This window comes from Eucalyptus grandis, chromosome 2 (assembly GCF_016545825.1).
Source record: "Eucalyptus grandis isolate ANBG69807.140 chromosome 2, ASM1654582v1, whole genome shotgun sequence".
In the NCBI taxonomy this organism is placed as follows: domain Eukaryota; kingdom Viridiplantae; phylum Streptophyta; class Magnoliopsida; order Myrtales; family Myrtaceae; genus Eucalyptus; species Eucalyptus grandis.
The window spans coordinates 55,921,397-56,022,770 of NC_052613.1; the positions used below are offsets into that span (position 1 = coordinate 55,921,397).

Below are 101,374 nucleotides of genomic sequence, written 5' to 3' on the forward strand. Positions count from 1 at the left end.
ATCCTCCCTCCGTCACGGAGCTTCCCCGTCTCTTCGCCAGGCGAAAACTCAACGCTCAAATCCTGACAAGACGCCTCCACCAATCTCTCCCTGCTCAGCCACCCCCAAGCTATGAACTTCACCCTCACTTTCGCCTTCGCCTCAAAGCTCACCGCCCCTTTGCTCCACTCCCCTTTCATGTCCCCGAGCACCGCCCTTTCCCTCTCGTCGTTCAGCCCCCCCGTGTCCAGCTCGAGCTTGACCCGGAAGCTCCCGTTGCCCGGTATCTCCACGCGGTATGTCGGCTTCTTGACCCTCCTAAGAAGCGGGATCCCTCTGTAGGTAACGAGCAGGCCAAAATGGTCGATGAAGAATACGATCTTCCTGTTCGGGTTCATTATGGCGAGCTCGAGATCGGATCTCGGGCCGAAGTCGGGGCTCGAGATGTTGAGGCCGGACACGGCGAGAGAGTTGACCTCGAACGCGGGAGGGTGGGGACGGAGCACGAGCCAGGCGACGAAGCACGCGGTGCTGACCGAGACGAAGAGCAGGACTAGGGAGGCGATCAGGCGGCGAACTACCTCGTGTATAGAACGAGGCGGCAGCGGCGGGGGGGGGGGTTGGTGGGCGTGTTGGACGGGAGTTGCGGGGTTGCTTGAGGTTACCATGATGGAGGAGACGCGCTTTTCTGTTTTGGACGATCGAAAGGAGAGGAGGGGAGGGGGATTCGTTGCGATAGAAAAACTCCGTGGCACGGGGGGAATTTGTAAGGGAAGCGAGACGCGTTGGCGTGCGCGGGTGTCTTGTGGAAGGAGAGGGGCGGGGACTGGAGAGACTGCCGCTGGGGGCTCTCGTTGAAATGAGTGAAGCACTTCGCGACGACTTCCGAGAAAGTCTCTCTGCTTCTATTTATAATGTTTCTCGCCAGGCGGCGCACGCGTCCGGTGCGCTTAAAACACGAACTGCGGTTTCTACTTTGTCAGTTCTCTCGCTAAACCGAGAGATTGCGTCATGCATGACCAGTACGAGGCGCGCACGATAAAATATAGAGCGGGCGGCAGTCACATGGAAGTTTCCATCGTACCATCGATCGTCGTGACAAAAGAGTTTCGAATCGAAACTGACGTGTAATAGGCTCATGTGCCTCTCTCTCTCTCTCTCTACACGCATAGATGTTTAGCAAGAATTACCCAACAAGAATGACAAAAGAAATATGTAAAATCAACTTGAATTTAATGCACCATCGCGTTTGCCTAATTTAAGTGCATGTCTTAGAATCGAATGACTACCGTACCCCGACAGCGGACTGATTCTTGCTAAAACTATAGCTGAACTTTTAGTAGTTCTGTCTTTTACCAAAAAAAAAAAAAAAAAAAAAAAACTTTTAGTAGGTCTGTCCAGTGAAAACAATTGCGACAGCTCCGAGACACGTATACCTAAGAGACCGGAGATACTGTGAAGTGGGAAATCAGTTAACGTTACCAACACGCGTGTCCGTGATATCGTAATATAGACAAGGAGTGGTTTATCAAACATTCAAAGGATCTTGAATTTACAAAAGCACAACGAGAATCAATGAATTACTAGGCCGACACCCGCAATTACGATAGGAGCATGCTTACCACAATTTGATGCTTCACGAACTTCGTCTGCCATCCTCAATCTTCATGCCTTTTAGACTCTTGGCGAGCCAGATAGCTGTTTCCTTTGGAGAAACCTTATCTTTCCCAAAGGGCTTCAATTCAACTGCAAGCTCTTCTAATCTGTTGTGCTGCAGCAATTCCGCAGACAATTCAAGGAGCCCTTCCAGTGCCTCAGGTCCAATGTCTCCTTTGTCGGTTGTTCCTCGTCGTCCCCAGGGGAGTTGGGTTTCGTGGGTGGCAATGAATCGGTTTTCGGAAGAGAATCAGATGTCAATTGGGCCGAAACAATGTTTGCAGCATCGATTTCTTTAACAGCAGAATGATCGGGATCATTAGACTGATATGACACGGCTTTGGAGCTACTAGAAGTTCTCATAGTCATGGAAGTAGCCATTTCTTATTTCCATGTCGTCACTGACGACATTTATCAGCTTCCCAACATTAACATTTTGGAAAACCATCTCCACAGTATCCATAACAGGCTGCTCACTGCCGAGTCGGAAACTACTGAGCCTTATAACATGTATTACGTCATTATAAGCTGAATGAAGATGAGGGGTACCTGGCTTTTCTATTGTCGGATGGTGCAGAATCATCCCTTTATCAGGCTGCAAGTTCTTTTGGCTAGATGATATAGGAGATTTATCAGAAGTAGTAATTTTGGCTAGCGACGACAGAAGCTCTCGTACCACATATATCTCATCACCACTGGAATGAGATGTAGGAATTGACCGGGAGACTTTATTGGGTGTGATAGTGGGTGTTGTTACTGATCAAAAACAATAAACAAGAAATAGAAAACCATAAGCTATATTTTTCAGATGAGGAAGAAAAACACCGAGAAACAGAACACAAACTTGCATACGTCTGTTCTAAAGAAAAAAAAAACTGTCGAGTACCACAATTAATACAAAGCAAAAAACTGATCACGTATGTGCAACACATAACTGCACACAAACGTGCTATTAACTTTCTATAAAATAGCAAAAACACTAAATACATAACTAAATAAACTTGGCTGTTTTTTTTTAAAAAAAAAACAGAGGAAAACAGAGGAAAAAACAAGACAGAAAACAGCAGCACTGAGACATTATAATCCAACAAACTCCTCCTTGGATCAGTTGCTGCTGCATACTCCAATTTTCTTTCTTAATACTTCAAATCTTCCAACTTGAAGTAGTTTTGTGAACATGTCTGCAAGTTGATCTTCAGATCTGCAATAAACCAGCTTAACTTCACCATTTTGTTGCACCTCACATAGAAAGAAGAACTTAACTTTGAAATGCTTAGTTTTGCCATGAAAAACTGGATTCTGAGATATTGCTAGAGCAGCTTGATTATCCACATTGATTTCGATACAGCCACTCGAATTCAGCCATAAATCTTTCATTATCTTCTTCAGCCACAAAGCTTGATTTGCAGTTGCAGTAGCTGCTATAAACTCAGCCTCTGCAGTAGATTGAGCTACAATCTCTTGCTTTTTAGAACACCATGAGAAACAAGCAGAACCAAAACTGAAACAATATCCAAACGTACTCTTCATGTCATCTACTGAACCAGCTCAGTCACTATCAGAAAATCCTTACAAATTAAACTTCTGACATTTCTTAAACTTCACACCAAAGAACAATGTTCCTTTGAGATATCTCAATACCCATTTTGCTGCAATCAAATGTAACCAACTATGACTACTCATAAACCTGGATAAAACACTCACAGCAAATAGAATATCTGGTCTGGTTGCTGTAAGATACATGAGACACCCAATCAGACTTCTATACATAAAAGCATCTACTGCATCTGTTCCATCATTCTTCTGCAGCTTCTCTTTAGCAGCCATAGGAGTGCTTACACTTCGACAATCTTCCATCTGAAACTTCTTTAGAATTTCCTTAATTTATTTTTTTCTGATAGATGAAAATCTCATATGAAGCCTATTTGACTTCCAAACCCAAAAAATAAGACATCTTTCCCAAGTCTGACATCTCAAAAATTGCAAATAGATCTTGCTTCACCTTCTCTATCAATTCCATATCATTCCCCGTCACTAATAGATCATCTACATAAAAGTGACAGAATTACAACACTGTGATTCACCTTCTTGACATAAAGAGTGAACTCACTTAAGCTTTTTACAAAGCCAAAATCCTGCAAATATCGATCTATCTTCCCATACCAAGCTCTTGGAGCCTGCTTTAGTCCATATAGAGCTTTCTTCAACCTGTATACACTTTCTTCTTGCCCTTTGATACTAAAGCCTTCAGGTTGTTTAACAAAAATCTCCTCCTCAAGCTCTCCATTCAGAAATGCAGACTTGACATCTAACTGAAATATAGGTCACCCATTCTCTGCTGCAATAGCTAACAGTAACCTTATTGTATCAAGTTGTGCAACAGGAGCAAATGTTTTAGAATAGTCTACTCCCCATATTTGTGCATAGCCTTTCACCACCAGTCTAGCTTTGTGTTTATTGACAGAACCATTAGGATTAAGTTTTGTTCTAAACACCCACTTAACCCCAATCACATTCTTATCAGATGGTCTGTCAACAAGCTCCCATGTGTGGTTTTTCTGGATCATTGCAATCTCCTCCTGCATTGCTGCAATCCACCTCTGATCCTCCTTAGCTTCCACAAAGTTAGATGGTTCGAGCATTGCCACATTGCTTCTTTCATAGATTTCAGCAAGTGACCTTGTGCCTCTTACTAGTAAATCATCCACACTATCTTCCAATCCATCTATAAATTCATCAACCTCTACATCTGTTGCAGGTTTTTTTTCGAACTGCTGTTGTTCTGCACTCTTTCCTTCCATCCAATTCTACTCATCTTCCTCTAGAAAAACAACATCTCTACTTACAGTCACCTTCTCTGTCATAGGGTGAAAAATTCTATAAGCCTTTGATTGGAGATTGTACCCAATGAAGATTTCAAGCTCTGCTTTCTTATCTAGCTTGTCCCTCTTGACCTCAAGAACATGAGTGTAACACAAACACCCAAAAACCTTCAAATTTTTCACATAAAGTTTAACACCATACTAGACTTCAAAAGGTGTTGACCTCTCTAAGGCCTTTGTGGGCAATCTGTTCAACAAGAACACAATTAGCTGCTTCAGCCCAAAACTTCTTAGGTAAATTCTTCTCCTGCATCATACATCTGGCCATCTCCATAATGCTTCTGTTTTTCCTTTCACTGACCCCATTCTGTTGAGGTGAATAGGGAGCAGTGAACTGTTGCACAATTTCTGCTTGCTCACAATTCAACTTAAACTTGTGAGCAGTATACTCAGAACCATTATCAGATCTGAGCATTTTAATTTTCTTCCCACTCTGATTCTCAACTAAGGCTTTAAACTTCACAAACACATCAGCAACTTCAGACTTGGTTCGCAGAAAATAAATCCAACTCATCCTAGTCATATCATCAGTGAAAGTAATGAAATACCTGCTACCATTGAGAAAAGACTCAAACATAGGTCCACATAGATCTGTGTGGACTAATTGCAGCTTCTCACATGCTCTCTAGCCTCCTCCTTTGAAAGGAAATCTGGCTTGCTTGCCAAATCTGGCTTGCTTGCCAAAAAGACAAGTTTTGCATTGTGGAAATTCCTCCTCCAAACTTGGCAAGTCATCTGCCAAGCTATTTCTCTGCATAAATGACATGCTCTTTCTGTGAACATGCCCAAGTCTTTTATGCCATATCTCTGCATTTTCTTCTTTGCACTTTAAAGCCATTTGTTGCATCTCTTGTGGCTTGAACATGAAACTCTTGTCCTCCATTGAAATTCTTAGCACTTCTTTGCTATCTGCATTATTAATAAGACATCCATTCCCTTCGAACTTCACTTTATAGCCCTTCTCAACTAATTGACCAACACTTAACAGATTATGGTCAATATTTGGCACAAAGAGAACATCACTGATTAGCTTCACCTCCTGATTTCTTTCAATAGCCGCTGTACCCTTCCCTTGCACTTCGATATACTGTTCGTTGCCAATTCTGACTCTAGACCTGACTGACCTGTCTAGACTCCTAAACAGCTTCGAATTGCCAGTCATATGATTGGTACAGCCACTATCCACCAGCCATGCATCATTCCCAAAAAAAGATTCAGAAAAAGAAGCTACAAACAAGTGCTCTTCCTCAGTTTCATTCACTGCTACCTATGCTTTTCCTGCTTGCTGGTAATTTTTTTCTTTGCAGATGGCTTCCATGTGACCCAACTTGTGACATCTTCTGCATCTAGCATCAAGCTTTCTCCAACATCTAAAAAACTGATGATTAGTTCCACCACAGTATTGACAAGGCTTTTTGTTCATCTTCCATTTGCTAGACCCACCGGAGTTTCCTTCTTTTGCTACAAACTTGGAGTCACCGGCATTTTCTCTGGACTAAATCCATTTCTTCCCTTTGCCTCCATCATTTGACTTCACTCTAGCTTGCAGCGCACCCTCTACAAACTCTTCTCTTCTCATCAGTCTTCTGTGCTCCTGTGCCTGCAGAGCATTTAACAATTCTACAAGCTTTATATCAGCTAAGTCTCTTGTATTTTCTAGAGATGCTATGGTGGCTTCGAACTTCTCTCGGAAGAGACACGGGATCTTCGAACAAGCCTTTCATCCTTCAAGTCAGTCCCTAAAACTCTGATTTTTTCAGCTATCCCAACCAACCTATCGAGTACTCCTTCACCGACTCGAATCTTTCATCTGCTGTCTCTCAAACTCCCTCAAGAGATTCAGCACCTTCATGCCTCTTATCTTCTCATCGCCCTCGTATTCATCCTTCAAGAAATCCCATATTGCCTTTGCAGAATCACATCTCATGATCCTTGTGAAGATAGTGGGTGAAACAACAGCGTACAGGCTTGACTTTGCCTTAGCCTTCCTTGTGATTCTCTCTTTATGGTACTTTATCTCATTCAAAGTCGGATTGTCTGGAAGTGGAGCAACCTTATAATCATCCTCCACAGCTTCCCACAGATCATGACCCTCCAAAAATGCTGTCATCTTAACAGCCCATGCTTGATAATTCTCTCCAGTAAATACTGGAGAAGCCATCGCAGAGAAACCACTCGACCCTGTCTCCATCACCCTTTAACTTCTTTACACTTCGATACTTGCTTCACTTCATAGTCCCTCAAGATCATTCAAGCTCTGATATCACTGTTGTTACTGATCAAAAACAGTAAACAAGAAATAGAAAACCATAAGCTATATTTTTCAGATGAGGAAGAGAAGCAAAGAGAAACAGAACACAAACTTGCATACGTATGTTCTAAAGAAAAAAAAACTGTCGAGTACCACAACTAAATACAAAGCAAAAAACTGCTCACGTACGTGCAACACATAACTGCACACAAACGTGCTATTAACTTCCTAGAAAATAGCAAAAACACTAAATACATAACTAAATGAACTTGGCTGTTTTTTTAATAAAAAAAAAATAGAGGAAAACAGAGGAAAAAACAAGATAGAAAACAGCAGCACTGAGACATTATAATTCAACAGTAGGCCAGCATAGAGAGCCATCGCTTTTGCAAGTAAATATTTCTTCACAACTATTTTGGGGAAAATTCGAAATCACTGTGTCACTATCAGCAAGAATTTTATGAAATTCAGCAGCAGTATTAGAGATTTTTCTAGAATCTGTTGAAGATCTGCAGTTGTGTCTGCAGCTTCCAGTGGCTCCTCATCATAATTCTCACAATGTACATGAGATACAGGCGCACTCGTGCGAGATATCACCCTTTCGGTGTATGCATCTCTACCATTGACAGGCCGTGACTACTGTACATGTTCCACCATGACAAAAGAAGAAGTTGTAGCATCATCACAAACCTCAAATCCTTGAATGGAGAAAGAAGAAGATTTGGAATAGCTACTAGCAGTTTGCATCCCCCTGGAAGCTTCTAACTTTGGAAGCTCTCCTTTGGTCTGCCACTGAGATGGGAAACAACACCATTGTAAGGGAACTTGAGTAGCCTTTCCAGGCTCATGCGTCGCGTCGGCTCACTTGAACCTAACTTCACCGAATTGCTCACAGTACCATTTGCCTGGCTTGCCCAGGAATGAAGGTCTTTTGACCTAATTTGAGGGAGGCGATTTCTGATTGGCTCTTGCCAAACGTCAAGATTTGCTGGCTTGGAATTTGTGAAGTTGACAGAAGACATTACACTTTGGTCAATGCTCAGGATTCTTTCTCAGCATTCCCTTGATAAGTGTTTTTCTGCATCACAATGCTAAGCAGATTACACTAGGCCACGCACTATTCTGCTGTTAGACATCAAGTAAAAGAAAACTAGGACTTCCTCAAGATAATTAGCAGTAATGCTGGCATATTTTGCTGGTGGATGGTGGACCGTTGACAGGATTATTTGGGAAAAAATTTCCCTAATCAGCTGATCCAGCCGAGATTGTTTCATCCTCCGAAAAGGAGAAATGGGGAGGGTCACTGCCGCTGGCATACCAAATTCTAAATAGCGAACTAAGTTTATTTCCCTCTCAGATTGTTGAAGAGACATCTTAGGTAATTTGATGTATCAATAAACTAGCTCTCAATGTCGAGATCAAGTGTCAATGTCATGATTTAAGAATTTTCAATACGAGTACCAATGTCGACAATCTCAGAGTGATGCAATTTGCTATAGGTTCCAACGGCAAACGGTGGGAGCAGCTAAGGAGCAAGTATAGTGGGCGTAGCTAGATCCATCAGATAATATGAATCTTATATAATTCTAGTATAGTGATCGATTATGTGTACCACGTAACTCGGATTGTTAAGTTGTTGGCAAACCACTCCTAAGCCTTGACAATATCTCTAAGAAACAGGAATTTGATCATGATGGATTTGCCCCCTTTCTAATATTGACTCCAGATTCCACATTAGCCTTAAGATTTATGGTCTTTCTTGATTTATTTCACTCTTACGAATTCTTTGAAGGAATTATTATGTGACGCAACTAATGCTAGCTCATTAAGAAATCACACAAACATACTTGATTTTTTTTTTATTGCAACTTTGTATTCTTGTATTTCAAAACGGGAGAATTGTCTAAAAAGTCCTAAATCTATTGCACTTTTGCCAATTTAGTCTTAAACCTTTTAATTTTGTCAATTGAATTCTAAATTTTTTCACTTCTTGTCGATTCAATCCATCCGGCCAATTTTGGCCGGAAAATGCTGACGTGGACGCCGGCCATGCCACGTAGGACTACTAGCGTTGACGTTGATAATTTTTAATAATATTTTAATATTTTTTTGAATTTTTTTGAATTTTTTTTTCTCTCTTTCCTTTTTTTTTTTCTTGGCCTTTTCGGTGGCCGGCCACCGGCCACGGCCCAGCCGGTGGGCGAGGCCAGCCGGTCGCCCCATCTCAACTGACAATGCACATCTAAACCGGAGCCACCCCCACCGTTGTCTTCGCCGGAAATGGTCCTCCATCTTGGTCGTCTTTGTGGTCATCTTTACCCGTCATTGGCCTTGAGCAAATGGCCAAAAATCAGGGGAAAAATCAGGAAAAAATAGAAATCTCTCGAGAAAAAAAAGAACTTGCAGGAAAAATCTTTGAGACAAAGAAGGGGGCAGTGGGTCTCTTGTACTTTTAGCCAAAAGATATGAAATTTGGAGGGATTTACAAAGCAACATGGGTAAAAAATCAGCGGGTCTCTTGGCCGAAAGGTAGAAGACATGACCGCAAACGACTTGAATTTTGGGAAATCTGTAGAAGCTGGGGAAGAAAGAAAGAAGAAACCTGAATGCCGAAGCTCTCCCATTTTTCATCGCAGCTCGTCGGGAGAACAAGGGAAAAAATTGAACCCAGAAATCCAAAATCTGCCCGCGACTTCCTCTGTTCGTCTTCTGCTTCGTCTTTCCAGCGGCCGAGCTCCAGATCTGGAGCAGAGCCTCGTCCATGGCGGCGACAAGCGAGGTCGAGATCCCGACTGTGATTGGGCTCCGGCGGTGTTGGGGATGGGGGCGGAACTCAGCTCACCGCCGGCGTGTCTACCGCGGCGGGGGGTAAGGGTCGTGGAAAGAGGATTGCGAGAGGGATCTGGCGAGGGGAGCCCTCGCTAGATCTGACGAGGCCGGCCCTCGCCGAGGCCATGGCAGCCTCGCTCGGCCAACGCCCGGTGAGGCCACCCTGGCCTGGGGGAGGGTCGGCCTCGCCCAGGTGACCCTGGCCGAGCCACGCCTGGGCGAGGGCTCCCCTCAGGGCTCCTCCTCGCCCAGCCGGGCCTTGCCTGTGGCGAGCGAGGCCAGCCGGCTGGCTGTGGCGGTGACCGGCCACTGGAAAAGGCCAAGAAAAAGCCAAAAATAATAAAAATAATAAAAATTCAAAAAATATTAAAATATTATTAAAATTGTTCACGTCGCGCCGATAGACCTACATGGCACCGACGACATCTACGTCAGCATTTTCCGACCAAAATTAGCCGGATGGACTGAATCGGCATGAAATAAAAAGGTCTATAACTCAATTGATAAAGTTAAAAAATTTATGACTAAATAGGTTTAAAACTTTTGGACAATTCCCCCATTTCAAAACATATATAACCTACAACGAGAAAATTGTCTAAAATTTTTTAAACCTATTACATTTTTATCAATTAAGTATTAAATTTTTAACTGTATCAATTGAAACCTAAACATTTTTATATTTTACCAATTAAGTCTATTCAAACAATTTTGGACAAAAATCATTGATGTGGATATTAGTCATCATACATGATACGATCGACGTTAATATAAATAATTTTTAATAATAATTTAATATTTTTGAATTTTTATTAACTTTTTTTTTTCCTTTTTAAAAAAATTGGCCAGGGACCTCATCCACCAAAATTGCAAAAAAAAATGAAAATACATAATGAAAAAGAAAAAGAAATTAAAAATTAGTAAAAATTGAAAAAAACATTAAAATATTTCTAAACATTGTGTGCATTAGCGACAATCGTGCCATATAAAACCGCTAGCATCCACGTCAATGAGTTCTAGCCAAAATTAGTTAAATGGATTCAATTAGCAAAACATGAAAATGTTTATGATTCAATTGGTATAATTAAAAGATTTAAGACTAAATTAACAAAAGTGTAATAAATTTATGACTTTTTGGACAACTTTCCCAACTAATAACCTCTATTTCATTCTTCTTCTTGATCTGTGGCGTGAGCATCGTATATTTAATGCCTACGTGGAAGCCATGGTGAGGATCGCCGACCCTTGCCAGCAACCCCAAACCCTCAAGCACACTCCTCTCTTCTCTCTCTCTCTGATTTATCTTTTTCTTATTATAGTTTTTGGATGTTTTTCTCCATTTTTTAAAAGTTCGCTTTAATTTTTTTCACATGTCGTTATATATGCTAATTTAAAAATTACCACACCAAATTCCAATGTGTTGTGTCAGCGAATCACCCATGAGATCATCAGAAGGACTAGATTGCACTGAACATAAAAGGTTTAGAACTTAATTACACAAATTTACATATTTAGAGCTTGATTACACAGTGAGGCAAACGTTTAAGACCATTTTTGCAATTTTTCCAAAAACTATCGTCCTCAAGAGTCCAGACCAAGAGCTCAAATGAACGTGATTAGAAAAGGAGAAGACAAAGGTGAGATCGATAGTCATAGATACTTACAATGAAGTCAAGAATTACTATCTTATATATTTTCGTTACTGTACTTGGACATAAACGAATTACTCTTTCCTATTGACGATCTGACACAAAGAAGGAACAAGGTGACCCAAAGCTATAATAAGGCAATGAACTACCACTGGACATAATGGGCCGCTAGAGAAGAAATCAGAAGGACGCCTAATGTCAATAAACAGAGCAGATTCTCCCTCCATCAGGGAGCTTCCCCGTCTCCTTGCCAGGCAAAAACTCAACGCTCAGATCCTTACAAGAGGCCTCCACCGACCTCTGCCTGCTCAGCCACCTCCCAGCTCTGAACTCCACCCTCATATCCACCTTCACCAGAAAGCTCACCACCCTTCTGCTCCAATCCCCTCTGATGTCCCTAAGGACCTTCCGTCTCTTCTTGTCGTTCAGCTTCTGCACATCCAACTCGAACTCGACCTCTGAACTCCGGTTGCCTAGTATCTGTACGTTCGTTGAATCCATGGCCCTCCTAAGGAGCGGGATGCCCCTGTAGGAAACGAGAAAGCCAAACTGGTCAATCAGGAGGACCGTCTTCTTGTTCGGGTTTGTGATGACGAGTTCAAGATCATATCTGGGGGTGAACTGAGGGCTCGAGATGTTGAATCCGGACACAGCGAGAGAGTTGACTCTGAATACAGGAGGGTGGGGATGGAGCGTGAGCCAGGCGATGAGGCACAGAGCGCTGGCCAAGACGGTTAGTAGGATTAGCGAGGTGGTCAGGCAGTGAACTACACGATAGGCCCTGGAGTTGGGAGGACGTCGGGAATAACGTAGAGAACGAGATCCTGACAGTCTGCGTGATAGGGTTGAAGGTCCAGAGGCGTTTGGGTGCTCCATGATTGAGGAGATGCTATTTTTGAATGATTTCCAAACTCAAGAGGGGTCCTATAATATATAGTCTTCCCACGGCGGGGGGGAGGAAAACGAGAGGAAAGTCCATTGTGGACTTGTAGGAGGGGAAACGCGTTTGCAGTGTTCGGAGCCTTGTGAATGGAAACGAGTGCGCTTCGGAGATACTGGGGTTTTTGCGTATTGAGTTGTGCTCTCATGGAGAAGATGAAGCATCCTGACAACTTCCAAGAAAGTCTCAACCAAGCTCAATTTTTCAGTTGGGGATGACCTACGGACTTTCTCTTCTCTTTCATATCTTTTTCCGGGAAGTAGAAGTGTTCGAAGCCTAGAAAACAGACTGCTATTTTGACTTTCGGTCTTGGTCAGTTCTATTAAAGACAGGAAAGCATTGCGTTATGCGGTCACAGACTGCGCACGGATGATCAATGGACCATGGTCATAAATATACGGAAGCTTCCATCGAGTCATCGACAGCTTTGAATCCAATGCACCATCACGTTTGCCTAATTTAGTGCGTATCTTAGAATCGAATGACTACCCTACCTCGACAGTGGACTAATTCTTGCCAAATTATGGCCAACTTTTTAGAAGTTCTGTCCAATGAAAATAATTGTAACAGCTAAAAGACATAACTTAGAGACCAGAGACGCTGTGAAGTGGGACATACGTAAACGCTACCCACACGTGTCCGTGACATCGTAATATATAAATGGAGCATGGATTTAAGACAATTATTGGTCAATTATGAGCTTTCTGAGGAGGGCCAGAATACAAAATAATATGAACAAGGAGGAAATACTGGTTTACTTGACGATCTAGATTCTAGAGTCGAGTTTGCACGATCTCCTGCCCTAGCTCTCAAAGTGAGAGCCAAAAAAAAAGCTAGAAAGAACACAATGGTAATGAAACAGATTCTTGGCCACTAAGAAATCATTCTCACCTTAATGGATCTAGGGATTATTAGTTCCTAATGCTATTTTTATCTTTTCAATATATTACTTCCCAATGCTATTATATGCTAATGAAAGTTAGACCGCTCTAACAGCTCAAATTACGTGATTCAACTAGCAGAGCACGCTCAAGTATCATGCTGGAATTCAATCTTTCTCATCTATATTGGTCACTATGTACAAAAAGGTTATGCATCTAATGAAAAAGGACGAATAAGAAAAAAGGAAATAGATAAGGAGTGGTTTCTCAAATATTCAAGGGATCTTGAATGTACAAATGCACAATAAAAATCAATGAATTACTAGGCCGACACCCATAATTACGATAGGAGCATGCTTACCACAATTTGCTGCTTCACGAACTTCGTCCACCGTCCTCTATCTTCATGCCTTGTAGACTCTTGGCTAGCCAGATAGCTGTTTCTCTTGGGGAAACCTTATCTTTCCCAAAGGGCTTCAATACAACTGCAAGCTCTTCTAATCTGTTGTGCTGCAGCAATTCCGCTGACAATTCAAGAAGCCCTTCTAGTGCATCAGCCCTCTGCCTGAAGGACTTAACATCCAATGTCTCCTTTGCCGGTACTTCCTCTTCATTCCCAGGGGAGTTGAGTTTTGCTGATGGCAATGGATCGGTTTTTGGAACAGAATCGGATATCAATCCGGCCGAAACAGTGTTTGCGACATCAATTTCTTTTACAGCAGAATGATCGGAGTCATTTGACTGATATGACACTGCTTCGGAGCCACTAGAAGTTCTCATAGTCATAGGAGTAGCCATGTTTCTCATTTCCATGTCATCACTGACGACATTTATCAGCTTCCCAACATTAACATTTTGGACACCCATCTCCACAGTTTCCATAACAGGCTGCTCACTGCCGACTCGGAAACTACTGTGCCTTATAACATGTATGACATCATCGTAAGCCGAATGAAGATGAGGGGTGCCTGGCTTTTCTATTGTCGGATGGTGCAGAATCATCCCTTTATCAGGCTGCAAATTCTTTTGGCTAGATGATACAGGAGATGTACTGGAAGAAGTAGTTTCGGCTAGTGACGACAGAAGCTCTTGCACCATATATTTCTCATCACCACTTGAAGGAGATGCAGGAATTGACTGGGAGACTTTATTGGGTGCAATACTAGGCCTGCATAGAGGGCCATCACCTTTGCAAACAAATATTTCTTCACAGCTATTTTGCGGAGAATTTTTAATCACTTTGTCACTATCAGCAATCACTGTATGAAGTTCACCTCCAGTTTCAGAGATTTTCCTGGAATCTGTTAGAAAACTGCCGTCACGTCTGCGGCTTCCAGTGGCCTCCTCATCATGATTCTCACAATGTACACGAGATACAGGCACACTCGCACAAGACATCACAATTTCAGTGTATGCATCTCTGTCATTGACAGGCTGTGGCCGCTGTACATGTTCCACCATGACAAAGGAAGAAGTTGTAGCATCATCACAAACCTCAAATCCTTGAATGGAGAAAGAAGAAGACTCAGAATTGCTACTAGCAGTTTGCATCCCTCTGGAAGCTTCTACCTTTGGGAGCTCTCCTTTGGTCTGCCTACTGAGATGGGAAACAACACCATTGGGAACTTGAGTAACCTTTTCAGGCTCATGCATCTGATCACTTGAACCTAGCTTCACTGAATTGCCCACGGTATTAGGAGTATTGACCCCCATTTGCCTGGCTTGCCCAGGAATTGAAGATCTTTTGACCTGATTTGAGGGAGGCGTTTTCTGCCTGGCTCTTGCCAAAAAAGGATCATCAGTAGCCTGTCTTATGGCACCGGAAGGAGGGACCACCTCATGCCTCGGTTTTGTCTTGGGTGAAAAATCAACTACAGGTAACTGGAATACATCGCAGAGCATTAGCAACACTCTCAATCCATATGAAAAATTTAGTAGCTATAGTAAATCCTAATACCTGATGCTTCAGCGAAAGCGTTCTTTCAACCTTCTTTTGTGGCTCATTGTCTGCCTTTGCAGGCGTTGCAGCTGAAGCTTCTGTATTATGCTTGATAGCAGGAACAGGACTGGGTTTAGGAATCTTTGGCGATACTTCTCTATTATTTCTTTGGTTAGATGTAGGTCCAGCCTTCACTCGGCTGCCTCTCATTGGGGAACCATTTTCTCGCACTTTCCCTTCTTTTAAAGCCATCATTATACTCTTAATAGTTCTTGGTTGCTTCTGTTCAGCACTTGATACCTGCACTTCATGTGAGGGTTTCACTATCTCTTGCTCTTCCTTCTTGGTAACGGGTCCATTTTGTGCTTCATTTGATAGGGACTGCTCGGAACAATCTTCATCATCAAATGAAGCCAAATCGGTATCGGTGGCTCTGTTATTGCCATTGAGAACATCGGATGAATTTTTCTCACTGGAAAGCAAGCTGTCTTTATCACTGCAAGAGCTGTTACTATTTTGGCTCTCAGCCATACTTCTCCGAGAACTGGGAGTTTTTATGGGCTTTTCTGGGATACATGTGGTTGGAGTGAAGGATGGACGGTACTGATCAACATAAGGTTGCAAATAAGGATGCTTCAGGACCTCAGATGCCTGGTAAAAGAAAAATTGAATGTTAACATCAAGATTTGCTGGCTTGGAATTTGTGCAGTTGACAGAAAACATTACACTTGGTCGATGCTCGGGATTCTTTCTCAGCATTCCCTTGATAAGCACTTTTCTGCATCACAATGCTAAGCAGATTATAGTAGGCCATGAACTATTCTGCTATCAAACATCAAGTATAAGATAAATACGACTTCCTTAAGTCTGAGGCACAACTTATCGAGTGAATGTAGCAAAGGGGCCAAAGGAAGGAGAAGGAGTAGGGAGATGCAAGAGAGTGGCTCTTTTTTTTTTTTTTTTTTTCCCTTTTCTTGGCTTTCATCGTTTGCCCCTTTTCTTTTTCTTGGTGAGGAAGAAAAATAAGAAGGGAGTGTCTCTGGGAAAAGGGAGGGCAACCCCATGAAAAGAAGGCAGTGATCACAAGGATCAAGCAGAAGTAGAACAAGTTCCTTTTCACTACAATTACTATGCAAGATAGCAGTAATGCCGGCATCTTTTGCTGGTGGATGGTGGACCTTTGACAGGATTGTCTGGAAATATTATTCACTAATCTGCTAATCTAGCCAAGATCGTTTCATCCTCCAAAAAGGAGAAATGGGAGGGTCACTGCCGCTGGCTTACCAAGTTCTAAATAGCAAACAAAGTTTATAGCTAAAATTTTAGGTATAATCTTTTAAAAGAAATAAATACTTTATGTTTAACAAACTTGGGAACTAGCAGGCCAGGGGCCACCACTAAAACTCCCAGATCAGCCAATGGTCACTGCATAGAAGGTGGGATGGTTGTGAGAAAAGCAGGTTTTTTTCGGAATAATAATCATAATGGGGCAGACCAAGAAGCATCTCACAGGTGCATCATGGTTCCACTAGCATCCTAACATACTAAAATGAAGTCCCGAGTATCTGACGCGCATGTATCTGCTTTTCCAGAAGCCACCAATTTCATCATGCACGGGAGATGAGGTGCAAGGAATTTACGGCCGTGAAATTGAGTAGAATAAATTGTCAAGACCTCCCCTAGTGCATCATTACCTATATCACTCTGATATCACTGTTTAATACAAGAAAGAAACAAGAAACTGAGCATTTAAGACTCCTGATCAGGCAAGAAATGCACACTTTTAGAGTACCTTGACTCTATTCCGCAAATATACATCCAGATGAGGAAAAAATCACCCTCAAAGAAACTCAAATATTTCCTCATAAGCATAAGGTTAGGCAACATTCAGTAGAGCAACTAAGATGCAAATGTCTAGCAGTACAAAAAACAACCAAAGAGGGAAGAACACGATGCTAGTAGGCAACTAAAAGCTCATCAACACTTACAAAGATGGGGAATAACATGTAGGCAAGGGACCGATAGAGGAACGGTTTATCTTGCTAATTAGACCAGCCATATCCTGAGACCCATCGTAAAAGCAAAGAGTTAGACATCCACATCTGTTCACTATTGAGTTGGCACACAGGAAAAGTACAGAAGAGCAGAACAAATCAAAAAAGCTTTTATAAAGCAAAATTATCGAACTTCTTCTAAATTGTAACCCAGTACCAAATTGCCGTTCATAATAGAAGTTATTATGTCTAGTTATTACAAATATTATGAACTCAAAATGGCAAGTCTAATTATAAATGTAACTTAGTCAGAACATAAACAGGAGGCTACGTGGCTATTGGCTATTCTTATTCTTTTTTTCTTCTTTTTTTTCCTGAGGTAACTGCTACAATATGAACTGAATCAAGACAATGTTTGCCACGACAATGAAAAAAGTGCAATTTCTGTCTAATAAAGAGAAGAAATGACAATGAGCGCCAGATATCCAGCTTGGGGATTGCAAACCAACCATGCCTTCCCACCAACCCCCATACATACATTTACATTCACACTTGGATGGCAATCAGATAGTCGCCCACATATGCAAATCACACTCACACGGAGAGAACAAAACTCGAACCAAAGATAGATCTGACAGCACCTGTCCAGTCAGTTGAATTTATGTTCTAAGTGAAAGTACACAGAAGTCTTACAAAGGCCTTAAATGCAGGTCGACGAGCAGCCATCTCATACATGCAACAACCTGATCGGAATGAGCAAAGTCAGTAAACAAAAAGAAAAAAGAAAACTGATACACCAAAACATATGCAGAAAGTACGGATGTACCTAGAGACCATATATCTGACTTGAAGCCATAAGGTATATCTGCAAGTAGTTCTGGGCACATGTAATTGGGTGTTCCCACAACCTACAGAGCATGTGACAGCCGTTGCATTAATATTTTGTAAAATATCAATAAACTTGTGCTAAAGGACGCATGAATGCAGCACTAGAAAATCTACGCGCATGTATGCTTAAACATGATGAGTCTGAGATGATCGGGACGATTTCATCTGACTCTTTCTCTTGCTTTCCTAAACCAGCTCGTAACATTTTGTTGAGAAAAAACTTACCGATGAAGCCAAGTCATCTGCCTTCAGGGTTTTAGCAAGCCCAAAATCCCCTAGATTTAACACAGGCATGTACAAACAAAATCAGATAGCAATTTAAGAGACTTGGAAACCACTAGTAGTTAAAGTCCCACTACATATAATAGCAAGTATGAACTTACCTAGGCGAACATCCTGATCTTTGGTAAGAAAGATGTTCGAACACTGTAAAGAATGTAAAATGACTTCAATATCTGGATAAACTGGGCATGACATTATAAAGTTGCATGTTCACTCAAATCATTTTCTAACTACTCACTTTTAGATCCCGATGGAGCACAAAATTTGAGTGCAAGTACTCAACCGCGAGCAGTAATTGGGCAAACCACTTGCACAGTTTCTGCATAATATAGATTTCACAGTGAGCATGATTCATTTGATTAACCTCCCAATATGACGAGATCAATCAAGCGGATAAGTTAAAGTAGACAATACCTCCTCTGGAAAATGTACCCCGTTGGACTTTTTCATCAACTCAGCCCTATGAAAGTAAACAACAAAGACATTTTGATGAGACAAGATAATTTCCCATCTAGATACTAAAAAACACAGGGATTCTTCCATATCCATCAAACTCACATGTCTCCACCTTCGCAGTAACCGGTAACGATGCAAACATAGCAACCCTGCATTTCATTTACACGGCTTCTATTTCAGGAAGGAATCTAAACAAAAGACGTATTATCATAGAAACTTGGCACATGTGCAATTCAAGCGGGTCTCTCACTTTCTCGACCCATGCTTCCTTGAACTCCACTATGTAAGGATGCTGAAGACGCGCAATTAAAGCCATCTACGAGACAAGAGACATGCCGATTTCGTGAACAACTCCAAAGAGAGGATGGGTGACAGAAATAATCAACTGATTATAGAAACCAGAGAAATAGAGATACCTCCTGATGAGCGGATCTCCTGCATCGCTCCGTTTGCCGCGCGAGCCTGATCTTCTTCAACACATATCTGCCAATGCGAATTCGATCAGATCTTAGCTCGACATACGAGATGAACTACACATTTCTAACACCAAACGCACGCGAATTAGCGACACATCACTGGAACGAAATTCCGGGGAGCATTATAGATTACGCACTTCTTCTTCTCGGCCTTGTGAAGGACGAGAATGGCGGCGCCAAAAGCACCGCGACCGATCTGCTCCATGATCTCGTATTGATCCATCCGAGACTCCGTCGCCATCGGCTTACCGACAACCTAACGACTTCCGAGATCAGTAGCTGACGCGACCACGCTCCGAACGAACCAATCCGGTCGAAAAAAATCTTCCTCACACCATCACGATTCCAACACCGGAACGGCGCGCCACTCTCCGGATCTAAAGGTTATGTCTCCGCAGCATTAGCAGACGAACTCATAGCTCGGGATTTCCCAATCTGCAGAAACACACGACCGCTCGCAGCCTCGCGAAGCAAGTCATCCACCGAGAACGGCGGTCCCTCTCCACGCGCCGAAATGCTAAGTCCACAACCGACTCTGCTTCTTCTTCTTCTTCTTCTTCTTCTTCTGCTTCTCCTCCTCCCTCGACGACTCCGCGGCTGGAACGGAAGGATCAATGCGGCTCGTGCCGGTTGGCAGGAGCGAGAGAAAACCGCCGCCGCCGCCGCCGCCGCCGCCGCCGAAGACGGGCCCGTGCGCGTCGTGTGCTTCTTCTCTCTTCACCGGCTTTCCCCCACTCTCTCTCTCTCTCCTCTCTCTTCTTGCTCTTCACTCCACACTCTCTCTCTCTCTCTCTCTCTTTCTCACATGATGCAAAAGGCGATATTATAATGCACAAACTCTCCTTCTCTCTCTTCTCTCTCTTCTCTCTCTATACTCGAGAGCGCTTCGAGCTCGACTGACCTGAAAAGCTTCGAGAGAGAGGGAAAAAAGGCACTGATGGAGGAGGAAGAAGACGAACGGAAGAGGAGGAAGAAGAAGCGGTTGATCGGAAATTATGCAGCGGAGACGGACGGAGGGTGGTTGAGTTTTAATGAGTTCGCTCCGAAAGCGACCCTGTTTTCGCCGAATTAGAAGGTGCTTGCGGGGGCCCACGACAATACATAATAAGAACCGAGATCAGTAAAAGCTCCTCCACTGATAAATAAATACGGAATTCGTACAAATGTATATTATTAGGTCCAGTAATCTTTTCGAGGATCGACATTTTAAGAAATGGATAAATTTTGCCATTTCCCCAAAATAGAGCGAATAGTTTTCTCCGAAATAGTAGATTTTATCTTGATTAACTTTCGGTGTGATATTAACGTTAAATTTTTTAAAAGAAATTAAATGGAGCTATGTAGATTTTGTAATTTTTTATCTACACGTCCTACCTTCTCCGTTAACCACTCGAGTAACTAATTACTTATTAGAAGTAAAATTGCATGTGTAAAGTATCTATACATGATTCCTATAACAAATAATTGATTCTCGAACAAATAATTAACTGTTTTTATTGTCCAAGTAATAAATGGTTAATATCCTTGTTTGTTCGCTTGTAATATTTCAAAATCATATATTATCATGTTCTCCATAAGAGAATCGAGGGAATCGATGATAATGAGGATTCACTTCGAGAATGTTTATAGCATATGAAGTCCGTGTAATTAATTTATTATGCAATTTTCTGAAGTGTGGACGATAATAATTTCAAAGATCTGTCGGATATCTAAATTGATTTTGTGTAAATAAAATACTATAGGATTGTGATTCTTTATGACTACTAAACTTAATGAATTTTGAGCTCGTTGAGCGTTGACCCCTTGGGACGAATTGCTACGCTCGGAGAATACACAGCTTGCACGCCATCCGGGGTATCGACCGACTCACCGCAAGCGAATACGCATATTCTAAAAAGACGATAGGGAGCGCATTCCCTCAGTACGTCGCCGTATTGGCCGTCCTTCTCCTCGAACATCCCGCCACGTGCCTCGCGTTCTTCCTGTTGCTCGCTGCCAATGTGCGCCTTCCCAACATCGCTCCTCTCCATAATGCATAGATTGTTGGGTTAATAATATAAACTATATCTAAATTTTGGCTTAATACATAATAAAATATCTAAATTTTTATCTTAATGTATATATCATCCCGGCTTAATACATTATAAAATATCGAAATTTTTATCTTAATGTATATATATATTATCCTTAAACCTTTAATTCATGTGTGTTCAATTTAGTCATTTTAACCGTATAAAAATGTTCGATAAATTTTGTAATATATAAATTTTAAATTTATTTAATGTGGTCCTCAAACTTTCAGCTTAATGTGCAATGATGCTCCTAAATTTTTAATTAAACAAATTAAAGTTTAGGTACGGCATTGAATATTTTTAGATGATGCGGATTAGATAAAACACTAATATTGGTGAGCAATTCGAATGTAAAATTGTCTTACATTCAAAAATATGATGGATCGAATCATCTCGTGCCGTTAGCCCTGAACGCATGAATAAGTGCAATGCTACTCTCATTTGCATGCGCAAACACTCTATCGTCGTAATGCCTTTGGTCGAGAGGTACTGACATTGTCTTTGGCTCTTGTGGATCTCCGCGACTTTACGTGATCCAAATAATCCGCACAAACTTGTCTCTGATTGCTACACGTCACTAAATGGGTATTCAATAGTTATCTTTTTAAGAAATTTAAATAGTAGTAAAATAAGCTAATAATACCCCCATCGTGTATAAATACATTCTCCTATGGTCCTCTTCTTTCCGTGCACAAGTCGAGTCATATATGTAGGACACGGAACCATGGATGGAACTGCACGAAACATACATCCGGTTAACAAAACGCGTGATAATAAAGTCTAGATTATCACGATTCAAACTTTATGACTTATAAATCACATTGTTGTTAAAGTACATACCCGTTCCATAATTTAGACGATTAGGCAAATATTGCTTTGACCTTAGTACTTGGATTTTGCTGGATTCTCAGGTCCCATTTGACAAGCCTGTCTATCCGATCACTTGCACGGCATCAAATTACCCCTCCCAAACGTCGGTGACGCGCACATGCATTCTTTCCTCCTACAGAAAACGACGCAGTATCTGTGGAGACGTTTTCAATTGTCGTTGGATAGACGTCGTGGCTTTGCGGGGCCCCACCTCCACTTGTCTATCTGGGCCCCGTTTCTTGGATTTTACGTAGCTTTTCCATTACAAAGTGATCTTTTCTTGGGTAACGAAACAACGTCCGGTTTTTTATTTTTATTTTATTTTATAAAATTAGTTAACACTGGAGTGAAATTTGAATTAGGAATTGTACCTTCTCGTGCGTTGAAACGAAGGAAAATGATCGTTGGTATCGTAAGTTTTGTTATAACATGAACACGTTAAAGAAAAACCTAATTAAGCTTAAACGCGGGAATGATGATTGGGTGGGGAGGGGGGCTTAGATTATGGAAAGTGAGAAATAAAAGGCAATGGTTTGGTGAAGGATGGGAGATGGTTGGAAGTTTGGTAGAAGCTGGAGGGCCGAAAAGGTAAATAGTAGCTTTCCCTCTCTCATCTGTTACTGCTTTTTATTGTCAAGGTGGTTGACATGGTAGTGAAAGGAATCTATCTATCTTTACCGAGATCATGAGTTCAATTCAAATTATGAGTAAATCTCTAATTTATTCATATTGCATTGCCAATATATGACATATCTTTATATGCAGAGACTTTCTTACTATTGACATGTTGGTAGAATTGTGGTGACGAGCTTGTCGACTAGAGATGAGTATGGTTCCAATCCAGCCCAATAATTGAAACAATTCTGAGCTGTTCTTGGTTCCTAATTTTGGAAGCTAGCAATAAGTGGCCTGGTTGCCAATTTTGCATAAGGAACCATACTAATGGACCACCTAGATCGGTATGCCTTAGTTTTCCTTTTGTAATTTTTCTCTTCTTCTGATCTTCTAAACTAAAGTTGTGCATCACTAGCTTTTTGAGGCCTACTAAGAAGCAGTCTTCCAATTGTAGTGCAAACTGAATAGTAATAGCAATGAGGATAGAGTCACTAGACCTAACAGCAGAATGCCAACTACCTCCCTGATGGAGTTGCACCTACTTTAGAGAGTAACAGTCCAAGCCAACGAAGCTAAAGGAAGGAAAGGGGAGAACACTATTATTATGAAAGAAATAATAATAATAATAATAATCTACACAATCGATCTTGGTCCAATTTGGGAATCATACTGGCACTTATCGATCCAATATGGTGTTCTATTCTCAAACATTTCTATTGTCAAATTTTGATTCTCAAATTTTAAATAGTGCGAAATAGTTATGATTCAAATTGTACGAGTTACGATGAGCATAGAACTTTTATAATAATACCTAGAAGAGATTGTCGACGGCGGTCGCCCCTCCAGACCAAAGGTTTGCACAAATTGCATTCGAGGGGTTAATCAATAAGGTAGGTGGTGGGGTGGGGGAGGGGGGGGGGGAGAAAATCAAGAATTAATTTCCCTAACTTTCCCGTGAGTTCCACTCGAATAGCGAATCCCCAACAGTCCAAAACCCACGCAAAAGGCGAGGTGAAGGGATCGGCTTCGAGATCGCGTTTTCAAGCGACGGGCCAGCCAGCGCAAATTTGGGGGAAAAAAAGAAAAAGGAAAAGGATCGCCGGTGGATATTAAAAGGAGAAGATGCTTATTATTAACATAATCGAGTGATTACTACAGTGCTCACGAGGCTTTCCAGGGTTGACGGGCGCCACGTGTCCTCCTCTGACTTCGATGCGGAAATTTTAAATCGGAGGTGGGGGCCGTCGCCCCTTTGCCCGACGGGCCCGACGGACGCGACCGCAGGAGAGATATTGCAATGGTCGTGCTTGAATCTACAGCCTTTGAATTTAGCGGATTGGAAGTTACGATCGAATCACCGGAGTGAGGACGGTTGCGCGGAGCACTTTTTCTTTCCTTGTGCAAATTTCCTTTTGTCATTTTCTCTCTATTTTCTTTTTTTTTTCAGAAGAAAATTATCCAAAAAAATAAAATCATAAATATTAATATTCACGTCAATGATTTCCAACTAAAATTAACTAATAGAAGTAAGTCAACAAATTATTAAAGGATCTATGACTAAACCGACTAAGCCGATTAGTTTATGATTGAATTTATTGTTATATAATAAGTTAAAGTCCTCATTTTCTTTTTGAATCATTCTCTTCTATTAATTATTTTGTGCCTTTTTCATTCATTTTTTTAATAGGAATTAAACCTTGCACGCAAGTCATAATTTCTGATCGAAAAATAAAAAGAGAAGTTATAATGTAAAGTCAGAGTACCCTTTTGCAGGCCAGGCCGCATTCATATAAATTAATGTTCCGTGAAATTGAGATACAAAACCGGCGGGAGATGCGCGTGGCTGACCACACCTGACCTATGAGCATTGAGTTGGACTCATTATGCAATCGGTCCTTCTTCGTACCTTATCAATTTCGCCTGTTTCTAAAATCAAAGCCCATTAAATGCGGACAACCTGGGTCACTCTCGACCGATCGGCGATGGTCAACCGACAACCAAAAAAGGAACAACAAAAGATGGTATTTCTTGTTCACCGTTCAAAGGAAAAAAGAAAAAAGAAAAGAGAAAAGAAAAACCTTTTTTATTCAAGAAAGCTTCGACACATCACGATAGAGATACCGGCATTTAAAATCCTTGAGTTTATGCCAAAAAAGTACAGGCTCGAGTGGCCAGGAAGTTCGTTCCTCTCCTTGCGATCTTGGATCAAATATTGTTGGGAGCAGTCAAGGAGCAAAATGTGAGGAAGTGTTCTTCCGAGAGATAAACTTGTCAACGTGCACAAAAGCTAGTCTTGGCATGATCCGACCAATGAAGAAACAAAAATCATTAATTTTATCGATGCCATCTTTCTCAAGAGCGATCCCATATTATTTAAGAGTTACTAGACTTGATGAATAAATATACTAGATCTAAAAATAGATGATTAACATATTCCTTGGAAATTAAAATCAAGAGTGCTTTTCCATATTAATGTGAGTTCGCAACTCTCTAAGCATTGGACTAATCCCATTATGCGGATGGTTTCCGAGGTCCACACACATTAATCTAATTATTGAAGATAGGCATGATTGTGTTATTATAGTTTGCCATATGAGATTGCTTAAGCATATCATGATTCCAAGATCTTGATTAAAGGGGTTATCCTACAAAAACGTCCAAACGTGATGTTTCCACCTCATACCTTAAATAAGGATAATGCATGCGTTAATCATTTGAATAGACCGTCAAAAGAGTTAAATAGATAGGACAACCGGGCCGGTGCTGGTTTCGTCGTTTCGGCTTTCTCGAGAACTAAGTTAATAACTCGAATGCAGTCACAAATTACAATCGGAGATAATTAATCACACGCTAAAGCGCATGCTAGAAAATTAGAAAAATCGTAGCCTTGATTCTCCATGCAGCCGATCTCACTCCACCAAGCACGTGGCCTCGTGGAAGCCGCACTGTCCCTTGGTCACGTGGAGTACAGATAATTATTCAATTAGGTCCCAAAAAAAAAAAAAAAGAAGAAAAATCCATGTGACAACTCCTGATATTTTAAGAAGATGATGGTCAAATCGGAGAAATTCGATGCGGGCGATTAAGAAATTAGCTTTCGTTACCTGGCAATTTTAATGCCGATCGAGCTGGTCACATGGTGTTGTTAGTCCCATGCCCGTTGTCATATTTATTACGCAATAACCGTGGAATTATTTTCTGTCCGCCGAGAAAAATTTAAATATTCGTACGAAAGAACATACGGAAGTGATAGTATATTCTGTTTGATGTTAGTATATAAATTAAAAAAGGAAGGAGAAACTGAAAATGGAAAGTTCGCGTTTGGGACATTCACATGGCTGAAGCCCGAACATCTGTAAATCATTGAGGAACAGGTCCTACATGCTTAGCTGTGGGGTGTTGCTCTTCTGCTCTCCCTCTTAATTTTATATATATAAATGTTCATTGAATTTTCACTAGACATGCAATATGTTTAGAGTGGTTTCTAAAGTATTGGCAACTATTTGATCTAGTCCATGAATTATGTAAAGATGTTCTTCGTTAATTCAAATGTCATCTTTTGTTAATTCAAATTAAGTGAAATCTGTTGATTATAACTTATCAATGACATTTTAGGGTGGACAAGAAGGAAAAAAAGTTGCAGACGGTTCATTATCCACGTAAGCTATTCATTTCAATTTTAGATATGATAGTTCACATTATCAATTAACAATGGACTTGCTAATGTCCTGGTCTTTCTTTTTTTCTTTTCCAAAATAGGTGAATGAACCATCATTTTAAAAAAAATCCAACTCAACATATTGTTAGTAATTTTCACATCACCACATAATGGCCAATTTATTATCTGAATAAACAAAAGGATCATATTGAATATTTATCAATACTTCAAGGGTAGCATTAAATAAATTAAACATCTATGGACCACTTTGAGCATTGCGTGAGAGTTTAGGGCTTATGTGCGCCGTTTTCCTAAAATATTAATATTCTTGATCATAACAAAATCAAACTCTGCAAAAACCGAACTGAGACTGTGTATGAACCAATTTATGCTCTAATGATAGATATAATTGCCAAGGCCATCGTCGGAGAAGGGTTTCAATGGACTACTCCGTGTTCACATCAACAGTTAGTTCTACCTTAATTGACACGGTGAGGTTGTGAAACAAGACATGAGAAGTGAAAATATATTCTGTTTGATGTTTGTATATTTCCATACAAAATAAATGCACAAAAAATTAAAAAAGAAGAAGAAACTGAAAATGGAAAATCGCGTGTGCGACATTCACATGGCTGAAGCCCGTGCATTTGTGGATCATTGAGGAACAGGTCCTACATGCTGAGCTGTGGGGGTGTTGCTCTTCTGCTCTCCCTCTTAATTATATATATAATAAATGACATAAATGATCATTGATTTTTCATTAGACATGCAATATGATCCTTAAAATTTTGAGTTATTTAGAGTGTTCTTTAAAGTATTGGCAACTATTCAATCTAGTCCCTGAATTATATAAAAATATTATTCTCGTATTTTAGTTAATTCACATTAAGTGGAATCTGCTGATTATAGCTTATCAATTACTTTTTAGGGTGGACAAGAAGGATAAAAAGTTGCACACAATTCAATATCCACATAAGCTATTCATTTCAATTCAAGATATGATAATTCACATCATCAAATAACGATGGACTTATTAACATCTTTATTTTTTCTTTTCCAAAATAGATGAATAAAAAGGACAAATTGAACCGTCATTTTTTAAAAAATCCAACTCAACATATTGTGAGTAATTTTCACATCACCACATAATAGCCAATCTATTGTTTGAGTAAACAGAAGGTTCATAAACATTTACTAGTACTTCAAGGATAGCATTAAATAAATTAAACGTCTATAGACCACGTTGAACATTGAACCAATTTATGCTCTAATGACAGATATATTTGCCAAGGCCATCGTCAGAGGCAGGTTTCGATGGACTACTGTTGAGGTGTTTTTACCTTTTCCGATTAAAGTCGATTTGGTAGATAAGCTAATGCTTAATGACTTGTGTATTATCTACTATCCAGTCCACATTCAAGAGATCTCCCTGTGCAAAATATGATGGAGTTGGGTAACATGGCACAAGTAGTTAATTGCGCACTACCTACGATATAAGATTCGAGATTGGCGAGCCTGTCACCGTAGCCCCATTATGATAAAAAGAATTTTCCCATGCGAAATGCGATGCAGTTAGACAAGCGTAGCAAATGAGCTGTGCAGAAATTCATTCCCGTCATAGATCAAACTCGTGATCTCGTGGAAGACAATTCTGCTCTTTTTTTGGCTTGTGCATAAGAATGCTTCCGTATAATCACGCGCAAGCATAGATCATCCCTTTTTTTTTTTTTTTTATGGAAATGCTAACTGTTATCCAAGCAGTAAGGTGGCTAATTGGGCTGGGCAGGGGTTGAAATAAAATTCCAAGCGATACCCCAAGGTAGGCCCGACTACTTATGGGCTCGGACCATGATAAGGCCCTGGAGAACAAAGTCCTCGCCGGTCGGTCGCCAACCGTGGACAGATCCGGTCCGCATATTTTAGATTGCCTGGTAGTCCGTTTTTGGAAGCGCACCAGGCTGTGCAACCAACTCCGGTCTCTCAACCAAGTCGACGTTGACTTTAAGCAGGAAGGAAAGTCAGCGTTGACGTTCGTAGAGGCAAGGAAAGTAGACTTAGGAGTTATCAAGCTGCGAACATAATAATTTTAGGATAAGTTGTTCCATATACAAAAAGGGGCCGTGAAAATCCGAGAAGATTAGGCCAACCTCTCTCCTTTAGAATATTCTCCTTTAGAATATTCTAAGCGCAGGTATTACTGTAAATGTATATTAGTCTTGAGTATTTTTGTAATAAATGTGGGTAGTGAGTTGATGGAAAGATAAAATGTCCACTGTTAAATTTATGAGAGGTCTATGTTGTAATTCGATGAAGATTTATATGTAAAAGATCTTCCCTTTTCATTTGTATCATCTCATAACTAGTATTTTTAGAGCTTTTCTAGTGAGTATGAACATGTCAAACTAACTTGGAAGGTATTCCTACGCACAAGGCAATGTCCGTGAAGATAAGTGGAGGAACGAGATCAAGTTATGATTCTCGACCAACCAATCATGGATTCCAATGTTAATGCGAACGGAGAAGAGAGGGCAACAAAACGGGGCGACTTGTGCAAGACTTGGTAATAATAATATGAGCTCATCGTTAACATTCTCCAGAACTTGTACCAATTCCTTGGACGTGAGGAAAAAGGCCTCCGGTGATCGTCCTCGCACGCCTCGCTAAGCAATGGAAGCAATAGAGATTTAAGGAAGATGGAGCTTGTAATGAGGCAGAAGATGGATTGGAAAGAAGGGTCGAGTGCAAAGAGGAGGAGGGTGGTGGTGATAGGAGGAGGTGTCGGCGGCTCTCTCATCGCCAAGTCTCTCCAGTTCTGCGCAGACGTCACCCTTGTCGACCTGTGAGTTGCGTCGCCTCCTGCCATTCTCATAACCTTTCCTGCTCAAGCTTTCTCTGTACTTGGCCTGGCTTGGCTTTGTCTCATTCCCTGGCTTTTGCCCTACTTCACTTGTCCCCAGCTCTAGCGCTAGCTCCTGCGATTACTTGATGGATGTTCTCATTAGGCTTTGCTCGTGCTGTTCATCTTTGTTCATAATTCTTATGCAACTCCCAGTATATTGTTCTTTTCCTTGTCTACTTGTCTCTGCAACATCTATGCAGCAAAAATGTAGATTCTACCTATTTATTTGGTGTGGAGTTCTAGTCATGAATTTTCGTATTGTGGCTAAAGTTTGGTTTGAATCAAAACAGGAAGGAATAATTCGAGATTCCATGGGCAAGCTTGAGGTCAATGGTAGAGCCGATGTTTGGGGACCGATCACTGATCAACCATAGAGACTACCTCCCTAATGCTCGGGTCGTCAGGTCGAAGTCGATTAAAATCACCGAGTCGGAAGTATCGACAGCCGATGGCCGCTTATATGCCTTCGATTATCTTGTCATTGCCACGGGTCACCAAGATCCGGTTCCCACCACCAAAACCGAGAGACTCAAACAATTTGAGGCAGGTACTGGGAAGCTGCAAAAACGCGAACCGTTGTGGCAGTCATTTGTGTTCTTGTTCTGTTGACTTGTGTTCGAGTCTGAATCTGTTGCATGCAGATAATCAAAAGATAAAATCGGCTCGATCCATTTTGATCGTTGGTGGCGGCCCGGTTGGTGTTGAACTCGCTTCAGAAATTGCCATCGATTCCCCGGACGAAAAGATCACCCTCGTTCACAGCGGATTGAGGTTGATAGAATTCATCGGACCGAGGGCTTCGGAGAAAACTCTAGACTGGTTAAGGACAAAGAACGTGGATGTGAAATTGGACCAGCTGGTCGACTTGAATTCCTTATCGGATGGAACGTACAGAACTTCCCACGGAGAAACTATCAAAGCAGATTGCCATTTTTTATGCACGGGGAAGCCGCTTGCTTCTTCATAGCTCGAGGAGACATTCTTGAAAGGAAACCTGGATCGATTTGGAAGATTAAAGGTTGATCAGTGTATGAGAGTCGAAGGTCGCGATAACATATTTGCAGTCGGAGATATTACTGATGTTCAGGTAAGTTCGGAATGCAGATTACTCTGCTCAAGTTCATTATATTTGACGCGGTTTCCCCAAGAACACATTCGATGTCAAAATCGCTGACGGAAACAGTTACGTAACATGACAACAGGAGATCGAGCAAGGTTGTTTGGCACAAAAGCATGCCGCGGTGCAGTGAAGAACTTGAAGCTGTTGATGGATGGAGGCGAAGAAAGGAAGATGGCGGTCTACGAGCATTGTTCAGTAAAAGCCATCGCCTCCCTCGGAAGGAGAGAAGCACTGGCACAGTTCTCGCTCACGAGTCACGACCATCACTGGGAGGATTCCCGGCGCGATCAAGTCTAAGGACCTGTTCATCGGCAAAACAAGGAAGCTGATAGGCCTAAAACCTGCCATTGCCTACTCTTGAAGTTTTTGGCATTTTCAGTGTCATCTTCAGAGTGTCAACAGCGCTCACCAGTCTTCATCTTTGATTCTCTCATTTCATCACTTCCCTTAAAAGAGAACTTTCGAATTGAATGTGACGGTGTGGTATTTTTGCACTACGGCAGAACGGTGTTGTGCAACACTCTTTGACATTAATCTCTGGCAAATTTAATGCACAGGGTTTTTCCTGAAAAACTGCTCATATCATTCTTGAAGGTCATAGGATCAGCCAATTCTGGCATAATCTCTCTCTCTCTCTCTCTCTCTCTCTCTCTCTCTCTCTCTAAAAAGACAGAGAGAGAGAGAGAAAGGAGAAGAAGAAACCCTCTACCATATAAGGCCTGCTTCTAACAGAGCCAGCGACCAAAGTTCAGGATGTATGTACAATCATCTCGACTCTATGGAAAGTTGGAAACCACCAAGCAGATAAACAAACAATAAGGTCAGGCCGATTAGGATACCGTACACAAGCCACTGACTAATGATCACACGGGTTCTTCTCTCTGAGGGCCCTGAGCTTCCTGTTTGAGGTTCTGCCTTCTCTGCAGAGGAGTCATTGGCCTTCATCTCCAGCACTATCTTACTAGACCTCTCTGGCTTATGCCGCCTCAGTCTGATTCTTCGATTCGCGGTGCCCTGGAAAGGAGGGATCGGCGATATGAAATCTTGCACTAGTGTTTGCGAATCTTGAGACATTAGCTCTGCCTCTAGATTATTTGGAACAGTGGGCAGGCTGTCGCGAGTTGGAGAAACAGAAGACTCATCTAATTTGACAATGTCATCTTTCAGTATATCTGCATAAAAGTCCTCGTTGCCATCGGAATTCTGAATGGTATAACAGGGGAAATGGATTTTAGTTAGTACAATATTAGCTGACTATTTGGAGACCAGTTCCACCTGAAATCAACTTTAAAATTCAATCCCATAATTTGGAAAGGTACTTCTGATACGAAAAGGGCGTAGATGAAAGAGGAGGTGCTATTGATGAATAAAGTAAAACCACAATTCCATAGCAAACTTTGGCATTCCAAAATATTAAACTTCTTGAAACGCGATGAACCTTTTGATGGGAGGAATTGGAGCTGGACTCAATTTGCTCGACGGAGTGTGAATTGTAACTTCCAGAGCAATTCCTCGCACAACCTTCAGCCAAGTTGTCTCCTTCAGAGACATCTGTCCGGTCAACATCAGACGTTTGCGTTAGATCGGAGGCACCGCCCATTTGGAACTGACTGCTTCTTCGCAGGCGGCAGATAACTAGAGAATCCTGCTGATTCTGAACGGGCAAACACACAAAACGATTTTAGTCGTTCTATTTAGGTATTGACCTTACCTCTACAGAATGCACACACATTTTGATGTCGGTAGCATCACATAGACTCATAGAGGGCCAGATACAAGGAAAAGGTCGATGCATTAGGTAAAGGCTCTAAATCAAATGCTATCATTACCTGAGACTTTGCATTCATCGAGTACTCATGCATGATCCACTCCGTCCTTTTCCCTTTCGGTGCCCGACCCAGGTGGAAGACGAGGGTTCTCTTTGTACCGATCACCGCAGAGCTGGACTTCACATTGCGCTCTTCCCTGTGGCTTTCCAGTACCCATGTTCGGTCGCTCTCTTACTCTGGGACCCCTTAGGATACTTCCTGCCCCGAACAGAGAAGAAGAACCACTCGCTCTCCGAGGGGACGATCGATTTGGCTGAGATCATAAAGCAACCGACTTCAACGAAGCAAACCTAATATAAGGGAGAACAGGCTACAAGTTTGGACTACAGAGGACCAAAATTCCCCTACAGATCAGCTCCAGTTAACTATGCAATTAATCCGAGTCAGTAAATTGTGTGCGATACATGCATCCAACCTTAGAAATCAATTGAACGCCTATATTCTCTTAATCCGATCCTTTTTCAACGAAATTCTCAGATACCGCCCTGAAGAGTAGACAGTTTTTTAACGCAGGAACCATTCTTGTTGTCAAGGTATAAAACGCGAACCGCATCCTCTGCCCATCGAATTCTAACTTCAGTAGGCGGCAGGACCGTTTTCTCCTAGAGTTCACGCATACGACGAGGCTCACACTGGATGCAGCTTTTTCCAGAAACAGAACCATGCCCACATACCAAGAACACGAACTACTACAGAACACGCACGGGCGACAAGAACACCGAATCAGAAGGCAGATGAAGGGGAACCGAAACACCAACCGGGCAAGTCCCAGGGCTCGTGGGCAGAGAAGTCGACCTCGGGGATGAGCTGCTCCACGCTCTTGTCGATGCCCTCGAGCTTCTTCGTCAGGTAGTGCGAGATGAGCTCGGCGTCGGACGGCGAGAACTTGAACCCCGGGTACATCGACGCCGCGTCGGCCATCGATACGATCCGCCCATCCCTTCCGTCGCTGCACACGCCGTCCATCTTCTCCCGCGTCAAGCTCGAATTGGGTCGGTTCGGTTCGCGCGGCTGATCGTCGAGACGAGAACAGGACGGGGAGGTCTCGTTCGCAGTCGCCAGTTCGCCGTCTTCATCAAGAAAGAGAGCAAAGCTCTTCGGGACGCGATAGGCGTTTGCCTTTTTCTCCACCGGCTCGCTGGCGGAGTTGAAGCGGCGGGTGGCGCAGCGTGATGGTCACGTGGATGGCCGTCCGACGCCTTTAAATTTGGGAAAGGTATCAAAAAGGAATTTTGTTAGTAAAGGCGTGTTCGATAACATTTATTTAAAAATTATTCCTGAGAAACATAAATAAAAAAAAGTGTTTATGTTTTGGAAACAATTTTTTAACAAAAAATGTGTTTAGTAAATTTGTTCGGAATAAAAAAATGAATGTAAAACACGTTTGGTAGAATTTGTATAATTTTTTTTTCTATTTTTTATTTTTTCTTTTTTTCTTCTTTTAGTCGGCGGCCTCATCCACCACGGCGAGCTTGGGTGGGCTCGCCACCTGGGGCCGCGACGAGGTCTCGCCCTCGGCTGGGCGAGCTTGGGGTGAGCTCGACCAGCCAAAAAAAAAAAGAAAGAAAAAGAAGAAGAAAAAGAGAGAAGAAAAAGAAGAAAAAGAGGTTTCTAAATTTTGTTCCAAAAACAAAACAATTTTTTTTTTTTTTTTTTTTTTGGTGACCGGGAACCCCGTGTCCCGCCTGAGGCCAACGACCGGGAGGCAAAGAAAAAGAAAAGAAAAAGAAGAAGAAAAAGAGAGAAGAAAAAGCAAGAAAAGAAAGTGTTTTTAAATTTTGTTTCAAAAAGCCACCCTCGTGGGTGGTTGAAATAACTTTTTTTTTTGCTTATTTCCAGATTGAGATGTGTTTCTAGGAACAAAAAAATAATTTTGGAATAAAAATGCGCACAAACGTGTTTCTGTTCCTTTTTTTTTCGAACAAAAAACAAAAAAAGTTATTTAAAAACAGAAAAAAGAAATGCAAATAAACGCAGCCTAAAATATTTTTTGAGATAGTGTGAGAATAATAATTTGTTGTGAAGCTCATAAATTATTGAAAATGTGAATCATATAATAATATATAATTATAATTTATAATTGTTTATGATTCGAGAACCAAGTGTTATTTTCATATTATATTAAAAATTGTTATGCAATTTAATCATAAACTTTTTAATTAAGCCAATTTAATCCTAAATTTTTTTATATAATACTACTTTAGTCCTTACAACCAACGTTGGCTGACTATTGTTGATGTGAAGACCGACTAATGTTGATCGCCTGACCAATGCTGACATAGCAATTTTAAAATAATTTTTTAATTTTTTCTCTTCTTTCTCCTTGGGCTACACAACAAGGCCATCGTGAGGCTGGCCTTGCTGACCACTATAGAGAGAAGAAGCCCAAGAAGGAAGAAGAGAGAGAATATATATTTAAAGTTATTAAAAATTGCCACATTAGTATTGACCGGATTGGCCAATGTCCACGCCAACACTAACCAAGCAATATTAGTTGAAAGGTTTAAATTAGTATCAATGTGAAAAGATTTAAAACTAAATTAATTCAATTGAAATATATTCACCTCTCTCAAATTGTACAACCTCTATATACTTTTTATTTATTTCAGACTCAGTTCGTGCAACCAATCGGTTTGAGAAGTTTTATAGAACGTTGTAATTTGATTGTTTGATATCCTAACTTTCATTTCTCGATGAAATTGACAAGAAATCAATCTTCCTAGACCGTGTTCATCAGCAAAAAGTTGAAACAGATTGTTCGGACATTGGACTCGCGAGATTCACTTTAAGGTCACAATCATCCGATGAATCTAAGTTCATCTTCCGTCTACGAATTCCAAGTTGGAAGACTCCTTTATCTTGTGCTGGGTTTGAACTGCAATGCCCGTTCACCGGGTTCGACATTAAGGGTAGAACCGAACACGACTAAGGAAGCAAAACCCGAATGATCGCCGCCGGGCGTTGGCGGTTCTGTCGTCAGCAATATGAAAAGGGCCACAACGAAGGAGGGCATACTACGCATATAGCTCGGAGTTAAATCAAATACGAGCAGCAGCTGTTCATCAGATACAAAAGGGTACATGGATTTCGAAGGGAGGGGACGAAACAAGAAGAGGATAGATTTGCTGGGAAATTTCTGGGTAATTTACAAGAAGATTACACATGAAACATGATAATGTCTCTTAGCTTCTTCAGAAGTAATCCTCGGTCCTCCCCTTGAAGCCGATTTGACCGAAGGTGAGGCACAAGAACAGACCCAGGTGCCATGTGATCAGCCACAACCTGTTCATCCATCAGATTCGCCCCCAAAAATCAATCATTTTGCAGATGTTCGCGTATCACGCAACTTAAATCGACCAAAGTTAAACTGTCAAGTGGTCCGAGTTCATGGGATTTTAACTGATCAACTGAACAGGTAAAGCTTCGGCATTTATTTGCAATGAATCGGTCGTGTGAAATCTCATGAACTCACCAGAATGGGGAAGCGAGCGGGGGAGGCGTGGGGAAGTGAGCGAGCTCGTTCCCAATGCTCTCGAAGAAGAGCCCCGTCAGGCTCTTGCCGTCGATCGCCGGAACGCTGGATGGAGCGAGCCACCCGATCAGCCCGAACCCAATCACACTGTAGTCGGCGCGCAACCAGTCTCTCTGGAAGCTTCGAAAAACATACATACCAACATCGAAATCAGCCAAACCAGATCACGTCGACACGACGCAGCCAACTTGATCGGTGCTGAACAAACGCTGAAGCACTTACCATGTGAACCGTCCTCCCGAAGCGCGAACCGGCTTCATCGGGTTCCTCGCTCTCACCGGAGACCTCACAAAGTCTGCAGACGACCAATGATTCCAGATGGGACGAAGATCGAGAGAAAAAAAAGGGAGCATGGAACGCTAGGAGTGCTAAGAAGCAAGCGCACTTCGGGATGATGAGGTGTACCTGAGACAAGGGAGGCCTTCTTCGGCGATGTCAAGGCCGAGGAGCCGAGGCCGATGACGCTCGACGTAGCCATGCTTGCTGCCATCTCCGGTCTTCTGGTTCGGGATGAGAGGCTCGAGAGTGGGAGGTGGATACGGGGGATTGAGGTTTTGTTGAGGAAGGAGATACAGATTTTTGTGGAAGACGGATTGCATGGATAACGTCGCCGCTCAATCGGAACGTGCCACGTCGGATTTGCATGGATAAGTGGTGGGGACGTCGAAAGATATGTGCAGAGAGAATTGTTCGCACTTCAGCAAGTTGGTGTGGGCCAACTTGGGCTCGTAAATGGGCCACTTGGAAAGAGCCCAAGCCATTTCTCATAGGCCCACGTGTATATTGACCATAATAGCCCCCAAGCATAGACTAAAGGGGGAAATTCTTAAAAAGAAAGAGACGACGAAAGAACACAATCAATTTGTTGATTTATTTCAATTACATTGATTACCCAACACCCAAAATCCTGACTTTGTTTTTTGTTAGAGATGAACTTTTGAGCATAAAGTTTAAAGATATCAGTACCGACATTTAGCTCAGAGTAAAATCCACTTTGACAGCAAATACAGAACAACTCCAATTCCCAGGTTAAACAATCCTCAAACCTTGATTCACAGTCACCGAGTTGCTGCATGAAATCGAAGGGGCATCAATACCGGGGTCCGGTTCTCAGGCCGGCTCCCTTTTCCCTTGCCTCTTACGAGACTCGGTTGAAACCTCTGCACTAACTTTTCTTCTTTGATCCGATCAGTGACATTACATCTCAATGTAAGTAAATACAGAACAGGTAACAAGCCATGAACCAACACAGAGGTTTTCAGACTTTTGAGCACTGATATTATCTGCACTGATATTCTTCAATGTCAAAAAGCTCTCGATATGACAACACAAATATGAAGAAAAAGATGATGTGCCTTAAGCAAATGGCATGCTTATGAAGCAACAGGAAGTACATTTGCAAGCCACAAATAAATGAAAAAAAGGTCAGCAAAAATAGTGAACAGTATGAAACCAAGTAAAATAGAGTGTATTGACTAAATGATGCATCGGTTCTCTAACTACATTACACATATAGACAGAGGAAGAACAAAAATTGAGTCAATCGTTAATGGGAGGTTCAGTAGGTCGCCTGGCTTTTGGAACGGAATCAGCAACATTTCTTCGGGCTCTTGCCATGTCCACAAACACTACACGCCCATCTAGCAACTAGAAGCAAAAAGAGGGTCAGAACTTCAAAGGTCTAGAATGCGTAAAGTACAAAGAGATGGCATGATTCTCACCTTCCCATTCATGTCAGTCAAGGCTTTCCGGGCATCCTCCTCCACAGCAAAGGTCACATATCCAAAACCTTTTGATCTATTTTTTACTTTATCCATTATTATTTTAGCTGGAAAGAAATGTGGCTTCATGGTCAGAGACACTAATGCTTCTTGAAGCTCTGAAGGGGAAATATTGAAGCTTACCTCCTTCAACTTGGCCAAACTTTGAAAATGCTTCTGCTAGCTTGCCTTCAGTCGTGTCAAAAGCTATACCTGCTCAAGAGCAATATTTTACAATAAGTTTTGCCCTGACTTAAGATCGATATTAGAATAGGCCGAGTATTGGCTCTAACTAGAAACTGCATTTCATAGTGAGATCAACTATGATTTAAAATTTCCCCCAGAAGCAACTCTGATGATATTAAAGCTGAAGATTCAGACCTTTACCACCAATCATTAGTTCAGGAAATGATCATCATAGTCTTACTTGAAAAACACTTTCTTGGTTCCTCCCTAAAGATTTGTGAATTCTCCAGAAACAGATCTTAATTCTAAGATTTGCTTGGCTTCACAGCTGACAAATTTTTGTTCTACGCTCTTACTAAGGTTTGATAATAGCTGACAATGATATTGTGCCAGTACCAGTACTGGCATCCCTAGCCGTGTTACATGGATGAACAGCTGTATCCATTGGCGAAATGATCATCTGGCATCCTAAAAGCCAGATCCAATACACAAAAAGCCACTTAACACTCAGATGAATGTCCTACGTTTTGTCACCACATGACTTCCTTCAAACACAAAAGAGTAGCTAAATGGCTTCCCAGTTCACGGGAGGTTGAAAGAGGTCAGGGACAAAAGCCTGAACCTCAGTAGTCCTCACAAGCTCCATCATATCTAATCCAATATTCAAGACCAAGAAGCCTTCAAAGGTGGGGCACCATCCAACTAACGACAGATGACGATGAACTAGAAGTCACATTCTGAAACACCATCACTACAGACTACCAGTTATCTCACCTTTCGGCTTTCCACAGCAAGTGGATCATCCCTGGAATCATCCATCCTGCCGGAACAAGTACGCCTGCGCTTTACTATGAAATCTTGCTGCCGACAGAGATTATATAAAGCCATTCATTCATTCATCCCTCCTTTTCTATCCTTATGGAGTTGCGGATAGATCACTAGTTTAACCACCATCACCGTCAGTGAACTAACATTATCAAGCTTAGCCCCATCAGCAAACCAGCAACAGAAAGAACAGATTCCAGCTTCTACTGGCCATAAGCTGGTGAAAGAAAGGACTAAAATTCGGGGATAAAAAAAAAACAAAAGAACAGACTTTAGTTCGAAACATGGACACCCATTTCGAGCAAAAGTCATCAAAGGGTAAATTCCCAATTACTAGAGCCCAGCAAAAAAAAATAAAAAAATTCCAATTCCTAGAGTCCACCCAAGAAATCTTCGAAGGCGTGATTAACCGAAGCGCATTCTCGGAGGTCGGTCCGACGCCGACCAAAAGGCGCCCTCATTCGATCAGGTCACTCAGAGCTGCGCCTTGTCGGAAGGCTCGGCCATGTACAGCCGCCAACAAGCGCACGCACAGGCAACACGTATCGAGAGAAGGAAAAAGGAAAAGTTTTTTTTTTTTTTTCTTAGGATTCGGTACCTTTGACGAAGAGCGTGGAAGCGAGTCCGCGATGGAAGATTAGACGAGCTGGGGAAGCGATGGGATTAGGCGACGATAGGAGCTTGACGAACCCCCTCGAAATTCTTCCAGCAGCCGCCATGGAAGGAGAGAGAGAGAGGCGTGACTGAGCTCTTTTGAGGTTACGAGTCTTAAGATTACCTGAAGAAGAAGAAGTGGCAGAAAAGCTGTAAGAAGCATTTCAGGCTAATTTTTTGGTTCTTAAACGAATATTTGCTTCTTATTTTTCTTACTCTGGCTAGGTTTAATTAACTGTAAATAAATAACCGAATAAGATTGGATGACGCTTTACCATTTTTTAACAGTTTTCTTCTTAAATCGACATCGGTCGAAATCTTTAAAAAATCAACTTAAATTGCAGAAAACGTTATAGCGCACTTACGATATTCCTTGGGAATTTAAGAAAATAATACTCCATTTCTCCTTATTTACAAGTAATCATGAAATGAGACGGAGACCGATTTTAATTTATTTTTCTGGACATAATTTGGAATTCCTTATCGCGAGCAAGATATTCCACAATTAATGAAAATGATGTGGTTCTTCTCAAATCCATTTCGGAGTGCGTCGAGCATCCTGTATGCAACTGTGAAGGACATCGAATTAAAACAAAAAGGTGGAAAATTAATAAATCCAAAAAGGATGCTGGAACAGTCGCTCTCCTTTGATGGGTACCCTAAGAATTCTGGGGAATCAATATTTTTGGTGGATAATTAATATTTAATCTCTTCTCTCTTTCCCATGCTGAGATATCTGAACTCCTAAGCAGGTAAATTCTTTCTCGACAAGGTCCGTCTCTGTCTCTTTTGTCACTCGCAGTCACAAAGCTAGTCCTCCGTCGGCTTTCGGCATTTAAAATGCCTGCATAACTGGGCATTCAAAAACTCTTGCCAAACACTCAAAATTTCCCAAGGGAGCCTTCAAAGCCCCCTTGGGAATGCCCAACCAAACATAGACGAAGATCCTCTCTTGCTTGCTTGCTTTCGCAACACAGGCTAGGCTAGGCGCAACGGAGCAGAAGCTTCAATTTTTCAGCCTGGCTAAGTATGTTGAAAGCTTCGCGATTTCATTTCGTTGATGTACATATCTTTCTCAGACAGTTTTTGCCAATTTCGTTTGTAATTTGGCCAAATTTAACATGTAGCAACGGAAACAGATGGAGACGGCATTCTTGGTTGTTGCTGCGAATGCCGCCAACATAACATGGTTCAAACAGGCTAGGTCTACTATGCATATAAATGAAGGACATAGTCATGATTCAATAGACTAGGTCTACTCACTTTTTTGATTTCTAATTTTTAGAATAGTGCCATGATCTCAGCAGACAACATTCACAGATGATTAACAAAGACCATAGCAAAAGTTATATACCTTACTGTAAGGTTATCAGACAACAGAGCAAAATGCTATACAAATGGAATCATACACGCGGATCTGACTGTTCAAGATGAGAAAGGAAAATGCACAAACTCCAAAACCCCAACAGAGAAGAAAGTCAGGTCCCCACCATCTTGGCTGCTCATGAATTGTGTGCGTTTAGCAATGCTCGATATACCATGTCGATGAACTGATTGTCCTGCAAGAGCGACGAGGTCATTTGCAGGGTAGTCGGATTGTTATAAGTGATTGAAAGATATAGTTAACGGTGTCTTTGCTAGAAAGTCAGAGCAGCTAGCACCAGCAGATCTTATTGATTCAACTCCAGAAAAATCTAATTCTGGCTCATAATATGCGGAGCAGAAAACACGTACGGTGGGATTAGAAAACTTTTTATGGGAAAATTTTGATTCAGACCGAGTAGATCTTTATCAAGTATGGGCTTCGGGAGGAACCCGAGTTATCACCAGGAGAACCATAAGACACCTTTATAAAACAAAGCACCCTGTACCTTAAAAGAGAAGATCCAATGATTTCTTCATAATGCTAAAGCTCAATAAACATAGATAGGGAAGAAATTTAGGAATGAAAGAAGAATCTCTGATTGTGCATCCAAAGTCCGTTTACTCAGTAAAAGCTAGATGAGCTATGATAATGAGGGCAACCTTTTCAGTTAGGTATTATCCTTAAACAAGTTGGCACGTCAGTCATTTTACTTTCTTATATCATTTAACTGGTACGACTTCCTGTAAGAGATGGCAAAAAGCACTACAAGCAAACTAACCTGAACAAGCACTGATAGTGCGTCTCTGACTTTATCTCTGTTTATGACAGGTGCATAGTTGGCAGTAGGAACAGCAGTAGGCGTGAGAGATGGAGGGGGCGTTGGTGGTGGAAACGGCTGAAGAATTGGAGCACCATATGGACGTTGTAAATTGACAGGTGGATGAAGTGGAGGAGCAGTAGGCATTGACGAAGAGACAGGTGGTACAATTGCTGCAGAGGAGGATGGCGGAGGGATAAAAAATGAAGGCTTCACTAGATTAGCTGCATGATTTTTGTTGATACCAGGATCATTATTATCAAGCAAAGACCCAAGAGGGGTAGGTGCTGCCAAAGGAGGAGATGGTATTTGCAAGGTCGATACAGCCGGTGAGGAAGCCGAGACAGGACACGGAGGTGGAGCCATTGCCGAAGAAGATGGAAAAGGTTGTCCACTACCTGCTACATTTGTAGCACCGCCAATATTCAAAGCTGACTGCATGCCAAAGCAAACCATTAGGGACCAAAAGGAAGCACACAGTGCAATTTGGCAAAACATGTAGAATATGGCTAAAGAGAACACATGTGCTAAGCAAGATACACTGGTACAAAGCACTCCTATCATTCTCAAAGATGATGAGCTAAAATGAACTTCCACCACCATAAATGCCTGGGCAAATAGGGAAGGAGTTTGCTGTAGATTCTAACTACTTTCAACAGAAACTGTGCTCCACTTTCCCCATCTTCATTGGCACTAAGTTATCTTTTTCCATATCTAAACAGTATAACCCTATTCATACTGCACCACCATTACAAAAAATCAGCTAGTGAGGATTCCAGCTGAAAGCAACAGCTCATTGTACATGAAATGATCTTTTACGCCCTTTGAAATTATACATCATCAGAGGATTCGTGACTGAATAACAAAGGTTTCTGCAGATATAGGGGAAACAAAGAGGAGAAGGGACATCAGACCATCAGTGCCAAAACACTACAAAGGCATCTCTTTAGAATAACACAAATGATCCAGCTGTAGAGGAATTACTAAAAAAATGGAAATCAGAAGCTTTCCACTCTTGATGACACAAATGCAAGAATTTAACTTAGCAGAAGGAATGTGTTTCTCTACAAAACATGGAACCTACGTATCAGAACAAACGAAGCAAGAGGAACTAAATAAAACTTCTTACATGCAACTGGCCTTGAGACCCTGCAAAAAGCAGGCCACAATCCGTAGATGAGATTTCTAAACATCCAGTGGAGTAGTAATTTAATATCATACGAGAGTCTTCTGCGATTATAAAAGAGTCATCTCCTGCTATAAAAGGGGAATGTAAAAGTGCACAATCATTTTCCTCCATTGCTTCATTGCACTAGACAAACTTCAAAAGCACGCTAGTGCAATAACTCCTCCCACCATTGTAAGAGGACTTCACTTTTCCCCATGGAAAGGGAAAAGGAAGGTCATCAAGGAAGACTTCTCTTTCCCTTATGGACAAGGAAAAGGAAGGTCATCTCATAGCACCGCTAAAACCCACATTAATCAATATACCTCCTGCACAAAAGTATGTGCATAATGCAGGTGCAGGAGATGTTATAATGCATGCTATTTTATTCACCTACAGAGTATGCAACATGTGTATGCAACATGTCACTTGTTTCTTCCTACCTGCATTTTCATTGTGCTGATGTACATTCTCCTTCGTCCCATCAAATAAAGTTACTTATAGAAAATTGACATTCTCTATGAGTACGTACACTGAAAAAGTTCACAAAGGCTGGATCATCGTGGACATCATTCACATTGGGTGTCGTAGATGATGGGGGCTCCAAAGGACCGTCCATCACTGCCATAGTTGGGACAGCTTCTAGTTCCTCAAACTCACTGCAGAAAGCAAGAAAAATCTTCAGCGGCAAAGAACTAAAAGACAAAACTTTGAATGAACACAGCTAATTATTTGAGGGAAAAAGACATTACAGTCTTTTATTGAGTAAAAGAAAACATTGTCCATTATCAATTTCCTCACCGAAAAGCACTGGTAATGCTTGAAAACTTTGGCACTTCTACGTTGAGCACCACAACGTGACACTTGCCAAACTGATAAAATTTACTACAGTATCCATCCGATAGAGGGCATATTATAAAAGCCAACTTTCAGGTGAAACTTGCAATTTACACTACTTTTGTAGCAAAAAGAAAAAAAACTAAAAATTCACAGTCAAGACTGCAACATCCCCCTCAAACTCAACGGAGGTGAAAAAATTTCAAGCAAATACATTAAGATCACCATAGTTATAGCAGGTATTACAAACAGGACTACAAATCTGTCATTTAAGTGCTTCTCTTAGAAACTCCTATAGTGTATGTTGCCTTCAACTGCCAAACATATTGCAGTCCAGGTATGCATAGATCATCGAGAAGCAGAAAACAAGGCAAGTTCCAAAAATCACAGCCCGAAGGCCAAGGTGAAGATAAGCAGCTCTACTAGTAAAAACAGGAGGAAAACCATCTATGGTGAAATACTGATTTTATGCCTTCATGAACAATTTGCATATTTAGCACTAACAAAAGAAACCGCTTAGTACCTTTTAGTTGTGGGCACCTTTGACTTTTGAGGAACCTTGGAGTATGCATTAAGTATCCTAAAATGCAAAAAGCAGAAATTACTCTTACAGAAGAATTGAATCACAAATAAGCATATAATATATGTAGATTCATAATACATAAACAGCAACAAATATCCAATTTTCCTAATACCTGTTAAAAAGATTCGCCACCTCTTCACACTCCCGTGCATTGTAGAACCATATACCATTTACTTCCTGAGCAGCATTCCGGTATAATAAATATGGAACCTGGACTTCAAACTCGAAATCTTCCAAAAGATTCTCTACCAGATTATCTGCATAAAACATTGCTCTCTTAAAAGTGCAGACTGTAATAAATATTGAGCACTCCGCTCATCTAGAAATTGAAGCGGTAAGATTCTGAGAGTAATGCTGCAAATAATTTGATCAACGACCATCTGATTGACTTTAAAAATTACAATAACTTACTATACAGCACTTCTCACTTAGTAAATAAGATATAGAGAAGCAAAGGGTACACCAGAGTTTGTAGTTAAAGTTAGTGAACCGACAAAATTGGGTAAAGTCATACTAAATTTCAGCTCCTGAAGTATGCAAAACAATAAAAAAAGGACCCCTTCTCGACTCAACTATTAAAAAGGCACAGGTGAAGTTACTGCGCTTTTCCATCTTCACTAAGTCGAGCACTTGTACCATTGGCAATCTTATTTGGGAAGTATCTCTCGCGGTTCAGACCTGAGTAAGCTTGGGAAGATCAAAATATATTAGACTATGCATGGGTATTGATGCTTATCTCAATTGGGTATTGTGTTATATCTGAATTCTTGATTTATTTGGACAGACAAAAAAAGTCTCCAAAGTCACATCGGGTAAAACTTCCCCAGGTTGCATAGGCTAAAAAGGAGGATGATAAATATGGAAAACTAGATGTAAACACTTGATTCTTAAAGTAAAAATAAACCAAATCTTTACAAATTAATGCCCAAAATAGCAGCAAAAGTAAGGATCATAAGCAGTCTGGAAAAAGAAAAAGGGATTACTTCGAAAGCTTGTCTCTACACTTCAACAGTGAAACATTAAATTATCCTAATAGCCCTCTGCACGAATATCCCTAGACATGAAACTCTCATTTCCCACAGTTTGTACAGGAAAAGCCATGAATACATAAACCGCAGAGAATATTCCATTAAAACTATCATCGGCTGAAACGAGCTTACATACAAAGATATGAAACAGGATTTTCTGAGATAAACCAGCAAATGAGCAATAATAAAGTCCACCAACCTGTGTTGCGGCGATTCATCACAATAAACTGAAACCGAGGCTGAGTGTTCCTGCAACAAAAATTTTAGAAGCGAATGATCAAGCTGCCAGAAATGCCCGTCAAGCACACTCAAACACACAGCTCAAACACAAAAATCCGAAGCTGATTCCAGATAACAGTCCGCAAAGGGACCCTCGCCCCGGAAAATCAAGTCCACAATAAATCCGACACCGAACACGACAAAATTAAAAATTTCACCAACCATAACACGGATAACAACCCGGGCATGCCCACAAATCAGTTCGATCACTCACCTCTTGACAACGAACAGAGACCCTTCCACGTCCTTCCGACTCTGCAAAAGACAAAACAAGTGGAGAAACAGGTTCACACCCGCACGAGACCCAGCCGAAGGAGCTCGGAAATGATCGAATCCGGTAGCTCGACAGCATCTCCAACACAGCTCAAGCGCGCCCGCAGGCGCAGAAACCCGGGACGAAACAATGGAAGAAGCCACGAAGGGAGGGAGGGAGGGAGAGAGAGAGAGAGAGAGAAGAGGGGAACTGACCCATTGGCTGGAATCGATGTTGAATTCGTAGAAGGTGACGTGGGCGGCGGTGATGAGAATCTCCTCCACGAAGGGATCGAGGCGCTGGAGGACGGTGAGGTTGAGGAGCTTGGTGCTCTGGTGATCCAGATTCGGCATCAGCTTCCCGCTCTGCGACATTTGGGGCTCAAGCCTTCGGTTCCCCTTTCTTTGCAATCTGGCTGCTGAATCTTCGCCGTTCCGATCGAATTCCCCGGATTGAGGCTTGAGAAAGAAAAACCCTAGATTTCCTGCTTTCTCTGTACTTGTGGAGATGGCGTCTGAGAGTTGATCTCTTCTGGAGAGAGAGAGAGAGAGAGAGAGTGGCGAGATATTGTTGCGCCGATGGAAGGGAAGAAGGGAGGCGAAAGAGAGGGAGAGAGAGAACGGGGAGGACGGTGTCGGGTTTTGGGGCGGGCCCTTCGGGCGGGTCGGGCTGGTCGGCACCCATCGGCTTGTCCCTTTGCAAAAACCCGCGGCCCGCTTATGCTCTCTCTCTCCATTCTTTTCTTGCATCTTCTCAATTTTTATTCCTTTTAATGATTGAAACTTGAAAGGGAGGGAAAACTAGATGTTCGTTATGAACCATAACAACTACCAAGCTCAAATTCTAGATTTCATGCTAGGCAAATTATACCACGATTCAATCTGCATTGTCTAAAAGAGTTGGTTGCTTTCGATTTCAAGAGGAGCATGTTGTTGCTCGCTTCCAACTCCAAATATGTTCGATAGTTCTTGACATGACATTGTTTTGCATGACATGGTACACCAATTTGTATTTGGCATAAATGGATTCGAGTCACGTATGAGATTGTGTCGACCCGCTTATAATGTGCTTATAATCATGTCCTACATAGTTGACCGATGACCGATTGATGCATCCATCCGGACACGAATTAACAAATTTAAAGTTCATTTATTTTCGTGTTGCAAACGAAATAAAAATTATTATTGCATTATGTCATGTCGACATGCGAATTAGTAAGATGATTGATAATAGCATGAGTCATATTGTGTTATGTAACATGTTTCAATTATTTATATCTAGGCTATTCAATTTGAATATTTAGCATGTCGTTTTTAAATTAGCCATATATTTTATGTCATTTGGCATTTAGACACAGCATGATGAGACACGGATTGTCAAACCTAGTTTCAAATTCCAAAAAAAGAACCATTGATTCCTAACTGGATCAGTTTCAAATCAACTTTGAACATACTTTTTCAAAAGAAGGTAATGCATTTATCAAAATCCAAATTATGGGCTTTCAAAGGACAAACGATCCTATAATTACTAGATTAAAATAGTTCTGTATAATTGATACAATTTACATATTATATAATACTTTCAAGTATTACTAAAATGGAAAACTCAACAAACTTCCTGTGCTGATTATTTAGAATGAGGATCGCAGAAAGAGTTGATCCATCTTGAAATTGATCATGCTTTGACTACTTCTGTTTCACTGACCGTTAATATTTGAAATATATATCCCTTCTTCTCATAATTTATTTCATTTTGTTTAGAAAAGTGATCCATTAAATATTCTTTTCATTATCAGCAATAATTACGGCCATATGTCATTATTGATAATGAAAACATTTTTTATCGACTCATTTTTCTAAACATCACAAACGATCAAAACGAAAAATCTTTTTCAATGATTTGAATTCAACGGAACAACAAATATAAAACGTCCATATCGCATCAAGATCATCACCTGATTCTGGAACATGGAGAAGCCTTCTCTTGAGTAATATTAAATTTCACAAGCAACCATTTAGCAAATGCGAAGGGTCTCGATGCTGCAAAATTGACAGGGAATTGCACTGTTGGTGAGAAGGGTCTGATTATCTTCCGTTTTCCATTCGGTTTAGTTTTCTTCTATCTCATGGTGTTAGATCACTGTGCATGTTCATCGTATCTGCACTCTGTTTCATTCTATCATGTCGATTCAAAACCCGGCCTGTGCTTTCCAGAGAGACGTCGCAGAGTAGAACACGAGATCGATGCTGCTGAGAACTGCAAACAATCCCGTGCAGCAAGCAGCAAACAGGATCCATGCCCGGGAGGGGCGATACAACGCTGGAAGATATTGCTACGTTTTCTAATACATGGTGATGAAAATACCAGTGTCTAGTTGACAATTGGAACTGCAGACCGTAAAAAGCAGAAAACGGGATGGACATTACAACCACGGTACGAAAGCAATGGCTAACATTATGGTACAGGGTGAACGTCAGGGAGCGTTGCAATCTCTGATTTAGAAGTCTGGGGCAAGTTTGAAATGCAAAGGCCAGATGTATGAGCGAACCGTTTGGCGCTCGCTGTGTGGTGGGGTGGATGTTCCAGTTATCTTCCGTTCTGTAAGTGCGCCAGAGCTGCCATTGTAGCTGCTGGAAATCCTCGTCTATCGCGTTCAAAATCCTCCCTAAGTTTCGAAACTTGCGTTTCCAGCTGCACAAATTCCTGCAAGCAACTCAGAACTATCAGTAGATAGAAGCTGAGTCTGAGACGATAAGCAGATTTGAGGAGAATCACCTCTCTGGTGACTGTTTTCTGTTTCTCTTCTTGAAGCTTTGCGCATTCTTCCTTCAGCTTAGTATTTTCTTCCATTAGGCGAGCCTGGAAGGACATGCTGAACATTTACTTCTCCAAATAAAATATACCATCGTCCACTGGACAACATTCAATAACACCATAATCCCACATCATCAAGAGATCCTACGACCTGATAAAATAAGTAGACTCTCACCCCGAAACCTGAATACTCTCTTTGGGAGTTTGGTCTCCTTGAACAGACCCAAAATGTTTGAAATGGATAATTGCATAATTACATGTGCACTCACTTTACCACATTTCTACTTAAAACAAGTCCCAAGTTTTCTCCCACCCAAGTTAAATTTCAGTGGTAAAGATCTCCTATCGAGTGTTCATCAAAACAGGCAGACTTTTAAGTTTTTGCATTGAGTAAGTCTCTTGAAGATTAGCTCAAAGAAGGAAGAGTATAATCAGCAGGTTATCCTTCTGATCTCCCCTGGTTTTCTTTTTTTCTTGGGAACATCCATCCATCCATATGATCTCATCTTGTTCAAATAATTTGTAAATACTCTTATCATCTTCACAGAGAGAGAGATGGAGAGAGAATTTATTCAAAGGCTACTTCTTTTCTTAATAACTTAATGCAACAGTAATGGCTCTATTTATAAAGCATTAGAGGCACCGACAAGTGCAACTTTCTTTAAAAGTCTGAAGTGTGACCAAAACGCCATGTAAATCAAACTTTACACTAGTCAAGGGATGTGGATTATCAGAATCCGGATTCAAAACAACGACAACTGTGTATGGCGGACCTTACACGACAAATTGAATTTAATCCATGTCATCAGTGAAATTGACAAGCCCTGAAGAAACACATGGTTTGAAAGTTGATACCTCTTTTTCAACCAACCTTGATAAAACCCTGTGGAAACTCAACTTGAATTGTGGCAAACTACATCGCATCACCCTACAAGGCTTAACTTTGGCTGCTCAATGAAGGCGTGCTCAACTTTGGCGCTCACAACAGCCTGGATGCTCGCAATTGAAAGAGACTCCCGGAATAATATCAATTGTAGGCGTTGTTGAGTGTGGACCACAACTGGGAAGTTTTTGATGATGAGATGATGTAGATTGGATCACCAACAGCTCCTTAGCGAGCTTTTATTTTGCTTTTCTTCTTTTGGAATTAAGAAGGACAAAAGGGAAAAGAAACTGAAGACTAAAAAAACACAAACTAATGAGGACGCGAGCTTGATTTTGATGGCAACGCATCATTGATGGCCATGATTGAAAAAGATACATGACAGAATGAAGCTAGAGAAAGAAAGGTCGACTTGTGGTAGACTTCACCAGCACAAGGATGTCTGCGACAAGACTGACGAGGTCGCAGGCGACAACTCATCCTGAACCGGCTGCTCAACAAGATGATGTTGGTCTTAAAGAGAACATGAGCATATCTGAAACCGCGACAAGCAGACAATGATGATACAGCTCTTAAAGACAACTAATTGTGGTTGCTCTCAAGGATAAAGATTGGTGGCCGAAAAACAGAGGACTTAACAGTGGTGGGTTCAGTATCAGGATGATAATGGCAGAAACGAGTCTTATCTTTTCAAGACTAACCACAAGAAGAAAGATAAAGCTAGGGTTTTGATTTGATCCCAAGTTAGGGTTTTGGTTTGGGTCTCTCTTTCTCGGTGGCTCTAATACAAGAAGGGAGAGAGAAAAGGCTACATCTTTACTCAATAACTTAACGAAAGAGTACGCAAGATATATAGAACAAGAAAGACACTAACAAGACCCTAATTTCGTTATTTATGACCACCTACCAACAACTAGCTAATATCCATAGATATACTTCAACTAATTGAAGAGGATAATCATCCAAAAGAGCTTAACCTCTTGCCCTGCTTTTGTCTAGTAAGATTTGGGTTTATAACTCTTCCATAGGTATTCCACACATCAACGATAAAATGCAATGAAGAATCATATTGATGATCGTGCACATCACTCTGTGAGACTTAGGAATTAGGATAGTGGGAAGAGAAAATATTACCGTTTCAGTTGCCATAGTTACTATTAGTTGCTCAAGACTTGTCTTTTGGGCTGCCAAATCATCTCTTTCATGTAGAAGCTTTGTATTCTCTTCCTTCAGTTGCACTAGTTCGGATGCCAAATTTTCAGCAACTTCCTGAAGAGGGAGAAAAATTTATAAATTATACAACACCTCCAGCAAAAGCTTTCAGCCTATTACTTGAAGTTTATCTGTGTACACAACGAAATATGTGCCAAAACAATTTACAAGTAAAGAACATTAGAGAGTGACTATGTGGTTTGCCACACCAAGCGAGACTAAATTCTTGGTGATCTCACCATATCGTGCCTAAGGAAACAGCTCAAACTCTGGTCTGGGTGTTCAAGAACCAGCACATCTGATACATGGAGCGCATATCATTTCCAGCACAGGCTTATTCTTGGGTGGCCTAACAAAACCTATGTGATTGTACTATGACTTTGCCCTGGGCTACTCATATCAAGTTTCTGACCTCAGACTTTATAGCCAATCCTCACAGGCTTAAAAAAAATCTTCAAGAACATGACAATGGAGAACATTTATTGCAATAAAAGAGCATATAGAAAACAGGAAAACATAACTTTAGGCGTGCTACAATCCAATATCAAGTGGTAAACTTGCAGAAAGTAAAACGGAGGGTAACTATAGAGTTTAGGCATGTACACAGCATGGGGTGAGGATCATGGTCCCCGTCCCCACCCTGTGAAGTATTAAGCTGCCCTGGCACTGCCCCACGCCTTGTGAGGGGCAATGCAGTTTTGCCTTTCAAGGAACTGCGAATCACCCTTGATGCAACATTTTTTACTCATAAAAACTCAATAGCATTTTCTTTTACAAAGTCAAACGAACTCCCATCTTCATGACATCAACATGGAACAATGTGAAGATGAAAAACACTGAAAACAATTGTTTCATTAACTTACCTAGAGAACTTTTCAAACGATCCTCCCATGAGTTGATTTTATAAAGTCAAACAAACTCCAACCTTCATGATGTCGACATGGGACAATGTGAAGATGAAAACATCGGAAACAATTGTCCGATTAGCTACCTAAAAAAATTTTCCAACACGCATCTCTTACAAAAGTAAGTCCACATTTTCATAAGAAGAAAAAGTTATTCTTAGGTTTCTTTTTCATATTTTTATTACAAATACATAAATAATTAACATAAATATATTTATCTATAAGACATAAACCGGACCAGTTTGCAGTGTGGAGCATTTTTTGCAGGGAAAATTCCTGCAACTCAGGTGATTTCGTGCCAGCAGGGATTCCCCTACGCACCCTGTGCCCGCCCCTAATAAGTTACTAGCATTCACAGCATCTGTGCTAATGGAAACACTGAACATGAGTCATTGTAAGCACACCCTGAAGGCACATGTCCCATAGGCAAAGTTATGAACTCGATCACATATGCAGTGCAACAATATCCTACTTTATTCTCAGTTGATGCAAGACGAGATTGCTTCTTCAATGACGGCTTCCACTGCCAAATGCAATGCAGCATGAAAAGACTTCTACGCATTTGATATATGCCAAACAACGTCCAATGTGATGCAGCAATAAAAAAGATTTACCTGTTCAGAGAAATTCCTTGTACTATGCTCTGCGTCAACTCTCAAAGGTGTCACGTTGTCGTCGTCATCTAAATCGTCTTTTGGATAACTAGTAAGATTTTGCGTCTCACTTAGAGTCGGCTTGTACTTGGGGCACCCCCCCTCGAATATATGGCGATTTAGATGTGTTGTACCAGACTTGCTCGAACACACATATAGATTACCACAATAATTGCACCTGCATTCCTCTCGCTCGCCTGGCCTCTTTTCAAGCTTGGTGAAATGTTGCCACACTCTCGACCTTACTCTACCTCCTTCTCTTTTTCTCTTTTCGCCTGTAATTATTTCAAAAGGGCTAGCATCTACAGGGACTATGATTTCCTTAGTAGTCTCCACTGTCTGCACAAAGATTTATTGACATGAATACAAGCACATGACTAAATAGGAATGTGGCAGTTAAACAGCAACATCAGAATGAAAAATCATGCCCTTTCAAAACTTGTGGCTATCACGGTTCATTGCACTATACAAATGATGTTCACCCGTCATTTCTGATTCCATGAAATGAAGCTACTCCCCACCTCAAGTCACAGTGCAGCACAAGCTCATGAATCATCTCAAAGATACAAATTTCCAGAATTGTTCAAAATTCGCAGTTGCGCTAATAACAGACTAGGATGCCTAGACATGCATTCAAGTTCGCTCTACCGCAAGGAAGTTAAAGAACTCGGTCCAAATCACGTTTTGGGTCTGAATGATATTCAATAAAATTTTTCCAGTGGATGAAAGATGCATTTGATGCCTTCTTCTAAGTTTCCAACTATGTCTAACAACTTTACCATATTACATTCTTGACCAGTTATGCCAACCCAAAAAAATGCACTAATCTTTTCTACCACAAAACCCGATACAATCACACGCACAAAGGTAAACCAAGCCAAAAATGACGCCCACATAAGTTATAGCTTGGCTTTTCACCCATGTAGGAATAATTACACCAATTATATCTACATGGACCAAGGTAATCACACACATACAAGCATACATAGTCGACGCCACGGCGTTTCATTGAACTGCACCCAAAGCAATACACCAAGGATATATACTAAAGAACAAGAGAAAAGCTAAAAAGCTGAAGAACAGTTCCTAGAGAAAATATTTAGTTCCAGTTTCTGGTTTAAGATCTCACAGACATACTTCCAGGACAGAGAATTGGAACAACAAGTTCCTATCTTTTTGTTTCTCGCATTTTCATAAATGGCGGGGGGAAAAACACATCATTTTAAGGGAGATAATGCCCAAAACAACCTAAACACATGCTTGCTGTCGGATTTCGAGCTTGTTCCTGGTAAAAAAAGATGCTCCACGTGACATCACTCACAAGACCAAATTTGACTCTGATAAGCAGTAAGCACCGCAAAAATCTACAGAAACCAAAACCTTCAACTGCAGGAAATGGAGAACAGAAAAGAAATCAACCCACACCTCAAGCGATGGAGCGAGTAGATCCAACGAGGAACTCATGAATCGCAACCAATCGGCGGCAGCGATTCCCCTAGCTCGCGATTTGGAAATCACGGAGGAGATTCGGAATCCCCGAAGCAGCAGCAGCCGCGCCGTCGAGCAGCCGAGCTGAAAGCCCGAAGGCGCATCTTCGAGCGGTGCTCGGGCCGCCCGCTGCCCGGATTCAGCCCAACCGCACCGAAGCTTCCCATCACACTTCCGGGCCGGGCGGGCCGAAGAAAGCCCGAGTTCGACGGAACCGACTCGGGCTTGAAGCGCTTCGGGCTCTCCGATTCGCGATCGTCGGCTTCGGAGATTTTGTCGGGAGGGCTTCGGCGCCGGTCCACCCAGCGCCGGTCCAACCACCATGGAGAATTAAAAAGCTCGTACAAATCACGCTTCACGCCCGCGATTTTCGAAAGTACTGCGAGGCTCGACGCGCCATCGTCGCGGCCGACTAATCGATCCAATCCAATCGGTGGTTTCAATCCAAACATTACCTCTATTTTTTTTCTTTTTTTCGGTCCTACTCTAATCTTACTTTAAGACTCACTCTTAAACTTTTGCCCTGCCTTTTTGCAGGGTATGGGAGTCGAAACCCACCACCCCTGAAATGAAATCGTCCCTACTCCAATTCCCCATGAAAATGTAGGGATTTGAACCATCATCTCCCCTTTCCAAGTTGGAATGGTGGCCACTAAGGTGAACCTCCCAGTGGTTATCCAAACACCACCTTAGAGCTGAGGAGGAAGTGTCTGGTTTTCGCCTTGTGCATACCCCGCTCCCTCATACATCGCATTTTCTCTCTCCTCTAGCTTCCTTTCCGCATTCGAAACATTTTCGCGCTCCGAACATCTACCGTCCCCACAGATTATGGCTTTGATCAGCTAGCATCAATTATCAATTGCAGAGCGCGACTATGAGACTCTGAAGAGGCTAAGCCTGCAAAAGAACCTAAGGCTACGTTTGGTCGTTCGGATTTCTAATCGGGATAGGACTGTAGGATATGAAATCTTGGGATTTTTTTATATCTTGTCCATTGCTTGGTGAATTACAAGTATTAAAGTCGAATATATTCATATCATATTATATACATTTTTTTTTATATATAAACGGCATATCATTATAAATGAACCTAAATGTTTATAAACGGAAATAAGTGAAAATCTCTTGTAACACTATTCCTTAATTTATTTATTATTTATTATTTATTTTATTTTTCTCTCTTTTATATTATTTTCATTATTATTTCTTTTTTTCGCTTTCATCATTCTTTAATAAAATTTTATCAAATAGTAAACTGTACTAACATACCTAAAATACAAAAATACATAAAATATATAATAAATATAAATATTTAATTTATAGATTGAATGTTTATTATAAATAGAATCAAAGTTGAATATATAAGTTAAAATAAGATTAATTAAAAATTATTTTTTTTTTTTTATTTTTTAAATTATAATTCAAATATTATTTATATTGAAAAATAATTTCAATTTTGTTAATTTAATAAGTTTGTTATTCAAGAAAAATAACTTTCATATTATAGGCATTATAAATTCTATCCACCTTTATCCCATCTCTCTTATGGAATAATTTTATTCTGTCTATATCGCCATTATATCCAACTTTATCCTGTCTTGAGCAAACACCAAACGTAGGATAGGATAAATCATATCATATTCCAAACTATTTTATACCAAATGCATTTCTATTCTTTTTATATTTATGGAATAAAAATTTTACATAATTACCAAACACCTTATTTTACTTAGAAATTATTCCCCGGAATAAAATACTAGCATAAGGCCTCGTCGACCTAGTATTTCACTCTCACTTTTCGCCAAGTTTTGCCACTAATGTCAGCGTTAGCCACGACGTGGATGGAGGTTTCATGATGTGGGTACAAATGCGTAGTTTACAGCCAGCCATGATCATGGTATAATGAGTGACTGACCCGAATATTGTTTTGCAAATTCTTATTTTAAAATGGTTCAGCAGTTACGAGAACAATATCAATCGTAATCGAAGTCTGCATTTCGACTGATAACATTTATTTAGGAAACTAACATACGCTAAACAAAGTGTCGGCAGGTTTCTGCTCAATGAGAACAAAAGCTTTTCCGCACCAATCAGAGCACGAACCTAAGCAATGATTAACCCCTGTGGATACTCCTGGCACTCCAGCTCATTCCGTCGCCTTGCCCTTGCGCCTACTGCTACTAGTCTCTAAGAGATAACATACCATGGAGTCCACATCATCGCCAAATATACTGTACGCCTCGATCGCCTGGAGATAACTGAATCCCATGGACAGCAAAACCTGCATACCGCTGCTCAGAACACTATCCCGGGAACCATGTTCTCTTCCACTCCCCATCCTCATCTCACTACCTGAAGGGGCTGTACCCAAATGCATATCAGTAAGTTTGTACATGTCATGTCGAACTTGTAAAAGAATTGTTGGCAGCAGACAAATATTAAACACATCCTCACTGTAAGGCTACACCGATAAGTTTGCTTAAAATGGCAATGTTGGAAAGCTTTTTGACTAAGACCTATTTTAAGGGACACAAATTGTCGTGAAATTTTCTTGGAAACAAGCCTTTTTCAGGTGATTCAACATTTCCAACTGGTTGCTTTGATCCATTCCAACAATTGCTACAAGATGTAGCTATATGCCGAACAGGAATTGACAAACAATGTTAACTACTGATAGAAACATCAAAATGCAATATCCCAATTATACTTTTTCTCTTTCCTTCAACTAACTCAGGATCGACAGACAACATTAACCAGATAGCAACATCAAAATGCAATCTTCAAATTATACTTTTTCTTTTCCTCCAACCAAGTCAGCATTCATTTTGTTTTAGACACACTTCCAAAAAGCTAATTTCCAATGACTGGCAGCATGTCTCTTTAGTTGATCCAAATGAGCTGATGGAAAGTACCTTTTACCACAGAGAAAAAGGGGAAAGAAAGAATTCTTACTTCCACCAGAAGATGATGGTTCCGCATTAGAAGTAGAAGAGTCTTGAATAACAGGTTGTTTCCTGAGTTTGTCAATGGCGAGATACTCAGCCCGAGAAGCTTCCATAACCATGCGCTCGATTTCCTTCTCCGTCAACTCGAGGTCAGACCAAAAGCGACCCTCTGCCAAAAGAGCCTGCCAAAAGACATAATTAGGGGAAACGCATGATAGCATTAACTATAATCTCACAAATCACCCTACAAAGAAACCACAGCACTAACATTATCAATCTGTTGATCTTGCTGAGCTTTAATGGCTGCCTTTACTTGATCTTTGTCAACATTTGTCTGCAAAAGAATTCCCAAGTAAGATAGGGACAAAAGTGTATCAATATCAATGTGAGATTCAAAGACAACTAACTGCTACTGTGAACAGAAGGCAAATTTTGCATTTTTACCCCCTTCAAGGAAGTCATAAAACCCCAAGGGAACTTCTGATCACAGCATGGTTCCACTCACTATTCACTGTGCTTAATAATCGCAGAACTACTGAAAATACGGTCTAGCTGACTATGAGACAGCAACAACCATAATTGAGGGAAATTGGAGAGTTGGAAATCCAACTACTTCTTCACGATATAAAGACTTCAGTCCAGTGCATCAGCTAAATACAAATGGAGGAAAACTAAAACTTTTCATCTATTCATTTCACTAGGCAATTAGAAAGCCATTTCCATGTGTGAGAAAAGGAGTACTCAAAACAACAATAAATTTTTTCTCGTAGGGATGAGAATTCAAGATATCAAAGCGAATCAGTCAATTACGATCAATGCAAAAGATGCAACCCTCAACCTAAGCAAAGGCTAATCTAGAATATTTGGCAAGGAGAAATACAAATAAACATGATACACACCCCACGGAAAGAGCTGAATCCAAGTCCTGCACCAATTGCCAAACGACGTGGATCCACAAGAGAATTATAATGATTTCCATGATGGTAGCTAAGTCGAATGGGTGGCATGTCAGTGTTGTAGCTCCCCTGGAAAATATTGATAGGCTCTGCATTGAGAAGCACCAGTTAAAAGAACAAGCCTTCAAAGTACAAAATTAGGGACGAATTAAAAGCCAGTAGCGAGCAGCACCTGTGCTGTAGGAATAGATGTGTATTGGTCGGTTATAAATCTCACAGAATGCTTGGATCTCAACATTGTTCCCATATACCTGACCGCGAAAAAAGCATTTCAGCAAAACAGATGAGCAAGATCATCTCCATGTTTGAGTCAAACAGAAGGCAAAAGTAGAAACAAAAAATGGTAACACTGTCAATGTGAACATGTAATTCGGTCATAGCCAAACAGAAGGTTCACCAAATATGTCAACAGAAACAATAGTAAAAAGCAACTAATTATGAGAGGAAGATAGTAAAATATAATTTTCATTTTAAGCATATGATTAAGACGCACAAAGTCAATGAATAACACAGAAAACGCCACCGCAACTTCCACCCATGACTATTACTTTGAAGCTTCCATCAAGCTCGTAAGAATCCAAAGTGTTTGGAGATCAGGCAACGAGTCTTGGCAACTAATTATCCACTTCTACTAGCATATTGTCCTGCCAACTGCACCATATGACATAATTCCCTAGGATTGGCAATTCATGCCACTGCATCATAATTGCATTTTCAACCCTGGTCAATCAAGGTAAGCATTTGAAGCACTGTAGCTATTATAAAAGAGTTAAGCATATCATTTCATTTCATATTCAGGTCTTCTGCATTTCAATTGTGACAATTGTTATTGACATTAATAATTAGCTAACGGTGCAACTGCAGATTCAGTCTGTCAAACAGTGAAACCGCCACTTGACCAGTTCTCTAATAGATCTGGTTTTAAAAAAGACTTGTTTAACTTGTATCAGGTTGCTTATAATTGCTTTCCTGTCATGTGAAGTGACTTAGAAAACTTCAACAATCTCATGTTTGATCACATCCCAAGAAGAACAGTTCAATAGTATCATAAGCTAGTAGATAAGAATTGGCACCCATGGCCTGTCCCATCACAACTTATTTAACCACAAGTCACAGCAGTACCTACAGAGCAAATCTACATAAGTTCCCATTTTTGAATTAAGGGTGTTAAAGGCCTATAACCAACAAAAGTGAATAATTTCAACACTCACGGCTCTTACAAGAAGCTTGCTCCACTTCTACCACATACTATTAAGCACAAAATCCATTGATAAAAAACAAGTTAAAGCTGCAAAGGCAAATGGGACTGAAAAATGGGGAGTAAACCAAATGCTACCCAACAAGGTAGCATAAGCAGTCAACTTTGCTGGAAATGAACTACATGATGACTCGAATATATCTCCTACTCAATAAAACATGCTTGACTGCTGGTGCAAGGCACTAGAAAAATAGTTGCTTTTTCAAAATCAATATCCTTCAGAAAGATTAACAAGGATGAGCTTCCAGATATTTCAGATTTAAATTCCAAGAAAGTTATGGGAAAACTAGTGGAAGCACAATTGAGGATTGGGATAAGGTTGTTTGAGGTTGTTTCCAAACATGCAACGGCAACCTTTACTCTCTGCAAGAAGATGGAGCTCTAAGATGGAGATGCATGTTAAGATGCAGATTAAGATACCAAAACACCTAAAAGGACGAGGAATAAGACTAGGGAAATATCTTGAATATCTGGAGCTTACTAATATTTTACACATATGTCAGAGCACCGCATATAGATAACACCACTTAGCGCTAAAAAGCTTCTTTGCCAATGTCATATTCAAACTAAGTCTCCCAACCACTTGCACCTACTGAGCTGTCTCCAGATTTTAGGTGATGCAAACATTACAATGTTTCGATTATGTGGCAGTAGATATTCTTTGGAAAGTTAAACCCTTCCCACTCCCCCCGGGGCTAAATTTACATCCTAGAAACACAGTCATGTCCCATGTCCAACACTACTCAAGCTGGCCAATCAAAAAGAAAAGTAAAATGGCCACTAAAATTTTGCATACCTTGTCTCTTCTCTTTCTGCGGCAGTATTGTGTGAAATTTTCAGTGACAAACTGAGAGAAGTGATCTCTTTCCCGCTCCTAAACAAGGACAAAAATGGCAAGCAGAGACAAGTATTATGATAAAGCATATGCTTTACTAATTGCTGAAAGCAGAAGCATGGCGTATACAAACGGCATGAGTATCTAAATATGTAACAGAAGATCAAATAGAAGGAAGAACATACACCAAGGGAAGTGAAATAACACATGAAAGGACAAAAACAATGATGATGTCTGATTAGTTCATGCATAAATCCATACCACTCATCAGTAAGATGTTGGTAGACAGGTAGTCCAAGACAATAGCAACACTATATGTAGTCTGACATATTTGTAAAAAATTAAAAAATAAAATAAATAATAGTTGCGAGAAAGAACTGGCACACTTTCTAGCATTTATCAGCCTCTTGAAAATGCACAATCAATTCACCTTGAACCATATCAAGAAAATCACATGTCAGATGACAATGTTGATGATGATAAGAAAAATTTCTTTTATGCATAATTAGTTTCAGGAGATTCCTTTTTCAACTTTTCCTGCACTAGGAAGATTCCGACCTTCATCCTTTATCGTTTCAAACACCAAATCCATTTCATTACTTTCCTTTACCTTCTTTGCTTGTTCAAATTTATACTATTCTCTAGCACCACCATGACCAAAACAAAATACTGGGGAACAAATCACTTAATTGTACCTGATTAAGTATCCATTGATAACTATATGAAGAAATTATTTATAGGGAAGTAGACAAGATGCACATGATATCTTATTGGAAAGACTGTTTGTATCAGATGACTAAAATAATCTCATATACCTATTCATTAAAGTGGATAACAATCAACCAACAATTAACCATCCAAAATGGCACGTGACCACAGCACTCTATACTCTTTTAGTCTAGGAAAGCATTGTAAACAGGACCAGAGCATGTGAGGAGATAAACATACCATATAGTCTATACACATTTGCCTGACAAGATCATGCTCATCAGAGTCCCCATGAACTTGATCTGCAACAGCACGAAAGAGACAGTTCCCATCCTCCAACATCCTCTTGACTTCCAAACCCTTACTCCTTCTAATTTCAATCTCGAATTGACGTTCTCTTTCCTGATAAAAATTTAAAGTACCAGCAAATCAGATAATAGTTTCATACATCAAATAACTTCCTTGTAAAATAAAGCCTAATGCACAAGCCCCAACAAAACTATGAAGGCCTTATTAAATGAGTCACGTGCACTATGTATTTCAATTAGGTGGCTAAAAACAAGAGACAAATTCAAGAAGAAGAATCAGCCAAAAAGTTTAACGTAAAATGACAACAGCCACAAAGATGCAAAGAAAAGGTTATTCTGGTACTAAAGACGACGAGATTAAGTTTGCACGATTGAATTCTTTTGAAAGATCATATCTTGTATTGCCTTCAGAAGTAAAATACTCACCAAATCATCATAAGATACAAAGCATGGTCCCTGCTCATCCGCGCTGTTATAACCTTCGCTTTCACAGTGAGATCTTGGAGAAGAAGGTCGTGACCCAGTAGGTGAAGTTCGAGTTGAAAGAACAGGCCGGGCAACTGATCTTCTGGAAGAACCAAGTCGTGCAGAATTTAAGCTTCCCATTGGAGTTCTCTTTAAGCTTGAGTTTGCGACCGATGGCCTTGGTGGGGCTGGAGGAGGTGGCGGATGCAAACTCCCAACAGCACTTTGCAAGTTGCTTGTGCCCTCATTCTCTTTTAGATCAACAGGCTTCAGCCCGCCTAATCCTTTCGAGACTTCCTCTGAACTAGGAGGGTCATCAATAACCAAAAGGTCGCCATCGATAATCTCATTACCCAAGTTCTCATCCTGATCACCCTGATATCCTTCCAAATGTTCGTCGCTTTTCACCGCAGTATTGTCACCACCACAATAATATTCGGACAGTTCATCCACAACAACTTGTTCTAATACCTCCTCTTCACTTTCCTCATCTTTGGCAGCAGAAGCAACCGGAGTAGTACCAGAGGGCTGTAGCTCTGTTCTAGCTGAGGAAGAAGGCCCAGGCAAGGAAGAAGAGCGGTTCGGATTTGATGACGAACCACCTGAGCCTCTCTGAACTAAGATCCGAGTCATCGTGCGGATGGGTTATCGTTAATTTCGCCAGCAACAACAGAAAACCTCCTTGCCCCCTCCCGGAACTCGCTGTCTTTAGAGAGCCAACACCATGCTGAGAGGTTTATCACGCGCTCTGGCCTTGGGCGTGGTGACGCCGATACCGCGGCTGAAGGATTTCTTCCAGCCTAACAGCGAGTCCTTCTCTGCCGCGCGAATCAGTCTCTGCATTCCCCTATCAATTCTCATGAGACCGTGACCTCCTAATTCGTTAAAAGGAAACACTCTCTCTAAGTAAGACCAATTCCCAAAAGTCCAAAAGAACTGACCTTGATAGCCCCACGCTGCAAATTCAAACGACCGATTCAACGCATGAGCAAAACACGAAAAAAGAAAAAACAGAAAAAAAAAAGGGTCATCTACTTCCAAGATCATCCTCCGATCACATGGAGGATCAAGTCATCAAATTTCACGGACGCCCAGAAGAACACAAAGAAAGAAGAAGAAGAAGGACATAAAAGAAAAGAAAACCTAAACCTAGAGGTGAACACCAATGACCGACCCCTCGAAGCGGGAGGGAAGAACAACCCTAGCCTCCGACGCGGACCCCTCAACCGCCGCGGCAGAGAGAGATCGGCGACACGAACCAAACCCTAGAGTTGACTCGAGGGAGGGGAGGGAGAAGAAGTAGACTCACCTCGGCGAGTGGGAATCCAGGAAGAAAGCGGGAAGAGAGATTTACTGAAGCCGCCGCCGATTCGAATGGGGGAAAGAAGAGGAAGAAGAAGAAGAAGAAGAAGATGATGATGATGATGATGGATCGGAGAGAGGAAATGGGGGCGGCTGGTGACTTGGAAACGAAGGAAGGAGGAAGGAGAAAGGAGAAAGGAGAAGAAAGACTGATGCGAGAAGGAGTCCCTTTCTTCTTTTATGGAGAGATCAGAGAATGAGTGCAGAGAGAGAAAGTGAACGTTTAGAGAGAGAAGATGAGAGGCTTTTATGGTGGTGAGAGGGGGAGGGCCGGGTGACGTGGAACTTTCTGGGGCCGGCGGCGTCACCTCCCCCGCCGATTGATTCCGCACGTGCTGCGGCTCGTCCCCTAAAAGTTCATACGCGTGCGAAATCATTCCTTCGTACTTACGGCTAAGTTCCATTGAAGTCCGATAATCCATCGATTAGAAGATTTTTACCCTTTTTAACTCCCTCCAATTTGGATTAAGTAATACACTAATATGAGGTGCTGGTTTGATTGCTCATCCATCATAGCCCAATTAGGATCGGCAGCTGCTCGCGAGACCCTGGCAATGATTTTTCATTACATTTTGGGAACTAGATGGGGGAGTCGTTTCTCAGCTTGCTCCTGATGAAAGTTTTACAAGACGAACGAATTGATGTTCCCCTGGCAAAACATCCCAATTAGCTTCTCTTTGCTTGCACAAAGGGTCATGAGGATCGGTGGGAATCATGACTACTGGTGAGGCCCATATCGGCGAGGGTCGACGGCCTTCGCCAAGAGGGTGAGAAGGCGGCAATCCCCCTTCCAAGTTTAAACCCCCTCTATCCTTCTCATCTTTGTTCAAGTTCTTATTTTCTTTCCTTTTCTTTTGAGTTTTTGGTTGCGTTTCCTTCTACCTTTTTATTATTAGGGAAAAATAATCATAAAAATCACTCCCAATTATGTCACTTTTCTTGCGACATAAAAAATTCAAAATTATCTCTATTGTGATATATTTAATCTAAACTTTTCTTGTGACATAAAAAAATCGTAGAATTTGTACTTATTTGACATATTTAGTCTCTATTAAAGTTTTATTAGATGATTTTTTAACTAAAATAATGTCGTTTTTATTTCACTTAAGTTATATAGGCACCACATCAATTAGTTTGCTTCCAGACATCCATGAAATAAAAAAGAGTAAAATGTCTTATACAGTTACAAATTAAGGATTTTTTGTATTACGGATTCGAGTAAATATATTATAATGGGTATAATTTTGAGTTTTTCTATGGAAATTAAACCTTATTCTGTTTATTCCCTATATCGTTAGGGGAAAGATTTTTGTATGAATTGTCTCGACCAATTTTTCCTTTTCCAAACAAAAGCACTTTTGACTTTTGTACGCATTTCTTAGCTACGAAGATGAGTTAGTCCAGGTCGGTGCTCGCACCTGGGAGAACAGCGTGTGAAAAGAGGAAAAATTATCCGATCGGTGTTAAATTTATCGTACAAACCCAATTCAGCCATGAATTTTTTAATATTTTTCAATTTACTCCTAAATTTTGTGGGCAATTCCGATGAAGTCTTTTTACCTAATTTTTATTAGAAATTAGTGACGTGACAGTATATCATAGCGAAGGCGCGAAACTAAATTGAAAAAATTAAAAAACTTAAAACTGAACTAATCCATGCATTAAATCACTGCTTCAATGCACTTCACAGGCAATTTTCACAACTGTACAACGATCCAACGAGAGCGCCGCAGTAATGTGTCCTTCAACTTTCTTTCAGAATTCCAGAGGCTGATGATATGAGAGACAAGCAACTTTCTAACTCATAACCTTTTGAGAGAGATGGTGGACAAAACCACCAGGAATATGAAGATCAAGGCCGCGACGAAGGAAGCCACGACGGCGCCGCTGACTTCCTGGCAGAAATCGTTGAATTGCCGGCAAATGGCGAGCCAGTTCGCGTTCTGAGCCAAGTAGATGATGGCCGCTGCCAACGAGGCTGCTGCCATCGTGAGCGCCACGAATATCTGCGACGATATGGTAGATTGATTGTGTTAGGAACGGAACGCATTGCATTTGTTTCATTTTATCAGTAGGATTAATGGATGATGATAATGAGCATGTTGTCTCATGAGATAGAATAGATTACAGTGTCGAAGATGAGGAGGAGGAGCCTTGGACCGACGGCCTGGGGCCGGACGATGCACACGATAGAGAAGGGCAAGGAGAGGACGAGGTATGCGCTCGGCCCGGCATTCGCGATCACGAAAAATCTGCATTTCATGTCGGTCAAATTGAATTTAACATCATTAAGCGTGAAGGATAAAGTAGCACGAACAAAATCAACATGATCCCAAAATCAAATTTGCATACGTGAATGCCGGGAGATCGTCGTAGCTGGCCTGGAACTGGAAGAACTGCGTGAAGAATGGGAGTGTTTGATCGGTGGTTCCCATGGTCGTCGCGGCAGCTAAAGTGGTGCCGGTGGCCACTAGCCTGAGAAGGAAGTCGAACACTGCGACGCCTTTCTTCCATCCTCCTCTTCCTGCTCTGGCGGCAGCCACCGGAGGAGGTGCCACTCCAGCAACCGCTTTCGCTTTGGCTCTCACCTTTGATTCGAACCTAGAAAGTGGCGTCGCGTCACCATTCTTTGATGAGTCCATGGAACTGATGTCTTTCTGTCTGCGCAATGTGTTGGATAAGATTTTACTGTAGTGAGGCTGTGAGATACCATGTTGAAGCAGGCTAATATTTAGGGGAACTTGGATTAGAGCCAGAATTTAGAAAATGAATGGGTTGGTTCCGGCTCTTTTTCTTGTTCGGTTTTTTTATTTGTCTAGAAGCCCACCAACGTCCTGACAGATTTGAAGGAGAGGATAGGTTGTTCCTGCTCCACTTTCTCACCTCAAAAAACCTGAGTGCCAGTTTTTTAATATAAGAACACCATGCACTGTATAGTTGGATATGGAACTGGGATTGCTTTTGGATCATGCATGACAAGATGAATTTGACTCTGATTTTGTGAAGGGTACTTGCAAGGAGTACGAAAATCGAAAATCAAAACACTCAACTCCGAGTCATTACCAGAAGACATTGGCTCATATCAATGCGCAATTTCAGCGGCGATGATGTCCTTATTGAACTTTGGCATTAAGATCAACATTTCAAAAGATGGGACGAAAATTCGCCTAAGCAACACATGCTCCTTAGCTATGTAGCACCGATACTCTTTGGAAGCCTTCGTGTCATATCCAACACTCCTACACGTGTCCGACACGCAGTCAACGAATGTCGAAAAATCTAACACGTGATCAACTCTCTCCGACACGCGAGTCTTGAATTTCAACATGCATTCCGACACGCATGGGTCAATTTTAAAAATTTCTAATACTTGAGGGATCAAAATATAAATATACAAAAAAAAAAGTAATAAAAAATGTTATAAATATACACGCACGGGTCAATTCTTTTTTTCAGTTTTTTTAGAATTGTTTTAATTTTTTAAGTCTTTTACTATGCAAGAAGTAATAAAAATATTATATGTGATAAATAAATAAATTTAAAAATATCATTTCAGTATTTTTCTTTAAACAATGTTTTTTTCCTCTAAATTTTATGTATTATTATAACAAATTAAAATAATGAATGCTATTATTTAATATTTTTCATGTAAATTAATTTTAGGCTGTTTTGTTATTATTTATTTATGTATTTATATATAAAAATATATTTAATATATCACGTGTCGGAATTCTCTATTTTTAATAAATGATGTGTCGATGTATCGTGTCGTGTCGTATCGCGTGTCAGTGCTACATAGCTCCTTAGCCAGCCAATCAACCAGCTTCACTGCTTCAACCGGATAAAACTTCCGGCGTGGTCAATACGCCAAGAAACATGGCTTAAAAGCTCTCAAAACTAGAAAAGATAGAGAACTGACTTGAGGATGAGAACTCGTTGCTGGAAAAACAAGCCATGACCCCATCTAGTCATTATTATAGAATCAACTACCAACACCACAACTAAACTTTATCCCATCAAGTACGGGAGAAATTGAGAAGATGGATCAGCCAACAACCAGGATATCCTTTTGTACCGGTCAATCCAAATCCAACCAGCAGCATGGTTTCATATGACCAGATTCCCAGGAACAAAAGACAATAACAGATGGCATGTCAAAAAGTCGGGAAAAAGAGTCGAGGGCTCTTGATTGCATCAAGTTGAATCATCCAATTAACGCAATTAGTTTAACTGCGGTTTAAATCAAAACATGTACCCGTGTTCAAAACCAAATTGCCTCGTGTTACATGAACATATAGAGAGCTCTCAAGGAACAGAAGACGCGTTAATCTCTCCTTTTGACACACCACAAACTCCTACAGCTAGTCTTTTATTCTATTCGTATCAAAATCCACAAGGGAATACAATATTGATGCAGAAGCTGTCCAGTGATTTCAACTAGCTCCCCCGCGTGTTGTATTGAACGGATATGCAGTGTCAAGAGGAATTCCTCTTCTGAACTCAACAAAAATAAAATAATATGCATACACAATCAGTCATCAACATGTTTCTTATGTACGTAGTCTCCATCCCCGCTCAGCAAGCGCTTCACGCACCCGATTAGCAGCCTCAGCGGTGTCATTAAGGGGAGGATAGCTCCAACTTTCCCAAATCTGTAAAAGAAAATGGGGAATTTTTAAAAGATTGTACTGAAAGGAAGAACCAATGCAAAGTGTGACCAGGACTATGCCATGGTCTGTACTTTGACATTCTTGCAAAAGTTAACTCAAATATACTTACATCCTCAGAGCCCAAGAATGGCCGAACTACACCTCGCTCCCTCAGAGACTTGTGAAAGTCTGCATACTTCCAGGTACACCGCTCAGCTCCCATTACATACACAGGCTTCCTGCAGGTGTAAACACAGTAATAATTAATACAGGAATTAACAAAACAATATTCGAAGACTTAAATCTGTCAACAGGTAAATTCTCCAACAGAAATTTCTACAAGCTCAAGCTTACCCGGTGCTGCAGACTTCACTGATCATACTGATTGAATCTGCTGTGACAACAAAGGCATCAGCCCATGCTAGATGCCCCATGTGTGGATTAGGCTCTAACAAAAGAACATTTAGCACATGTCAGAAAAAACATCTGCAGTTCATTATCTAAGCTCAAACAATGAACAGTATGAAAAGCAATCATAGTTACCTTGACCATCCCAGATGAAAACTTTTGGATTATCGCCAAGTTGTTTCACTATAATACTGGATACCTAAGGGCATATGGTATATCAATCAAAACAAGAGACCTGAAAGTTTTAGAAGATTTTTAACTCCAGTCTCACCTTATCAGGTGTTCTACTAGAGAAAGAAATTCTCACGGTCCCACAGCTTGCGAGCACACTCAATAAGTTAGATATCAACTTCTTTGCAAGATCTGCTCCATATCGACATTGACCTATAACAGTGAATTGCACCATTAAATGGAGTTAGATAGGAATTAATTAAAAGTTCAAATTATCTACAAACAGAGGAGTAGGTGAGTTCATTAATCACAGTATCACCAAGACTTGTACATATATACAAACAAACCTAAGAACTTTTCTATGATGCTTATCTCAAGATAAGACATTACACAAGCCTAATCAACACCATTAGCCTATCTTGCAGTCCTGCCAAGTGCTGCTGCTGCTACTGCTGCTCGATCTCATACACTACGTGCCCACATTCTAGCGACCCTCAAAAGATTGATTACGTGCCCCTGAACTATATTGATGCAATTTATCAAACTTCAATCAGTTATAATTTCCAACAGAAAATTTAAAGCTACTCTCTCAAGAATCCAATGCCTTAGTGACTGATTAAACAATCATACCCATGGCATCACCCAAAAAGTGAGTCCACCAAGCCGGTGCAGGATGGTCCTCAACTGTGCATCCATTCAACCACAAGGGAATGAAGAACCAAATTCACAGGTTACTTCCCACAAATACTAACCTTTATAAGCATTTTTCATGTAATGTCCCAGTTCCCTTCTGTTTTATTATAATTGATTGTAAAAGACAAGTGTTATTATATACATCATATTAAAAAACCAAAATGGCAGACAATGAATCGAAATACTAATTTGAAATTATCACGGAAAGCAGAACTTCTATGGAATCTGTGAAGAGATTCAAATACATACGTGTAGGTCCTCCTATATTAACCACAAGTAAGGGTTTTGGCAAGGGTGCAAACTCATCATTCCAAGCACTGGCTGCATTCCGCAGTGCAGCAGAATCAATTTGGTGCAAAGCTCCAACGGTAAGGACCTGAGACCAAGAACTCTTAGCATAGATACGACTTATGTAAGCCATATGTGGAATTCCTGATAAGTACCACATGCTCATTGGGAGGTTCCTGTGGAGTTAACCATCGCTTTAAGAATCGAGGAACCTGCTCCTGTGCCTGAGGGGTCAGAGGATAGTAGTCATGTCGAGGGGTGATCACCAAATCAAACCTATTTAATTTTACCCTTGGATGTTGAATCTGCAACAGAGAAAACCAAGAAGAAACCAATACCCAGTTACACATAAACTAAAAGAGCAACAGGTGCACTAACACAAATTTACACAGAGCAATGACTAGAACTAACCAAAAATAAAGAAAGCATTCCTACATAGGCCACCAGTTCAGTGCACAGATGAGCACGGATAAGTATAAACATACCTGAACAACAAAAACATTCTCTGATGCTAACCGCTTTATGGAACTTGCGACAGATATTGTATCTCTGCCAGATGCAACGACTAATAGAGGCCCATCCCTGTTTTAATTAGGACTAAATGCGTTAGTAACAACCTCAAAGTATGAAACGATATGTGTGATCACTAAGAAAGAAGCAAAGCAATCCCATTTGTCAAAGGGAAGCATAATCAACGCAGATGAAGCTGGACAAAGAACTTTTAAGGGGTTAAATGTACAACCGAAAAAAGTCTACACTGCTAGCTGAAAACTGTTGTTCTTTATCTATTTTAAGCTCGATAGCTTATATAATTTGCTAACACACCCCATAATATCCATTTCACAAGTGACGAGATCTATCTGTATTAAGAATTCACCTATCATGGGACCCTAAGACATACTGATATCCAATGGGACAAACAAAATGAAGGGGAGCATAGGGAAAGAATGAAAAGTTTATAATATAAATTAGCAAATTCATGATACCTAAAGGATCAAACAAAGTACTTCAAAACTCCATTTACCTAGGACTACTCTGGAGGCAGGAAACAGCTCGTTACCATCATAAATGGAACTAACATAGATATCATTGACGTTACCATGTTGATTATAACAAAATAGACAAATAAAGATATGCTGATAGCAAAGCACCTAACTTACATTACAAAATAACATTAGAACTTTCTGCATCCATCCGTAGAGTCAACTACACAATCGTGAATGTGCTCTCTTTAGTATCTTTAGTAGGAGATCTAAATTCTCAAAACCCTACCCTAAAATTTTCATCTTTTTCTTCTTCGACATTCCTTCCCCCCTGCGCTCTAATGCCCCGCCATTAGTCACATCCTCCCGTATCACCGTAAGTGCCTACCCAAATCATTTAGATGAGCTTCTCTCATTGTCCCTAATTGAGATTACCTGATCTGAAGGCTATCATTTCAAGTGTCTAAAACATTTTTTTTTTATTTTTAAAAAAACCCTCTATCTTCTTATCCCCAATTGGGGTTGCAGGAGTTCTTTGTGAACATGCCTATCATCTTAAGCTCGATTGAGAATACTCCTTGTATATGCCTATTTCTAATTCCAAAAATCATGAGAAAATCGATTCCCCTACATATCGCCCCCATACCCATGTCCAACTACTTAAATATGCCTGTTTCTAATTCCAAATGGCACTTGAAACCAAGATGCTTCCTTCCATTGCACAACATGCTTTCTCTTCCATTCAATTCTGGTAATGAAGTGAGCCAAGGTCTAAACTCATATCCAGATCAGAGTATATGGACAACAAAACAACCAATAATTTCAATAATCAATAAAAACACGTGCAACCAAACACATACTTCTCATAGGTCTCACGAGCCATCTTCACAATGTGCTTCGCATCAGCCTCTAATATAGAAGACAGTCCAACACTGCCGCCATTTTCCGGATGAACAAACACATGTTTCCTCCCTCGGGCCGACAGCAAAAGCTGCGTGTACCCAAAGATGCACCTCAGGACGAAATACAACTTCTGGTGAACAGATACAGGAAGCCAGTGCAGCCACTCATTCACTCCTCCTTTCGGTCTCGTAACTCTCTGCACATAACAATCAATACGGAAACTTGAGCAAAACGCCCGCTAACATACACACATGATTTCTCAAACCAGAGAGAGGTGTAAACAAAACAAGGCGTCGGGGAAACCGCGCCAAATCGTAAAAAAAAACACTGCGACGGATTGGAAATCAGGCAGCCGGGGACTCACATACAGGACATGCTTGTCGGCCAGTCCGAGGGCGCGGACCAGGCCGATGCTCTGGTTCTCGGACCCGGCCGAGCCGTTCCCGATCACGACGGCGCGCCTGACGACGCTGTAGGTCCCGCCTTCGAAGATCTCCGGCACGCCCGGAGTGGGGCCGGGAGGCTCGGGGAGCCGTATCGGCTTCATCGAGACCCCGAACGGCGCGGCGGATAGACGGCGATCGGAGCCCTAATTGAGGACTGCGGCGCTCGATTCCGACGCGAGGAAGGCTCGCGAAGAGGCGCACGGAGGGGATCCAATCGCGATTTCTGCTACGCAATTTCGCAGTGAAGATGCAGAGATGTACGAAGGCGAAGAAGAAAGGATTTGGGCAGTTGATGTCGGAGGAGAGTTCAAGTACTGCTTTTTCTAACAGAAAGATATTTCCCACTTACCCAGAAAGAAAACCCAAATTCTCTTCTTCTTTTTTAATTAAGAAAGTTGATTAAATTCGTATAATATGAAAATACTGACAAATTATTCATGGAATTATTATTTTTTTAGAATTCCTTTCCTCAATTAAAATAATCGGCAGAAGTTGAATAAAAATATAAGTATAGCGTACCAAAGTCTCATTGAATTTTGTGAATAAAAAAAAATCTCGTTGAGTTCTCTCGATTTGAATATGGTTTTTAAGATAATGGTAATGCCATTAAGTTTTTTGGAGTAAAATAAATTAGAAAAAGGATATTAGAAGTTTGTATGAAACTCTTTATATTAAGTCGGAGAAAAAACGATTATCTAAGTGCTTCAACAATAAATTCCGACCAAAAGTTTCACGTGACTTTTATAATAAAATGTTTAATCCGATATTACTTTTTTTTTTATATAAAAAAACGAGTCTAGCGACGACTTAAGACTTATGAGGTGGTTGGCTTGGCTAAATGACAGGGCACGAAGCTTCTCTCAAAATAGAATTTCTCTTTGTTTGTTCAACGCTAGATGGGTTGAAGTCGCCGGTCGCCGTTGCTTGCTTGCTTACTTGTGTGCCGTGTCTCACTCTCACTTAGTCACTCACTTGATTATTGTCATCCTTGGCCGTGGAATGACTCGTGAGGCTCCTAGTGAGCGGAATTCGTTAGGCCGACCTTCCTTCTATAGCTGTTTCAGCAAACAATACGGTGAATGCTTCATTGTATGAGATCGTACCATGCCCAACTTTGCTCGGGCATCTAGTTTATCAAACGAGACAGGAAATCTCTTTAAGCTTGACAAATAGTTTCAGCCTGCCATGGCCTCGTCAGGAGAATAGCATTAGCTCCCAACCAATTTGTGCACGGGAGGCCGACCTCACTTTCAGAGTTCCTAACTGATATAATCATTCTATCCTAGAACTCCTAGCATAATCGTCCTAACGCCATTCCCACGGACTAGTTATGTTCATCCATTCTGTCTTCTCACTCTTCACTTGATAATCCAAGCACCACTCACTAGTGTCATGAGTACATGAGAATTTACAGACGTTGACATTCTCCCCCACTCAATTTCGCAACGCCCTCGTTCCAATCTGTTTAGTCGCTTCCTTGCGTCCCTTAACCATTGATATGCCACTTTTGGGATTTCACATCAAATGGTCACACTCGCTCAACAAAACAAGTTTTGCTCCATTGGTAATCTCTTTTGATCTCAAATGCTTGGTCATTGTTAGTCACCTGCGCTTTTTTTGGCAAGTGTGGCATTTTTCGCCAATCGCATCTTTTGGTAGTACCATTTTTGCCTATTTAGCATTTTGACCCTAGCAAACCAAATGGAGGTTCATTCCTTGTTGAAAACATGGCAGTAAATCTATTCTTTGAATTCACTGATCGGATTCAGTTCTTCTCAGACTCTCTGCCCGCTCGGTGAGGAACCGACTCTTCCTAGTACCCCATTGTCATCCTAGGAGCTTTAGAGAGCCACGCTTTGTCGGAGCACCTTTTGCTTCAGCGATTCACTCTCCGCCCTCGTAGGACTAGGTAGACCGCTAGTATTTCTCAGTTTAACCCACACTGGAGTGTGGAGTCCAATCCTCTGACTCACTCACTTACCGGAGGGATTCCTGCTTTGATACCATGTGTTACGGGCCGACAGTTTCCTTGGCCATGAAACGACTAGTGACGCGCTTGGTGAGCGGAATTCGCCAGGCCAGCCTTCCTTCTATAACTATTCCAGCGAACAATATAGTAAATGCTTCCTTGTACGAGATTGTACCACGCCCAGCTTCGCTCAGTCGTTTAGTCCATCAAGTGAGACAGCAGATCTCTTTAAGCTCGACAACTAATTTCGACCTCCCATGGTCTCGTCAAGAGAACAGCATTAACTCCCGACCAATTTGTGCACGGAAAGCCAACCCCGCTTTCAGAGCTCCTAAATGATATAATCCTTCTATTTTATAACTTCTAGCACCAACCGTCCCGACGCCACTCACACGAACCAATTGTGTTCATCTCCTCTACCTCCTCACTCTCCACTTGATAATTACAAGCACTAGTCACAAGTGTCATGAGTACGGGAGGATTCACGGACCATGACACTATCGTCATCCTCTCAACTCGCTTGCTCAATTGGCACAGAAAAAAAAGGATTTGGTAGTCTTAAAAAAAATTAGGGCTTGGATATAAGGGAAAAAGTCGAGCCTCGATGTTAGAGGAGAAATGTTGCAATTGGTAAAAGATGAGTGATTTATCGTGTTTAGTCCATGAAATCTTCTCCCATGATTTAATTGTGTCTAAGATGTTCTTCTTCAACTTTTGAGCCAACAATAATAGTAATATTCACCTTCATCTCTGCTTCATTGATATAAATTTAAGCATTTGTCCTGCTCTTGCTCTTCATGGCAAGATTTAGTTTTGGGTGAAAATCAAATTGGGATTTTGAATTTGGGAAAATGTTTGATTGTTTGATTTATGGTTTATATTTGGGATAAAACATATAGATGACGACGTTTAGGAGTATATTTATATACTAGGCATGCCACACAAGCCACGTTAGTCGGGAAATTTAATAAAATTTTAGATTTTCGATAATCAAAATTGGAGTTAACACTTAAATGATCTTTTTTTTTTGTTTAATTAATACTAAAATGATCCAATGAAAGTTTTTAGTACCAAAACGAATATCGCATGAAACATTTGGTATTTCTGGTGTTGTTATTTCAAAATAAATTAGTAATTAAATATGTGCATGTCCGATTACTTTTATTCACATACTCAATAATTAAAGTGTCATTTAGATAATGATGATGCTGATGATTTGTGGTAATTAGCGCACTTTGTGCGGGAAGACTTTCTCAAATCACATAGTACAATAACTACCGATGGTATATTTTTGTGGTAATTACTGCACTCTGTGCGGGAAGACTTTCTCAAATCACGTAGTGCAATAACTGCCTATGGTAAATTATACATATCAAACCTTTTAAAGTACAGTCGCTTTTAATCTTACCATAATCATGTAGGGGCGCTCTGAAAAATTCAAAAAAATGAGACCAACATGATCGAGATATCGGCGGGGCTTTTGGTCAATTGGCTTACATGGCTAATGAGCCGTCCGTCGAAGTTTTTTTATTTCAATGGCTTTGTTATCCTAACTAACAGTTCAAATTTCTAACGGAAATCTAATTGTTTTAAATTTTAACAAGTCAATTACCGTAATTGATTCTAGGTGGAGGGTATAAATCACTGGTGATGGTGACAATTGAAGTATAACTCATAAGACAAAAAATTGAAAATAGATTTAAGACAAAAAAAAAGATTTTAGGATAGAATTGAGAGTGGACCTAAAGTTGGAGGACTTCTATAAAATAAAAAAGGTTTAGGATAAAATTAAGAGCAGATTTAAAGTCAGAAGGTCTTTTGAGTATTAATCCTATTGGAGAGAATTTTAGGATCACCCACATGGCCCTCCCACCAAATCACCACTTTCCCGCTGCGTCTTCAATTGCGGCTTGAAAAATCAAAGAAGCAGCCCAGAAGCTACCTGTTGACCGGGCGATAGAAAGTGGGAGCCCCGGACTTTACCAAAATAGCCTCTTCGTTTATTGTACTTACTAATCGGACCCAGTTTATACGGGGCAAAATAGTGGCCCTTCGGGTCCTGTGTAGGTTTTTATATATGCCCGGGCGGCCCTTTTCCCAAAGATGTGTGTGTATATATATATATATATATATATATAGGCCTCGGACAGTATATTCCCAGGCAGGTTTGAAAAAACACACACATATATATAGGCATCAACAGCAATTGGCCAAGATATGCTCCCCCTCTAGCCATCTTTCTCTCTAATCATTTCGATCATCGTCCTCTACACAGGACTACCGATCCTCAAGAAACTGATCCCAATGCCGCCTGACCGTCGTCCCGACACAAAAGTCCGAGGTTCCCCTGGCTTCACTTCCTTCCACCCCATCCTCGCCTTCCTTGTTCCCGTGCTGGTGAACTTGGTCGAGGTCAAATTCCAAGGGAAACCCGAGTCCCCATTCGAGACCCATCCTTTTGCCACCTCCCTTGCCGTCTTCTGTCTTCTGTTCTATTGCGCACTGGCGCTTGTCGCTCACCTGTCGTTGGCTCCCGCTTGCTGCGCGCGAGCGTTCCACATTCTCATGATGCTCGCCGCCACGCTTTCAGTGGCGTCCCTCGCATCGGTGTTGGTCCCGGGCCCCTTTCAATCCTTACCCTATCTCTCGCCATTCCCGTTGCTTCCCGTGGTCCTCCTGCCATGTCTCGCTCGAAACCTTTACACATGGGCTCACCACAAGAGCGTATCTATTTTTGTCCACGTTTTCCGCCCTCGCCGACTAGCAGCCCCGACGCTCTTGCCTCGTACGGTCATGGATGCGCGCGCTTCGTGCCGGAATTGGGAATCGGTCCAAGCTGACCCATCCCCAGATGTCCTTCTGGGTGCCCACCCCGAGCACACCCCTGGAAAGTGAAACTACCGTGCAGAAGAAAAATAACATCGCGTTGCACAACCTTTACCAATGCCAGAAGCAGCTTATGGTTTTGCTTTTGTTGGTATCTCGCGAGTCATATTGTATTTTGTTGGTGTCTAATGAGAGTCATATCATATGGTGTCTAATGAGAGTCAAATCATATTTTCCACGTACGAGTAATTGATAGAGTGAACTGCTCACGGAGCAAGTAGACATCAAAATTCTTTCCATTTGAATATATGAGGGCTCTATGTATCTACAAATTGAACCACATCATGGAGCTAAATATCACATTAAAAAAGGAAACTGGAACATGGTACAAATTGCCTTGATGACTGACATGACAATCACCACTCGAGAGACACGCTTAATGCTGAAAACTAATCTTACCAAAAGAAGGAAATCATGTCTCAGATACTTGATCAATTACATCACTCTTGTACCTTTAACACATTTTTTGTTATACCACCTACTCTCTTTTGCCGCAAGTCAATTACTGTAACTGATGGGAATCTAATTGTTTTAAATTTTAACAAGTCAATTACTGTAATTGATTCTAGGTGGAGGGTATAAATCACTGGCTTAATGCCGAAAACTAATCTTACCAAAAGAAGGAAATCATGTCTCAGATACTTGATCAATTACATCACTCTTGTACCTTTAACACATTTTTGTTATACCACCTACTCTCTTTTGCCGCAAGTCAATTACTGTAACTGATGGGAATCTAATTGTTTTAAATTTTAACAAGTCAATTACTGTAATTGATTCTAGGTGGAGGGTATAAATCACTGGTGATGGTGACAATTGAAGTATAACTCATAAGAGGTATTGAACTATCCATGGTAAAAGTGTCGCCTCTTTTAAACAACAATTGCCACGATGAACTCTCCTCAAATTGCGTTAAACAATCACATAAGGCAATTGAGCCATTGTTTGGACTTAAAAGGTCATCGCCATGCTGGTGAATTTGATTGGGCGTGTTCGTTTAAAAACCACTCATTTTCAATCAATGCGCTTCGATAAATTAAATCCAAACATTAGAATTCAAGCATTTATAACATTTAGACAAAAATGAAATGCTACTAATTCCATTTTAAAGCATGGCACCATCATCACCATTCTTCTGGCCCCCAAAAGAGTAAATACAAACAGAGTCATATTTCTTATTATGCACAAACAAATCACTATCAGCATAAACTCCTTTTTATTTTCTAAAAAAGACCTTATTATTTTATGTTGTTGGGTAACAGCCTAACACGAGAGAAAAAAATTTTGAGTGCTAATTATTAGGTTCCCGTCAACCCCAAACTTGATCTTAGGTACCACCAAAACTTAGGAAAATATCCTTGAAATCCATATATTATATACTTTTAATGATTCAAGATATCGAACGTTTCAGCTAAACCTTCCCTTATTTTTTATTTTAGTTTTTTCCTAAACACAAATGTTTAAAATAAAAAAACCCTTTTTAAAGAAAAAGGAAAAAAAAAAGAGAATAAAAAAGAAAAATAACTCATCGCCCACCGTGGGGCTCGAACCCACGACCACAAGGTTAAGAGCCTTGCGCTCTACCAACTGAGCTAGACGGGCTTCTTGGAATGTGCTGCCGTCAAATCTACTTTATCCAAATTATTACTTCAACAATACGGAATATTATGCGCGTCGATTTCACTGTTTCCTATTTTTATTTCTTCGTTGGTTCTTTCACAAGCACTCCTATTCTTTACAACGCAAGCAATCTGCCGTTTTCATCCATGAAGATCTGCCTATGTCACTTACATTTTCACAGCATCAAAGTCAAATGAATGCTCTCTGCAAAAGCATGGCTGCCTGCCGGCTGCCATTCCAGAAGAATCAAGCCACTGCCTGACCTCAGAAATGAAAGGACGGCTTGCATAATTCTACCAGCAGAAGATCATAATGGGCAATTGCCAAACAACAAGCAAATAAAGCATGTAATCTGGAACATATGGAAATTCGACCAAAACGGTCAGCAGATTTAATGAACATGCCAAAGGCGAGTGATTTGCATGACAAACCAAGGCAGATTGACCCCTACCCAGTTTCATTAATCATGTTGCCCGTTTCGGCTAATCATCACCCTCATGCCGAACTTCCTCCATGTATAACACGGGGAAGCTAACCCGGAAAAAGATTCAGAAAGAGGTCGCGACATCAGAAGCAGTGGACTGCATTCATATGGAGATGACTAGGAACCCCGTGCTTTAATCGACAAAGCTGAGAGAACGGAAGACAGCACAGAGCATTTTAGGGGAGGGCCGTTCTAACATTTGTCTTCCATTCGACGGAAATACTCGACACGGGTTGAAAGAAGAACCAGGAGATTCACCGAGTGTCTGGACTGGTATCAACGCGAACCGTTACCTGCATGCTGAAAGATGCCGGCATCTCCTCCTGATATTGAGTCCAGATCTTGAAGATGGTCCTGGTCATTGAGTTCATCCCATCCTTTAATCATGGCCGCTTCAGTGGCATACAAAAGCTCGGCCATTTTACCTGCATTTTAGCTTCCCGCCCAGAATGAGAGTGAGTTTGAGCGTTTCACTGTCGAAGGAAGGCATTGTTGTGTACATCCTAATCATCTTGTTCAGTGCTGTAGCGAGTGATCGGCAGGATAACAATGGACGGGCCTTCAACTCCTCCAAACCCTCTACCCGTTCATCCTTTGCATCGTATTACGGAGGCCATCCGCCACCTCCGCCAGTCCTCGTGGCTGATCCGCCTCCAACAGCAGCACCCAGATCCCCAGTACCGCCAGTATCTAGAACGCCTTATCCGGGTTATGGATCACATCCTGTCTTACATTCGCCGCCATCAGCTCCTCCCCAGCATGGTGCGCCGTCAAATACGGGCCAACCAGCTTCAACACCTCGAGCACCGCCAATATATGGATCTCCTCAATGTCCATCAGCACCACCTCCGCGAGTTGCTCAACCAACTCCACCAGTATATCAACCCCCTACGCCGTCACATCCTCCATCTCCCCGGAGAGCGGTTTGCTCAGCACCGCCGGAACCTCGATGTGCTCTACCACTTCACATACAACATGTAAGTCCACCACCTCCTCAAAGGCGACCAGGCCTGCCTCCCGTGCACAGGCCTCCAGTCCCAACTCACTGTCCTCTAGTGTCTCAACCACCTCATAGAAGACCAGTTCTCAGTCCACCTACACCTCCTACTAATCAACCTCCCCTAGTTCTGATTTACCACCCTCCAGCTTCTCCACCGCTGGCATATCCAACACCAAGTCCACCTCCTACGTATCAACCCCCGTCTCCTCCAACTTTATCACCACCTCCGCCCACTTATCAACCTCCACCTTCTCCTCCTCCCCCTCCTATTTATCCACCACCAACTTCACCACCCCCACCTCCTAGCTATCAACCTCCTCCTTCTCCTCCACCTTCTCCACCAGTATCACCACCTTCACCTTCAATTTATCATCCTCCACCTTCTCCACCACCTTCATATCCTTCACCACCACCTCCTATTTACCAACCTCCACCTTCTCCGTTACCATCACCTCCTCCCCCTCCTACTTATCAACCTCCATCTTCTCCACTACCCATACATCCTTCACCTCCTCCTCCTCCTCCTACTTATTCACCCCCACCTTCTCCAACATTGCCACCCTCTCCAAGTTATGGAACTCCGCTGTCTCCATCACCTACTGATCCATCACCGCCTCCACCTTCTCCACTATTAGCATCACCTCCACCTCCTGTATTTCCTTCAACACCTCCCCCACCTCTTTCACCAACATCACCGCCTCCACCTATTCCACCACCACTATCTCCACCTCTGGTATCACCACCACCTCCTCCTAGTTATCAACCTCCACCACCTGTATATCCTTCGCCACTAGTGCCTCCACCTCTTTATCAACCCCCACCTCCTTCACCACCCCCGCCTTCTCCACCAACATCACCACGTCCTCAGCCTCCAATATATCTACCTCCATCTTCACCACCCCTGCCTTTGACCTATCAATCTCTGCCTTCACCACCACCAACATATCCATCACCACCGCCTCCTACATATCAACCTCCAGTATTGCTGCTGCCAACATATCCAACACCGACCTCCCCACCCTTGCAAAGGCCATCGACACCCACACATCGACCTTCCCCGTCCCCTCCTCCCACTCATACACCTCCAAGATTTCCACCCACCCAAAGGCCTCCTTCTCCTCGACACCGGCCACCAGTGCACAAACCACCACATCCAAAACATAGGCACCCAGTGTCTCCAAGAAGACACGTATGTATTCCCATCCCCCCATCCACCTACAAGGACTCCACCATCTCAAAGACCACCGCCGACTTATCAACCACCGCCAGTCTCAACGCAGCCATCACCAACACAGAGGCCTCCAATGTATCCAGTGCCACCTACACCAACTTATGCACAGCCACCATTACTTCCTGCTCCAACTTATGGACCTGTGTACCCATCACCACCAATGGCCTCCATCCAGTTCCTCCGCCCACAATGGAGATGCGTTCCAGCCAGCTAATGTGCAAGACTAATGTGCAACATCACCTTTTGACTGGTAAACATCAAGCGGAGTTTATCTACTCATCAGATTTAGGCAGCCTGCATGTTCTGTGTATATCATCAGAATGAAGCTTGTTGTACCAACAGCTGTCCTAGTAAATAAAGTCCACCTGTTTTGGGTCATTTGCCTGTCTAAATGAATTGACCTCTTTCCTACAAATAACAGATTACAGTCAGCAGGTGCTTAATCTAATGAGACCAACCCAAATCGAGGTTGTCATGTGATTGATTGGCCAGAAGAGTCTTTCTCTCTGATATTTTGTGGCCTGTGTTTTCTTTTATATCTTGAATTCATGGTTAAAAGAGAAGTATTGACACTAAACAAACAGCAACTCCAACTGCAAAGCTTGACATGTAATGTGTAACTAACAAGGACGGTACTAAAACTGATCTTAATCTTATTGAGCAATAGACACAAAAACAGGAAGATTGTCTGATGCGTTCTTCACTGTAATCTCGATATACATGGCACAAAGTCCAGATAAGCCCATTGCCTCACCTCGTACAAGAAGAGTCATAAATTTGCTTCGATCCTCTGTTTTTATATTGTTTCAAGAGCTAGATTACCCACCATTTTAATCAGAGGAGCAGGACACTTTGTTATGATGTCAAACTTGGATGGGCTGGAGGCATGTCCAAACAAGGATAAACTCAACATAAAAAGCTCCCCAATGGACAACCTCGAGGAGAGAAAACCATGCCAGTAATACGGGTTCAAATCAAAGAATGCATCAAAGAACCTCCGAGTCCCATTTAAGTCGAGTTTCAACAAAGTCTCCATTCCAAAGTGGTAAAACTCTCTAGTGCACCTTCTGTCAACTGGCCACAGGCCATTCCATACTCTATGGTGAAGTGGCCTTCCTCTAATCATCCGGGTCGAGCCAAGACACTCTGCAATTGTCTCAGCTAGAACCGGCGCTAAAGCTAGTGTCCGAGCCACCATGTACCCAGTTGATGGGTGGACGATCCCGGACGTACCGCCAATAGCCATCACACTCTGAGGGATTCTCGGGAGAGGACCTCCCATGGGGATCAAGCATTTCTCATCCTCCAACACTCTTCTGACCCGAATCCCCAAGTGCCTCAACCTTGCCACCATCCTATTTTTGACATCAGAATAGGCTAGCACCGGTCTACTCACTAATGAAGTCTCTTCCAGAAATATTAAGCTCGAATCGAAGGGCATGGCATACAAGAAAGTAGGGAGTCTCGAGTTGTTGGCTCTCAAGTAAGGCTCATTCCCGAGATGGGAATCTCTCCAATCCATAAGAACCATCTTATCTAAATCAAAAGGGTGTTCATCTACTTCGGCCAAAATCCCATGAGCAATCTGATACCCATGGTTCCTCGGCTTATCATACTCAATGAAAGTACTCCCAAAGCCACTCGCATCGACGATCAAGCTCGCTTTCAGCTCGACGCCGTCACTGCACACAACAGACGACTCGAACTCCTCGTGCTCCATTTTCCACACCTTGGCCTTGTGGAATCTAACCCCAGTGGAGACACACCCTTCAATCAGTCTCGTCTTCAATTTCTCCCTACCGACGCGACCATAAGCCCGGTCCAAATACTTGGCCTTCCCGTCATCAATGTAGACACAAGCCATAGGCCACGTCTTGTCCAAGCAATCCACGAGCCCCAACCCCTCGAACTCGTCGACCCAGACCCCATAATTGTTAGGCCACACGGAAAGAGGGGAGGGATCGACGCAACACACCCGAATCCCGCGGCGCGAGAGTTGCTCCGCCAGCCGCAGCCCCGCCGGGCCGGCGCCGACGACGACCACGTCGAAGCGACGCCGGTCGCCGGAGGCAAACCACGGGAGATCAGAATCGAACCCATCCAGGAGCTGCGGGGCCGTCGATTCGGGTTTCAACTCGAGGAAATTTCCGAACTTGCCGACCCGGGTCGCCTGGTTGAGCCTCCGGGTCTTGGGAGGAGAGAAGAAAGGGGCGGGCGAGGTGGGGAAGTAGCTGGTTCTCGCCGGCGGCAGTGTGGGTAGTCCGAGAACCGCCGCCATTGAGAGGGAGAAAGAGATCGAAGATTGCGGCAATGGGGGAGGAGGAGGAGGGAGGGACAAGAGAAAGAGAGGGGGTTGAAATAAGGGAGGAAGGGAGAGAGGAATCTTGAGGAGCGACGGGAGAAGGATGCTTCCATGATCGTTTTTTGGCGCTATAGTTTCGTACGACCTACCGTCTCGTTCCGGAGTGTAAAATAATGGGGGAAGGGAAGTGGACAGAGCAATTGCCGAAAACAGAGGAGGATGGCCAGTGGACGCAGCACCTGGAGATACACCTGACTAGTGACTGGTGCTGTTGTTGGTGTGGTGCGTTTGGCCCGGCGAGGTGACAGGTGTTGTCCCGACGCCGGACAAGAACGTGCTCCACTGGGACCCACTTCAGGCCGCGGTACCGAACGCACCTCCGCCTGTCCGAACGCATTCGTGAATAAATTGTGTCACCATAAAAAAGTGAGACCAAACCAAGTGGAGTTGGAAATCAGACGGAACCGAATCAATTTTGGAAATTTTTTTTCATCTTTTTCTTCCTCATTTTGTATTTTCACGAGCTCAAACCCACTAAAAATAGCTTTAGAAAGAGCAATATTTTCGAAAGACAGGCCAAACTCTATCTTCATGACAATTCGTAAGCTCATGCAAAATGCGTATCTAATCTACCGACAAAGATAATTAAAACTAGTAGGCAGCACGACACATTTTCTAGGCTTGGTTCAGTTAGAATCAAACTAGAAGATCCGGTCCAATTAGTTCAGTTCGATTCGATTGGTGATTTGAATGGTCTTCATAATTTTTCAACATGTAACGACTACAAACAAGCCCAGGAGCTGTGATTTCACAGTGGTGACACAAAGATATTGCGATTTTTACCATCCACGGAAAAGCCAGCCCGTTTAAGGAGCCATCGCGGCCTTCACCGAGTCCTCCTCCTTTCTTATTCGTGTTATTCCTTGTCTATTGAAAAATAGATTGTCCTCGGTAGGAAGAGAACATGGACAGGGACAGAGTTGCATGATTAGGCGCCCATGCATGTATATGCACCTGTTAGAAGAACTTGTAAAGAAAGATGCTACATAGAGTAGAGCCAGGTGACCAGCTCCTCCGATGCAATCGACAGCTTGACTCGAGTAAAAAACTAGCCAATTGCAGTAGGCGAAAGACGACATGGGGAAATCTATTATTGATAGAACTCGTTTTGCACAATCCATCTCATATATCATAAGAATGCGAAAGGCAAAAGCTCGACTGTCAGCTATAAATAAGTACATTATTTACATCAGTGTAGAGATGCCCCGTGAAAATACACAACAAACTCATCAAGAAAATGGAAGCGATGGACCCCATCAGACTCCCCAAAAACCAGAATAGCACCTCCCAACAGGGTGATATTTAGCAGAGACAGTGGCGCATCATAATTCCATTTGAGCGCTTCTCAAGTTACAAATAGGACCCTGAATGTGACCCAAATATCACCCATGGCATATATACTTACCGGAGATCAACACCAGCAACTATAGAGGTTAAGATCTGCAGTTGGGTAAAGTGATGCCTCCACAACAAGCAGCAATAATAATGTAAAGCAGCACAAGAATCAAGCATGTTAACAGTGCCCTGCCACAAAGAGAAGCATAAATTTAATGACAATTCAAGCAGTCCAGGATATAGATCTTAAGCGCTATATTATAACCACTGCCACTAGTCCAACGTTCCCATTTAAGAATAGGGAGGTGGGGTGTTCCATCCCCACCTCTGGGACTTGGGGGTAGAAAGCAGTATAATGTTGGTGCAGCTGCCGATGAATGAGAGCATTTATATCATTTGAAAGCAAACCTATACAACCTGCATCTTTCCTAGCCTAGGAACCCAGTCCAGCATAACTATCACCTGAGAATGCTGTCACTGCAGCAATTAATAAATTAAGTTGGACTTGCATTTGCAGTTTCCTTCCCAACCTTAAATATGAAAACTTTCTTCTTTTGTAATAAACGGGATTCATAAATTTCAACAGCTTAGAGTTGGACAACCATCTGTCTAAATATAATACACTAAGTGAACATATACACTCCTTCTGCTAAAATCCCCCCATCATAAATTTAATATAGAAAGTGAAAGTTCCCAGAGTATCTACTCGGACAGCAACCGGAGAGGAAAATATTGTCAAATGCACATCAAAGAACTTATCATTCAACATATGAAGCACAGCCAAGTACTCAAATGGCATTTTTAGGACTCTTTTACTTGGCTCATATTGATGCAGCACAATTATAGAGATGATCCAGTCTTACATCAACTTCAGCACAGACTCCTTATGTTGGGATAGAGACAGTAGAAGGTAGGGGTAGAGGTAGAGGTGATCATTTTCAGAGTGCATCGGTTCAAAGACCAAAACCTGGAACCTACCTTGTAAGACCCAATTACAAAAACTTCAAATTAGGAACCGAACCGGTTTTACTTGGAACAGGCCAGGAACCAAACCGGTTGGTTTAGGCTGGTTGCTAAATTGTACTTGAGAATTTGTTTTTTAAAAATCAAACAATTGATATTGTGTACTATTTTTTCTAGCCCTTGACAAGTGATGTAATGTTAGTTTAGTGGTCTTATACACATACTTCAAACACAAGGTCACAGATTTCATTCTTTTGGTTACGCCTTGCTACATATGCTAATAAGTTAGACAAAATCAGTTCTAAACAGGATAAATTGTGGAACCAGCCCAGTTGGTCAGGTCCAAAGTTGAATCCAGGGTTTTGACATAAGAACTGCAAACCAAACTGTATAAAGGCCAGTTTTAGGATTATGAGACTGAGAACTGGACCGGTTCGGCCTGAATTCAACCTGGATCAGAACCGACTGGGCCATTCCCAACTGGTTCCCGAGTTAGACCACAAACTGTACAAGGACACAAACAACCTATCATCCTGCACTCAGGGCAATGCAAGCCAAGAAAAAAAAATAGAATGGCCGACCTTAATTCAGACAGATTCCCACCAGGCAACCTAGTGGACATCTACTGCCCATTTATCTATAGCCATATGCATCCTGTTAACCATGCAATATGTTATGAGAAGTGATTCTAGATGCTCAAGACTCATTAACACCTAAATGTCACCAACTACACTACAAACCAAGGTTTATTATTTCAAGAAACATTTCCCAATTGTTAGAAAGAAAAACACCCCCTGACCCAAATATGGAATCTTTAACTTTTATATTTTCTTTTTGTCCTTTCTCAATTTCTCATCTTGATCAGTACCGTGAAAAGTTCTTGTCAGCTTCCAGAAAATTCTATATCCAGAGTAACAGGACCCTAAAGGTGTATTAAAGCCCTATAAGCAGGAACATGATTTACTTACAAAAGCTTTGCATTTTTCATCCACAAAGCTCGACGAAGGCGCTTGGACTGTTTCTTGAAGTGAAAGGCACCATCTTGCATTGTAGCAGTCTTGTCAACAAGTAGCTCAATTCGATCACCTCTGTCCAGTATCTTCTCGATGTTATCCACCATTATAGTTCGCATCTGGATGCAAAATTGCAGATATATATTAAAACCCAAGACAATCCACCCACCTACCCATATGCTAACCCCAACAGCTACGAGGCACATAAGCACACAAAAGAAACAGCGCCCCCCTCCCCACCTACCCCCCCAAAACCAGAAAAAAAAGAAAAGGGCTGTGGTGGAAGCAACACCAACAGCCACAGGCATGCGCTGGCGCACATATAATTTGATCAATTAACATCAACTGATGGAACATGAAGAATGTAGCTTATATATTATACAGTCAAATTATGCTACCGGCTACAAAAGTAGCCTCCCACCCTAAGACAGATGACAGTTACAAAGAATCATGTTTAGCTAGAAATTGTATCTTTGTCAATAGATGAATGGTACTTGCCTCGCTAACTTCGCCTCGGACCCGATTCAGAGTGTCTGCACTGGGGTTACTAGAGAAGAATTCCATTTGCTGATGCAGAACCCTTGAAAACTCATCATTCATGGCATATGCAGGTGCAAAGTGTGCAACTTTGCCATAATTTTTCATGAATCTCATCTGAATATCTTCCAAGTATGAAAAAGGAATCCTCCCTGAATCAGTACCAAGTGCAAGCTTCAGAAATTCATTCATATGAATGCATATGTGAATAACGCAAACTAATAATACCTAAAATAGATGACAGTGCATCTATAAGTAAATCTAAAATTCAGATTTGCATGACGCAAACGAGGAGACTACTGCAGTTTGCAGCAACTCAGAAGATGGAAAAGAGATAATGGCTATATAAATCAGAAGTACAGACAAGTGATCATCCAACTTACTATGTGCAACTTCGCATTCACAATCTCAACAGAGCCCCTACGAGTTCTTTAACCCACAAAAATGAAAGCCATTGCAACCTAAACTTGTACAAAAATAAGTACGGTATCACAGATACACACTGTTCCTTATACGTGCTACAGCCCACAATGATAAAATTATATATTGTGTGAAAGCCGCATTCATACCACATCGAACCCAGCTGAAGAGGAAGAGCCTTTTCTTAGACTAACTTAGGTATAATTGACAAATCATCTTAAATTAGAGGCTTAGAGCTCCCGAGATGAGTTGGAATAGGTAGATGGAAGAATTCATTAAGCAGGTTAATCTGGTAAAACACACCAGACTGAGATCGAAAGAGGAGTGTTTGATCACTGGACATATTCAAGCACAAACAAAGTAGAGAAAGGTACCTCCTCTTCAAGTTCTAATTTAAGGGAAAAGTCTAAATCTAAAAACCGCGATATCCCAATAGTAGCCTCTAAATGAAGATGATTATACTCTTTGGAGTTCATTCAGCAACATTGAACTAATCAATTTCAACATGAGTAACAAGAAAGCTACAATTCATTAGTCACCGTATCTCCTACCATTGCATATTTCAAGTTTATTTGAATGATCATCGCTCCACATGTTTAACATGCTAAATTTTCCCCCACGAGGAGAAACAGCAAGATTAATATGATCATTTCCGTAATCATGTTCAGCGAAACAATTAACCAAACAGATAAGCGGAGCCTCAATTTTCACAAGAGCCCTAAGGACTAAAAAGTTCAATCATCACGGAAGTTTAACTCTTTTCCAGCAAGTCATCATAAAAACCCGCATTCCTACGAAAGCCCGTTGCATAGCGTCTTAATTCTTGTCCTGCTTCTCAAACATCAACAAGCCAAAAGCCCTCCTCTATTTCCAGTTCAGACGACCGGCAACGCCTCAAGATTCCCCAATCGGACTCTCTACGCTAACCTCAACGAGCTCGAAATCGAATAAAGACAAAATTCCGCGAACGGATCATCGGACCGCGCCAATCTAAGACCGAAGAGCACGACCACAAGCAGCGAATCAAAGCGAGGAGGAAAGAGACGAATCGGATCGCAGAGGAGGAACGCACTTCCGAAGGTGTCGTTGGCCATGCACAGGAAGCTGAGGCCGTCGGATCTCAGGATGTGGAAGATGTAGCGGTCCTGCGAGAAGCAGAGCCTGGAGTCCGCCTCCGAGGGGAGCTTCTCGAGGATCCGGCGCGCCACCGCGCCGGTGTTGCCGGTGACGGCGCTGAACTCCGCCAGGACGACGGTGCCCCGGGCGACCACCGCGTACAGAATCGCCATCGCCCCCCTAGTCGATCAGCCGGATCTAGGAGGAAACCTCATGCGCGATCGGGAGGGGAGGGGAGGACGGACGGTCGCTTCGATGATGCTCGGCGAACATTGGAAAGGAGACGGACGAGGAAGAGGATCGTGCCGTGGGCGTGGGGAACCTGGCGCACGTGAGGAACACGTGCTTCCTATTTTCCGGAATTTACGGAGAAATTCGAAACAAAATGAATAATGCACTTGCCATTACGATTTTACTTGCTGTTTAGATATACCTATATTCATTTTTAAGTATTTTATATATATTGTAGGATCTTGACTTTTATAGGAGAATTCAATTAAACTAACTAAAAGACAAGCAATTTACCTTACTCACGGCAAATAATTTCAAATAATTTTACATAATTTTAAGAAAATATACATATAAAATACGTTGTATACCCCAATATTTTAGCTAGATAGATATGATTTTTGCATTCATATAATGCACTAAATTCTATGATTAGTAAATCAACAATCAAACTTTAGGGATCAATGGTTAAGAATTGTTAAATAATTTACTTGAAAAAACTTGTTTCGATTCGACTTTGCCTAAACATAATTAAGAAAGAGATTTGAGATATTTTCGGTAGCGAACGGGCTAGAAGAACGAGATTGGGATTTGTGTCTTTACTCTATTCGTTCATTTGAGAGGATAAGATTGTACGTCATTAAATAGGACGGGATCTCTTTGGATAAAAAGAAGCATCAAAAGCAAGGGACAAGCAGAGGCAAACAAGAAGAGAGGGGAAGGACTAAACCCTGGACAGGAATAGCACAAACCCAGTAAACAAACACGACAGCAACGACTCACGCATCGAGCGAGAGGGACGACTTCGCTGCAAGAAGTCTCGAAATGGTGGCAGGGATAATAAATATGGTATCACGACCCATTGACCGTTTCCTGCTACGACTCTCTCTATTTTATATTTAGCCCTCTGTGGATTTCTCGTGAATTCTCGCTTCAACTCTTTTTAGCTCTTGAACCTGCGAATTGTGCTGTGTGAACTTAAAAGGAAAGAAGAATTTTGGGTTTTGATCTGCTTCGGTGGGAGTGGAGCAGCCTTGGTTATGGCGGAGGGGTTTATACGCTTTATGAATTTTGAGAAGGCGATCTTAAACTTAACCGGCATGCGCAGCTGATTCGGAGGGTATTGTGTCCTTGGTTATTGGGGGATTGGTGATGAAAGGAATGCCTGAGAGGGGGTGCTGTTTCGTGCCATGAAGTTTGCTTCTTTGAAACTTGATAGCTCGAGGCAGAGGCTATCGTGTGTTGATTTTGATGCGTAGATTTAGGTCTAGTGAAGAACAAAGTTCAAATCTCTTAAGAACTAATAATGGGTTTCTTGAAAATGTAGATAGGATTATACAAGAAAGTCCTGATATATGCGGACCCCCTGCAGGAGCTGTGCGTATCAAACTGAAAATTTGCTTCCGACTTTCTTGCCCGGCTTCGTCACTGATGGCGTCAGCTGCTGTCTTCCATGACATCTGCCTGATCATTGCGTTGCGCTATTTCACTGAGGTTATCGGTTAGCGACTGATTCCGCGCATTAATGACCTCAAGAAGGCTATGTGGGGTTCGGTGACGATGGTTGAAAGATAGAATTCTTCTCGTTGGCCCTCGTTCAATGTCCAGATGGGCAGCAGGATTTTGGATTTTTTGGTAACATTGATGTGTAAATTGTGAGAGATTTGACCAGTTTGAGTTTTGTACTTTGAATTTTCCATGGCAGCTCTAATCCAGGAAGCAACAAAAGCACCTAACAGCCCTTGCTCTCCTCTTTTGTCAAGATTCCATCAAATTGACCTCTTCTAGTGGCGTCTCGGATAGAGGTTGACACGAAGGCAACTTGATCTCCAAGGACCCCATTTTGCAGGCAAAGCAAGTCAAATTTTTGCCTATGATACGCATTTGATTTTCTTGATTTCAACTGGCCAGTGGAAGAGAAGAGGGAAGACCAGTTCCTCTGTCAGAAACGTATGAAAGTCCCAAGCGCTAGTTAAGATCCTCAACGCGGCACAGTTGGTTTGAAAATTCAGTCACTAACATAAAGAATTTCTACAGCGTACAAGTCAAAGGAAAAGCACGTCCTACATCTAAATATTCAATCGCTACTGGTAAGAATTTCTACGCCTTTCAAGTCAAAACAAAAGCATCTCTAGCATCTTTCAGCTTCCGTTATTATTCGTCATCTGCCCAAGGAAAAGGAAGGCAGAAAAAATAGTCTTGCAACTGGTTGAAGTTGAGCTGCGGATTCGGCTTCTTATCATGCCCTCTCCTTGGGTCTCCTAGCCTGAGTTTCTAGCAGTTAGGCTGTCCCCGCCTTGCGCAGCCTCGATCATGACCAATTCAGTTGCTCCCAATCCCACAGCGGTTGCTGTGTTCCGCTCTCAGGTCCCCGGCGTTCGTTGGGTCGAGCCTGAGCTTCATCCGGCAAATTGCGGTTACTAGGCCCTGCAGACCTTTCCGCCGCCTCGAGCGGGCGGCGATCGAATGCACGGAAACTTCCTGATATCACGTACACTCGGCACAAGGTGAATTCGTGCCGCAGCTGTGGACGGAAAGAAAAAAGCGAAGCCGTTAGTGGGCTCGAAAGCCAGGATCTTGCCGGGAAGATGCTTCTTAGAGACTATGCTCTGCTTTTGGAAGTGAAAACAATAAAGTATTATTTGAAAGACTGCTTTCTATTCTCTAATCCGTTCCCACTTTCGTTGACTGCTATTCGAGGAAAGCGATGCAAGACCAAAAGCACTTTGCCTTTAAAAAATAAATCTGAGAATTGCTTTCGCGTTCAGTTTTTTTTAAGGAAAAGTAATTCAAGAACACTGTCGCTCGGGCATCTTCGAGAGAACAAAGCACAAACAAACCGCAGACCTTAGGAATGGCAATGTTTGAAGTATTGGCCTCTTCTTGAATGGCCCTGTACTCGTTCATCTTCCATTTCGTTTTCCTCCCCGTCGGCGCTTTCCCCCTGTAGAACACCATGGTCTTCTTCACCCCGATCACCTTGTTATCCGACGAGTACACGTACCCCGGCGACCCCGTGGCCTTCCAGTACCCGGAGGCCGTGGTGCGGTTCGGCCTCCCTCCCCGCGCCTCCCTCTCCTGCCTCGGCGCGAAGAAGAACCACTGCTCGGTGTCCCTGTGGCACAGCTGCCCCGCGAGACCTGCAATCATCATTACCATCACGGCGAAAACCGAAATGAGCACGCCCCATAAAATAAATTTAAAAGAAAAAAAAAAACAGAGGCCCCCTCGCCATTCTGCGAGCGAAGCAATAGATCAGAAAAGACCCGAGGGGATCGAGCATACTCGGGAGCTGCCAGGGGTCGATGTCGTAGACGTCGAGGACGGGCACCGCGCGGTGCATGTCCTGCCTCAGCCCCTCGAGCTGGTTGCGCAGGTAGAACGAGACGAGCTCCTCCTCGGTCGGGTAGAAGCGGTAGCCCAGCGGAAGCTCCCCCATCTTGCTCCTGGTCGCACGCCAATTGATTGATGTTCTGGTCAGTACCTGCTAGACTTGCATGAATAAAGGAGGAGTACGGTACTCAAAAGGGTCGATGCGAGTGAGAGACAGACAGAGGGACAGGCTGCAGAGGTTATATAGAGGAGAGGGCAGGGGTGGATGGTGGGGAGGAGGCGTTTGGGGATTGGCGGAAACTTTCACGCGGTTACGTGGAAGAAAAAGGGGACTATGCTCTGCCTTTGTGTCCAATAGGCAAAATCGCTCCGTACCTTTCTCATTTATCTATCTATGCTAGGGCCAAAAAAGCGAGAGGAGGCCCGTATGCATCACACCCGAGCGCCCCACGCCTTTTGAACAAGTCAGCTTCTAGTCCTTTAGCCGGTGCTTGCTGGTGTCGCATTCTCTACAAGGGCGAGATCCCCCCCAAACCTACTCATTGAAATAAGTACTCTATTTTTTAGAACTCAGGACATAAATTGCATATCCTGGAATCTGAAATTTGAAATCCACCCCCATCACAAGTTTCGCGATCGATTCAGATTTCACATGTATTATATTAATTAAACGATTATAACAAATTATCGCATTTAATGACCACCATTTGCTGCTCCAATTTATTGACAATAATTTATTAATAAAGCAAAATTTTTAGTCATGAAAAGAAGCTTAAACTAAATACTCATGATTGAATCTATGAAATATCGTAAGATCGCACGAAGACATAAATTAATAAAAGTGCATTTTTTTTATTTATTTCAAATTCTAGATTACAGATTTCGAGTTCCATCCATCCATAATTTGGAACCTAATTGTTAAAAAAAGTTCCTCAATTTTTGGAACTTGAAACATACCCTACATACCTTGAAACTTAAAATCAAACAGATTTGTATTAGTCCGGTTCTCAAGTTCCAAGTTTTAACATTAAACCATTCTCACCTCTAATGTTCCGTCTCTGATACAACTTCCTTTTTTTCGGTTGTCGAGTTAATTGAATGATAGGGAAGCTCAATAAGTGTTTAGATTCTCCTGAAGCGCAATGTTGTCATCTACCCGAGAGAATTGCCAAGAACCATGGATTCTCTTGCTTTGTCTAACAACGATGAATACGCTAATTCCAGGTTGATCTCAATGATTGATTAAGTTCTGCGGAATTCGTGCCGTGCTCTAGTATATTTCAAGGCATTCTTGAGCCGAGATGGAATTACGAGACCGATCTCGATACGTAGTTAGGCTTAACTTCCGGCGAGAAGGAAGGAATATTCAAAATTAGGCTTTTGCAATATCAAGAGTATCTCACCGGGGGAAGGCTTTACGACGCGGGGTGGTTCTTTTCCTGTTATTTTCTTTTCTAGTTCATTCCCTTTTGAGTACGATACTCTTTGTTTTAGGTGTTTCCTTCCGAAAGTGGATTATATCGTGCTCTCGAGCATTTTGCTCGATGCTATATTTAGGTAATAAGTCTCTCTTACTTTAAAAGGTAAGTTGATAGGCAAATGGTTGTGCATATACAAATAGCATATGAGCCTTGTCAACACACTACACGTGCGAAATAAATTTGGGCTGAGTACAAAAATCTAATACCAGAAGTTTAAATTGATAAATAAAGATATATCGTATTTATATAAAGAGCATATAAAACCAAACAGGTGGCAGAGTACGTTTTGAGCTTCAATGACGATAAAAATCGCATTTTTAATTATTCTTACCTTACCAAAAAAAATCGCATTTTTTAAGCTAGAGAGAGAGAGAGAGTACGCTTTAAGCTCCAATGACGATAAAAATGGCATTTTTAAGCTCTAGAGAGAGAGAGAGAGAGAGAGAGCGGGGTAGGCAGGGCAGGAACGCGGAAACGGAGCTGAACTCTTTTTAGTAAATGGTTTAGTTTTCTGTTATGGAGGCCGTACAGACGCCCCCACCCAAAAGGTCAAAGCACGTGTGGGTTGGCCCCGATCCTCTCCCAAGTCCCAAGAGAAAAATCCTCGATTCCAATTTTGCCCCCGTCTTCTTATTCTTAATATCTTATTTCGCGGGGAAAACACAGAAGGCCAAATTAGAATTGCACGATCGAGCTATGCAACACATGAACAGCACTGTAACGATGATGGACCGATCCATGTAAAAGCGTAGTCGAAATCTCATTCTTTGTATGAAAGCGTGGCCTTTGTGACTTTCGGCGACGAAATGCTAAAATGGTATGAATTAATTCGGCAAAAAGGCATTTGAAATTCCTATTCACGAACACGTTATGTATATTGTATCTTTGATTTCTTTTTTTTTCTTTTTTTTTTATAACTAAAAGGGCGTAGAGCGGCAATTCCTAAACTTATTCTCGACTAGAGAGTCCTAGGCAAAACGAAGAAAAAATGAAAATAAAGTAAGGCTTGCTCGTCAATACCTGTTCAATGTTTTGCTATTACTTTTGCAAAAATCCCCTCCTAGATCGTCAAATGATTGCTAGTCAATACAAAAACGACATTACCCAATTCCGAATCCAAGGCCCTCTTCAAAATTCCGCCGATTCATCCGTGATTACCTATTAAGACCATAAAAAGTATCAAGTCTTCAAAATTTCACAATTTCACCTGTCGTTATCTCGTCAAGACCCTAATAAGTACAAGCAAGCACTACGGTCATCTTCTTGTGGGCGCAATACCGGTATTTAGAAGAGCTCGATGGCGAATTCGGGAAATCAAAGAATGTGGAGAATCTTGTGGAAAATGGGTTTTGTAATGATGAGGAGAGCAAGGATGAAGAGGAGGAGAGAATGCAAATTGGGGGAAAAGACTTAAAAAAAGGATGGTACATTCCCACAAACCCTCCGCCAGGAAACAAAATTCTCCAGTGCATTGAGGATAATAATCATCACCGTTGTCGCTCTCACTGAGAGGCCACTAAATACTGCGCTTCAGTGGAGACACATCGTTCGTTAACTCCTCCTTGAGCAAGTCCAACTTGATAGTGGGCGAGGACTTTGTAATCTCTATTGTGTCTCCTTCAGTCTCCATTTATCTTTTGAAAAAAAACAGATTAAAGCTCTTAAAAGACTCTGAATTACATCCGCCATGACGAATTTACGGTAAACCTCATTTTTTCTGTTAATACAAAAAATCTCAAACTATATCTTTGTAACACAGTGACCTTTCTCCGTTAAAGTTCTATCGATGAGAATTATTAAAAATCTACATACACAGATATCATACCGCAAGCGGTGTTGACAAGGCACCCGTATGACTCAAGTGAAATAAAAGCAACGTTGTTTTGTCGGAAAAATGATATAACAGAACTTCCCAAAACATGTCATAATAGGCATAGTTTGGAATTTTTTGTGACTTTTCCCCCTCGATAGATGATTTGAAAAATATTTTCATAAAATGACCACCTATACCCCCTTAAATAATTCATCGATAAAAAATATTTTATTTCTAATAAAATTTCGTGAACAATTGAAATATTATTTTTTATAAGTGATACAAATTGTAATTTTTTAAAAAGTATTTTTAAATCATTAATTTTTGATGAAATAAACAAAACTTCATATTTTTTTGGGTCAATATTACGAAAAATCCAAAACTTGTATATCCATGACAAATTTACTTGATATTGATTTCCTTTAAATTTTTCATCGAATTATTGAGTTGGATGATGCGTAATAGTTGGGATTTCATTTTATATTTATCACATATATATTAATTTAATATTTTTCGTGATATTAATTAAGTTTTCTAGATAATTAATTGGGCATGAGTCGTCTTCACCTCCGCATGGACGAGACCGAGTCTCGGGGGACAGAAAGATTGAAAAAAAAAAAAGAGAGGAAAAAAGTGGGTATGCTAAAGGACAAACATTGCCAGCCGTTCGTCTCTTTCTTGTCTTAATAAGGAGACGCGCATGCGCTTGGAATCGTGCATCGCGTCGAAAATCCCTTTTCTTTAAATATTATTTTCTGTGGCTGCTTATTATTTTTGAGTTGTTAAAATGAAATTCGAGAATATCGTGGGGGATTTTACTCGTTCCGCTCCGCGTTTGCTTCGTTTTCAGACAGTGGGAGAGAATCTTTTCATTTATTTAATATTTCTTTATTTTGTTGGTCATATTTAATATTTCTTTATTGACTTGTCCTTTGTATTAAAGATTTGTTGACCCTTGAAAGTCGCTTGACCTTAGATGTCACAAGGGGTTGGGGGAGAATTGCGTGGATTTTGGATCCCACCCAAAATGATCCTGTCTTGTCCTCTCTACGACAAGGTTTTACTCAGATTTTGTCCATTTATTTTGACAAAGGATCGCTCTTTTTTATCCCCATATCTAAATATGGCTTTTTCTTTTTTAAATTCCAAATAAAGAATTAAAATACCCTATTTTCTCAAAAGTGGATAATATTTCAACTAAATGCCCAAAATGCCCTAATTTTCTTTCTAATAAAGAATAAAACGATATGAAATGTCCTCATTTTCTTTCAAATAATGGCATGAAATAATCATATCAGTTTCAAATAAAAGCCTAAACTTATTCGCTAGTGAAGGGCAATTTCTTCTTTTTTCTTACTTACTTGTTCTTTCTTTTCATTTTTTTCATAAAAAATATTTTAAAAAAACTAAAACTTAAAAAGTAAGAAGAAAAATTTAGGCAGGAGGGCTTGTGGTTGCTGCCTTATCGACAGTGGGGTGACAATGATGGCTAGCGGGGTCGCCAACCTGTAGGTAAGGGCCGACGACCCTCACCAGAAACAAGAGAGGGTAGCGACCCTCTCTCGATTTGGGCGAGGGTCGTCAACCCTCACCTAGTTCCCCGGAGCCCATATTTTTCCTTTTTCCTTTTTAATTTTTAATCTAGCTTAATTTAAATTGTATTTGGACGAAAAGATCTTTGATCGATTATAATTTTTGCCGATAGACGAGTTAGTGAGGTTAGATTCTTATCTAAAATAATCATAATCACTTCAGACTCTTCTTTGAGATTGATATGACAATTTCAAGTCTTTATTTGAAATAAGATTTACTCCATACTCTTATCTGATAAAATGAGGCATTCATACCTTTTTTTGGAATTATCCCCCCACTCTCTCTCTCTCTCTCTCTCTCTCTTAATAGTAATTTTGAATTTGAATGGAGTGAAATTAGGAAAACATACTCTCTTAAAAGAAAAAAATGCAGGAAAGATGGATGGATCTGTTCGTGCACAATTGGATTTGTCCCTGTGCCGTGCTGTTGATGTGTATAGTCACGACAAGAAAAACGTATGGATAGATTTGAATTTCTCGTGGTTTATATTCGACCAGGAGCCTCTTTTCCATTTTCGCGGTTCGGGAAGCTGTGATTACCGTTATACCCTTTCGAGTTTCCTCTTTTGGATTCGAAAGCGCGGAATCTTTTCTCCTTTGATTTCTCGAATGGCCTAAACATACCGATTTAAGGATATTTACGTGGGGACACACGATTTTTGTCAATGAGCAACACATACTTTGACGACCCCCCCCTTTCAATCCGAGTGAAACAGGGACTGTGAAAAGGGTTTTGGTCCTCTTTTCCTCTCCCTCCTTGTCGCGGTTAACGCAGCGTCAACCCCGCCATCGATTCCGTGTCAAGAAACTAAGCAAGCCATCATCATTTTTCTCGACCGCGAACCCAGTCAATCTTGGCCCCCGCCGCGCCTCTCTGCAAAGCTGGATCCAGAGCGGATCCATGCGGCCTATTGGACGTTCATTTCCGCCCTTTTCCCCTCCATGTAGACCAAATCCAACCCTCGCTCTCTCTTTGCCCTTTTCTTTCTTATCATAACGACAATCCTCCTCGAGGGGGCAGGCGACAGTCGCCTAGATTTAAACCTCGCCCGTCATGACCATGGACTGTGCTCCGCACGCAGGGCCCACGTGAGCAACAGCTAAGATAGACCCGATTTGGCTTCTTTTTTAATTTCCCATCGAGAAAGAGACACGTCCTCAAGCACATCGTGCTATGTCGGAACGGCATGTGTGTAGAGATGTTACGCGAGAAGACGTGCATGAACATTACATATGCGCGAATTAAAGATAAGGGGCAAAAGCTTTTAGCACTTACTATCCATCATATGGGTCTACATGCTTTCATTTCGTACAAACACTTGCACATGCACTAAACATACACTTACATATATATGTATAATATTTATTTATTTATTTATTTATTTATTTATTTATATAGGCTATAGGATTATATGTAGGGGATTTTAGTATAATTGGCCCTAACTAAGGTATGCCAATGATGGGGATGAAGGGGACGTAGTAGCTGGATGGCGCCAGGCCCCACTCTTTAGGGAGGGGGAGATCAACGGTCTTGGATGAACCGACCATGTTGTATGCCCCACACTCCTTGGTCGGAGGGCATGCGGTGGACACGGCGAGAGGAGTGGCGAGGCCGTAAGAGGTGGCTGTTCCGTCGCGGCCTTCCACCTCCACGACCTTGGCGACCACGTGATCTCTCGAGGCGTACAGCTGGTCGGGCCCTCCAAGAACCTTAGCTAGGCAGCTCAGCGTTGGAGCGGCGGCGGTCTTGCCCTCATCAGTGGTGGTGGCGGCAGCGGCCTTGGTGGAGGGAAGCTCCGCCTCGAAGGAGCCGTCGTCCTCCGTGGTAGCCACGGATGCTTTCTTCACTCCATCGCACTTCACCATGACTTTGATCCCTGAACACGGGAGATACAAAAAAGATTGCGTTTGCAGATTAGGTGCGCGGCACGAGTTTGTCTCCTCGTAACATTAAGGGAAAAAAGTTTTTACATTCGGCCACCTAGTAATATCCGGCCCGTGTTTCACTCGATCCATAGCGGGTATTCCCTACCTTCTTAAAAATCAATTTTTTTTTTATCATTAAAAAAAAAAAAAAAAGGTTAGGGAATCCTTTGATTGTTGTAGAGCGTGTTTCATATGATCGCTTTCTAAAATGAAGTCTCTAGGTAGGGTTTGTGTTTGCTTTTTGTTTGGCTCTTTGTACTTTTGCTGTTAGTGCTCTCTTATCAGTTGTTTGTGAAAGCACTTGGAAACTCTGAAAAGTGTTGGTGCTGCATGGTTCTTTCACATTGTACCATTGGGTTTGGAAGTGGGGAAAGGATCCATATAAGCAGGTTCATATAGTTCCTACATTTAGTAGGCTAACTATGGTCAAGTGATGTCTTGAGTCGCCGCCAGCATGTTATCGAGCCTCGGAAGTTTGCCAAACGGGACTTGACTTGTGAATCTCATGGTTTTCCAAGGCAGAATCATGAGGTCCCGGCGCCTCCCTAGCTCGACGAAAGGGCGCGCTTACTCGAGATGATACATTGAATGTCATGCCGTGCCATATGCATAGACATCTATAATTTAAGGATCTGTTGTCTCTATCGTTACGCTATAAATAAGACGTGTCGTAGAGTAATCACGTTAAGAGAGACTATGACCGGTTTACGAAGGGATACGGCACCTCGTCGGGCGCTCAAAGATGACCTAGTCGTCTAAATATTCGGGTTTCCCGTTTCGTCCCGTCTCTAGTACAGACAAATTTCCAGTATCCTTAAAATGGAATAGGTCAAATATCGTGTTCATGTTCTGCTTCTCAAGAGCTTCTGCTTGGTCCCCAATAGAATCATGCAGTTAACAGACGCCCGAATGGAGAAAAAGAAAGAGGGGAGGACATTCCGCGCAGCATGCAAAACATCGCGAAAACGAAAGGAGAGACCTGATAAGTCGTGGTCTTGCTTGCAGTCAAGGCAGGACAGTTTTCCCTTGACGACATGGCAGTCCGAGACGTCAAGGCTCGCCAGAGCGAACGCAGCGAAGAAGACCGCTGTTATCAGCAGCCGAAACCGGGCCATGAAGGATGTATCGACCATGTTTTTTTTTTCCAGTGCACGCAGCTTGCAACACGAGAGGAGGGGGGGGACGAAGCAAGTTGGGCATGGTGTGGAGAAGAGCTGGAGCAGCATATAAATGAAGGCGAGGGGCGCAAGAATTTTCGTCGCGCATTAATGGAGGAGGGTCCCTCAGTTTCGGCTGGTTGTTGGAGGCTCGTGAAGAGGCAGTAAATTCCGTTCCGGCAAGGGCTTTTAATGAGAGCACCCGACACGAGATTTTCTTTCCCTTTTCTCTTTCGGTTTCATTCTTATCCGGGTCGCGTACAGTTCATCGGCCAGTGGATTCAATTCAATGACACGAAAGAGCATCAGCAACTGATTGATGTGGAGAAAGTGGAAACCACATGATGGCTCTCTTGGACTAGAGGGGTTCCCGCAGTTTTGGGCCACTGGGCATTCAGGGAACTCTGTCGTCATTGGCTTATGCTCCTCGACCTTGTCTTTCAAAAGATGAACGTATGTACTTATGTATTTCGGCTGCATACTGTCTTTGAGAAGACGCCTGCAAAGACGGGGGTGATCACGCGTCGTATCTGATGCGGCGATCGCGACAGAGGTACTAAATCGTAACTCAAAAGGGTTGAGACAGAGATGGCTTTCGTAATATTGCGAAGCATCTACTATCATTCAATACAAATCACACCTGATCCTGACTTTTAAAGACGTAGATATGCCCATCTTTTGTTGCAGTGTCATTCCACCTCATTCATGGATCTCAGCGAGTTCGCTCAGACTGTCACTCCTCGCGAAATGGAAAGCCTAAGAAGCATTCATAGCTTTCACAAAATCACAGGCTTTAAGTTTTACTCAGTTCATAGCTTTTGGCGTAAGATACCGGGGTCCTACCAGTTTCATTCAAAGTACAGATTCATCACAATAACCAGGTCATCACAGGAGAAACTAACTTCAAATACCCACTTCGTATCGAACATGCCCATGACTGCATTTTCCGCGATCGATGACTTGTACGGGTCATTTGCTCACGATTATAGAACCACACCGGAAGGAGCTCTACGAAACATTGCTGGGATCTTCTAATTCTACCGATACCAATTTCATTCCGTGATAGGAGGAAAAATCTATGACCCCATTGAGGACAAAGCAAATGCAAGGAACTTTGCCTATGTCATTCTGTACCATGTTACACGTAACAGAAACTTTAATGTACCAAAAGCAAACCAGCGGTAAAAATTTTTGGCGGATCACGGCGCCCAACCGTTTGCATCGCATATGGATATATATATCGGGGCCAATTGCTAAGTACCAAAAGCAAACCACAAGGATGATCCACCAACACTAATATGTTAAAATAGTTAAATATTAAATCATGCATAAATCTAATAGCTTAACCTTTTAAAATAATCAATGATAGCCTCACTAAAATGTAACATAGTATAGAGTTGGAGATCCTAAATTCAAATATTTACAAGTCCCATTTGCCTCTCCAATCATATACTTCCACGCTTTAGGCTTAAGTCAAAGAGGAACTTACGCGTGAGAAGGAGTGGGGATCACGATGCCATCATGTTTAAATCATGCATTGTTTATTACTAAGCATGGAATTTAAGCTTAGGATCTCTAGGCTCTGATTGAGCTTATGGGATGGTCATAAGCTTCACTCGTCCCAAAAACTAGCTCAAAATGTAAGATTTTCCTTTTACACCCATTAAATTGACCATAAATCCTTCCACAACTATGTAAATCTTTCCTTTACATATTGGAGCTCAACAACCTGTATTCTTTGTGTGACTATTGAGTCTAGATTTATTGATAATCCGAGCTCTAATACCAGTGTTGGATAGTCTTGGTCTTTTCTCACTCTAGAAGATAGTTTATAGGGTGGAGTTTTTTCTCACACTTATAAACTAATCATCAGCTCATTCCACGATCAATGCGGGATTACTCGAGCTATTAGATGAAGATATAATATAATATTTATATATTCCAATACAATCCACCAGTCAAAACTCTTCAGCGGCGACCGATCGTTTGCATCGCATGGGGGTAAACATTTCGGGGAGAATGGCCAAGTACAAGGAAATAGTATAAAATAAGCGAGACCACTTATTACACAGTCAGAGAGTAGGTGATGGACCTGTTGCTGGGACTCTGGACCTGCAACGTAATTAAG

The 101,374-nt window shown here is 41.6% G+C and overlaps 17 protein-coding genes and 1 non-coding gene across 21 annotated transcripts in view; 2 read left to right on the forward strand and 16 right to left on the reverse strand.

The window, feature by feature from the left end:
• The window catches only part of LOC104435717 (NDR1/HIN1-like protein 13), a 1,146-nt gene extending 352 nt beyond the window's left edge, over positions 1-794 (reverse strand). The window contains exon 1 of the mRNA XM_010048418.3: positions 1-794. This exon is cut by the window's left edge and continues 352 nt beyond it. Within this exon, the coding sequence (XP_010046720.2) occupies positions 1-647 (647 nt within the window). The 5' untranslated portion in view covers positions 648-794.
• Positions 795-11,441: 10,647 nt separating this feature from the next.
• Positions 11,442-12,119, reverse strand: LOC104435719 (hypothetical protein). The gene has a single exon (XM_010048419.2). The coding sequence runs from the start codon at positions 12,117-12,119 to the stop codon at positions 11,442-11,444; it is 678 nt and encodes a 225-aa protein (XP_010046721.2).
• A 1,103-nt stretch (positions 12,120-13,222) lies between these two features.
• Positions 13,223-20,109, reverse strand: LOC104433954 (serine/threonine-protein kinase Nek5). The gene is made up of 14 exons (XM_010046878.3): positions 19,237-20,109; positions 19,040-19,106; positions 18,874-18,939; positions 18,726-18,772; positions 18,582-18,627; positions 18,406-18,486; positions 18,269-18,311; positions 18,111-18,160; positions 17,824-17,905; positions 17,691-17,740; positions 16,992-17,065; positions 15,730-15,781; positions 15,022-15,654; positions 13,223-14,945 (listed from the first exon to the last, which is right to left on the reverse strand). The coding sequence occupies exons 1-14, from the start codon at positions 19,338-19,340 to the stop codon at positions 13,440-13,442; spliced, it is 2,901 nt and encodes a 966-aa protein (XP_010045180.2). The 5' UTR covers positions 19,341-20,109; the 3' UTR covers positions 13,223-13,439.
• An 8,898-nt stretch (positions 20,110-29,007) lies between these two features.
• On the forward strand, positions 29,008-30,694 carry LOC104435720 (apoptosis-inducing factor homolog A). The gene is given in 6 exon segments (XM_010048420.3): positions 29,008-29,153; positions 29,504-29,760; positions 29,855-30,300; positions 30,416-30,455; positions 30,458-30,582; positions 30,584-30,694. Coding segments are annotated over 6 exon segments (1,125 nt in total).
• A 149-nt stretch (positions 30,695-30,843) lies between these two features.
• On the reverse strand, positions 30,844-33,343 carry LOC104433955 (NAC domain-containing protein 60). Its single transcript, XM_010046879.3, is given in 5 exon segments — positions 30,844-31,536; positions 31,772-31,987; positions 32,163-32,296; positions 32,299-32,415; positions 32,921-33,343. Coding segments are annotated over 5 exon segments (1,113 nt in total). The 5' UTR covers positions 33,129-33,343; the 3' UTR covers positions 30,844-31,098.
• A 1,824-nt stretch (positions 33,344-35,167) lies between these two features.
• LOC104433956 (photosystem I subunit O) lies at positions 35,168-36,258 on the reverse strand. Its single transcript, XM_010046880.3, has 4 exons — positions 36,100-36,258; positions 35,917-35,989; positions 35,635-35,814; positions 35,168-35,444 (listed from the first exon to the last, which is right to left on the reverse strand). Exons 1-4 carry the CDS (start codon positions 36,182-36,184, stop codon positions 35,354-35,356), a joined length of 429 nt encoding a protein of 142 aa, XP_010045182.1. The 5' UTR covers positions 36,185-36,258; the 3' UTR covers positions 35,168-35,353.
• A 691-nt stretch (positions 36,259-36,949) lies between these two features.
• LOC104433957 (small RNA-binding protein 11, chloroplastic) lies at positions 36,950-39,282 on the reverse strand. Its single transcript, XM_010046882.3, has 4 exons — positions 39,064-39,282; positions 37,599-37,667; positions 37,416-37,522; positions 36,950-37,341 (listed from the first exon to the last, which is right to left on the reverse strand). Exons 1-4 carry the CDS (start codon positions 39,182-39,184, stop codon positions 37,234-37,236), a joined length of 405 nt encoding a protein of 134 aa, XP_010045184.2. The 5' UTR covers positions 39,185-39,282; the 3' UTR covers positions 36,950-37,233.
• A 1,074-nt stretch (positions 39,283-40,356) lies between these two features.
• On the reverse strand, positions 40,357-46,092 carry LOC104433958 (mRNA-decapping enzyme-like protein). Its single transcript, XM_010046883.3, has 8 exons — positions 45,663-46,092; positions 45,409-45,449; positions 45,115-45,164; positions 44,000-44,144; positions 43,828-43,884; positions 43,000-43,126; positions 41,264-41,737; positions 40,357-40,678 (listed from the first exon to the last, which is right to left on the reverse strand). The coding sequence occupies exons 1-8, from the start codon at positions 45,819-45,821 to the stop codon at positions 40,622-40,624; spliced, it is 1,110 nt and encodes a 369-aa protein (XP_010045185.1). The 5' UTR covers positions 45,822-46,092; the 3' UTR covers positions 40,357-40,621.
• A 1,605-nt stretch (positions 46,093-47,697) lies between these two features.
• Positions 47,698-53,726, reverse strand: LOC104433959. The gene is made up of 5 exons (XM_010046884.3): positions 53,340-53,726; positions 51,876-52,253; positions 50,279-50,413; positions 48,223-48,306; positions 47,698-48,150 (listed from the first exon to the last, which is right to left on the reverse strand). Exons 1-5 carry the CDS (start codon positions 53,724-53,726, stop codon positions 48,034-48,036), a joined length of 1,101 nt encoding a protein of 366 aa, XP_010045186.2. The 3' UTR covers positions 47,698-48,033.
• A 1,579-nt stretch (positions 53,727-55,305) lies between these two features.
• Positions 55,306-62,460, reverse strand: LOC104433960 (OVARIAN TUMOR DOMAIN-containing deubiquitinating enzyme 6). 4 transcript variants are annotated; one of them, XM_010046886.3, is made up of 10 exons: positions 62,187-62,460; positions 61,819-61,833; positions 60,839-61,714; positions 60,345-60,506; positions 59,358-59,435; positions 57,476-57,554; positions 57,247-57,392; positions 56,616-56,681; positions 56,355-56,529; positions 55,306-55,763 (listed from the first exon to the last, which is right to left on the reverse strand). In XM_010046886.3, the coding sequence occupies exons 3-10, from the start codon at positions 61,508-61,510 to the stop codon at positions 55,549-55,551; spliced, it is 1,593 nt and encodes a 530-aa protein (XP_010045188.2). In that variant the 5' UTR covers positions 61,511-61,714; positions 61,819-61,833; positions 62,187-62,460; the 3' UTR covers positions 55,306-55,548. The 4 variants fall into 4 exon arrangements, with proteins under 4 accessions (XP_010045188.2, XP_039162566.1, XP_010045189.2 ...); XM_039306632.1 differs by having other exon boundaries at positions 60,839-61,724; XM_010046887.3 differs by lacking the exon at positions 61,819-61,833.
• Positions 62,461-64,041: 1,581 nt separating this feature from the next.
• Positions 64,042-64,922, reverse strand: LOC104435721 (casparian strip membrane protein 2). Its single transcript, XM_010048421.3, has 3 exons — positions 64,592-64,922; positions 64,368-64,491; positions 64,042-64,245 (listed from the first exon to the last, which is right to left on the reverse strand). Exons 1-3 carry the CDS (start codon positions 64,879-64,881, stop codon positions 64,042-64,044), a joined length of 618 nt encoding a protein of 205 aa, XP_010046723.2. The 5' UTR covers positions 64,882-64,922.
• A 1,506-nt stretch (positions 64,923-66,428) lies between these two features.
• LOC104433961 (mitochondrial fission protein ELM1) lies at positions 66,429-71,094 on the reverse strand. Its single transcript, XM_010046889.3, has 10 exons — positions 70,699-71,094; positions 70,292-70,530; positions 68,934-69,030; positions 68,604-68,753; positions 68,410-68,536; positions 67,568-67,680; positions 67,432-67,495; positions 67,243-67,336; positions 67,019-67,127; positions 66,429-66,891 (listed from the first exon to the last, which is right to left on the reverse strand). The coding sequence occupies exons 1-10, from the start codon at positions 70,879-70,881 to the stop codon at positions 66,790-66,792; spliced, it is 1,278 nt and encodes a 425-aa protein (XP_010045191.1). The 5' UTR covers positions 70,882-71,094; the 3' UTR covers positions 66,429-66,789.
• A 6,070-nt stretch (positions 71,095-77,164) lies between these two features.
• Positions 77,165-77,237, reverse strand: TRNAK-CUU. The gene has a single exon. It is a non-coding gene; the product is annotated as a tRNA-Lys (tRNA).
• A 289-nt stretch (positions 77,238-77,526) lies between these two features.
• Positions 77,527-82,618, reverse strand: LOC104433962 (capsanthin/capsorubin synthase, chromoplastic-like). The gene is made up of 2 exons (XM_039307421.1): positions 80,725-82,618; positions 77,527-80,378 (listed from the first exon to the last, which is right to left on the reverse strand). Exon 1 carries the CDS (start codon positions 82,246-82,248, stop codon positions 80,767-80,769), a length of 1,482 nt encoding a protein of 493 aa, XP_039163355.1. The 5' UTR covers positions 82,249-82,618; the 3' UTR covers positions 77,527-80,378; positions 80,725-80,766.
• Positions 78,189-80,323, forward strand: LOC120290804 (extensin-like). The gene has a single exon (XM_039307236.1). The coding sequence runs from the start codon at positions 78,189-78,191 to the stop codon at positions 80,292-80,294; it is 2,106 nt and encodes a 701-aa protein (XP_039163170.1). The 3' UTR covers positions 80,295-80,323.
• Positions 82,619-83,394: 776 nt separating the features above from the next.
• LOC104433963 (vesicle-associated membrane protein 714) lies at positions 83,395-87,995 on the reverse strand. Its single transcript, XM_010046891.2, has 4 exons — positions 87,673-87,995; positions 86,142-86,332; positions 85,599-85,762; positions 83,395-83,856 (listed from the first exon to the last, which is right to left on the reverse strand). The coding sequence occupies exons 1-4, from the start codon at positions 87,887-87,889 to the stop codon at positions 83,766-83,768; spliced, it is 663 nt and encodes a 220-aa protein (XP_010045193.1). The 5' UTR covers positions 87,890-87,995; the 3' UTR covers positions 83,395-83,765.
• Positions 87,996-89,895: 1,900 nt separating this feature from the next.
• On the reverse strand, positions 89,896-91,592 carry LOC120290371 (NAC domain-containing protein 90-like). Its single transcript, XM_039306419.1, has 3 exons — positions 91,230-91,592; positions 90,792-91,084; positions 89,896-90,468 (listed from the first exon to the last, which is right to left on the reverse strand). Exons 1-3 carry the CDS (start codon positions 91,381-91,383, stop codon positions 90,256-90,258), a joined length of 660 nt encoding a protein of 219 aa, XP_039162353.1. The 5' UTR covers positions 91,384-91,592; the 3' UTR covers positions 89,896-90,255.
• A 5,813-nt stretch (positions 91,593-97,405) lies between these two features.
• Positions 97,406-99,294, reverse strand: LOC104433964. The gene is made up of 2 exons (XM_010046892.3): positions 99,069-99,294; positions 97,406-98,040 (listed from the first exon to the last, which is right to left on the reverse strand). The coding sequence occupies exons 1-2, from the start codon at positions 99,220-99,222 to the stop codon at positions 97,607-97,609; spliced, it is 588 nt and encodes a 195-aa protein (XP_010045194.1). The 5' UTR covers positions 99,223-99,294; the 3' UTR covers positions 97,406-97,606.
• Positions 99,295-101,374: the final 2,080 nt, after the last annotated feature.

Bases quoted from the DNA above. Each gene is read 5' to 3' on its own strand.
- LOC104435719 (XM_010048419.2), bottom strand. From the start codon at position 12,119: ATGGAGCACCCAAACGCCTCTGGACCTTCAACCCTATCACGCAGACTG.
- LOC104433954 (XM_010046878.3), bottom strand. From the start codon at position 19,340: ATGGCGACGGAGTCTCGGATGGATCAATACGAGATCATGGAGCAGATC. The intron at 19,107-19,236 runs GTGCGTAATCTA...TCGCATTGGCAG, and splicing joins CACAAGGCCGAGAAGAAGAA to ATATGTGTTGAAGAAGATCA. The intron at 17,741-17,823 runs GTACATCCGTAC...CATTCCGATCAG, and splicing joins GTCAGATATATGGTCTCTAG to GTTGTTGCATGTATGAGATG.
- LOC104433956 (XM_010046880.3), bottom strand. From the start codon at position 36,184: ATGGCAGCAAGCATGGCTACGTCGAGCGTCATCGGCCTCGGCTCCTCG. The intron at 35,990-36,099 runs GTACACCTCATC...GGTCGTCTGCAG, and splicing joins GAAGGCCTCCCTTGTCTCAG to ACTTTGTGAGGTCTCCGGTG. The intron at 35,445-35,634 runs GTGAGTTCATGA...ATGGATGAACAG, and splicing joins CCGCTCGCTTCCCCATTCTG to GTTGTGGCTGATCACATGGC.
- LOC104433957 (XM_010046882.3), bottom strand. From the start codon at position 39,184: ATGGCGGCTGCTGGAAGAATTTCGAGGGGGTTCGTCAAGCTCCTATCG. The intron at 37,523-37,598 runs GTAAGCTTCAAT...ATTTCTTTCCAG, and splicing joins GTTTGGCCAAGTTGAAGGAG to CTAAAATAATAATGGATAAA. The intron at 37,342-37,415 runs GTGAGAATCATG...TTTTGCTTCTAG, and splicing joins TGACTGACATGAATGGGAAG to TTGCTAGATGGGCGTGTAGT.
- LOC104433958 (XM_010046883.3), bottom strand. From the start codon at position 45,821: ATGTCGCAGAGCGGGAAGCTGATGCCGAATCTGGATCACCAGAGCACC. The intron at 45,450-45,662 runs GTCAGTTCCCCT...TGTCTTTTGCAG, and splicing joins ACATCGATTCCAGCCAATGG to AGTCGGAAGGACGTGGAAGG. The intron at 45,165-45,408 runs GTGAGTGATCGA...TTTTTGTTGCAG, and splicing joins TCTCTGTTCGTTGTCAAGAG to GAACACTCAGCCTCGGTTTC.
- LOC104433959 (XM_010046884.3), bottom strand. From the start codon at position 53,726: ATGGTGGTTGGACCGGCGCTGGGTGGACCGGCGCCGAAGCCCTCCCGA. The intron at 50,414-51,875 runs GTAAATCTTTTT...CTCCCTCTTCAG, and splicing joins CAAGGAATTTCTCTGAACAG to GAAGTTGCTGAAAATTTGGC. The intron at 48,151-48,222 runs GTGATTCTCCTC...AGTTGCTTGCAG, and splicing joins AGAAAACAGTCACCAGAGAG to GAATTTGTGCAGCTGGAAAC.
- LOC104433960 (XM_010046887.3), bottom strand. From the start codon at position 61,510: ATGACTCGGATCTTAGTTCAGAGAGGCTCAGGTGGTTCGTCATCAAAT. The intron at 59,436-60,344 runs GTATGTTTATCT...GTCCTTGTTTAG, and splicing joins AAATGTGTATAGACTATATG to GAGCGGGAAAGAGATCACTT. The intron at 57,555-59,357 runs GTATGCAAAATT...TTTCGCGGTCAG, and splicing joins GCAGAAAGAGAAGAGACAAG to GTATATGGGAACAATGTTGA.
- LOC104435721 (XM_010048421.3), bottom strand. From the start codon at position 64,881: ATGGACTCATCAAAGAATGGTGACGCGACGCCACTTTCTAGGTTCGAA. The intron at 64,492-64,591 runs GTATGCAAATTT...CATGAAATGCAG, and splicing joins GACGATCTCCCGGCATTCAC to ATTTTTCGTGATCGCGAATG. The intron at 64,246-64,367 runs GTAATCTATTCT...ATATCGTCGCAG, and splicing joins TCCTCCTCATCTTCGACACT to ATATTCGTGGCGCTCACGAT.
- LOC104433961 (XM_010046889.3), bottom strand. From the start codon at position 70,881: ATGAAGCCGATACGGCTCCCCGAGCCTCCCGGCCCCACTCCGGGCGTG. The intron at 68,754-68,933 runs GTATGTTTATAC...TCTCTGTTGCAG, and splicing joins AGAATGTTTTTGTTGTTCAG to ATTCAACATCCAAGGGTAAA. The intron at 66,892-67,018 runs GTAAGTATATTT...TTTCTTTTACAG, and splicing joins CATTCTTGGGCTCTGAGGAT to ATTTGGGAAAGTTGGAGCTA.
- LOC120290804 (XM_039307236.1), top strand. From the start codon at position 78,189: ATGAGAGTGAGTTTGAGCGTTTCACTGTCGAAGGAAGGCATTGTTGTG.
- LOC104433962 (XM_039307421.1), bottom strand. From the start codon at position 82,248: ATGGCGGCGGTTCTCGGACTACCCACACTGCCGCCGGCGAGAACCAGC.
- LOC104433963 (XM_010046891.2), bottom strand. From the start codon at position 87,889: ATGGCGATTCTGTACGCGGTGGTCGCCCGGGGCACCGTCGTCCTGGCG. The intron at 86,333-87,672 runs GTGCGTTCCTCC...GTACTGATTCAG, and splicing joins GGCCAACGACACCTTCGGAA to GGAGGATTCCTTTTTCATAC. The intron at 85,763-86,141 runs GCAAGTACCATT...TTTTGCATCCAG, and splicing joins TCCGAGGCGAAGTTAGCGAG to ATGCGAACTATAATGGTGGA.
- LOC120290371 (XM_039306419.1), bottom strand. From the start codon at position 91,383: ATGGGGGAGCTTCCGCTGGGCTACCGCTTCTACCCGACCGAGGAGGAG. The intron at 91,085-91,229 runs GTATGCTCGATC...TGATGATTGCAG, and splicing joins CGACCCCTGGCAGCTCCCGA to GTCTCGCGGGGCAGCTGTGC. The intron at 90,469-90,791 runs GTCTGCGGTTTG...TTCCGTCCACAG, and splicing joins CAAACATTGCCATTCCTAAG to CTGCGGCACGAATTCACCTT.
- LOC104433964 (XM_010046892.3), bottom strand. From the start codon at position 99,222: ATGGTCGATACATCCTTCATGGCCCGGTTTCGGCTGCTGATAACAGCG. The intron at 98,041-99,068 runs GTCTCTCCTTTC...TCCCGTGTTCAG, and splicing joins GCAAGACCACGACTTATCAG to GGATCAAAGTCATGGTGAAG.